General features: G+C 36.0%; 4 protein-coding genes across 7 annotated transcripts; 3 read left to right on the forward strand and 1 right to left on the reverse strand.

Annotated features, from left to right (window-relative positions):
- The first annotated feature begins 13,714 nt into the window (after nt 1-13,714).
- Nucleotides 13,715-50,640, forward strand: LOC121428084 (AP-2 complex subunit mu). Of its 2 annotated transcripts, none has more exons than XM_041624661.1 (11): nt 13,715-13,788; nt 17,962-18,054; nt 18,829-19,094; nt 23,023-23,105; nt 23,689-23,824; nt 37,600-37,735; nt 39,801-39,917; nt 42,700-42,835; nt 43,638-43,735; nt 44,210-44,321; nt 44,794-50,640. In XM_041624661.1, the coding sequence occupies exons 2-11, from the start codon at nt 17,981-17,983 to the stop codon at nt 44,926-44,928; spliced, it is 1,293 nt and encodes a 430-aa protein (XP_041480595.1). In that variant the 5' UTR covers nt 13,715-13,788; nt 17,962-17,980; the 3' UTR covers nt 44,929-50,640. The 2 variants fall into 2 exon arrangements, with proteins under 2 accessions (XP_041480595.1, XP_041480596.1); XM_041624662.1 differs by having other exon boundaries at nt 13,771-13,792.
- Nucleotides 50,641-51,889: 1,249 nt separating this feature from the next.
- Nucleotides 51,890-60,554, reverse strand: LOC121428086 (phosphatidylinositol N-acetylglucosaminyltransferase subunit P-like). Its single transcript, XM_041624664.1, has 4 exons — nt 60,444-60,554; nt 58,662-58,734; nt 57,515-57,633; nt 51,890-52,744 (listed from the first exon to the last, which is right to left on the reverse strand). The coding sequence occupies exons 1-4, from the start codon at nt 60,520-60,522 to the stop codon at nt 52,623-52,625; spliced, it is 393 nt and encodes a 130-aa protein (XP_041480598.1). The 5' UTR covers nt 60,523-60,554; the 3' UTR covers nt 51,890-52,622.
- Nucleotides 60,555-70,743: 10,189 nt separating this feature from the next.
- On the forward strand, nt 70,744-99,284 carry LOC121427720 (PR domain zinc finger protein 2-like). Of its 3 annotated transcripts, XM_041624253.1 has the most exons (7): nt 70,744-71,503; nt 87,095-87,302; nt 87,767-87,903; nt 88,196-88,299; nt 88,802-88,957; nt 89,704-89,872; nt 93,605-99,284. In XM_041624253.1, exons 3-7 carry the CDS (start codon nt 87,822-87,824, stop codon nt 98,212-98,214), a joined length of 5,121 nt encoding a protein of 1,706 aa, XP_041480187.1. In that variant the 5' UTR covers nt 70,744-71,503; nt 87,095-87,302; nt 87,767-87,821; the 3' UTR covers nt 98,215-99,284. The 3 variants fall into 3 exon arrangements, with proteins under 3 accessions (XP_041480187.1, XP_041480186.1, XP_041480188.1); XM_041624252.1 differs by lacking the exon at nt 87,095-87,302; XM_041624254.1 differs by lacking the exon at nt 87,095-87,302 and having other exon boundaries at nt 70,744-71,155.
- Nucleotides 99,285-113,125: 13,841 nt separating this feature from the next.
- Nucleotides 113,126-115,670, forward strand: LOC121427309. Its single transcript, XM_041623647.1, has 4 exons — nt 113,126-113,211; nt 113,573-113,737; nt 115,142-115,291; nt 115,659-115,670. Exons 1-4 carry the CDS (start codon nt 113,179-113,181, stop codon nt 115,668-115,670), a joined length of 360 nt encoding a protein of 119 aa, XP_041479581.1. The 5' UTR covers nt 113,126-113,178.
- Nucleotides 115,671-124,876: the final 9,206 nt, after the last annotated feature.

The following is a 124,876-nucleotide window of genomic DNA, read 5'->3' on the forward strand; positions in this document are numbered from 1 at the left end:
TCATGGCCTGAAAACTGGACATTTCAAGAACTTTGGTAATTATGAATAAGATGCGTGAGTAAAGGCATTTTTAACAAACAATGCAAGCGCAAATCGCGAGCCGAAACTTTTGATAGATTGTCAACGAAATGTGGATTTTAAGAAATTTGTTGTGTAATCAATATTGAGACATACATCACTTGCCAATCAAAATGCGAGCGTGCAGCACTAGCTGATACGTTTTGACAATCAGATCTGCAAAGGGATATTTTGAAAACTTTATGGAATACACGAAAATGATAAAGGTAACTGATAAGTTAACATTTGCAAGCGTGCAGCACGAGCAGAAAATATTAATGTTCAGATCGTAAAACTAACATTTTTAAAAATCACTTTAAAACAATCAATTTGTAAATCAAACAAAATAATGAAAGTTCGATTTTCGCGGCGAAATATCTTTTGCATATTGACTTCCAAACTTGATATTTAAGCTCCATATTGAACAAGATATGTAAATCAACTAACAGGCAATGCGAGCACGAAGTGCGAGCGAAATTTGTATACAGTGAAATATGAAAGGTTCTTTTTATTTTCCAAGTCTTTCACTTGTTTCCTCTTCTTTTTTTTCTCTCTTTTCCCTGTTTTTTTCGTTTTTCCCCTTCCCCCTTTTTTTGCTCCGCTAATAGGGGGACTCGGGCCCCTCCCACTGATCCGCCTATGATATAAAGTGGCACAACAACTTGAATGGTAAAACAAAATAATACAAACAAAGTATGTAACGCAAAAGGATGTTACAAATATTTTCGTCAGAGCAAGTGTCTTGTCTAACTGTCGGTAGAGCAATCGTGAGCAGGGCAATTGTTATTCGAGGAGCATTTGTCCCTACATGCGGAGCAAATGTCGTTGGAGCAACTGTCCCTACATGCGGAGCAAATATTGGCGGAGCAATTGTCGCCGGAGCATGTGTCGTTCGGGTAGCATTTGTCGGTGGAGCATTTGTTGCTAAATTGTCGGTGGAGCAACTGTCGGCGGAGTAACTGTCGGCGGAGCAATTGTCGGCGGAGCAACTGTCGGCGGAGCAATTGTCGGCGGAGCAACTGTCGGCGGAGCAATAGTCGGCGGAGCAAATATCGGTGGAGCAAATGCCGGCGGAGCAAATGTCGCATTTTGGGGAGCATTTGTCACCAGAGCAATCGTCACCGGAGCATGTGTCTTGGATTCATGCATGAATGGTGGTCCATAATAGGGATATATAGTGACGTAACTACAGGGATGGGAGCCGGGGGGGCCACTTACATTGACGAGTGGATACCATGCGCGACCAAAAAAACACGTAAAAAGGATGTCCTTTTCACGATAGGGCACGTTACGTACGTAACGTGAAAAGGGTGTCAAAAACACAAAAATAATAAAAAAAGGGTATCTATTTCGCTAGGAAAATTACGTGTTTAGGGTCGAATTTGCGGGGATGATAAAACAAAATTAAAATGTTTTATAAAGGATGTCCTTTTTGCCCCAACACTACGTGCTTAGAGTCCTATTTGCGCGAGGTGTAGAAGGTGGGGTCGTACTAAACCAAATAAGGTAAAGCCGACAACCAAAGGACCCGTAACAAATAAAACATTCCTGTACTTGTTTAGGGGTTCATTTCAGGGAATATTTGCCAAGAGTGTCGTTTTGTTTCCAATATCTACTTGTTAAGGGGTGCATTTTCAGAATATGGAAATTACGTGTTTAGGGTGCTTTTCGAGACCCCATGGTCGCGCATGGTATCCACTCGTGAATGGAAGTGGCCCCCCGGGATGGGAGGGGACACCCCCCCCCGACTGGCCAAAGGAAAAAGAAACTGGGGAAAAGAAAGAGAAACGTAGTGGTGGAAGAAGAAATTATTTCATATTATGCCATTTTATGTTATATCATACATTTTATAGTATTACACATAGAAATATTGTTTTCATAACTTTATGAAAAATGATTTGTTTGGGGCCTATCCTTTGTGTTCATCATTCCTTGTATATACTCGCATTTAAGGCCATATACAGTGCGTATAAAAAAAGTTTTCACATATAATCTTGGGTTTGGGTGTCATCTATCCGATAAATGTAAAGGTTTTGACAAAATGTTACACTTGAGTGAGCACTGTCGATTTTTGTAAAACTCGCAGAAATCTGTTTGCGCGAAATGCTTGTTTACACACTCGGTCAAACTTACCCTGCAACACATTTCTCATACATTTCCCTTGCACTTTTAGTTAATTGAAAAAAACCCCGGATACATTCAAGCATTTTGTAACAATTTTGCCACCCAAATTGAAATTTCAACACGTATGAGCACAACCTTTGCCCTTTTTGTGCCAGCTGGATCTGAGGACAAAACTGAATCTGAACAAAAGTTTCTCTGAGACATCTCCATCATTTTTTCACTTAATTTTTTTATCATTTAAAGTGGGTTAGGCCTACATTTCATTTTTCACTTAATACTTGTTTCTCCACACTTTTCCCAAGCCGCTTGACAATGATTAACAAAATGAAAATCAAGCATCTGCCATTTCATGTAAATTACAGCTCAGTGTAAAGCAAATATCGTCACAATGTGTGGGAGTGTGGTGGGGCGCAATGCACTCTTCGAGGTGTTTTGGGCAAGGAAACAATTTTTTTTTTAAAAGGTAAAATATATCTTCAAATCAAGCTTAAGTCCGCGTGTTCTTCATGATTAATGTCTACTTTTATTCGCATAACTATTTCAAATTCCTGTGCAAATCATTTTTCACTAACTTTGAATGAACATTGATCCTCCTTGAAAAAGTAACATATAACAAGATACATGTACAATTATATGCTGACGCATATGTCGAAAACGTTAAAAAGCAACAAACATCGATTATTTAAGGAAAGTAATATAAAGACAAGGAAGACGAGGAGACCTTTGGAAGCCAGGCTTGTTATACGGTCCGTCAGTATTGAGACAATACATTATTTGTTTGTTTAAAAGCAAAACTTGATTCTAGCTAAACCGGTTGATTATTCATTAAAAAAAATAAAAAATAGGTTGTACTAAGGTTATACGAGGATACTATGTGGTTAAAAACTATTTACAGAAGAATAATGGATATGTTGAAAAAAAGTAGGTATACAAAAAAATAGATAGATAGAAAAACGGGGGGGGGGGGGGGGGAAGCAAGAAGTTACAAGATAGAAAATGATAAGAGATTTGTAACAAAAATACATGTACATGTACCAGTTGGTCGAGACATTTTACAGAATTTATATTGCTAATCACATAGTTCTGCATGTATTTAAAATAAAAACAATTATACATCATAAATGTACTTATTCAAAAATAAAAGTTTCAATTTCCTTTTAAAAACAGAAATACTAACAGACCCGGTAATGTTGGAGTTCAAAGAATTCCATAACTTTGGCCCTGTATTGATCAGTGTTTTCTGAGCAAATATTGTCCTTGCATGAGGAATACGCAGTGCAGTAGCATTTCTTGTTGGGTAATTATGTAATTGGTTAATAAATATGCTAACTTTTCAAAATTAAAAGGTGCTCACTCAAGCGGAAATATTTTTCGGCAGTTATATCGTCATTTCCTTAATGGATCTGTACCAATATTAGAATGTGGAAAAATCTTCAGGATATTACAAATGTACAATTTTTCAGTATAAAGTGTAAACTTTTTTGACACGCACTGTATAATCTTGTTGTACTAAAGTATCCCGTTTTCACGTCCGTATATACCCAATATTTTTTTTACTTTAATTCCAAATCGCTATTCTCTTTAATTTGAATTCATTGTTATGCCTTGTCTGATTTGTATTCTCATAAGTATTTTGTACAACGCCTACTTATCTTGTTGTACGCGATCAAATGGGAGGCTGAATGTCACACATTCGTACCGTTGCACACAAGACGTACCATCCAAAATGTACCATTGCACGGCTTTAGGAGGTGACGTCACAATGCGATTTCATTGAATAAGATGACAATGCGCGTACAACCCGCTGGCTAAATGCGCAATGCTGTCCAAGATCATGTGCGCTTGTGGGCCCAGCTTGTGGGATTTTGCTTTTCGCTTTCAATATTTTTGCTCCTTTTTCATAGATTACTGGAGGGAAAAACTCTTCTTTTTTCATATTTTCGCTAGATTCCGAGGCGTTGTACAACACAAATAGCGAATATTCTTATTCGTGCAATGGTGCGAGATTTCGCATTCGGTGAAAGAAAGAAACGCTCTATTCAACTCGGCTAACGCCTCGTTGAATAGAGCATCTTTCTTTCACCTCATGCGAAATCTCGCACCATCGCACTCATGCCTATTCGCTATTTGTATACTGATGTTGTTTTCAAATTTTGTTTGTACTTGTGAAATATGTAAAATAAAGTCAAATCAAATCAAATATATTTCCTCGGATTTCGAGTTATTGTTTATATTTATTTATTTATTTATTTCACATCTTTATACAGGGTAACAAATTCAGCTATATACACGATAAAAAACATTAACAAAGATAAAAAGCTGGTTTACAATTATATAGTGACATATGCTTCTTTTCCATGACTAATTAAAGTGATTGCCCTCTTTAAAGGTCAAAATATAAAACATTTCCAGTCTGTGCTTACGTTCGCATTTTGGATTGGTTAGATATGTCAGCTCTTCATGAATTCCTAAATACAAAGAGGCAGATCCAGCCCTTGGATTACAGCTACCTCAGCTAAAACAAGTTGTCACTTAATGTTAAGAAAACCAATTCTATGATTTTCAGTAATTCTCTCAAAAGTTTACCTGGTCAAGTAGTCATGGATAATGTAAATTTATTACAGGTTAAATCTACCAAATTTCTTGGGCTCTATATTGATCATGATTTGTCTTGGAAGTGTCACATTAATTACTTGTGTAAATTGACTTCTAGAAGTATTGGTATTTTAAGCAAGCTTAAACTTATATATGACTCTCATTTTTTTTAAGATTGTATATTGGCTTGGGGTAATACAAACAAGACGGTATTAGAAATGTTATCTAAATAACAAAAGCGGGCAATTAGGTTAATTACCCAATCTTACATTTATGCACATACAAATCCATTATTTAAAAAAAAAATCCTGAAAATTCCTGATCTTTACGAATTTCATTGGGTACATTCATGTTTCAACTCTCAAAAGGTGATCTGCCGGAAATGTTCTCTTCCTTGTTTCAAAGAAACAACCTCATCCATTCTTTTCCTACCCGCCAAAGGGACTCATTTCACCTTCCACGTACTCGTACGTTATTTGCTCAAAAAACAATTGTATTTGAAAGACCAAGGTTTTGGAATAATCTTTCAAACGAAATAACTACATAGCTGTTTATCCTTAAGTATGTTTAAATGTAAACTGAAATCATTTATTTTGTGCAGATATGGACACCGTTAAGACGCACTGGCTGCATTTGATTTATACCTTTTTAAAGGTATACTGTCGTATAGTTTTTGATTTTTTTTATTCTTCCCTCATCTCCCTCCTCTATTTCACATTGTCTACTTTCCCTCTAATTCTTTACCCCGTGATTTTTCGCTAATCTTTGGCTTTTCCTTTGTAATCTGATTGTTCTTTAGTGTCCGATATCCTTACGAATTTCATATTAAGGAACCTGGGGCTGATTGCACGAAAGGGTCGCCCATCTTTTATGATGCGCCATGTGAAACGCATCTTAAATAAATCATCTGCAAACATATTTCATTCGTCCGTTAAAATTAACAAAATATTTGTTTATAAAATGATATGATATATCATGAAATTGTATAAAATTTGATTTAACGAATTTGAAACTAACGAATCTTATTCTTTATCATAAATTTCATAGCGTATCATAAAAGATGGGCGACATGAAAGACGGTCCTTGGAAAGACCCTTTCGTGCAATCGGCCCCTGCAGACATACAAGCTCTGCTTTTTATGCACGTTCCTTCTGACAGGCGCGTACGCAAGGGGGGGGTTTCGGGTGTTCAAACCCCCCCTTTTCGTTTTCGTTTTTTTTTTTTTTTTTTTTTTTTTTTTTTTTTTTTTTTGCTTGTCTCCCCAGAGGTCGGTCTGGTCAAGGAGTTATCGGGCAAGCGCCTGATAACTCCTTGGTCTGGTTACGGACAGTTCCCCTACCCAATAATGTATATGACAGCAATAATGAACAGGATCTCATGTTTCCGACGAAAAACACAGAAAAAATTTCCGCTCGCTTCGCTCGCTCCAGTTTATTATATCTTTTATTTCCGCATGTCGCCGACATGATCACGGTCGGTTAGCTCGCTCCGCTCGCTCGTAATAATTTATGAAATTCCATAAGTATCTAGTCTCCTGTTCAAGGCCGTATTATGAGTGTTACGAATAGAAGGACATGTAGCATCGACTAATACTTGATTTACTAACAAACTATTGACAAGAAATGTATGTTTTGACGGGAAAACGCGAAAATTTCGGCTCGCTCACTCCGCTCGCTCGTAATCATTTATGAAATTTCTTAAGTTTCTAGTCTCTTGATCAAGGCCATATCATGAGACTTACGAGCAGAAGGACATGTATCATCAACTAATATGTAATCATTACCAACAAGCTATTGAGAAGAATTGTATGTTTTGACGGAAAAACGCAAACATTTCGGCTCGCTTGCTCCGCTCGCTCGTAATTATTCATGACATTTCTCAAGTTTCTACAGTGTTCTGATCAAGGCCATATCCAGGCGCGTAGCCAGGGGGCGGTCGCCCCCAAAAACGTCCCCAAAAAGAAAAAAAAAGAAGGGAAAAAAGGAGAGGTGAAAAGGAAAAGGGAAGGAAGGAAAGGGAAGAAAGGTAGCTTTGTGTTTTTTCTATTTATTCTCTATATTTTTCTCAAAAGAGAAACTCCTTCACTCTTTTTGCTTTAAATTCATATATGAATTTTGCTTCCGCGCTGCGCGCGGTTAAATGACAATATTGAAGTTCTCCATTGTTCCCCCACCTTTTCTCTAACCCTGTTTTTCCACCTCAGCTATGTGCTTCTTGCCAGTTAAAGTTAAAATTGTATACATTAGGGCATGAATTTGAGTAAGGTTAGGCCGAAGTAAATGTATGAAGTTATCTCTTTTTTTTTAATTGATCGCGCAACTTCTGGTCTGGTCGGCTCCGAGCGGGTAAAAATCTTTATATCAGTTTCTGCCGTCACCTCCACAAAGTCAGCTTCTCCCGCTTTCAGCTCATTACTATAAACAACCATAATTTGGGGTAAACAGGTTCATAATTTAAAAAGAGGAAGGTATGGAATTCGTAACGTATTAAATAAAAAAGTACATTATTTTTTTATCAAATTGTATTAAACTTCATGTCATTTCCCTGTATACATTCATCTCCTGTCCTGTTTTGCGCCCTCAGTTTGAAATTTTGAATGACACTTAAGTTTCTTTATATTCAAAATGAAGCGCTTCAGGATAAGTAAAAAAATAACCATCCTTTATTATATAGATAGATAATTTCAATAAATCACAGAAGTTTCAACTTTATGCGCACTATTTTCCTTGTAATGAAATTCAATAATCTTAGAAAATCAATTGAATTAGAGACGATTGGGTATTAGAGATATCTACATTTGATGAAACGTCCGCCCTTTGAAATTTCAGAGTTTCATTGCTTATCGCGGGGAGGAATATCTTCCTCTACCAATCTTCTCCTCTGTTTTGCGAGTTAAAAATATGCACTGATGCTAAATTGTTTGTAATCAAATCTGATCTTTCCAAAGAAAGTTTCAATATATCTTTGAGAATACCGTTTTCTCGGGACCCTTTTTATGGCAAGAAAAATTGATAAATCACTTTAGCTTCCGCGCTTCGCGCGGAGTTATTATCAATTTAATTTCCTCCATTGTATACCTCTTTTGTGCGTTTACAATCACTTTTGAAAACAAGGTTCAAAATCGCAATATAGTCAACCGAATTGGAGGTACTAGAGACAAGAGAAACGGCTCCTTTTCATTTTAATTTATGAAACACTAAAAGCTTCGCGCTTCGCGCGGGAGGGGGAAACTCCCCCTCCCTGCACCCACCCCCCTAGGGAGCGCGCTTCGCGTGCTCTGTAAGTGTTGGCACGCTTCGCGTGCATTTACCGCCCCCTCCAAAATGAAATCATGGCTACGCGGTTGGCCATATCATGAGTGCTACGATCCGAAGGACATGTAGCATCGACTATGATACCAACAAACTATTGACAAAAAGATTATGTTTTCAACGCAAAAACGAGAACATTTCTGCTCGCTCGCGGGTCATGACCGCACTGTTACATACCCATCCCCACTTAAATGTTATTGTCTTATTTGCAGCGCTGAAAAAAAAGAAAAAAAAATCATCCCCCCCCCCCCGCTCATCACTTTTTAGAGACTGGGCGGGAGATTAAAAAAAAAAATCAGCTCGAAACCCCCCCCTTTCAAAAATCCTGCGTACGCGCCTGTTCCTTCATATTTCACTTTATTAACTGCCATTATCGTTTGTATTTTCCAAGTAATCAAATGCATTTCTTGTATTATGTTAATATTTTGTTATCTTGTGAAGTATAAAATAAATTCTTTTCAATTCAATTCGTCAATATTGGGGGAGGGGAAGGCGGATTTTTCTTTTTCAACCATATTTTCCCCGATCGGCCGCTTGAAGACGATTTTTGGTTTCTTTGAAGCTGTAGTCTTGATAGTCACTTCTAGCGTTATTCTTATAAATCAACATAAATATATAATATCATAATCCTATAATTCTTTTGGAAATGTTATGCATTTTTTCCTAAAATTTGAATATTCTGGGCAATGTTTGTTATCCTGAAAAATTGTGTATGCAACTAAATAATTACTGCGAGCGCGAAGCGAGAGCAGAAACGAACTGATGGGAAAGGTGCCTCTTAAAGACTGTATGCAGTAAGCCATGAAAGACGTTGCACAATTTAAAAATGCCAGCGCGAAGCGCAAGCGGCTGATTCTTTTTTTTTACATTTTTACCTGAGAATAAAAATTCTAAGCACTTTTTTTAACCTAAACAGAATAGGTATATAACTAAACATTGCGCGAGAGGAAAATTTCGAGATTAAGACCTACTGAACGAGACACTTTATTCACGTGTTATAAATCATAAAAAAGATACGTAATTGGTGATCTTCCTTACATTAATAATGCGAGCGCAAAGCGTGAGTAGAAATTTTTTATATACGTTTTCAACTGATCGAAAAGGTACCTGTTAAGGACTGCTTGCACCTAGCCATGAAGACGTTACATATTTCAGCAATCAAATATTGTGAGCGCAAAGCGCGAGCTGAAAATTTTTGACATTTCTACATAAAGAATGGAAAATTTTAATCAATTTTTGTAATTGTGAACAGGATAGCTATATAACTGAACAATTGATGCGAGTGCAAATAAGAGCGTGAAAAATCGAGATTTTGACCTAAAAATGGGACACTCATGTTTTGTAAACTATGAAAAGAATTAGTTATAGGTGATAGGGAATCTTCGTACATTAATAATGCGAGCACAAAGCGCGAGCAGATTATTTTTTATATTTGATCTGAAACTTAATAATGATATAAATCAAGAGAACAAGTTGAGTATCTGAATAACTTGCACGCGTGTGTTTCATATTTAGACCGACCTAGAATCTAGGTATTCTTAGCGCGTGCTTAAACTATTTGATATTCCGATGTGAAAAAAGAGTCAATTTTAGGTCTATATTTCAAGCACTTTGTAGGAAAATTGTGAGGTGGATATGGATTGCACTTCATACAGAGCTGATGTTTTTCATTATAATTACTCTGAGGTTTGACATAGGACCGGGACATCCTTAGGACATGTCATCATAATTATGAAAATGATGACTATCTTCCTATTCCTCTTGCTAAGCGCGAGATGAGAGAAAAGGGACAATCTAATCATTAAATATATCTTATCCGTTAATGCCTGAACTGATGAAGGGCGCAAAATCTGATGATATTATGGCCTGAAAACTGGACTTGTGTGATTATATAGGATGCGTCAGCCTAAAGCGAGCGCGAATTGCGAGCCTAAATTTTTTCTATACATGACTGTCATAAAAAGGGGATTTAAAGTCGTTTGTTGTATAATCGACATTAAGACATACATAACTCGCCAATCAAAAGGGATATTTTCAAAACTTTATGGAATACACGAGAATAATAGGTGCTTGATAAATCAGAATTTGCGAGCCCACAGCGCCGAGCAGAATATGTTAATATTCAGACCATAAAACATGTTTACATAGCACTTTTTAAAAATTAAATTAGTAAATCACACAAAATAATGAAGCTTCGATTTTTGAGATGAAATATGTTTTGCATATTGACTTCCAAACTTACTATTTAAACTCCATATTGAATAAGATCTGAAAATCACCTAACAGGCAATAGATCTAGTGACATGAAAGATTCTTTTTATTTTCCAAATCAACTCTTCCCCTCATCTTATATTATTCACTCTTCTTCCTCCTCTTTTTTTCTCCTCTCTTTTCCCTCCTTTCCACCATTTTTGCTCCACCAATAGGGGGGGGGGCCTCGGGCCCCCTTTTCTGGTCTGAATATCAAAAAAATTTAGTTCTCGCTTCACGCTCGCATGATCTTGAATTCCAATGTACAAGCCCTAGAATGCCCCTCTTCAGTCAAATCCGAATTTCAAATATTTTCAGCTCGCCCTTCGCGCTCACAATATTTAATTAGTGATGTTCATGATTACGATGACTACAAAAAGTGCTTCATGCATGCGTGGTGTAATTCTAAAAAAATCAGTAAGCGCTTGGCGCTTTCATTAGATGGCTATGGTGAGATATGTTTGCTCCTTGTGAATTCATAAAAAATGGTCCCTAAAGGTCAAGTCCACCCCAGAAAAATGTTGATTTGAATAAATAGAGATTAATCAAAGTAGCATAATTATATTGGAAATTTCATCAAAATCGGATGTAAAATAAGAAAGTTATGACATTTTAAAGTTTCGCTTATTTTTCACAAAACAGTGATATGCACAACTCAGTGACATGCAAATGAGACATGTATATGATGTCCATCACTCACTATTTCTTTTGTTTTTAATTGTTTGAATTATACAATATTTCTCTTTTTACAGATTTGACAATTAGGACCAACTTGACTGAACAATAGTATTAAACAATACTAATTCCACCTCAGGGGCGTAACAGGGGTCGGTGGCCGGGGGGGGGGGGCAAGAGCCGGGGCAAGAGCCAACAATTTCCCGATCATGAGGAACAGGCAATGGCGTCATAAGGCAAAATTTTTGAGGGGGCGATATGGTGTATCGGGCAAAAAAAGCGCGAGCGAGCCAAACTGTTGACACTTTTATTGCAAAAATCAAATTTTTTGATAATTTTGGACATAATTCTAAAAAGTTAATATTATATATCACCCTTCTCTCTTTCCTTTTCTCTGTCCTTTTTTTGTACGCTAGGGTGAACAGGAGTTTTGTTATGACTGTCATGACTGTGCGCATAAGGGCGAAGCTCTATATAGCTCGAGGGGGCCCAGTATGGCGCTTGTGGCAAGAAGTAGCTTAAAAAAGTCCCGAGCGAGCGAAGCGATCGAGTTAAAAATCACCTTTTCATGAAAATCTAACATGAAGATAGATTTTGACGTGATTTTGTTTGCCTTTTCGTCATCTTTAATTCATTTCCCTAATCATGCTAATAATGTATTTGTATATATTGGGGAGAATTGTTCTTTCTCACATGTTCTTCTTTCCTTCTTTTTCCCGTTTTCTTACCGTGTTCCCTTTTTATGTTTTTTTCTTAGTTTTCTTCTCCCTTTCCCTTTCCTCTTCCCCTTTCCTCTTTTTTGTTAGAAGTGGCGTGCCTGAAGGTAATGTTTGCGGACCGAATGTCAACGAGCATAGTAAAGATATATGCAGATGACACTAAACTGTTTAGAGAGATCAGAATTGAGGATGACTGTGACAGGCTACAAGCAGACCTAAATAATCTAACTGATGGTCCAAGAAGTGGCAGTTTCAGTTTTATACCACAAAGGGCAGATTCTTCCATAGGACATCATAGTCATCATTATCATTATCACCTAGCTGGAGATGTATGTACATATTAGGTAAAAGCCCGTTAAAAGTGCTCCTTGAAAGCAAATCGTGTGCTCGCAACATCATTAAAGCGTCAGAAATGCGTCTCAAGTGTTCATGCGATGCGGGCACGGGTTCGAGCCCAAGGTTGAACATGAGTATTTCCCCCCTTTTTTCTTTACACCATTTCGCACATGGTCCTTCATGACCATTGAAAGGAACATATACTGGCTAACTGGCCTCTATAATTATGGGTAACGAGTTTTTCTTAAATGATGATTTAGGATGGTAATGATGTTGATGACTATTTATGATGATGTTCAATTCTTTATTCCATTTCCATTCAAAACATGATACAAAGTAATATAAAGTAATATAAATCAAGTACAATTTTACAGACGAGCATTCTTACTTAAAACAGTATAATATTGAGCATAAATGGAAACGAGGGGGTTCACTTGTCCCCCTTGGAAATGAATAAAATATTGTCGACTATTCATTATATGCGTATATAATTATACAGGAAAGAAAAAAAAGAGAAGGAACAAAACTTCGAAATCATATTGATGTAAACATAATTACTGAACAAATGTAAAGTTATTTATACAAAGTTGTCGTCGCTATCAAAGAATATATTGCTCACTAGATAGAAATAAAGCAGAAAGAGAGAGGGGAATGACAAGACTCCGGGACAAGACATAGTAGACAAGACAAAACAAGAGACAGGACAGTATACAAGACAAGATAACATAAGAAGTATTTTTTAAGGAGGAAAAGTCAGGATGGGGAAGGGCTGACCACAAAACAGCTTGATCTGTTAAAGTAACAAAAGATGATGTAACTGGAAAAGATAAAGCAATAAAAATGAAAAATGAATTATAATTAAGATAACGAAGTGGTAGTTCCGTTCCGGGGTTCCGTTGCGAAGAAATATAGGACTGAAGCAGGACGTACAAGTTAGTTTACGTTTGAATGAATTTAAAGAGACACTGTCTTTAACATTATTAGATAGGGAGTTCCAGAATTTAGGACCGTTGAATAGGAATGTATTTTTTGCCAGTTAAGTTCTGTAAAGTGGTATATAAAGTTCGTCAGAGTGTCTCGTGGGGTATTTATAGTAAAATTGATTTTAGGGAACATGGCATCAAAAATATTGGGAAGTACATTATCATTACAACTGAACATGAAGTTCCCAAACTGTAATAAATACAGGTCTATGACTTTCAACAGTTTACTTTCTAGAAAAAGTGGGTCCGTATGTGAACGGAAAGCTGCACTATAAATAACACGAAGTGCTTTATTTTGCAAAAGTTACAATTTATCTAATAGATATTGGTGGGTATTCCTAAATAAGAATCCTGTATACTAAATGAGGCAAAATTGAGGATGAGTAAAGTATGATTACTGTTAGTGATAATGATGATGATGATGATGGTGATGATGATTATGATTTATAGAGATATTATTCGAAATTACTTAACTCTATGGAGAATGATTCTTCCTCATGACGAATCAAAATCTATTTTCATTTTTTTTTATGAATAAAAGAAATATCTGCTCATATCAAGTCTTTGAGGAGCCAATGTACCTACGATGATCTTTCTTTTAGCGCCATCTATGACCATTTTATGTCAACTGCATGATCCGCCCAACTTCCGCTGCCATTGCATATGCATTGCATTGCATGCATTGCATTGCTTTTATACAGGAATTGATACAGAGCCGGGTCGTGTGGACGTAGGAAGGTGGGTGTGTTCCTCTTTTAAAACACAATTTTGACTTGTATATATTTATTTTCTTGTTTAGTAAAGTGTATCCAAACATTCCTGTTAATGTATAATATGTATTAAACTGTGTTATTTTAGAAAAGAATTTGCTGGATTTACAATTTAGTAACTTTCTTTTCTCTGTACCGTGCCCGTCCATGGCCTGGCCGTTTCTGGCACTGTCTGCGGCTCCCGGCACTAGCAGAATACGCGGAGGAATTGTAATGTGTATTTCAGGGTAGTCGTAGTTGTATCATAATTGGATCTGGATACGATGCAGTGCGGTCTGCGGAACGCGTATTTCCCCCCTACTTATATAATGGTGGGTCCCAAGTCTGCGCACCTAACTATTTGAGTTCAGATTTAACATGAAATTCATCTTATTTCACAAGATCTTTTGACCCATTTAATATTCGTATTTTGTATTTCGTATTAATATTTTTCTTTGCTGTTCTCTGTATCCTGAGGAAAACTATGTTTTCCATTTTGAAATGCCACTTTCCGTTTCAAAAGGCCATTTCTGAATTCTGTCTGTTTTCCACGATCGCGGAAAATCACTGTCTGATGTCTCTAAGCCAGGAGGCTCCCAGACCCAGAGAGTAAAAATCATTCACTAGGGTCTAGGCCCTACTGATTGTCTAATGTTATGGTCAGTTCCCCCATGCATGTCTGCACGATTCTAGTAAAAGAAGATACGCAACGAGCACGAACTTTACACATGCAATACATAGACAGGTATTCATAAAAAAATCTGACTCAAAATGGTGGGAAAATAATGAATTCAGGGCATTTCATGTGACAGCCTCAAAATGCAGCCTTTGTCATCAAAATCCCTGAATCGTGTGCAAATTGAATGAGTGCGCAGACATGGGGTACCATTTATTTTTTCAATCTGAAAATGACCTTCCGAAGTTTTTTCAAGAAAATCCTACATTTTCTTTCATTTTTTAATGAGAAATTTTGTACATTTACTCTTAATAATATAAGGAACACTATAAACCAAAAGATTTTGTGAAATTAGAAGAAATTTATTTTAAATCTTAACTCAAATTATTAGGTGCGCAGACTTGGGGCCCACCATCATATGAGTAACGTGTGCCTACTCGCCACGGAGCCAGGGATTGCATCCTATTCATGTGCGTGTACTGGGAAAAAACTGAAACTTTCGCTCTAGAGATTTCATCTTTCCTTTTAAAAGATCTAGCCCTAAATCATGTAAATGGTATGCAACTTCATTTCTGACATTTCTACAATATTTTATTATTGATTTCATTTTTTTAACAAGAATTCATTAAAAAAATTAGAAAACATTATTAAAAGATGGGGAAAATTTGCCATGATGTTTGCGTCGCCATCTTGTTTTCTTTGTTTCTTGACGAGGCTACAGCATGCATATCACAATATGCAGTATGTGTGTTGTGAGGTTTTTACAGATGTATTTCAATGAGATGATTATCAAAGGACAAGACCACCCCAACAAAAAGTTTGAGGTTTGATTTGAATAAAAAGAGAAATATCAAACAAGCATAATGCTGAAAATTTCATCAAAATCGGATGTAAAATAAGTTATGACATTTTCAAGCTTCGTTTAATTCATAAAACAGTTATATTCACATCCTTGTCAGTATGCAAATGAGGGGACTGATGACACCACCCACTCACTATTCCTTTTGTATTTTTTTATATGAAATATTCTGGTAAGAGTTCAACATGCACTCCCCATTAAAATTGAAAATACAGGCCTGTGAAATCTCCGCTATTTAGCGGAAATCCACTATTTTCATTTTTAAGACCGATTTCAATTTCCGCTTTTTTGGTCCATTTCTGTTTTTTCTTAGTCAAAATTCCGCTATTTTATCCAAAACGGCTGGAAAACAAGTCTAGGTAAATGGATGCGAGCAGAATGTGTGTGTTGTGAATATACACGTTACGGGGCCTTGTATTTTTGCCTTCGCGAAGTTTTGAATGAAACTGCTGCGGATCCATAGAGATATATAATTAGTATACATCTCTATGTGCGGATCACACCGTGCACCGTTGCCGTTGTTGGCATACAAGCGCAAAGCAGCGGCTCAAATGGCGATATTTTGTGACTGGTAAATACCTCTGTAAGGATGATGACGTCATCCAAGATGGAAACTTACGTTGTCCAACGAAAGGATCGAAGATGACGATGTTTCGATCATTATTTCAAAGGAATTAGCGGTAACTGCGGTCTAAGGTACCATATTTCTGAATTTTAAACATTTTTTCGTAAATATGGATGTGATTTCTTTTTCATAATGTGACATTTTATGTACAAAAAACGATCGGAAAATCGGGTTTCCACTGTTATATCTAACGTTACTGCTATAAAAAAGCCTACATGTATAATACATTGTCTGTACTTACGGGCCTCCAAGCTCTTCAGTCTATGTATGGGTGAGTGAGCCAACGCAGTTCATTGGAATTTTTCCGCTATTTTTTTGAAACCCCACTCACAGGCCTGAAAATAAAAACAGGGACGTTTAGAATAATATAACTAGCCCTAACAAAATAGAACATATATGATGGGGGAGTGGAAATATATACCAAAATATGGCTTTATTCTGTCAAATTTCGAGCAGGATCTAGTGCGTGTAATTGTCCATAGACATCGGTTTATTTAGTCTAGACTAATCAAACTATTGGCTGATAATTGTTAAAATTCCCATTCTGGTATCAGCACTTCTCGCTAGCATAGCGGGAAGAGGTTTTGACTGCAGATAAAACGAAGTGAGTTCGAGTCTCAACTAAGGTAAGCAACATTTAAAAAATGAAAAAATCTGGAGTGAACATATCGGAAGTCTCAACAATCTTTTATTATTTTTGGTGGGGGTGCATGTGGAACTTTTTCCAATATTCTTATTTGCTCCTCATTGTCTTGTGAAACAGAGTTTTCTCCTCACTGAACATGTAGAATTACCATTGTTTTAGCATTTTATGGTTCAGTCAAGTTGGTCATTATTGTTGAATCTATAAAAAAATGAAATTTTGTATAATTCAAACAATAAAAAAACAAAAGACATAAGTGAGCGAGGGACATCATCACCTCTCTCATTTCCATATCACTGTGATGTGCGTATAACTGTTTTTGTGAAAAATAAATGAAACTTCAAAATGTAATAAATTTACATCTGATTATGATGAAATTTTCAGCATTATGCTTGATTGATTTTTCTCTATTGATTCTAATCAAAATGTTTTGGCTGTGGCCTTTACCTTTAACGTCTGTGACTGACCTGGATTTGTTTCACCATCTGAAAGACATGACAAGGGCTCAAAACTCTTCATTAGTTTGTATCTTCCATATGTATCTTGGGCTACAGGTGCACGCCACAATGCCCAGAGATCACAGTGGTGTTGTAATCTTTTTCCTTTTGGGTCTATCCTGGTGTATTTGGGAATGCAGCCTTAGTTATAAAATGTTGGTTGAGAGAATGCAGAGTAGTCCATGCTTTTCATCTTTATGATTTCACCAATTCGGCATATTTGAAGTCTCCATAGGTATACATGTAGCGCTTAACAATTTTTTTAACTTGTACAAATTCTTAACTTATTGTTTGTCCGATATTGTTTTAACTTTCACCTTCTTGTATCTACTTGTCTGATATTCTTTCTCTCTAAAAACAACTTTACGGGGCTCCATATAACAACGAAGGGATGGCTCAGTTGCAAATACATTATCTTTTGTATTTTGTTTAATTTTTATCTGTTCTTGAGAGTGGTTTAAGTTTATTTTCTTGTCTTTCCGTTTGTGTCCACATTCAAAGCGCTGAATACATCATGAGTGTCTGTGGAATTTGTTTCTTACATTTACATTTATATGCCTGAGTAGATCTACAATGAATGAACTTATGAAGTATTAGGTCTCAAATTGAAGAGATTTCGCTCTCATTGTCATTTTAGGAACGAACCATATTTATTGATTATGAAACCTTCTGAAGACGTGTATGTATTTTTTGTGTGAGATACACATACAATTTGGGAAATATTTAAGCTCCCATACGATTTAACCGTATTGGAGCTTAATTTTTCCCCCAAGTCTAATAATTATTTCACAACCTGTACATGTAGCTGTCATGATCAACTGTTATTCATAATTCATTTCTTTATTTTTCTCTTTTAAATCAGGACAATGAGCTAGTCTAAGATGTTAGGAGGTCTGTTTATTTACAACCACAAGGGGGAGGTCCTGATATCTCGAGTCTTTCGGGATGACATAGGGTGAGTATGAGGTTCCCAAGTTTTTAAAATGCTCCTGTGTCTGGGATGGCAACAAGCCTTGCATCTCAGATTTTGGATAGCATCCTTTTTTTGTTTTGTTTTATTATGAGACATGCTGCTAGTTGATATTGAAGGAGCTCATTATCCCACAATTTGAATTCATATAATTTTGTCTCATGATGACCTGTGGTTAGTCATTATTATATTTATGTGTGTTACACTAAAAAAAAATTGTTGAACATCAAAATAGTAATAGTCACATACACTACATGTAAGTACCTCACCCAAAAGGTAATAGTAATCTTTTTCATATTATAAACCCTGCAAATAGACAATTCCAGCATAAAGGAAATGCTACAATGTTTTATCTGTTATGCAACACATGAGTACAGTTTCCCTGTTCACCATAGTGACCATATTGTTCCAAAAAGCAAGTGGATTGTCTTGTAAAGTTTGATTGTGTATGAAACTGAATGTTACGTGCATCTGGATAAAGTCGGCATGAACTGATTGAATGCTATAAACTTTAAATTTTGATGTTTTGTAATTTTTCATGTCATGTCCTGTACAATTGCTTAAGTGTCTTTTAATTGCTATTCTTCACATTTCACCATAGATAATGTGAGGAAACTCACTCTACAAGATGTGAAGTATATTATTATTTTGAACAATAGAAAAAGCAACTTGTTCACATGTAAGAGATGATCCTTTCTCAGAACATACATTAAGCATTCCATCATTATTTTACCTTTGGTCTTTTCCTCCCCTTTACAGGCGAAATGCGGTGGATGCGTTCCGTGTGAACGTGATCCATGCGCGCCAGCAGGTGCGTTCCCCCGTCACCAATATGGCACGAACCAGCTTCTTTCACATTAAGCGGGGAAATATCTGGGTTGCAGCTGTGACCAAGCAGAATGTGAATGCACCAATGGTCTTTGAGTTTCTGGCCAAGCTTATGGAGGTCATGACTTCATACTTTGGCAAGGTCACAGAGGATAACATTAAGAACAACTTTGTTCTCATTTATGAGCTCTTGGATGGTAAGAAGCAAGTCTGACTAAAAATCAGACTTAAATTCCCAGTTGTGTGTAGTGGATATTGCATTGTTCAGATCATAATCAGAGGATGCGCAGCTACCAAACTATTTAAAAAAGAATATGTCTTCATTGTTTGCAAAATCAATGAGCCTAACATTTTTTTTGCCCAACCTCAGAACCAAGCATTTGTGTTTGTGCCCAGTTTACTTCCAGTAATATAGATTATGATAGTTTGGTACTATATTCCCCATAGTTTTGGAAGTTACATGTATGCGTGAAGTGCATATCTTTAAACTCCATCTTCTCTCAAGTGTTGATTGTCAACTACTTGGGACATCATACAGGCCTTGCTGGAATGGTTCATCTGATTAATGTGTAGACATCATAAATACATTCTTTATTCCACAATCAAGAAATGTTACCTGTTTTTGTCTCACGTGCATAGCAGAGCAAGACTCGCTTTTCTGACGGCGACGGCGGCATCAACACCAAATCTTAACCATAGGTTTTTGAAATGACAGCATAACTTAGAAACTATATGGACCTAGTTCATGAAACTCCTGCCTGAGTTTCAGGTAACATGACCAAGGTCAAAGGTTATTTCGGGTCATTGAACTTAAACCATGTATGGGAATTAACATCAAAATCTTAACCTATGGTTAAGTTTTTGGAATGTCATAACTTAGAGAAAATATATGGACCTAGTTGATGAAACTCGGCCATAAGGGTAATCAAATATTACTGAACATCCTGCCTGAGTTTTAAGTCACACGACCAAGGTCAAAGGTCATTCAGGGTCAATGAACTTTGGCCAAGTTGGGGGGTACCTGTTGAATTACCTTCATAACTTTGAAAGTTTATGGATCTGATTCATGAATCTGGAACATCAAGTATCACTGAACATCCTGTGCGAGTTTTCAGGTTACATGATCAAGGTCAATGAACTTTGGCCAAGTTGGGGTATTTGTTGAATTACCATCATGATTTTGTAAGTTTATTGGTCTAGTTCATAAAACTTGGAAAGAAGAATAATCAAGTATCATTGAACATCCTGTGCGAGTATCAGGTCATATGACCAAGGTCAAAGATCAATGAACTTTGGCCATGTTGGGGGTATTTGCTAAATTACCATCATAACTCTGTAAGTGTATTGGTCTAGTTCATAAAACTTTGACATAAGAGTAATCAAGTATCACTGAACATCTCATGCGAATTTCAGGTCACATGACCAAGGTTAAAGGTCATTTAAGGTCAATGAACTTTGGCCATTTTGGAGGTAATTGCTAGATTATTGTCAAAACTTTCAAAGTTTAGAGATATAGTTCATAAAATGTGGACATATGGGTAATCAAGTATCACTGACAAGTCTTGGGTCGCATGATCACGGGAAAATGTCACTAATTGTCAATGAAAATAGTATTGTATCATACAGGGTTCCCACTGTCATGGAAAATCCTTGAAAATCCTGGAAAAAATTGTGGTCCTGGAAAGTCAGGGAATTGCATTTACCTCATGGCTATGGCAGATTTATGTTTTGTCTTGTCTCGCAAAGTTCTCTCATACTTAATTATCACACTCTGCTATTATAGTTGGTGTTCATAGTTTCCATTTTCCCAGTTTTGTGACATCCCAAATTCTACAGTGGAAATCTGAAAGGGTGTGGCGTCCCTTGCCTCCACAGAGCTTTCACTATAATTGCAGTGTTACTTAGTTGCCAGTACTACTGCTATATGATTTGTTCCCTGGGTAATAGTGCTAGCAAGGTTGAAATAACATTTAATAAAAAAAAAATTGTATATACATGTATAACACAGCCACAATCCACATTCCTCACTCAAAATACTCATGGCCATGAATAAATTGACTGCTCCTGACATTAAATTTGGACAACCAAACTGCAGAATATTTCATCTTATTTGCAATGATATAAGATGCCATCAGTCAATGTATTTTTAATATGTCACATTTTGTAACCAGTTTTGCGTTCTTGTTGCTTTTAGAGAATTTATATTTCAAGTTTTGTACAATTTTACTCAACATTCATGGCAATTAGTTGACATATCAAGTCACAACTGATCAAGCACTTCCAGCATGGCTTTCAGAACACAATACATTCAAAAGGTTCTGAATCTCTTAAAGTTACACAAGATGTTTCAATCGCTATTTTAGCGTCAAATAATGTGTCCTCTCTGGAAAAGTTACTTGAAAATTAAGTTTAATGATATACCAAATTAGGCATCAAATGTCCAATTTTCAGGATATCCTCATTATTTTTGGAGCAAATAGAGAAATACACTTGTTAATTTAGCTGGTGTCCTCAAGTTCTATTACAAATGGCCTCATTTTTTGTAATGTAGAGTGAAATGCAGCACTATCTTGAGAATTTTAGGATGAGGATGTCTTTGTTAGCCTCTTTTCATGTCACCTCATTGTAAAACTTAAATGTCACTCTTTTGTAATAATTGGCTCATGTTTGACGTATGTAAAGTGTTTCATCTTCATATAATTCAGGGTTCCCCCAGAAATTTGAAAACAGAATTCCTTGACTTATGAGGAAGTTTTTTCGTAAAGGTGAATTCAGGATCCTTATCAAGTTATGAATTTTTAAAAGTTGTAAATATTGGTAATCACTATACCCATGAAGACTTCAAATTGGCCGCATATAGGATGTCATAGTGATGTAAGGCAAGGACTACTCTTCCATGTACTCTAATACATATTATGGCTAAAATGACATTTTTCCCAAAAGTTTTATTTCAAATTATATTTTTCTTTCATGAGGACATAAAACAACATGCTGCCTGTGTTATATTTAGATCACTGTCCCAGGGGAGTTGGTACTTAGGAGAAAACCACAAATCCCTGATAATAAAGTGCATGGCCTATGAGAAAGTTGTCCTTGCCCCTTGTCATAATTTACTTACTCAGTTGCCAATTTGAAATCTACATAGTATTAGTGATCTCAATTTTAAAGCAGCTATAACTTTCTTATTGCTTGTTCGATTTCTTTCAAACTTTCACCATTCTGTTTAATCTATTTTTCTCCTGGCCAACACAACATTTTATGGCCATGGCTGGATTCCCCTTTCAAGAAATTACATGAGTTTGTGTTCAAGACAATTTTGAATCTTGATGTTGGTGAAACAAATATGGTACTTTACCCTGGTCAGAAACAGACCATATACCAATGATAATACATGTACATGTGATGAGTAAGGTAGTGGGTGGAATGGATGGCTGTGAGGGGAGGTTATGGAGGCCATCATAATGTGTCTGATTTTGGAAACCGTGCCAGAAAGCAAGCCATGGAAAGCAGCAATTTAGTCATGGAAAGTCATGGAAAAGTCATGGAAAAGTCATGGAAAAGTCATGGAATTCTGTTTTCAAATTTCTGTGGGAACCCTGATCATATATGGCTTGTGTGTTTTTGTGAATAATTATTTTATAGTAGTTTTCAAAGTCGGCACTGCTGCTATATTGAAGCGTGTAATGTATGTGAGACTGCCAGTGTCATTCCACTTGTTTGTAAGTTTTCACTTGCTACATGTAGGCTGCAAGTTTTGTCAGTCTTTTGTCATAGCTGGCGCTGTTAATGATGCAGCATGAAAAGTATGAATAGAGACTTGGGACAATACACCTATACGTACGATCCCATACTCAGTTGTGCTGCATCAGAAATAGCGCCAGCTAAGAAAATCTGACGACGCTTGTAGTCTAGCAAGTGAAAGCTTACCCAAAAAAAGCCAGCTTAATTTTCAATGATTGTGGAATAGCAAAGGTATTTCTCATTGTTAGATGTTTTCTGCCCTTTGCATATCGAAGGACAATGTATAGGCCTACTGCATTGTGACACTAACATTAATTTGTAATTTTGTCTCGTTATTTCTTTGGCCAAAAAATGATAATGACCATTTTGTTGCCTTTTCCTCAGAAATCCTTGACTATGGCTATCCACAGAACACAGACACAGGAATCCTAAAGACTTATATCACACAACAAGGAGTCAAGTCATCGGTAAGCTAAACTTGTTTTAAGAGAAATACATACCTTAAAGCCTCACTTTCCATGAAGGCATCAGTATAATGAATGGTTCATTGATAATACCCCCCCTCCCCCATTGACAGTGCATTGTTTCAAGCTTGAGGTAAAGCTCCAATGTCAAACTAATGTTGCTCAGATGTTATCAAATCAGTCGATCAATCAATCAATCAATCGGAAATGTATATTTGATTCCAAATGTTTGTGATACCCAGGCCTGTTTTATGTTATAAACAGGATTCACATTTTATTATTAGTTGTCTTATGTGGACTTGTTAATAATGTATCCAACTTGTTTATGTTCTGTTATTATTTTTTTTCAGCAAGGTATTTCCTTGCCTTTTTTACATTTTATATTGCATTATCTGTAAATAAATTAATTGAATTGAATTGAAATACCTTGGACCCGAGAGACTAACATATACATTTAGTTGGCAATTGTAAAATGGCAATGACCAATTAACATTATTGTTGCATGTCCTTGTTGCTCTATAATACTCATTATCAACCAATCACAATCATTGTTTTAAATGATCACAAATATTTGTGTTACCCATAGAGCAAAGAGGAGCAAGCACAGATCACCAATCAAGTAACGGGACAGATTGGATGGAGGCGAGAAGGTATTAAGTATCGTCGGAATGAACTATTTCTTGATGTGCTAGAGGATGTCAATCTACTCATGTCCCCACAAGGTAGGAATGTAATATCATATTTCTAGCAGATTTGTTCTAAAATGGAGGCTTCTCAATTTTCTAGTGAATTTTTATTTTAATTCTTTTTTATATGCTCGTCCTAGATCAGACGTATTATGGTATCATGCTCGGTGTCCATCCGTCTGTCTGTCCATTAACTTTTCCTTGTAAACGGGATAATTCCAGTTTGGCTCAACCTAGGCTCATATAATTTGGTGTGTATGATACAAGCATGGATCTCAGGAAGCCTATTGATTTTAAGGTCCAAAGGTCAAGGTCACAGTGACATGCTTTCATCTTACCCTTTTGAAGTCCTTGTTAATGCGATAAATTTACCGGTAGTTGGACTTAACCTAGGCTCATATAATTTGGTGTGTATGATACTAGCATAGATCCTAGGAATTCTATTGTATTTGAGGTCAGAAGGTCAAAGGTGAAGTCGCCACCTTCCACTTTTCTTGCCTAACCAATAACTCAATTTTCCGCGTTTCAGGCGGGCGTATTATGTGCTCGCCTTAGGGTCACTCTATGAATGTACACTTTCATGATGAATTTTTGGTTATAAAACAAAAGAAATGAAAATGTCTCTACCTAACAGAGAAAATCTGGCTTTGTTTGGGTAAAAAGAGAGCCACGTCACCCACTTTGTCCCTATTTTGGTATTGGGGTTAATCCTGTCTGTACTTAATGTTTGGGTACTTTTGCAATTTCTGTATCTTTGATAACCTCGCAGTGTTGCTCTTTTAGCCCTCTATCTTTCCAAGTTTTAGCCCTTATCTTTCCATGTTTTTAGCCCTCTATCTTTCCATGTTTTTAGCCCTCTATCTTTCCATGTTTTTAGCCCTCCATCTTTCCATGTTTTTAGCCCTCTATCTTTCCATGTTTTTAGCCCTTATCTTTCCATGTTTTTAGCCCTCTATCTTTCCATGTTTTTAGCCCTTATCTTTCCATGTTTTTAGCCCTCTATCTTTCCATGTTTTTAGCCCTCTATCTTTCCATGTTTTTAGCCCTCTATCTTTCCATGTTGTTAGCCCTCTATCTTTCCATGTTGTTAGCCCTCCATCTTTCCATGTTGTTAGCCCTCTATCTTTCCATGTTGTTAGCTCTCTATCTTTCCATGTTTTTAGCCCTCTATCTTTCCATGTTTTTAGCCCTCTATCTTTCCATGTTTTTAGCCCTCTATCTTTCCATGTTTTTAGCCCTCTATCTTTCCATGTTTTTAGCCCTCTATCTTTCCATGTTTTTAGCCCTCTATCTTTCCATGTTTTTAGCCCTCCATCTTTCCATGTTGTTAGCCCTCTATCTTTCCATGTTGTTAGCTCTCTATCTTTCCATGTTTTTAGCCCTCCATCTTTCCATGTTTTTAGCCCTCCATCTTTCCATGTTTTTAGCCCTCCATCTTTCCATGTTTTTAGCCCTCTATCTTTCCATGTTGTTAGCTCTCTATCTTTCCATGTTTTTAGCCCTCTATCTTTCCATGTTGTTAGCTCTCTATCTTTCCATGTTTTTAGCCCTCTATCTTTCCATGTTGTTAGCCCTCCATCTTTCCATGTTTTTAGCTCTCCATCTTTCCATGTTGTTAGCCCTCTATCTTTCCATGTTGTTAGCTCTCTATCTTTCCATGTTTTTAGCCCTCTATCTTTCCATGTTTTTAGCCCTCTATCTTTCCATGTTGTTAGCCCTCCATCTTTCCATGTTTTTAGCTCTCCATCTTTCCATGTTGTTAGCCCTCTATCTTTCCATGTTGTTAGCCCTCCATCTTTCCATGTTTTTAGCTCTCCATCTTTCCATGTTTTTAGCCCTCTATCTTTCCATGTTGTTAGCTCTCTATCTTTCCATGTTTTTAGCCCTCCATCTTTCCATGTTGTTAGCCCTCCATCTTTCCATGTTGTTAGCTCTCTATCTTTCCATGTTGTTAGCCCTCTATCTTTCCATGTTTTTAGCCCTCTATCTTTCCATGTTGTTAGCCCTCTATCTTTCCATGTTGTTAGCTCTCTATCTTTCCATGTTTTTAGCCCTCCATCTTTCCATGTTTTTAGCCCTCCATCTTTCCATGTTGTTAGCCCTCTATCTTTCCATGTTTTTAGCCCTCTATCTTTCCATGTTTTTAGCCCTCTATCTTTCCATGTTGTTAGCCCTCTATCTTTCCATGTTGTTAGCCCTCCATCTTTCCATGTTTTTAGCCCTCTATCTTTCCTTGTTGTTAGCCCTCTATCTTTCCATGTTGTTAGCCCTCTATCTTTCCATGTTTTTAGCCCTCTATCTTTCCATGTTTTTAGCCATCTATCTTTCCATGTTGTTAGCCCTCTATCTTTCCATGTTGTTAGCCCTCCATCTTTCCATGTTTTTAGCCCTCTATCTTTCCATGTTTTTAGCCCTCTATCTTTCCATGTTGTTAGCCCTCTATCTTTCCATGTTGTTAGCCCTCCATCTTTCCATGTTTTTAGCCCTCTATCTTTCCATGTTTTTAGCCCTCTATCTTTCCATGTTTTTAGCCCTCCATCTTTCCATGTTGTTAGCCCTCTATCTTTCCATGTTTTTAGCCCTCTATCTTTCCATGTTGTTAGCCCTCTATCTTTCCATGTTGTTAGCCCTCTATCTTTCCATGTTGTTAGCTCTCTATCTTTCCATGTTGTTAGCCCTCCATCTTTCCATGTTGTTAGCCCTCTATCTTTCCATGTTGTTAGCTCTCTATCTTTCCATATTGTTAGCCCTCCATCTTTCCATGTTGTTAGCCCTCCATCTTTCCATGTTGTTAGCCCTCTATCTTTCCATGTTGTTAGCTCTCTATCTTTCCATGTTGTTAGCCCTCTATCTTTCCATGTTGTTAGCTCTCTATCTTTCCATGTTGTTAGCCCTCTATCTTTCCATGTTTTTAGCCCTCTATCTTTCCATGTTTTTAGCCCTCTATCTTTCCATGTTTTTAGCCCTCTATCTTTCCATGTTGTTAGCCCTCTATCTTTCCATGTTGTTAGCCCTCCATCTTTCCATGTTGTTAGCCCTCTATCTTTCCATGTTTTTAGCCCTCTATCTTTCCATGTTGTTAGCCCTCTATCTTTCCATGTTGTTAGCTCTCTATCTTTCCATGTTGTTAGCCCTCCATCTTTCCATGTTTTTAGCCCTCTATCTTTCCTTGTTGTTAGCCCTCTATCTTTCCATGTTGTTAGCCCTCTATCTTTCCATGTTTTTAGCCCTCTATCTTTCCATGTTTTTAGCCCTCTATCTTTCCATGTTCTTAGCCCTCTATCTTTCCATGTTGTTAGCCCTCCATCTTTCCATGTTGTTAGCCCTCTATCTTTCCATGTTTTTAGCCCTCTATCTTTCCATGTTGTTAGCCCTCTATCTTTCCATGTTGTTAGCCCTCTATCTTTCCATGTTGTTAGCTCTCTATCTTTCCATGTTGTTAGCCCTCTATCTTTCCATGTTTTTAGCCCTCTATCTTTCCATGTTTTTAGCCCTCTATCTTTCCATGTTTTTAGCCCTCTATCTTTCCATGTTGTTAGCCCTCTATCTTTCCATGTTGTTAGCCCTCTATCTTTCCATGTTTTTAGCCCTCTATCTTTCCATGTTTTTAGCCCTCTATCTTTCCATGTTGTTAGCCCTCCATCTTTCCATGTTGTTAGCCCTCTATCTTTCCATGTTTTTAGCCCTCTATCTTTCCATGTTGTTAGCTCTCTATCTTTCCATGTTGTTAGCCCTCCATCTTTCCATGATTTTAGCCCTCTATCTTTCCATGTTTTTAGCCCTCTATCTTTCCATGTTTTTAGCCCTCTATCTTTCCATGTTTTTAGCCCTCTATCTTTCCATGTTTTTAGCCCTCCATCTTTCCATGTTGTTAGCCCTCTATCTTTCCATGTTGTTAGCTCTCTATCTTTCCATGTTGTTAGCCCTCCATCTTTCCATGTTTTTAGCCCTCCATCTTTCCATGTTGTTAGCCCTCCATCTTTCCATGTTTTTAGCCCTCTATCTTTCCATGTTGTTAGCTCTCTATCTTTCCATGTTTTTAGCCCTCTATCTTTCCATGTTGTTAGCTCTCTATCTTTCCATGTTTTTTGCCCTCTATCTTTCCATGTTGTTAGCTCTCTATCTTTCCATGTTGTTAGCCCTCCATCTTTCCATGTTTTTAGCCCTCTATCTTTCCTTGTTGTTAGCCCTCTATCTTTCCATGTTGTTAGCCCTCTATCTTTCCATGTTTTTAGCCCTCTATCTTTCCATGTTTTTAGCCATCTATCTTTCCATGTTGTTAGCCCTCTATCTTTCCATGTTGTTAGCCCTCCATCTTTCCATGTTTTTAGCCCTCTATCTTTCCATGTTTTTAGCCCTCTATCTTTCCATGTTGTTAGCCCTCTATCTTTCCATGTTGTTAGCCCTCCATCTTTCCATGTTTTTAGCCCTCTATCTTTCCATGTTTTTAGCCCTCTATCTTTCCATGTTTTTAGCCCTCCATCTTTCCATGTTGTTAGCCCTCTATCTTTCCATGTTTTTAGCCCTCTATCTTTCCATGTTGTTAGCCCTCTATCTTTCCATGTTGTTAGCCCTCTATCTTTCCATGTTGTTAGCTCTCTATCTTTCCATGTTGTTAGCCCTCCATCTTTCCATGTTGTTAGCCCTCTATCTTTCCATGTTGTTAGCTCTCTATCTTTCCATATTGTTAGCCCTCCATCTTTCCATGTTGTTAGCCCTCCATCTTTCCATGTTGTTAGCCCTCTATCTTTCCATGTTGTTAGCTCTCTATCTTTCCATGTTGTTAGCCCTCTATCTTTCCATGTTGTTAGCTCTCTATCTTTCCATGTTGTTAGCCCTCTATCTTTCCATGTTTTTAGCCCTCTATCTTTCCATGTTTTTAGCCCTCTATCTTTCCATGTTTTTAGCCCTCTATCTTTCCATGTTGTTAGCCCTCTATCTTTCCATGTTGTTAGCCCTCCATCTTTCCATGTTGTTAGCCCTCTATCTTTCCATGTTTTTAGCCCTCTATCTTTCCATGTTGTTAGCCCTCTATCTTTCCATGTTGTTAGCTCTCTATCTTTCCATGTTGTTAGCCCTCCATCTTTCCATGTTTTTAGCCCTCTATCTTTCCTTGTTGTTAGCCCTCTATCTTTCCATGTTGTTAGCCCTCTATCTTTCCATGTTTTTAGCCCTCTATCTTTCCATGTTTTTAGCCCTCTATCTTTCCATGTTGTTAGCCCTCTATCTTTCCATGTTGTTAGCCCTCCATCTTTCCATGTTGTTAGCCCTCTATCTTTCCATGTTTTTAGCCCTCTATCTTTCCATGTTGTTAGCCCTCTATCTTTCCATGTTGTTAGCCCTCTATCTTTCCATGTTGTTAGCTCTCTATCTTTCCATGTTGTTAGCCCTCTATCTTTCCATGTTTTTAGCCCTCTATCTTTCCATGTTTTTAGCCCTCTATCTTTCCATGTTTTTAGCCCTCTATCTTTCCATGTTGTTAGCCCTCTATCTTTCCATGTTGTTAGCCCTCTATCTTTCCATGTTTTTAGCCCTCTATCTTTCCATGTTTTTAGCCCTCTATCTTTCCATGTTTTTAGCCCTCTATCTTTCCATGTTGTTAGCCCTCTATCTTTCCATGTTGTTAGCCCTCCATCTTTCCATGTTGTTAGCCCTCTATCTTTCCATGTTTTTAGCCCTCTATCTTTCCATGTTGTTACCCCTCTATCTTTCCATGTTTTCAGCCCTCTATCTTTCCATGTTGTTAGCCCTCTATCTTTCCATGTTGTTAGCCCTCTATCTTTCCATGTTTTTAGCCCTCTATCTTTCCATGTTTTTAGCCCTCTATCTTTCCATGTTTTTAGCCCTCTATCTTTCCATGTTGTTAGCCCTCTATCTTTCCATGTTTTTAGCCCTCTATCTTTCCATGTTTTTAGCCCTCCATCTTTCCATGTTTTTAGCCCTTTATCTTTCCATGTTTTTAGCCCTCTATCTTTCCATGTTTTTAGCCCTCTATCTTTCCATGTTTTTAGCCCTCTATCTTTCCATGTTTTTAGCCCTCTATCTTTCCATGTTTTTAGCCCTCTATCTTTCCATGTTTTTAGCCCTCTATCTTTCCATGTTGTTAGCCCTCTATCTTTCCATGTTGTTAGCTCTCTATCTTTCCATGTTGTTAGCCCTCTATCTTTCCATGTTTTTAGCCCTCCATCTTTCCATGTTTTTAGCCCTCTATCTTTCCATGTTTTTAGCCCTCTATCTTTCCATGTTTTTAGCCCTCTATCTTTCCATGTTTTTAGCCCTCTATCTTTCCATGTTTTTAGCCCTCTATCTTTCCATGTTTTAGCCCTCTATCTTTCCATGTTTTTAGCCCTCTATCTTTCCATGTTTTTAGCCCTCTATCTTTCCATGTTGTTAGCCCTCTATCTTTCCATGTTGTTAGCTCTCTATCTTTCCATGTTTTTAGCCCTCTATCTTTCCATGTTTTTAGCCCTCTATCTTTCCATGTTGTTAGCCCTCTATCTTTCCATGTTTTTAGCCCTCCATCTTTCCATGTTGTTAGCCCTCTATCTTTCCATGTTTTTAGCCCTCTATCTTTCCATGTTGTTAGCCCTCCATCTTTCCATGTTTTTAGCCCTCTATCTTTCCATGTTTTTAGCCCTCTATCTTTCCATGTTGTTAGCTCTCTATCTTTCCATGTTGTTAGCCCTCTATCTTTCCATGTTTTTAGCCCTCTATCTTTCCATGTTGTTAGCCCTCTATCTTTCCATGTTTTTAGCCCTCTATCTTTCCATGTTGTTAGCCCTCTATCTTTCCATGTTGTTAGCCCTCCATCTTTCCATGTTGTTAGCCCTCTATCTTTCCATGTTTTTAGCCCTCTATCTTTCCATGTTGTTAGCCCTCTATCTTTCCATGTTTTTAGCCCTCTATCTTTCCATGTTTTTAGCCCTCTATCTTTCCATGTTGTTAGCCCTCCATCTTTCCATGTTGTTAGCCCTCTATCTTTCCATGTTTTTAGCCCTCCATCTTTCCATGTTGTTAGCCCTCTATCTTTCCATGTTGTTAGCTCTCTATCTTTCCATGTTGTTAGCCCTCTATCTTTCCATGTTGTTAGCTCTCTATCTTTCCATGTTGTTAGCCCTCTATCTTTCCATGTTGTTAGCTCTCTATCTTTCCATGTTGTTAGCCCTCCATCTTTCCATGTTTTTAGCCCTCCATCTTTCCATGTTGTTAGCCCTCTATCTTTCCATGTTGTTAGCTCTCTATCTTTCCATGTTTTTAGCCCTCTATCTTTCCATGTTGTTAGCTCTCTATCTTTCCATGTTGTTAGCCCTCTATCTTTCCATGTTTTTAGCCCTCTATCTTTCCATGTTTTTAGCCCTCTATCTTTCCATGTTTTTAGCCCTCTATCTTTCCATGTTGTTAGCCCTCTATCTTTCCATGTTGTTAGCCCTCCATCTTTCCATGTTGTTAGCCCTCTATCTTTCCATGTTTTTAGCCCTCTATCTTTCCATGTTTTTAGCCCTCTATCTTTCCATGTTGTTAGCCCTCTATCTTTCCATGTTGTTAGCTCTCTATCTTTCCATGTTGTTAGCCCTCCATCTTTCCATGTTTTTAGCCCTCTATCTTTCCTTGTTGTTAGCCCTCTATATTTCCATGTTGTTAGCCCTCTATCTTTCCATGTTTTTAGCCCTCTATCTTTCCATGTTTTTAGCCCTCTATCTTTCCATGTTGTTAGCCCTCTATCTTTCCATGTTGTTAGCCCTCCATCTTTCCATGTTGTTAGCCCTCTATCTTTCCATGTTTTTAGCCCTCTATCTTTCCATGTTGTTAGCCCTCTATCTTTCCATGTTTTCAGCCCTCTATCTTTCCATGTTGTTAGCTCTCTATCTTTCCATGTTTTTAGCCCTCTATCTTTCCATGTTTTTAGCCCTCTATCTTTCCATGTTTTTAGCCCTCCATCTTTCCATGTTTTTAGCCCTCTATCTTTCCATGTTGTTAGCCCTCTATCTTTCCATGTTTTTAGCCCTCTATCTTTCCATGTTTTTAGCCCTCCATCTTTCCATGTTTTTAGCCCTCTATCTTTCCATGTTTTTAGCCCTCTATCTTTCCATGTTTTTAGCCCTCTATCTTTCCATGTTTTTAGCCCTCTATCTTTCCATGTTTTTAGCCCTCTATCTTTCCATGTTTTTAGCCCTCTATCTTTCCATGTTTTTAGCCCTCTATCTTTCCATGTTTTTAGCCCTCTATCTTTCCATGTTTTTAGCCCTCTATCTTTCCATGTTTTTAGCCCTCTATCTTTCCATGTTGTTAGCTCTCTATCTTTCCATGTTGTTAGCCCTCTATCTTTCCATGTTGTTAGCTCTCTATCTTTCCATGTTGTTAGCCCTCTATCTTTCCATGTTTTTAGCCCTCTATCTTTCCATGTTGTTAGCCCTCTATCTTTCCATGTTTTTAGCCCTCCATCTTTCCATGTTGTTAGCCCTCTATCTTTCCATGTTTTTAGCCCTCTATCTTTCCATGTTGTTAGCCCTCCATCTTTCCATGTTTTTAGCCCTCTATCTTTCCATGTTTTTAGCCCTCTATCTTTCCATGTTGTTAGCTCTCTATCTTTCCATGTTGTTAGCCCTCTATCTTTCCATGTTTTTAGCCCTCTATCTTTCCATGTTGTTAGCCCTCTATCTTTCCATGTTTTTAGCCCTCCATCTTTCCATGTTTTTAGCCCTCTATCTTTCCATGTTTTTAGCCCTCTATCTTTCCATGTTGTTAGCCCTCTATCTTTCCATGTTTTTAGCCCTCTATCTTTCCATGTTTTTAGCCCTCCATCTTTCCATGTTTTTAGCCCTCTATCTTTCCATGTTTTTAGCCCTCCATCTTTCCATGTTTTTAGCCCTCTATCTTTCCATGTTTTTAGCCCTCTATCTTTCCATGTTTTTAGCCCTCTATCTTTCCATGTTTTTAGCCCTCTATCTTTCCATGTTTTTAGCCCTCTATCTTTCCATGTTTTTAGCCCTCTATCTTTCCATGTTTTTTGCCCTCTATCTTTCCATGTTGTTAGCCCTCTATCTTTCCATGTTGTTAGCTCTCTATCTTTCCATGTTGTTAGCCCTCTATCTTTCCATGTTTTTAGCCCTCCATCTTTCCATGTTTTTAGCCCTCTATCTTTCCATGTTTTTAGCCCCTATCTTTCCATGTTGTTAGCCCTCTATCTTTCCATGTTGTTAGCCCTCCATCTTTCCATGTTGTTAGCCCTCTATCTTTCCATGTTTTTAGCCCTCTATCTTTCCATGTTGTTAGCCCTCTATCTTTCCATGTTTTTAGCCCTCTATCTTTCCATGTTGTTAGCCCTCTATCTTTCCATGTTGTTAGCTCTCTATCTTTCCATGTTTTTAGCCCTCTATCTTTCCATGTTTTTAGCCCTCTATCTTTCCATGTTGTTAGCCCTCTATCTTTCCATGTTTTTAGCCCTCCATCTTTCCATGTTGTTAGCCCTCTATCTTTCCATGTTTTTAGCCCTCTATCTTTCCATGTTGTTAGCCCTCCATCTTTCCATGTTTTTAGCCCTCTATCTTTCCATGTTTTTAGCCCTCTATCTTTCCATGTTGTTAGCTCTCTATCTTTCCATGTTGTTAGCCCTCTATCTTTCCATGTTTTTAGCCCTCTATCTTTCCATGTTGTTAGCCCTCTATCTTTCCATGTTTTTAGCCCTCTATCTTTCCATGTTTTTAGCCCTCTATCTTTCCATGTTGTTAGCCCTCCATCTTTCCATGTTGTTAGCCCTCTATCTTTCCATGTTGTTAGCCCTCTATCTTTCCATGTTGTTAGCCCTCTATCTTTCCATGTTTTTAGCCCTCTATCTTTCCATGTTTTTAGCCCTCTATCTTTCCATGTTGTTAGCCCTCCATCTTTCCATGTTGTTAGCCCTCTATCTTTCCATGTTTTTAGCCCTCCATCTTTCCATGTTGTTAGCCCTCTATCTTTCCATGTTGTTAGCTCTCTATCTTTCCATGTTGTTAGCCCTCTATCTTTCCATGTTGTTAGCTCTCTATCTTTCCATGTTGTTAGCCCTCTATCTTTCCATGTTGTTAGCTCTCTATCTTTCCATGTTGTTAGCCCTCTATCTTTCCATGTTGTTAGCTCTCTATCTTTCCATGTTGTTAGCCCTCCATCTTTCCATGTTTTTAGCCCTCCATCTTTCCATGTTGTTAGCCCTCTATCTTTCCATGTTGTTAGCTCTCTATCTTTCCATGTTGTTAGCCCTCTATCTTTCCATGTTGTTAGCTCTCTATCTTTCCATGTTGTTAGCCCTCTATCTTTCCATGTTTTTAGCCCTCTATCTTTCCATGTTTTTAGCCCTCTATCTTTCCATGTTTTTAGCCCTCTATCTTTCCATGTTGTTAGCCCTCTATCTTTCCATGTTTTTAGCCCTCCATCTTTCCATGTTGTTAGCCCTCTATCTTTCCATGTTTTTAGCCGTCTATCTTTCCATGTTGTTAGCCCTCTATCTTTCCATGTTGTTAGCTCTCTATCTTTCCATGTTGTTAGCCCTCTATCTTTCCATGTTGTTAGCTCTCTATCTTTCCATGTTTTTAGCCCTCTATCTTTCCATGTTTTTAGCCCTCTATCTTTCCATGTTGTTAGCCCTCTATCTTTCCATGTTGTTAGCCCTCTATCTTTCCATGTTTTTAGCCCTCTATCTTTCCATGTTTTTAGCCCTCTATCTTTCCATGTTGTTAGCCCTCTATCTTTCCATGTTGTTAGCCCTCCATCTTTCCATGTTTTTAGCCCTCCATCTTTCCATGTTTTTAGCCCTCCATCTTTCCATGTTTTTAGCCCTCTATCTTTCCATGTTTTTAGCCCTCTATCTTTCCTTGTTGTTAGCCCTCTATCTTTCCATGTTGTTAGCCCTCTATCTTTCCATGTTTTTAGCCCTCCATCTTTCCATGTTTTTAGCCCTCTATCTTTCCATGTTGTTAGCCCTCTATCTTTCCATGTTGTTAGCCCTCTATCTTTCCATGTTTTTAGCCCTCTATCTTTCCATGTTGTTAGCCCTCTATCTTTCCATGTTTTTAGCCCTCTATCTTTCCATGTTGTTAGCCCTCTATCTTTCCATGTTTTTAGCCCTCTATCTTTCCATGTTTTTAGCCCTCCATCTTTCCATGTTTTTAGCCCTCTATCTTTCCATGTTTTTAGCCCTCTATCTTTCCATGTTTTTAGCCCTCTATCTTTCCATGTTTTTAGCCCTCTATCTTTCCATGTTTTTAGCCCTCTATCTTTCCATGTTTTTAGCCCTCTATCTTTCCATGTTTTTTGCCCTCTATCTTTCCATGTTGTTAGCCCTCTATCTTTCCATGTTGTTAGCTCTCTATCTTTCCATGTTGTTAGCCCTCTATCTTTCCATGTTTTTAGCCCTCCATCTTTCCATGTTTTTAGCCCTCTATCTTTCCATGTTTTTAGCCCCTATCTTTCCATGTTGTTAGCCCTCTATCTTTCCATGTTGTTAGCCCTCCATCTTTCCATGTTGTTAGCCCTCTATCTTTCCATGTTTTTAGCCCTCTATCTTTCCATGTTTTTAGCCCTCTATCTTTCCATGTTTTTAGCCCTCCATCTTTCCATGTTTTTAGCCCTCTATCTTTCCATGTTTTTAGCCCTCTATCTTTCCATGTTGTTAGCCCTCTATCTTTCCATGTTTTTAGCCCTCTATCTTTCCATGTTGTTAGCCCTCTATCTTTCCATGTTGTTAGCTCTCTATCTTTCCATGTTTTTAGCCCTCTATCTTTCCATGTTTTTAGCCCTCTATCTTTCCATGTTGTTAGCCCTCTATCTTTCCATGTTTTTAGCCCTCCATCTTTCCATGTTCTTAGCCCTCTATCTTTCCATGTTTTTAGCCCTCTATCTTTCCATGTTGTTAGCCCTCCATCTTTCCATGTTTTTAGCCCTCTATCTTTCCATGTTTTTAGCCCTCTATCTTTCCATGTTGTTAGCTCTCTATCTTTCCATGTTGTTAGCCCTCTATCTTTCCATGTTTTTAGCCCTCTATCTTTCCATGTTTTTAGCCCTCTATCTTTCCATGTTTTTAGCCCTCCATCTTTCCATGTTTTTAGCCCTCTATCTTTCCATGTTTTTAGCCCTCTATCTTTCCATGTTGTTAGCCCTCTATCTTTCCATGTTTTTAGCCCTCTATCTTTCCATGTTGTTAGCCCTCTATCTTTCCATGTTGTTAGCCCTCTATCTTTCCATGTTTTTAGCCCTCTATCTTTCCATGTTGTTAGCTCTCTATCTTTCCATGTTGTTAGCCCTCTATCTTTCCATGTTTTTAGCCCTCTATCTTTCCATGTTGTTAGCCCTCTATCTTTCCATGTTTTTAGCCCTCTATCTTTCCATGTTGTTAGCCCTCTATCTTTCCATGTTTTTAGCCCTCTATCTTTCCATGTTTTTAGCCCTCTATCTTTCCATGTTTTTAGCCCTCTATCTTTCCATGTTGTTAGCCCTCCATCTTTCCATGTTGTTAGCCCTCTATCTTTCCATGTTTTTAGCCCTCTATCTTTCCATGTTGTTAGCCCTCTATCTTTCCATGTTGTTAGCCCTCTATCTTTCCATGTTGTTAGCCCTCTATCTTTCCATGTTTTTAGCCCTCTATCTTTCCATGTTGTTAGCCCTCTATCTTTCCATGTTGTTAGCTCTCTATCTTTCCATGTTGTTAGCCCTCTATCTTTCCATGTTTTTAGCCCTCTATCTTTCCATGTTTTTAGCCCTCTATCTTTCCATGTTTTTAGCCCTCTATCTTTCCATGTTTTTAGCCCTCCATCTTTCCTTGTTGTTAGCCCTCTATCTTTCCATGTTGTTAGCCCTCTATCTTTCCATGTTTTTAGCCCTCTATCTTTCCATGTTGTTAGCCCTCTATCTTTCCATGTTGTTAGCCCTCTATCTTTCCATGTTGTTAGCCCTCTATCTTTCCATGTTTTTAGCCCTCTATCTTTCCATGTTTTTAGCCCTCTATCTTTCCATGTTGTTAGCCCTCCATCTTTCCATGTTGTTAGCCCTCTATCTTTCCATGTTGTTAGCTCTCTATCTTTCCATGTTGTTAGCCCTCTATCTTTCCATGTTTTTAGCCCTCTATCTTTCCATGTTTTTTGCCCTCTATCTTTCCATGTTTTTAGCCCTCTATCTTTCCATGTTTTTAGCCCTCCATCTTTCCTTGTTTTTAGCCCTCTATCTTTCCATGTTTTTAGCCCTCTATCTTTCCATGTTTTTAGCCCTCTATCTTTCCATGTTTTTAGCCCTCTATCTTTCCATGTTTTTAGCCCTCTATCTTTCCATGTTGTTAGCCCTCTATCTTTCCATGTTTTTAGCCCTCTATCTTTCCATGTTTTTAGCCCTCTATCTTTCCATGTTTTTAGCCCTCTATCTTTCCATGTTTTTAGCCCTCTATCTTTCCATGTTTTTAGCCCTCCATCTTTCCATGTTTTTAGCCCTCTATCTTTCCATGTTGTTAGCCCTCTATCTTTCCATGTTTTTAGCCCTCTATCTTTCCATGTTTTTAGCCCTCTATCTTTCCATGTTTTTAGCCCTCTATCTTTCCATGTTTTTAGCCCTCTATCTTTCCATGTTTTTAGCCCCTATCTTTCCATTTGTCTCACTGTTATAAGTTGGCTGGTATGGCATATGCATGTCACATTTTTTTTATTAGTGAAATAATGGGGGATCATGAACTTAGTTTTATAACCCATCTTTTTTTTCCTTCTTCATTTTCCAATTAGACAACATTTCTTGATGAATCGCTTCCTAGGCATTAACCTTCAACTCATAAATCATTTAATGATTTTGTCTTTCAGGTCAAGTATTAAGCGCTCATGTTGCAGGTCGTGTTGTGATGAAGAGTTATCTAAGTGGGATGCCAGAGTGTAAGTTTGGCATGAATGACAAGATCACACTTGACAGACAAGGAAAGGGAGATGATCCAGCAAAAAGGTATTAATCTCCTGTTAAAGTTTTACTATCCATGAATAGCTAAAGTTTTGCAAATAATTTACATGTGAGGATGGGTTTTTGGTGATGCTAATTACTCTATGTGCAATACATGTAGTACAACAACAATCCAGATGCTCTACATGTATCTAAGCCTGAGTCGAATTGTCAAATCGATTTTAAAATTGGTATTAGATCGATGTCATCGAGCATTGGTGCAGATTTTGCAAAATCGGTGCATAGAAAAAAAAATTGACAGCGTGATCAAAGGAAAGAAATGAGGCCGTTTCGTTTGGTACACACAACAAAATGAACAGTAACGTCTAACTTATCTACTACTCACTTGGTTTATATTCCCCCCAAATGAGACCTTTTGTGTAATTATGATGCCTTTCACCATTAATTTGAAGTTAATTTTGATCCTAGTTCGAGTCTCGTTCGTCTGTCCGTGCATGATGAATTAATGAATGGAATTTATCGTCATCGATCGTGCATGTGCACAGTGCTAATGAAAGTTGGCACAAATATCCATCTTGGGGTAAAAACATACAAGGTGTTGTAAATGGGTGCCCGGTAGGGTGAAATTTCTTGAATAATTGATGCGCCCGATGAGGGTAGCCGTGCTAAAGCCAGGGTAATAGAAACATTTGTATTAAGCGCTATATAAATGTTGCATATAATATTATTAAGATTCATTTTCTAAATGTTTTGGGGAAACTGTATTACCATGGTATTACCATAGGGCAGGGGGATTAATCACCTTCAGTGATATTTTTTTTCACTTTCAGGTTGGTGTATTCAAAAGTACTTTGTTTTTGTTTTACTTTTCGTCAGTATATAACCTGTAAACTCTTGTCTTTCTCTAGGCCAGGGACTTTCGGGTTTTTTTCTTTTCGGGTACCCGTGGTAATTTTCGGGCGGGTACCCGAAAATTATGTCGCTCGAAATATGTCTGGTGGAAAAACCCCATAGGTGACGTCATCATCAAGCCAATGCGATGCAAGCCAATTTATGAATGAAAATATAGTAAGCATGCGCATTGCAAGCCTCAGCCCCACGCAGTATTCCGTCAAAACGAGTCTGCAATACTCTGTTACCTCGTACCAAAATCGACCTAGAAATCCACTTTTCTATATTTTATATGAATTATAAAAGGTATTCTCAGAGGATCTGTTTTCCCACCGATACCGCACTGGTAAGCAAATTTTTATTACTTCTTGCTTTTCCGTCAAAATCTTACGAAGTAGCGTCGATATTACATAGTGTTCGTGAGTTTGTAGAATCTATAGCTACGTGAACAAAGTCAATTGATTTCCGGGTTTCGGAGCGTCAAATGCGCCAGCCAATCACGATCGTGTTACCATTTTCGGTTTATGATGAACTGAAAATGGTATCAAGAACGTGATTGGCTGGCGCCTCGTATGCTCCGAAACCCGGAAATCAATTGACTTTGTTCACGTAGCGATAGATTCTACAAACTCACAAACACGATGCAACATCGACGCTACTTCGTAAGATTTTGACGGAAAAGCAAGAAGTAATAAAATTTCCTTACTTGCGTGGTATCGGTGAGAAAACAGATCCTCTGAGAATTCATATGAAATAAAGGAAAGTGGAATTCTAGGTCGATTTTGGTACGAGGTGACAGAGTATTGCAGACTTGTTTTGACGGAATACTGCGTGGGGCTGAGGCTTGCAATGCGCATGCTTACTATATTTTCATTCATAAATTGGCTTGCGTCGCAGTGGCTGGATGACGTCACTGCGCTGCAAAAGAAACATGGCGACGATTGAACGATCTCAGTCACATCATCATCACTTGAAAAACTAGTATATTTAAGGATATTTCGAGGGTAATTGGTGAGATTCAAAATGAGACTTGTGTACTTTTGTGATGAGTTTCCATTATGACTTACACTACGCAATACAAATCAAATGTACGTTATACTGGTGAGCAATTTTCGGGTATCGGGTATTGATTTTTCTACCCGGGTACCCGACGCTTTCGGGCGGGACCCGGGTACCCGGGTTTTAGTCCCAGCCCTATCTTTCTCTGTTCATTTTTCAGCAAATCGTCTATTGCCATTGATGATTGCACATTCCATCAGTGTGTCAAGCTCAGCAAGTTTGAATCAGAACGTAGTATTAGTTTCATACCTCCTGATGGCCAATTTGAACTCATGAAGTAAGTATCCACTTCACATCTTAAAAGAGACTACTTGAAAATGAAACGTTTCCCATTTTATGATAGGTGATCATACCAGGTTGGGTCTATTTTGGTAACATATCTTTTAAAGGACAAGTCCACCCCAACAAAAACTTGATTTGAAAAAAAAGAGAAAAATTCAACAAGCATAACACTGAAAATTTCATCAAAATCGGATATAAAATAGGAAAGTTATGGCATTTTAACCCTATCTAGGCCGGGGGGGGCCTCGGAGGCCCCCCCCTCAACGAATCGTGCGATATTTTCGCCGTGCGAAATTTTTTGACCGCGCCGCTCGCTGACTTTTTACTTTCAAGTCTTGCGCAACTTTTGAGACCAATTTTGCGTCACCCGGATACGTGGTTCCGAAATTACGCAACATTATGTAAGTGCATGTCAGACCGAAAATTGCTCAAAAACGTGATTTCGTGTACAAAGTCAATGCAAATTGTGTTTCCAACCAAAATTCATAAATGTATGATTATTTTTAGTTTTGCAAGTCTATATGTATTAATTTTATGCTTTTTATGATCACAGAAGAGTCCCCAACAAATTTCATTGAAAAAACAATGAAAAACAAAAGGTCCAAAAAACAAAGAAATACATAAGAAATTGCAAAAAACAATATAATACATAAGAAAATGATTTGATATCACAATTTTTTTCATGTACACTTGCTAAGGACACCACAAAGAGTTTCTATACCAAAAATTAGTACATTTGGAGCTTTATTTAGGGAGTTAGAGGAAAAAGTATGATTTTGCATACTAATTACGCATAAATTAGCATAATCACTTAATAGTGATTTGCATGAAATAAATTTCTATACAATCTTGTAGATTATGCCCCAGGCAACCCGCGTGCCAAATTTCGGCGCGATCGCGCGCTCGACGGCCGAGATCTTAGGGGGGGGCCTGGGAGGCCCCCCCCCCCCGGCCATATGAACTCCAAAAATACCCCTGCCTAGATAGGGTTAAAGTTTCGCTTATGTTCAACAAAATAGTTATGTGAACGAGCCAGTTACATCCAAATGAGAGAGCTGATGACATTACTCACTCACTATTTCTTTTGTATTTTATTATGTGAAATATTTTTATTTTCTCGTCATTGTCATGTGAAATGAAGTTTCATTCCTCCTTGAACACGTGTAATTCCATTATTTTAACATTTTGTGCTTTAGGCAATGAGGTCCTAATCATCAAATTCGTAAAAATTGAAATATTGTATAATTCAAACAATAAAAAACAAAAGAAATGGTGAGTGACGTCATCGACTCTCTCATTTGGATGTAACTGGCTCGTTCATATAACTATTTTGTTGAAAATAAGCGAAACTTTGAAATGTCATAACTTTCTTATTTAAACATCCGATTTTGATGAAATTTTCAGCATATTGCTTGTCTGATTTTTCTCTATTGATTCAAATCAACATTTTTCTGAAGTGGACTTGACCTTTAACAACATGAGGAATGGATAATGCTATCAATTGATCAGTAACATGTCATTTAGATGTTAGCATCACTTGCAATACAGATGACAAGTAACATGTTGTTTAGATGTTATCATCACTTGCAATACATAGCAACAGATGACAAGTAACATGTTGTTTAGATGTTATCATCACTTGAAATACCTAGCAACAGGTGACGAGCAACGTCATTTAGATGTTATCATCACTTCAATTCAATTTATTTATTTCATTTTCAACATTTATTTCATTTTCACTTGCATTATATAGCAACAGATGACCAGTAACATGTCATTTAGATGTTATCATCACTTGCTATACATTGCAACAGGTGACGAGTAACGTCATTTAGATGTTATCATCACTTGCAATACATAGCAACAGATGACCAGTAACATGTTGTTTAGATGTTATCATCACTTGCTATACATTGCAATAGATGACCAGTAACATGTCATTCAGATGTTATCATCACTTGCAATACATAGCAACAGATGACCAGTAACATGTCATTCAGATGTTATCATCATTTGCTATACATTGCAACAGGTGACGAGTAACATGTCATTTATATGTAAGAAATTATGAGGAATGAGATATCACAATGTAAATATCACTGCATTCTACGGTGCACGATCTGGGGTCCACCCAGTTATAACCAGTGAGACATTATTTGTTGTATGTTATCCAATCACCAATTATGATGAAACAGACCTGTGGTCTATCACCTCTGGTAGTTGATTTAATAAAAGCTCCAACAAACTTTTCTTCTCAAACTTCAACAATATTTTTTGTGATTTCAGATTTTCTCCTACTGCTAGTTATATATAAATGTGAAGTACATGTATGTATTAAATGGGTAAAATATTAAAACAGGATTAAAATTTTAAGACATTACAAAATCAGGTGCAATATGAAAATTAATTCTCTGATTGGATTTTCCCAACTGGTGTAGAACCATTGGAAGATATTAGCTTACCCTTCAGGTTATACCATTAGAGAGATAGGAAGGACAAAGATGGAGGGACAATTAGTACCCCCTCTTCTCGAAATGGATTCTCCCAACTGGTGTAAAACCATTGAAGATATTAGCTTACCCTTCAGGGTTATACCATTAGAGAGATAGGAAGGACAAAGATGGAGGGACCAGTAGTAACCCCTCTTCTCAAAATGGATTCTCCCAACTGGTGTAAAACCATTGAAGATATTAGCTTACCTTCAGGGTTATACCATTAGAGAGATAGGAAGGACAAAGATGGAGTGACCAATATTTCTAACTGGTTTCTCCCAACAGGTATAGAACGACTAAGGATATTAGCTTACCCTTCAGGGTTATACCATTAGTCAGAGAGGTAGGAAGGACAAAGATGGAGGTCAAGGTTGTGTTGAAATCTAACTTCAAACCCACGATACTCGGACAGAAAATTGAGGTATGTTTGTATCTTGTTAATGACATCACAAGTTGGCTTTGTTTTGTTTAATCCTATCTAGCTGTGAAGGGGGGTAGGCTTTTTAAGCCTTCTCTTTTTGTGTTGAATGTGTTACGCGAAAATATCGTTCTGCGAAGTTTCATGATTTTGGGGGAAACTTTTAAGACCAGATTTATGGCAGGGTTCATGGTTCTAAAGTTGTGCAATATTTTGTGCATATCAGACTTTAAATTGCTTTAAAAAACAAGATTTTATATAACAAAATCCAATACAAAGTCTATAGATTCATGAATGTATCATTACTTATACTGATTAAAAGCAATTGATTTAATGTGATTTTTACTGATATATTGTTGCCAGCCCTTTCGATTAAAAAAACAATAATACATATCAACTTGAAAACAAAAAAAAACCTGATTAAATATTTAAGAAAAATGTTGATATCACCATGTTTGAAATATACAACTGAGTACACCTTTAATCATTATATGTAATGGAGAATAACCAAGAAGATTCTAAGGCATACCCATGATATTCCTGACAGGTTTCACTTTGTTTATTTTAAATGCAAGAATTATCAATGTTAATAAGAAATTCTTGATTTGCACTGGGAAATCATGTATTACATACATACATAGTCTACAAATCAACATATTAATTCAAAATTTGTTGAAAATTTTTATCCCTCGTTATTGTCAAGTTGAAAAGTTTTGAAATTATTGAAAACTGGGTGTCAATGTGAAGGAATCATCATTCAACCAATGATTGATTTGAATCAAAGTATTATGTTTTTTATTAACAGGTACGTATCCCAACACCCCTTAACACCAGCGGCGTCCAGGTCATCTGTATGAAAGGAAAGGCCAAGTATAAGTCCAGTGAGAATGCTATTGTATGGAAGTGAGTCCAACTAAAATTTTTTAAAACCTGTTTTATGCCAATATAATGGCTTATTATTGTGAAACCTCTTTGTTTTGTTCTTATTGATGTATTATTTGTTCTTTCCGATAATTATTTCAATATCAGCAATATCATCTCTATTATCATCATTACCACCACCATCATCTTCATTATTATTACCATCATCCTCTTCCATAGCTGCCAAGTAGCACTGATTTTCAGTATTTGACATTGATAAATGAGAAGAATACTGATGGTTTCATGCAAAATACTGATTTCTAAAGTTCAGTTTATGTTTTGTCCTATGGCATATCTTTGAAAATACTGATTTCCTTGCCAAAATACCGGTACTGATTTTCAGCTTTTAAATTACTGAAATGTACTTTGTTCAGGTTGGCAGATCTGCTCTTCCTCCTCTTTCTCCTCATTAGTTTTTCATCATCTAATTCTCTTTTGATTTTAAAATCTTTTTAGAATTAAGAGGATGAGTGGCATGAAGGAATCTCAGATCAGTGCCGAGATTGAACTTCTCCCAACATCAGATAAGAAGAAATGGGCTCGTCCACCAATCTCCATGAGCTTTGAGGTAAATTCATTTGCCTCAGTTCACACCCAGGGCAGGGAATCAATTCACAATCAACACAAATTAAAGAAATGCATGGTAAAGTTAAATACTGAAAGTGCAACTCAAAAGATATTACAATTTATGCATCAATACAATTTTTCTTAGAGCAGTACACCTTACAAACTATTCATACCCTCAGCTATTCTTTCCTTAAAGCACAAAGCACTTTGGGAATTTTATTTGTAGATCTTGACATGTGTATACAAAGATTGTGACCCAAGAAATGTGATGTTTTTTTATTTCAATATCTAACATTTTATCCTTATTTTAGTATTAACAAAGAGAGGTTTTACTGTATCGAGCAATCTTTTAATGCTGGAATTAGATGAATTTTGTCAATTTTTGCCATACAAAGTATCTCTCAAAGTTCTGAAGTTTTCAATTAGAAGTGTCTCATGAAGCTTAAAGTAATGACCATCATGTTCTCCTTCAGGTCCCGTTTGCCGCTTCTGGTCTGAAGGTACGCTACCTGAAAGTCTTTGAACCTAAACTTAACTACAGTGACCATGACGTCATCAAGTGGGTTCGCTACATCAGTAGGAATGGTCTCTATGAAACGAGGTCATGACCTGCGTGATGCAACGAAGCCACCGTGTTGTTGTGAGAGCTTGTCGTCGGAGAGGGGTCATTCTCTTTCTGGCAGGATTAGAATTTCTTTACATGGATCCCTTCCTCTCTTAGTCCTTTAAATTGTGTTTCCTTCCAGTTTGAGGGCACCTGTAAACGCCTTTATCATCTCCAGCAATGATATGATATGTTAGTGGTTTATGAATATTCATGCCATGGGTCAAATAGGGTCACTGCCTCTTATAATTATGGGATGCATTTAGAAGCCATCCTATCAAAATTAATTAACTAATTTTTCTTTTGTTTAAAAATGGCCCTTTATTTTTTTTTCTAAAAAATTATGATACATGATTATTTGTGAGAAATTTAAATGGAGCAACACAATTGTGTGTATCCTTTAATCTGACTAAATATTTTCAATTTATGAAGGGGAGGGGTGTCGTTGAATATGTACATTTACCAATAGATTTATTTTTGACAAGTTTGCTTTGCATCTTGACCTGTTACCAAACCATCAAACATTAAACATAAAAAACAGACTCTTTTAAGGATGCGCTTTGATCTTAACCTTTAAATTATGGTAGTTAATAGGAATATTGGTTTCAGTTCTTATCGGCCAATTCTTGTTTCCCATCAAGACTTGCTAGGTGCAAGAAATCTGTCAGAAAAGTGTTGGTTGAATGAGTTATGTTGTAAAGCTAACGTTTTGAATAACAGTGAATATGCCAATGCCACATGACATGTATTATACACCAATAGGTAAGATTGATTTTGATGTAGTGATTTGTTATTGCTGTTAGGTAAATTGTACTAAATATCAAATTCTCTGATCATTCCATGGAAGTTCGAAGTAGGGGTATCTTCAAAAGAGCAAAACTGAAAGTAATTTTAGAAATAGTTGGAATGATATGATTGATTAGACATGGGAAGGGTATGTAATTTTATTTTCATCATTGTGCTGCTGTAGACGAGGTATATTTGTGAATGAGGGATTTCAATCCTGAATTGTTTTATTTTACCTGGGTATTAAGCACAAAGAAATGTAGTTCACTGTTTATGTACATTGTAGCTGCATGTGCGAATCCCTATGTTCTGATTTTTACGAGTGAGGAAAATTTTATTATGGCAAAATTTATGGATCTGGTAGGGCTAGATTTCACTTTGATTTTTTTTTTCAAATGTCTATTTCTATTGATTGAATGCTCAATCTGCAAATTTGATTTCTTGATTTCTTGTCCAAGTTTCGGATTAAGGGACTGGCAGGATTATCAATGCTGTAAAACCAGATAATCTTTTATAAATGCTTTGAATTTGGTTAGTATTCCACATTTCATTCTGTGATGTTGAGTCTAACTTCATATATTGATTAATGCCATGTAATGCAACTGTTCGTTTGTAGAGCTATAGGTATGTATAAACTGCTTCATAGAGTGAAATGAGTTATGAGTGGTTTAGTGACATCAAAATGTTAAACAAATATGAGTGTCAACATGGAGCGAGTTGTTAAAAGGCTGCTAAAGAAACGAAAATGTTCTTAACAATTTTTTTTTTCATGAAGAGGATGTGGAGTGAGTTGTTCAAAATCTAGCCTTCTTGAAAAAAAAAATCTCCTGGGCATATGTATTGTTCATTTAGTTACTCATCATTATTCATGCTAAGTTTGAATTGGTGTATTCACCAGTGCCACATGTCAGCTTTTGTACAAAAATACATCCTTGTGATTTATTATCTGCAACTCCAAGCAATATGCTTTTTCCAAATTTTGGTGCTGGTAAAATTTAACTTGAGCTTGTTTGGAAGAGTGCAAGATTGATAACTACTCCAAAGTTATCTATGTAGCATTTGATACAAGGGGTGATTCACAGAAAACAGAAGCTTTAGTAAACTCAAATGGAAAAAAAAAGTATTTGACTTATAGTTGATTATAGATGTGAATCACCCTGAGATGTATCTTCATTGGAGACCAATTTAAACCATATTCATTGCAATCTTTTTGAAAGATTGGTGCCACAAAATTTACTAATTGCTAATACTTTTCTAAAAAATCTGGTTTTACAGCATTTGAATTGCATATAGCTGCCTGACATAGTAGGCTAGCTCATTAACTCCCATCGATATAGAGTGTTTTCATTTACTAACATTTATTTCATTCACATTTTATTCTGTGGTGGCTGGTTACTCTCCTGTAGGCTGTAATCACAGATAATCATTTTAGGAGCAGAAGGACATTATGTACACATTGTATGCCAGTGTTCTTTTGCACCCAACTGCATCCCCCATACAATTGCTCAGCTTATTTGGTTGATGTGTCATAGTTTTTATGATATGGTGAAAACATCAACCTTTTCATTTACGGAGGCTAAGTATGGGTGATGTGGCTCAGTGGATAAGCCTCCAGACTTTGAACCACAGGGTCTGGGGTTTGAATCCCACTGCAGCACTTGCTTCCTTTGGCAATGTGTTTATCTGCATTTGCCACTCTCTACCCAGGTGTAGTAAATGGATACCTGGTAGGACTCATTCCTTGAATGCTCCATGCACATGATCAGGGTAACCGTGCTGAAGATGGGTGTAATAGTATGTAGTACTCAGAAACATTGTAATGTGCTTTATAAATTTAGCATATTATTACTAGTTCATTATCATTAATCTTGCGCTTTCACCTGCTCCAATCTCTGACATTGGTTACAATAAATTGCAGCAAATTCACATTCTACCCAATTGAAGAGGCTCCATTTTAATTTGTGGGATTCTTAGGCATCTATTTCGGATGAAATTGCACTAAATGCTCTTGTATTCGTTCCATCTTTTCAGAAATCATTGCTACATATTAAAAAAAAATGAAATTGCAACATATAACTTTTTAGAAAACATTTGTTAGTGATTTTTTAAAAATATATTTTGCTTTAAAAATTGTAAAAAGAAATTTCCATACCTCTTTCCATACTTCTGAATTCAAATCAACAAGCTTAATAATGACGCAGCTGCTCAGTTTCCCTAACATGACAATATCCAAATCATTATCTTCTAAATTTTAATGAATTTCTTTAATACATTTACTATTAAAATTTTACCCTAATATCTCATTAATTCTTCAAAAAATAAAAACAATGTTAAACAAGATATTAGCATCAGCTAAAGATACTTCATGATACACCAAACATTTTTTGTACATTAAAAACAAAAAATAGTCCTGAAAAAAAAGCACCCAAAGATATAATCTATGATTACTTTTTGAGAAATGAATAAAAATAGAACTTAAAATATGACTTGTCAGTTGTTGGATTGCGCTAAATTGAAATAACTGGGTGTTTTTTTTAACAATGTGAAGTCTCACAGGTGTAATTGTTCAATAACTTTTTTTGCCATCATGGTGACCTTCAATGATTCTCTATGATTACAGCCAATCATTATCTTCATCTCCTTACTGAATCTTGCCGGTTCCTTCTTTCCGATACTTGGCAAGAAATGCCAAAATTTGCGGATCGGGCATTCAATCACCCTTCCATAGGAGAGTAACCACCACTGATATTTGTCCTTTTATTGCTTGTTTTGGGCCTCTTTTTTTTTTCTTATGTTAAAACGATGGGAGTGTAAGTCATGAAGCCATCCATCCAGTCCAGATTTTGACCTGTATTATTTTGAAAGAGAAAATGTATGAAACTGTTTTTGTAATTGCCTTTAGGCTTTGCTGGGTCCTGTAACACAAAGGTTAGTGATTAATCGTACACTTGATTTTCATGAATGATTGTACATTATAGTCAATGCAATTAATTAAAAAGAATATTCTACAATGATTACTAAGATTTGTGTTATGGGCCCCAGGTCTCACAAAATGTAGCAATTGATCATACATTTGAATTTTTGTGCATTGTGATCAATGCAATTAAAAACTGTTATTTGGTACATACTAAGCTTTGTGTTATTGGGCCTAGGTAACGCTTCTCCTAATGTCAATTCTGTCAAATTGTCATTAATGAAAGGTATTATGAGACCAATAATATGTCGTGTGTTGTAGCTGGATATCTCTGGTTATCTCAAGGCATGAACAATGGAATGTAAAAAAAAATGAAACGAAAAGTTAATAGAACAAAATCATGTTCAAGTCAAGTTGATATGTTCTGTCTCGTTATATTTCATTGATATGATTAATAATGTTTCATGTTTCATTGTTTGATATACTATTGCATTGATAATCCAGGTGATTTGTTTGTGAATCCAGTATACTTGGTAAAAAATAGAAGAAAATGCCCATCATATTTCAATATTAACATTATTCCTGTAAACCCTGGTTTGAAATGTATGAAATTCATTAGAAATATATAATATCTGATATGTAAGACAATTTGTTGAAATCTTCCTTTGTCTCATTTAGTCTTGAACTTGTTGAATCATATAAGAAATATCAATATTTTACCAATTAAATAAAATCAATTAAAAATGATCATAACTCAGGAAAGTATTTACCTAGTGACAAAATTCATGTGTATCATTCATTTAGAAAGTTTGGTATTTAAACAGGAATTGTACTACTCCATTTGTGAGGAGTAAAAGGAGAAAAAATGGATGGACATTTACAATTGAAAAATAAAATTGAGAATTAGAACTTATTTTCTTCCTCATGATCATGTGAATCTTGGCTTTAAAAGGGAAAAAGGGATATATTTGTTTTTTTTATGAAAACAATTGCTAGCAATTGATTGATCTATAATTGTTTTTTTTTAGAATTAATTGAATGCCAGTGCTGCGCAATGAGATCAGTAGTGTAAGTAGTCTGCAAATTTGGTTGACTTATTTTGTATGGGAGAATAGAATTTAAATTGATTTTTGTAAACATTTACATCCAACTTCTATTAGTGAGAATGCACATCATTACCAAAGTCTCTTCATATTTCTTCATGTAAGGTCATTCTCATCCAAAGGATCGTTTTGTAAAGTAAATATCTTACAGAATGGAATAAGATGCGAGATTGAGTTCTGTAAATCTATTCCATGATGTATATATAAGCATGCATTGTATTAAAAGAAAAAAAAAGGTCTGTGAAGCTTAAATTTATATTGGGATGTTATGAAATGTTTAATACTCCATCCATATGTATAGAAGAACAGCTGTACATGGAATTTAGATCAACAAATTTGCTGTTATCTTGTAAATTGTCAGTGGCTCTGTGCCAATAATTTTGGAAGTAAATTTATCAAGGCATGCATGTAAGTGTCAAAATAATTGCATTTCACTTTGTGTTCAACAAACCTTTTTTAAGTCTGGCATTGTAATCTGCTGCTAATCCGCAACAAAACTATATTTTTAACATATAAATATGAATGGGAACCAGAGCATCATGTTATCAAGAGTTGCTATTGATAATCCCTCAGCAGGGATAGAGATCAGTGATATGGCAACCATGTTGTTTTATAAATCATCAAAACTAGAAAACTTTGCCAGAGTTATGAAATATTCTTCTGAATTATTTATAGTCTACATGTGTTGGATACTAGTGAATTAGGACAAAATGAATAGAAAATTTAAAGAATTATTTCAATATTTACTTTCTTGTGCATTTCGATATCTTCAAGATCATTTGTTTTATGGTAATCGTTATTGTTTTTGTATCCTTTTCGCAGTGTATATTCCTTTGTTTATTGGCTATCATATAGTTTGTAGTTATATTGTGACTGTTTCTCAAGCAAAAATAAATCTACATCCTTATATCAATCCCAAAACAAATTCTGGTTTATTTTTTTTCCAATTTTATTCATTTGTCTGTATGATTTGCATTCAAAAATGTGATAACCTTCAAAATATATATCAAGCCATTATTTTTCCTTCTTTCTTTTCTTCTCCTTTTCTCTATTTGCAGTTTCTCCCATTTTCCTGATCTACTCTGATACTATTTTTTTTGTTGGGGGGGGGGTGGGTATTCATCTTTGAGTAAATCTTATTCATCCTATTAGGCTCCTTGTCAAAATTCAGCACAGCATCTATTCCATTAGTTGTTTATCCTTACATTTCACTATCAGGAATGTCACTTGGTCAGAAGTTCAACTGTTTCTGTCATGAAGGAAAACAATTGACCTTTTCTATCAACAAAGTATTTAAGTGAACATTACAATCGCCCAAAAATATCACTTATTTGACACTTTCAGTTGATTGCATTTGAAAGTGTTAATTTGATGGCATTTTGGGTAGTTAAATGTTTGAAAAAAATCCAGGTTTGATCATCAATGGATCCCCCAGAGAGCTTCCCTAGATCCTAAACATTTTCTGATTTTAGACCTAGTGACATACCTGCAACATAATGCAATGAAGAATGCGGGAAAAGTCCCTTTGATAAGAAGTGCCTTTATAATGGAATCCCTGCTAAAAGTTCGCTACTTTTGACAAGGTGCCTGCTTATTGGTGATTACCAAGTATACATAAGAAAAAACAACTATTGTTATGAGGTTTTTATTATTTATTTTGGCAATGAAAATGGATAAAGAAATTGACACAATATTGCACAATGCACCAATGAAAATAACGTAATATAGAATGTGTATCCAGTGGACTGCCAGGGTTGTCACACAAAGTAAACATCAAAAACCTGGTTGACAATTGGCTGGTTCATAACATTTAGAACCGGGACAATAATACATCTATTTCAATAATACGCTAATTTGCTGTTGGAATGCCTGATAATCTTATTTCTAAGTTACAAAAAGTCCAAAATTCATGTGCAAGGCTTGTCTATCATGTGTCAAAGTTCAGTTCCACTACATCTCTTCTGAAAGAGCTCTACTGGTTGCCAGTACGGCAAGAAATTTAATTCAAATTGCATTCTGTTAAATGCATATAAATCATTAATCGGCCAAGCCCCACACTACCAGAATTACTCAAATTTAAAACCTAATCACATAGTCAAAGCCTGCAAAGTTCCACAGATTCCCTCTCACAAAACAAAAGCCACACTTGGCGATCGTGTACTTGCTACCCCCCCCCCAAACTGGAAAACCTGCCTACTGACAGCTCTCCATTACTATCTAAAATTTCAAAACATATCTCTTTAATCAAGAAAATTGCTGTGTCAACAAAGAATTAGGTAAAAAGAGCATTGAATAAGCGCAGTTGAATATATTCAAAGAAAAGATGCGCTATATTATTATTATTATAACAATACTTCAATGGGGCTAATTAAGTATTGATGAGGTCATATTTTGGGCCTCATGGACTGATTTCCAACAAATTTTGATTGTGGAGGTATTTCATCATGCTCTACCAAAATATGACATAAAAATGTTGATCTGCACAAGTGAAAAATTGATGACATCACACTTCATAATTCTATAAAACGATTTTAAACCAACCGATTGGAAATAATATGATATACTCAATCAGTGTAGAGTGAGTTTGACTGTGGTACAACCCTTAACATCTTGTCTGTGATGTCAGTCAAAGCTGACCCAGGGAGAAACAGGACCTGTTTGATGATTTATCTGACAGTTACAAAAGGAACTGTGTTTATCAGCTAATCAATATCAAGGAAAGTTGTCAGATTCAACCACTTGTCAGAAAAAATGTTGATGAAATGCTCTATCTGTCAGAAGGGTATAAGATTATCCCTTGATGAAGAACCTTGCAGAGATGTAGTGGGGACACCAACCCAAGGAAACACAGATTCACTGTGAACATAAGACAATTGTTCAGCTATCATCGTCTTGTCATCTCTCCTGCTTCCCATTCATATATAGATGTCTATTAACCTCACTAATGTGAATATCATATATCGGTGGAATAGCATCTGGGGTAGGGTCAACCTTGGGCGGGTCCTTGGCATATTTATCTGCAACAGAAACAAGAAAATGAAATCATACAGTAATATCTGTCATTTCAATACAGGAATATATCTACATTGCTTAAGAGTATGGTATGTAGTTGGTTGGTTTGTAGACAATTCTTGATGACGAACTATAAGCTCAATGATCTCAACCTTCTAACAGGTAGCTTATCAAAAATCTCTGGCAAGCATGCGAATGGATCAATATAAGATTGATGAAGTACTCAGGACTCTTTAAACCCTCGGGTAATTCTAAAAGGGAGTGGTTATGTATTCCACTTAGTGTGATATCAGTGAGAATGTGTGTCAACCATCCAGGTCTATTAAGGATTGTAATAACTTTTAAATTTGAAAGAACAACCCAGTTTGCTTACTGGTAAATCTTCCGATATGCTGCACATGCAACAATGATCACAATTAAACACCATCTCTGTACATGGTCACTTGGTCTACATCTGCTGTGTCTGATTAGTTTCATCCTACATCCCAGGGGCCATATACTGAAAATCATCTTTAAGACAAATATTCTTCTTTTTTTCAGAGTTACAATAAAATCAGTTTTCTGACAATTCTTTTATCTTCTCATAACTTTTCTTGTAACTTTCACTGACCATGAATGATGCCAGAGCAAAATTCGCGTTAAAAAACGGTGCATAAATTTCTTTGTGCGCAGGACAAAACAGAGATAAAAGGTATGCTGAAAGTTCTCTTTATCTTTTTTTTGTGTTAACTGTCTTGAAAAATGCAATCAAATTTACCAGAGGTAGGGGGCTATTGTAACTCAATATTGCATGCAATATTTCTCAGTCAACAATAATAATTTTGTGCTGCATACAAACCCTCAAATATCTTGTTTTACAAAAGAAGACACTCCAGAGATATTACAGGGACAGATTTGCAAACTTTCTAACCTTTCAAAGAAAATTTGCCGGGGAAAATGGCCACGTGTACTTTAGAAAACAGCACACAAGCATAAGCGTCGGAAGCGCAAGGCAAATTACACGTAGGGTCAATAATGTGTTAAATGTTTTTAAAGAAGAGACGCTTCTATTGGTTGACCTCAGCATATGACAACTTGAATTATTGGTTAATGATAAAATATTGGGTGTGTTAGAGACAAATAGGGGACATCCTTTACGAGATAAGACAATTTTCAGAATAAGATGACGATGACGAAAAGCATTTGTATAACGCCTTTTATCTGTAAAAAAACATTCAAAGGCATCGGCTCCCTAGTATGTCACATATAATTCACAAAGAAAACTGATTTTAAATAATTTCAAGCAAGCTGTTATCTTGCCACATTACAAGAAAAGTTAAGGCAGTTTTCAGAATACCACCCCAGTCGACTTACTTGCCATTATTAGAGGACAAGTCCACCTAAACAAAAAATTGATTTGAATAAAAAGAGAAAAATCCAACAAACATAACACTGAAAATTTCATTAAAATCGGATATAAAATAAGAAAGTTTTGACATTTTAAAATTTTGCTTAATTACATAGAACAGTTATATGCACATCCTGATCGGTATCCAAATGAGGAGACTGATGACATCATCCACTCACTATTTCTTTGTATTTTATTGTATGAAATATTCTAATTTTCTCCTCCTTTTCAAGTGAAACAACAATTCCTTCACCCCTGAACATGTGGAATAAGCATTGTTCAATACTATATGGTTCAGTCAAGTCGGTCCTTATTGTCCAATCTGTAAAAAATGAAATATCATATTATTCAAACAAGGCAAAAGCAATTTTGTGTCTCGCCCAATTATAAAAATAACCAGAAATATCGTGATTTGGGAGGGCACTGAACAGAATTGTATCGAACTTAATTTTGAAATGACTGGGATGGAATAACACTTGTCATAATAGCCTTGAACGTAAACTTTACTGTTGACCCGGAGATGACCTTTGACCTTACCATGTGACCTCCGACTGCAGCATATCATGCAGGTCGCCTAAATAATCTGCCATCCAAGTTTTATTGAAAAGTAACTTCCGGTTGCGGAGTTAGGTGTCATAAGAGAGTGTTGCATTTAAACTTTAACGTTGACCTGAAAATGACCTTTCACCTTACCATGTGACCTCCGACTGCAGCATAAGATGTATGTCCCCCAGGTCCATCTACCAACCAAGTTTAGTTGAAAGTGACTTACGGTTGCGGAGTTAGGTGTCATAAGAGAGTCTTGCATGTAAAACTTTAACGTAGACCTGAAAATGATCTTTGACCTCAGCCATGTGACCTCCTACTGCAGCATAAGATGCATGTCCCCCAAACCTATCTACCATCCAAGTTTGGTTGAAAAGTAACTTATGGTTGTGGAGTTAGGTGTAGAAAAGAGTCTTGCATGTAAACTTTAACGTTGACCTGAAATGACATTTGACCTTACCATGTGACCTCCAACTGCAGCATAAGATGCAGGTCCCCTAAGTCCATCTACCGTCCAAGTTTGGTTGAAAAGTATCTTAGGGTTGTGGAGTTATGTGTCGTTAGATTTGTGACGGACGACGGACGGACAGACGACAGACGGACGACGGACAGATGACGGACGGACGACATTGGATCCCTAAGTCTCGCCTTCACCTCCGGTTGGCGAGACAACAATAAAAAACAAAAGAAATAGTGAGTGAGGGACATCATCGACTGTCTCATTTGCATGTCACCGAGTTGTGCATATCAATGTTTTGTGAAAAATAAACGAAAATTTAAAATGTCATAACTTTCTTATTTTACATCCAATTTTGATGAAATTTTCAGTGTTATGCTAGTTTGATTTTTCTCTATGTATTCAAATCAACATTTTCCTGGGGTGGACTTGACCTTTAAGCCCATTTATATTTTATAGCCACTTGCTCCAACACCACTTACTCTATACAGAGGTGCTAAAAAAAGTCAGTGAGCACCACCAGAAAATGAAATATTTAAAAGTATTCAAGTTATGCCATCTGTTAGACATTTAATTGTGAAGTTCAGATGATAAAATATTACTTTCATTGCAATTTGTTTCTCTGGGCTCGCAAGAAGTTGTAGTGTCATTGACTGCATTCAATGCTCAACACAACAGAGAAACAAACATCTGAATTGACAATTAAATATCTAACAGATGGCATAATTTGAATATTTTTAATATGTTCATTTTCTGGTGGGGCTCACCAACCGATGTGTTGGCTCAGTTGTTAGAGCGTCCATCTCATAACCAGGAGGTCGGGAGTTCAAACCCCGGCTGCGTCAGACCAAAAGACGTTAAAAGATGGGAGTTGATGCTGCCCTGTTTGGTGTTTAACGATTAAAGAGATAGAGCCTCGTCAATTGGACAAAGCAAATTTTTGGAGTATTTCATTTCATGTCTATTTTGAACAATAAAATATGGATTTTCATTTTTTCTTTTCATTTCATAATGATGTTACACGATCCAAAAAATTAGACCATTTGCTTTTAGATCAAGTGGGTGAAATAATGTTGTTAGACGATCTGGAAATTAAATCTGATTAGTCTCCGGACTTTGAAACAGAGGGTCATGGGTTCAAATCCCAGCCATGGCATCATTTCCTTCAGCAAGGAATTCATCCAGTGTGCTGCACTCCACCCAGGTGAGGTAAATGGGTACCGGCAGGAAGTAATTCCTCAAAAAGCTGTGTGCACCGAATATACAGTGCGTATCAAAAAAAGTTTACACTTTGAAAAACCCCTGGGAACTCAAAAATATACAACATTTTGATAATTTTTTCACATATAATCTTGTGTTTGGGTCTCATCTATCCAATGAAAGTAAAAATTTTGACAGAATGTTACACTTGAGTGAGCACTGTCCATTTTTGTAAAGCTCGCAGATATCTGTTTGCGCAGAAATGCTCGTTTTCACGCTGTGTGAAGGGGAAAGGGCGAAATCAAACTTACCCTGTGAAACATTTCTCATACATTTCCCTTGCACTTTCAGTCAATTGAAATAAAACTGATACATTCAAGCATTTTGTAACAATTTTGCCGCCCAAATTGAAATTTGAACACTTAGTAAGCACAACATTTACCCTTTTTGTGCCAGCTGGATCTGAGGACATAACTGAATCTGAACAAAAGTTTATATCAGACATCTCCAGCATTTTTTCACTGAGTTTTTATCATTTAAAGTGGGTTTACATCTAATTTTTCATTTAATACTTGTTTTCCCACACGTTTCCCAAGCTTGACAATGATTAACAAAATTAAATTCAAGCCTGAGCCATTTCATGTAAATAACAGCTCAGTGTAAAGCAAATATCGTCTCGATGGCCTCGGTGTGTGGGGGAGTGGGGTGGGGCGCAATGCTCTCTTTGATGTGTTTTGGGCAAGGAAACAAATTTAAAAAGGTAAAAGATATCTTCAAATCAATTTTACTAGCTGAATTCCATGTTTTCTTCATGATTAAGGTCTACTTTTATTTGAATAACTATTTCAAAGTTCTGCGCAAATCGTTTTTCACTAAATTTTCAAAAGTAAGTGGTGCTCACTCAAGCGGAAATATTTTTTGACAATTGTACCGTCATTTGCTTAAATGGATCTGTACCATTGTTAAAATGTGGAAAAATCTTCAGGATATTACAAATCTATAATTTTACAGGATTTTTTCAAAGTGTAAACTTTTTTTGATACGCACTGTAGAGGTAGCCTAGCTTAGCCAGGTAATAATAGCAGGGCCCGCTTTATTATTATAACCATCTGCATTTAGACCAGGTGGGTTTAGCCATGATGGTGTTAGATAATCTCCTTTAAGACTAAGTGGATACACACTCACCTGTTAGTGTTTTCATAGAATCTGGGGCTGGTGTAATAAGAAAACTATGACCAACATAGAAGATATAGATGAAATACAGGAAAACACATACATAGACTGGAAGTGCTAAAGCCCAGTATCTGAAAATAGATCAAATAAAACCATACTGAAAGGAGTTAAAAATTGATTAAAAAAATTAAGCACAAAAAGATAGTTGACTAATTTACCAGCTGGGCTCTCATTTTACTCCCTTGAATTATTTCAAACAAATATCATCTTTAGTATGGCACGTACAGTAAAAACTGAAATTTAAATTTAGACTTACAGAGAACAAGTTGAGTCTGCCCAAGAAGACTTTCCATAAGTGGAATAATTATCCAAATTTCTTTCAGATCAGGAGGGTGTTCCCCAAAGATTTAAGTGTGACTTCGATTCGTAATTTCATTTTTAGCTGCATGATGTATATAACACACCACCACATTGGTCAAGTCGTGCTAAGAGGACACACATTAATGCATATTAGTCAATAACATTGCATGTTACATATGTCAGCATTAAGGCATGACTTTATAAAGTCACACTTGACCCTTTGTAAAACAACCGTTTTAAAGGCTGTCTCTTGTAGGTTGATCAGATTTCTATGGGTTCATGAGATTAGATTTAATCATGTATACTTGTTTATAGAGCTCACAGGTTCAGAAACCTTCATCATAACTGCCAGACATTAGAGCTATATAAAAACCTACAATTATCACTATGATTATTTTTGTAACCATGTTGATGTAAAACATCAACATTTCCTAATGTTGACAGTACTATCAAGGGAGTTACAATAAAAATCAAACTTTGAAAATTCTCAATTAAATGAAAAAAAAAATGTCAAAAACATAGAACTTAAATATGTAAGTCCTGAATGAATACTTTATCCTCCATATTTTTAAACAATGTGTACAGTATTTGGTATATGTTTACACTTCCTTATATTAACTTTTTTTAGGTGAAAATATATATTTTTTTATTTTGTATACCACATCGTATGACATACACAAGTATAATGCAAGTACCAACCATGTCTGTCAGTTTGAGAAGTAATAAACAGAAAGAGGAAAGACTAAAGGAGAAATAAATTTGAAAACAACAAATGAACAAAAAGAAGAAAATTTATTACTTTTGTGGCCAGTATGTAAGTCCAAGCGAATGAAGCAGCTCCACTGGAATATATGCCCATATTAGATAAAGACCTGTTGATGGTACAAAAAGAATAAATACTAGTAAAATGTTTGCTATGAGATCTTAGAAATAGATGCAAGGTTAGAGGTTCAAAAAGCTATGCACTCATTGCATATCAAGATATCAACAGTGACTGCAGGATAAAAACTGCAAAATGCAGAGGAAACATCTTTGATATTGTATCGCATTTCTCATTTTCGTACATGAGGCTGCAATTAGACTGCCAGTTTCAGTCTCTATTTAGTTGGTTATTTCCATGGACACTACACATCTCCTTACATAGATAAATATATTTCTGCACTCTTTACAGGGGACCAATACCCAAAATTATAATCATTGATTTTTGCCAGTAATACAACTTTTTTCATCAAAATTCAAGTCTATGAATGATTAAAGTTTTGAAAATGATACTTAGCAGTATTATACTAATTATTCATAATCACGTAATAAATTTTATTATTTGTGAAATAATAATTTTAATCTATAAATTGTTCTTCAAAACGGCATCGCTAACCGGATGTTTGTCATACGTAAGCGGTTCAAGGGACGACTCTATTGAATTTGCGCAGTGTACATTTGGATCGAGGGATCTACACGACATTGGTCTGGTAAGAAACCTTTATTTTTTAACATTTTAATTTTTAATTGACTATTTTTTAAACCTTCCTACGCATTAGGTGTAGGATTAATAAAATCACGACCATTTACGTGATTTTTAATAAAAAAGATGGATTTCCTAGGGAAATCCATCTGTGTTTACATGCGTCTCTTATATATGGGAGGGGATTCAAGACTCCAATGTTGAAGAAGTATATGTCAAAGGATTTAAAAGAGACATCATCATGGAGTCCTCAAGACGAGGTTATTCCTGTCTCAAGATTAAGCACAACTGTTACAAGTGTCTGTGAAAGTGTAAGTGACTGTTTTAGAATAACCGAGACTGAGACTAACAAAATTTTTATAGAAGTTAGAACATGAAATTAGCTTCCTAGTTTGATTGAGAATAATATTCATTTTTTGGAATTAATTAAGCGGGATTTTTTTAGGGACGCGCTGTACATTTTACCGTCAAGTCAGAGTCACTTGTTCACTGCTACCACCCTGCCTGTGGGGAATCTAGAGGAAGGACTATGGTATGCCAATGTTGCACAGAGCACACATTTAAAAAATCATTAAAATATCACTTTTGTGACCAAAATTACTAATTTCCATACAGTTGCAATTTATTTTTCATTAGTAACTTGGGAATAATTTTTTCATTCACCAGAGGCAGAGCGCTCAAAAACTTGAATTTTGGGCATATATTTGTGTACGCCCTCTATTGGTGGAAAGTAATATGGCAAGAAAATTTTCATTTTTTGATCTCTATTTTTAATTAAGAAAAAAATTATTTAAAGAATCAAATTTAAATAAGAGCCAAGTTGTATGAATATTTGTGTAATGGAAACTGTCAGTGTAAAAAAATCAAGCATTTGCCCCAAAGAAAAAGAGAAAATAAGCCAAACATTGCCACCCTTATTTTGCCACACATGGAGATATAACTGAGAACAAGGTTATGTTATAACCTTGTTCATTGAATGAGTGATCAGAGACAGAGTCAGACAGACTGCACTCAACAGAAGAAGACGACACAGGACACAACACATGGGACCACACATTTAATCCAATGACTTACTTATCGGCCTGTAAATATGAAATAAATTCTCTTTCGTGTACTCACCGAACCCTAAAATAGATCCAAGATAGAGAACAAAACCATAGATCGCCCTTTCTGGTGTTGGAGCTGGATTATTAGCCATGTTACAACAGTTTACAATTTTACGTACATTACCGTCACCGTTTCGACTTTCGTGCCCAGTTAACCGTGCAATGACATTCGCAGATATATCGAAGGGAAACTCCCGCATGACGTCATCTGAAATGCTGAACATCCTTTATGGAGTTCGCAACTAATGTGTTTGGGATAATCATCTCGTCATGCCTACATCTTATCTCTTTGGGGAAAAAAATGAGATGACGTGATCTTGGCATGTCTACATCATGTAGAAGAGATGATGGCCCAAGATCGACGAGATCCGAGATCATGTCATCTCATCATCTCTTATCCTAGAATAATCATTAACGCCAAATCACCACATCCGTATCCAGAGGTATTGGGATAATTTCCAAATTAAAATACTTATTACCCCCCAGAAAAAAATCATTTTCTTCTTTACAATGTCTTGGTTCTCCCTCACGTATCATATTTCAACATTGTTTGAGGTAATTGCGGTAAATACAAAACTGAATTCGATTTTCTTGCTACAAAAACGAGCACTTCACATTTACAGGATCACGATATCTTGCTAGATCCAGTCCTTTATTTTTTTTATTAAGAACATTTAAAAAAATCAGGTATAAATACATTTCAAGCTGCAATCTTTTTGTTCAAGTACAAAAAGGGGATACTTCCCCCTTCTTGTCAAAATATCTTCACAATCAACAACACCATCCACTCTTATCGCACACGAAACTCTGAAAAATTTCATCTGACAAATCCAAAACTAATAATAGCACCCAACTCAATTACGGTGCAGATTTATGGAATAATTTATCGCCTGACATTAAGTTATGCTCTATACTTTATTCATTCAAAGCTGTTTCGAAGAGAAATACACTATTATAATATAATACCTAAATTATCTGTGCGTTACTTACCAACCGATAATACAATACCCCACCAACCGCATAGCCAGGATTTCATTTTGGAGGGGGCGGTAAATGCACGCGAAGCGTGCCAACACTTACAGAGCGCGCGAAGCGCGCTCCCTAGGGGGTGGGTGCAGGGAGGGGGAGTTTCCCCCTCCCGCGCGAAGCTTTTAGGGTTTCATAAATTAAAATGAAAAGGAGCCGTTTCTCTTGTCTCTAGTACCTCCAATGCTGTTGACTATATTGCGATTTTGAACCTTGTTTTCAAAAGTGATTTTGAACGCACAAAAGAGGTATACAATGGAGGAAATTAAAATGATAATAACTCCGCGCGAAGCGCGGAAGCTAAAGCGTTTTATCAATTTTTCTTGCCATAAAAAGGGTCCTGAGAAAAGGGTATTCTCAAAGATATATTGAATACTAAGATCAGATTTGATTACAAACAATTTAGCAACAGTGCATATTTTTAACTCGCAAAACAGAGGAGAAGATTGGTAGAGGAAGATATTCAATTGATTTTCTAAGATTATTGAACTTCATTACAAGGAATATAGTGCGCAAAAAGTTGAAACTTCTGTGATTTATTGAAATTATCTATCTATAAAAAAAAGCATGCCTATTTTTTTTGACTTATCCTGAAGCGCTTCATTTTGAATATAAAGAAACTTAAGTGTCATTCAAAATTTCAAACTGAGGGCGCAAAACAGGACAGGAGATGAATGTATACAGGGAAATGACATGAAGATTAATACAATTTGATAAAAAATATTGTACTTTCTTATTTAATACGACACGAATTTTATACCTTCCTCTGTTTAAATTGGGAACCTGTTTGCCCCAAAATTATGATTGTTTAGTAATGAGCTGAAAAGCGGGAGAAGTTGACTTTATTTAGGTGAGGCAGAAACTGATATAAAGATTTTACCCGCTCGGAGCCGATCAGACCAGAAGTTGCGCGATCAATTGAAAAAAAAATAACTTCATATTATTTACTTCGGCCTAACCTTACTCAAATTCATGTCCTAATGCATACAATTTTAACTTTAACTGGCAAGAAGCACATAGCTGAGGTGAAAAAACAGGGTTAGAGAAAAGGTGGGGGGGAACAATGGAGAACTTCAATATTGTCACTTTACCGCGCGTAGCGCGGAAGCAAAATTCATATATAAATTTAAAGCAAGAAGAGTGAAGGAGTTTCTCTTTTGAGAAAAAAATAAAGAATAAAAAGAAAAAACCCACAAAGCTACCTTTCTTCCCTTCCCTTTTCCTTTTCTCCTTTCTTGGGGACTTTTTTTTTTGGGGGGGGGCGACCGCCCCACCGCCCCTGGCTACGCGCCTGTACCCCACCGCATCTGCACTCTCGTACACTTGCAATTTTTATCAAATTTGTGAATATAACTTTCTCATTTGATTTGTTCTTTCCCTTTCTACTTTTTTGGTAACATTCCTAATATTTTGTGCAATAAAAGATAAGTCTCTTTTATTGCACTGTTTGTCCGGTTTTCCTTTCGAGGCCTATATCAATTTCAAGCTCTAAGCTTAAGATGGAGGTCTCCCATATATATGTATATATAGTATATATATTTTCTGCTATTTGTTTTAATGATAAAAACAAGGAAAATGTATCAGGAATAAATATATTTAAATTAGATTGTTAGAATGTATGTGTACATATGTTATTTATTATGTCATTTGCTTACTGTTATGTTATGCTGAGAAAAAAATTGTTACTGGAATGTGGAAATAAATAAATAAATCGAATCAAATCTTCTACAGGATGTATACATAGACGAGATCCGAGATCTTGTCATCTCATCATCTCTCCCGCGTGCAGTGGCGTATATATAGCCCACAAATGCGAGGGGGGGGGTGGGCTCTCCGAAATTTTAGCCACCAAGACAAAAAGAAAAAAAAGGAAAGAAAAGAATAAAAAATGGTTTATTGAACAAAAAAATAATTCGCGGCCAAAAGGCCGAATTACAGATTTTCAGACATAAAAGCAATTACACACATACACATAAAAACTGCAACATAATGAAAAACGGGAATTAGAAACACAATTACAAAATGAGTGAAAAAAATAATAATCGCATGCTTTGAGGTAAATGATGCATACATACGTTATTGTGAAATCAATCATCATTGTAATACAATCATTCTATAACCATTCATTATCAGTGGCGTGGGTACGGGGGGGGGGGGCTGGGGGCACGTGCCCCCCTGAGATTTGGTGTGCCCCCCAGGTGCCCCCCTGAAAATATTGGCAGAGCAAAAAAAAGGAAACAGGGAGAAAGAAGAAAAGAAAAAAAGGAAAAGAAGAAGAAAGACAGAAAAAAATAAGAGGAGGAAGACGAGTGAATGAAACAATGTTAAAGGAAGACTTGGAAAAAACACACAAATCTTTCATGTTTACTATTTAAAACTTCTGCTTGCGCTTCGCGCCAGAATTGCCTATTCGATGAGATTCATATCTTGCTCAATAACAGATTGATATGGAGCAAGTTTTGAAGTCAATATACAAAACATATTTTAGCTCGTACATCGAGCTTTCATTATATTTTTTTTATTAACAAATTTAAGTGCTCTAGCTGTAAAATTTCCGTTTTATACTCTACATATCAGCATTTTTAAGCTCAAGTTGCGTGGTCACCTTGTTTGATTTGCCAAGTTCCTATTGTCTACGTGTATTCCATAATTTTCCATTAAACAAATGTATTCAGAATGCCCAGATTCTAGGTCTAAATCTAAAACATGCGCGATAGCCTGCATGTTCTTTATTTAAAATGTACTTAAATTATCCAGTTTCACATCAGAATATCAATAATTGTCTGCTCAAGTTTCATGATCCCATTTTTAATGATACCCAATTAACTATATCGTGTCCCACTTTTTGGTCTAAAATCTCAATTTTTTTCCTCTCACGCTTCGCGCTCGCATTAATTGTTTAGTTACATACCTATCCCATTTATTAATACAAAAAGTGCTTGGAATGACCATTTTTTAGGTCAAAATGTCAAAAAAAAATTGCTCTCGCTTCGCGCTCGCATTATTGAAATTTATACCGTCTTCGTGGGTAACTGTAAGCCACTGGCGTAAATCCGTGTTGATGGGTGTGGGGGGGGGGGTGACTGAAATATTTTGGCATTTTTTTCAATCATGTTTGTAGATATGCAAGGAATTGTCATTGATATGTCCACAATAGCGTTCCGTGGGTCACGGCATCGTTCGGGGCACCAGCAATTTTTTTGAATCACTAAGTGAGCGCGCGAAGCGCGAGCTGATTTTTTTTTATATTCACACCTAAAAAGGGACATTATAATCAAATTTATGTAATCATGATAGGTACCTGTCTTGCTAAACAATGCGAGCGCGAAGCGCAAGCTGAAATTTTCGTATATTTTGACCACAAACAGCGAGATTTTAAGGAATATATTTTAGGAATCCATTAAGAGTATGCATATCTCACCATAGTCATGATAGTCATCTAATGCGAGTGCCAAGCGCTTGCTGATTTTATTAAAATTACATCTGAACACATGAAACACTCTTTGTAGTCATTGCAATCATGATTATCATACGCATCTCACCAATCAAATATTGCGAGCGCGAAGCGCGAGCTGAAAATTTAGATAATTCAGACCTGAAGTGGGGCATTCTAAGGTTTCTTTGTAGGAATTAACTAGGACCATATAGGTATTTCATTAACCAAATAATGCGAGCGCGAAGCGCGAGCTGAAAATTTTTCATATTCAGATCAGAAGAAGGGACATTTTAAGGACTGATTTTAGGAATTCACGAAGAGCAGACATATCTCACCAATCCACTATTAAATGCGAACGTAATCACGGACAGGAAATGTTTATATACGGAGACCTTAACATGGGGCAATCACTTTTTGAGTCATGTAAAAGAAGCATATGTCAATATATGATAACTCAAGTGCTCGAAAATATATTTGGTTTATATTGACTTGAAAACGTGATGAGACGTAGGCTCTGGGCAAATTATGTTTCATAAAGTTATGATAAAAATGTTTCTTATGTAATGTACCATAAATAATTATAATATAACATCATAATGAATCATATTTTCTTCTTTCCCATTACGTTTCTCTTCCTTTCTCCCTCATTTCTCCTTTTCCCCGTTTTTTTTTTTGGGGGGGAGGGCATGTGCCTTCCATGTGTGTAGGAGGAGGGAATTAAAAAAAAGTATTTTTAACAAAATTAATGTTTAAAGCTCCTCAGCTGACTACGTTCACCAGTAGAAGTAGGCCAAATCTTAAGTTTCAGGACATTTTCCATCTTTTCGGCCTAACTTCATGTACTGATTTGTAAACACAGGTTGTTTTCTAACAAAGAAGATTTAAACCAATAATTATAACTACCTGTCATTAAACTCAAATAAGAAAAAAAAATCAGATCTGCCTTGAAAAGTGTTGGGGATGAATGACATACCACCCCTATACCCTCTCCGAAAAGTGTAGGGGATTATCCCCCATTCCCCCGGGATTTACACCCGTGCATGTATATTTCTCATCTAAACTTTTATAAATCGTACATGCCAAAGAAAAGTATATAGCCTACACAATGATATTTAGCTTTAGCTAAATACCTGATTGCATAACCTGGTGAAAATGTATTTTTCTTCGTTGATGGGAGCCCCCAGAAAGGAACGGTGCTTTGAAGTCGAATTCATCTTGTAAGACAAATATCTTTGCCTAATCCGACATGCCGCGAACCGGATACATAATACACTCAATGATTATCATGGGGACAAATCCAGTATAATCTCTCATAACTAAATGAAAGACAGAAATATTGATAGTCACTGTCAATTTTGTATGGACAATTTTACGGATATATGTTTTAATCATGTCACACGTAAAACATGTTGTAGTCATGACAATCACATTACGTTGGGATGCATGTAGTTGCAAGATTTCGGGTTTATTGTGTTTATTTGATTCGATTAAATGAGTTTGCATGCGGAACATTGTAGGTTGAAGTATTTCTAAATGCAGGGCGGCAGCTCCACAGGAACCGGGGCAAAAGGGGCGATGACTTCCTATGATTTTTCCTGTCGTGGAAAAAAAGAATGATAATAATAATGACGTTTTATTTACCCAGGGTAGCCACTTCAGTTAGGAAACTGCTCTACCAGCGGGCCCTGCATAACATTATTATTACCCTTCTCCGATCTAAATGCTGAGCGCCTAGCAAGAAGGCAGAAGGTCCCATTTTTATAAGTCTTTGGTATGACTCGGCCGAGGATCGATCCCACGACCTCCCGTTCATGAGGCGGACGCTCTACCACTGAGCCACCATGTCCAGAGAAAATAAAATGAAAAAGAAAAATATAAACCGAGATTTTTTAGTAATTTACCCCAATAACTAAATTGAAAAGAAACGTAATTTCTAAGTCAATTTGCTCCATAACAAAATATGGCGCTCTACCCCTGTTATGATAAGCCTGCCCATATGGTTGTATGCGTATATTGCCGTAAAGTTTGAAGTAACTCAGCTGCATGTAGTGGTATAAATAACTACCCTATATAGCTGAAATAGTTAAAAATGTTACATGAAAGATAAATAAAACAACAAGAACACTGTCATTTGACAAGGCGTTGATCTTTTGCTCTATATATAGAACGGCATAAACGCTGAATGTCACCGAAATCGATAGATGTACAATAATTAATGACGTGTTAAGGTTCCAATTAGATTTAACCAACATAACAGATGTGTATAATCATGCACAACATAATATACGAATGAAAAGGCCGCTGGTGCATGTCACACACCATTTCTTCGAAATATACATGAAATATCTCCTTTTTAAAAATAAAGTCTGATGATATTAAAGAAGCTCTAGTATCATTTTAAGATATACATTAGTAGTTCTAAATGTTGAATATAATGTATTCCAGTTGCTTAAACCCAAATCCGAGCGGCGAAGGAGGGTGTGATTCAGCTGAAACATCAACATTTTAGAGGCATCGTAAATTCGGGGCTATTTTTTTGTGGTGACAGTTATGGCGTAATATATTGTGTTTCTCGTTCGATGAATTGTGTTGGTATAGTTGTGACTCAAACTTCTGCAAGGGAGCGAAGCGATCGAGCTAGAAAAATTTTCAGTAGTTGTGAATGCATGATACCAACAACGCTTTGCAGAAAGACGGCCTTCAAAATAATGTAACGAAATGTTGTTATGAAGAGTCATATAAAAGTTGAATTTGATTTTTGATGATTACACAAAAATATATTGAGAGTCAAAGGGGGCCTAAGCTTTCGATCCTAGACCACAGACATTCAACAACATTCTAGTGTTGCTGTTGTATGTCTGTGGTCTATATTATAGTTGTTCCACTTTGTTTGTCATTTTGCCTCCGACGAAGATTCTGCTAGGATCCAAATGCTTAGGCCCCTTTTGACTCTCTAATTTACTCCATTGGCTCTCTTTCTTTAGATAAGCAGTTTTCAGCAGCTTGTTTTGATAAAAATATTGTATTTCAGTCGTTAAAATAATGTGAACAAATTAGATTAAATTATATTGATTTGATATATTTATATTTACATTCATAAAAACCAGAACAAAACAAAATATATACAAAGTTATTGATTACAATTTACATGCGAAAATCGTAAAATAATTCAATGATAAAAATCTGGAAAACATTTGAAAAAAAGTATAGATAATTCATGAATGAATGAGGAGGCAACGAGAAAGGCTAAGCCTTATAGTGCTGCCACCTTTACAAAAACTGGAAACTGAATATATAATGTAATAAATACTGAATACCAGATATAAAACATTTAAACAAAAATCAAATGAGGTGTTTATATGTCGATTGTAATTTGTTTAGACACATTTCATCTTGAAAACCTCAAAGCTTGCCTTGGAGCATGCAAAACATAAATTCTAGAAAGAAGGCCTATAATATCTGCTCCAACTGAAGTTTTGTAAATTTCATTATTTTATTTGCTGAATTTCAGCGCTTTGAGACTCATACACGTGTCAACGAAATCAACTCTCCAACCCGACCATTATTATGTCATTGAAAATAACATTATAATTCTAGTATAGCTTTGGAGCCGGTTTCATCGGTCTGATCTTCATAATTGTGACATACAGTAGGTGAATGATAATGGTCTCAAGATTTGTACTTAAATATAAACCGTACCGGGTTTTTAAACCTAAATACTTATGATACAATTTACAGGTCGACCTTAACAAAGTACATTGATTAAAAATATACTTTTTAGGCTGTGCTGGAAAGAAGTTCCTTTTTATTTATTTGATCACTCATATATTTATTCACGCCTTCAGTCGTTTATAACATATTTATCCGTTTATTCATTTTGTTCATTATTCATTTAAAATAATTATTACAATAAAATAGAACTTATTTTGTCAGATTTATGCCTGCAATCCGAATGCCCCATTTTACCCCACCCCTCCCTATAGTTTCAATCCATTCATCACATCGCCTGGGTAGTGTGCCAAATCTTCATATTCGAATTACTTTGTTGGTGTGGATTCAATTTTCGATTTCATTTTCACCCTCCTCCCCCCAAAAAAGATGATGCATAAAGCCTGAGTATATATAAATGATTCTTGCTTGGTTCTTCGCGCTGCGTTTCAAGGAATAAATTCCTGCCAGGTACCCATTTACCTCACCTGGGTTGAGTGCAGTTGTGGATCAATTTCTTGCTGAAGGAAATTATGCCATGGTTGAGATTCGAACCCACGACACTCTGTTTCAGAGTCCGGATACTAATCCACTGGACAAAGAGGTTTTAATGTAGCACCATGCGGATAGGGAGGGTCTTGGAGAGATAAATGGGGTGAGTGTACTTCTCTCCCAAATTTTGCTCTCTGGAACTCCAGGGGAGCACTCCATTGAAGAGCGCATGCATTATTTCAGTAAGGAAATAAAAAGTCGGAAAGGGGTTGTTTTCGGGGGTAGGTGAGGAACGGGAAGAATACGAATAGAGCGACTATTGACTAAATGCTAAAATTTAGAAACCCCCTAAATGAATGTAATCTATATCGCGAAATATTATATATAATTTGTATCTGCTGTGAAAAGACCAAAATGAAAGGACCTCCGATAAAAAGCCCTATAAATGATAAAAAGTTAAAATAAAAAATCGGGAATTGATCCAGGCCCCGGCCGTAACTTTTAATCTGAATCCAAATCCCTAAAATTATAAACGGTGCGTCGGGGGTGCATCCTCTTGTGGAGTATGTCCTAATGACAATTGAAATTCCTGTTTGGGGTTAACAAATCTAGCTAAGACATCTGCACATAATCCACACTTCGAGTGTCCACCGGCTGCTCCTGAATCCTTTTTCAGGATGATTCTCGCTGATGTCCACTATTCAATGGAAGTGACCCCCTTGTGCTTGTGTGAAAATATAGAATTCAAAGAAACCGATCGAAAATTTGAGAAAAAAATGAGCAAATGATAAAAAAAGTAATTTGAGCATTTTGAATGTCAAAATCACAAAGCTATAAGAGATCATCTTATTGGCAATGCGACCAACATATCTGATGTCACATGCATACAACTCCTAAATCACTTTACTACATGATTAATTAAATTGTCAATTATTTTGATAAATTCTTTTCACATCAGGTTTAGAATGAGCAAATCATATTTTCAAGGTGTAAAAAGTGGTCGCATTGCCAATCTTCTCCATAGTCAGTTAGCGATTTCGACGCTCAAATATACTCAATTGTTCTCAGTCCCCGTCTCAGTCTTTCGTTGATCGTATTCTTTTATCCCCCCCCCCGTTTTCATAAAAGCTAACTTGTTCCGCGGATTTAATTCTTAGAAACTACATGGGTTCATCTTTCTGCATTCTCATAAAAAGAGGCATCCACCAATCCACCATTCGTCTCATATACCCTACCACCTTGATAATGCTATGATGCGATTATCTTCCTCAGAGTTATAATGAATCACTCCTTGCTACACATGTGACCTCTTTATATTCAACGCTCCTCGTCTGGAATAATAAATGACATCATCAAGAGGTTCTAAATTTATTATGAATACTCGCCAAAGTCAAACTATCATTGCTTATCCACAACATAGAGCAAAATGTTCTTAAATCTATAAACCCAATATGGTTATCCCTCGCGTGTTTATCCTTTTAGAGTTTAGTCTCTTTCATTGTACCGATAAACAAACTTTACCGAATAATTTGTTTTGTTTGATATTATGTATCCTAAATGGTTAACCCGTTGAATGAGGTCGATTGGAGTTTCAATGTGCCTCCATGCGCACGTCGCACACGTTTCCAATAACCTCAGTCAGATCAGACTCTGGAGCGCCATTTTGGATTCCAAATATCGTATCAGCTCGGAGGTTGAAAGTCCGAAGAAACTTGATCATACTTTTCTCGAAATCGCGCTTTTATGGACAAATGCTCACATAATCGTGTAGGTGAGACTCTCAGCTTTCATTTTGTGCCCGATTTGTTTCATACTTTGCTGGGAATCAAAATATTTTGCCTTGGAAAGATTCCGAGATCATTTCGCTCTTGATCAGGAAAATATCGTCAAACTGGTTGGTAACATATCACTGGGCGTAATATGCTCGATGCGTGTATGTTCCGTTAACACTGCTAATGTGTGTGTCCCACACACACACACACACAGGATCGTAGGGCATCAATACGTGGAGCGCGCGAATGATTCTTTTTTGTCCAAGCTGAAATCTCTCTCCGAACAATAAGGTACGAAACACTGGCAAGTTTATTCTTATTAAACCCATGTTTGGTGGTCTGTTAACCTTAAAGGAATTAAGGATACTCAGTTTTCCTGATTCTTGTGATCAGTTCTTGATATCAGAAAGATGGGACAACAGATTTCATTTTCATCCTAAATATTTCTGACGGGATCCGGAGTCTGCTCAAGTTGTCACGTCATTAACTTCATACACAAGTTACCGTTCAGTATTTGCTTGTACGTCTCTCTGCATCTTATATCACATACCGCAGGCGGGTTAATAAACTGTATGAAGGATCTCGTGCGCCGCACGAATAGGAGTTTCCAATCGCCCTCAAAACTCTCTTGCAAAAGTGGTGAGTTCTTATTAAACCGTTTGATAATCTCATAACATTTATACTACACCATACCAGTAGTGAGTGTGTTTTCTGGATGATCTTACTTTATCTGAACTGTAATTTCTTTGCATATTCAATATATTTTTTGTTACTTGTTTAGTCATCAACACATTTTTTTTTTCGGCTGTTGTGTGGTAACAGCTTTTGTCCTTCGATAGCAGTTTCCGCGCGGTGGGGTCCTTTCATTGTAAATCCTTGATACAAGATGGTGGAATATTTCATCATTCACTCTCCTTCCACCTTAAAGTTTCAAGATTATGATTTCATTTTCTCATGGACTTGGATTCATGGGTGAATATTATCTTTTCATGATAACGGCTAGCGATTGTATTGTTTAGAAACATGAAAGGTCAGTAGTAAATATTTGTATGATACTTGGCCCTTGTAGACTGGGCTAGCTTGGGTGTTGTCCCTGTATTTTAATACACACATGTACCTTTTCAATCAGCTTTAATCCTTTGGGCAGTGTGAATGTGTGTGTAGGTTTTTTTCAATGCTGGTCCCATGTTTGATTTTGTCTCTGGTTGGGGTAGTATTTTTAGGGTAATACTCTAGCTCTGTTTTTGTTGATGTTTTCTTCAAAACTTTTTTTTTAATTCCATGGATTTCATGTCTTGCACCAAGTTTGGTTTATTGTAGGTTTAGTGGTAGGCCTAAGATGGGTGGATGTATTACAATTTGGCCTTGATTTGTGACACACACACACCTGCCCAAGCAAGTGAAAGTTAATTTATGGAAAGTGATGCTTCATGTATCTTAGGCAGGAAGCTGGAGGGGGGGGGGGCAGATACATGCAAACCCTCTATTTTTCCTGAAATTTATTTAGATATTTTTTCATAAGTGGACATGAATGAAATGAAAAGTAGCTTCATATACTGTAGATTGTTTTCTAAAATCTCACTAGTTTTAGAGTAAAATAATTGACATGATACTCCTTGAAACACTAACAAAATATTGTGAATTGAATTGAATTGAATTGAATTTATTACAGAACGTCACCGGCAATTGCCAACATTTTGTTCAAAACAAGAAAATATATACATAAACAGATAAACAAAGACAAAATAGTATTTTTTTGTCAAACAAAAACAAAATCAAAACAAAATATAACAAAGCAACTTATATATAAAAATATACACTATAAACATAGGCATTATTCGGGTACTCATTTTAACAATGAGTAAAAAAGAAAAAAAAAAAAAGCTGATGTCCAAGAGAGGACAAGGAAAACACAAGGAAAGTGGGAGAGGAGAGGGAAATAAAGAGGAAAGAAGTTCGAAAATAGAGAGGACGGGAGAGAGGAAGAGTGAGAAGAATGGCATCATCACATGTAAACTTATTGTGTAAGAATATTGCGAGTGTGTAAATTCAAAGTGTTTGCCGGTTGATATTTTTAGTACTCAGAATTCCCCCCTAATATTAATTATGTTTTGGACAAAAGAACAAAATAATTTAATTAATGCATCAGTTTCCAATTTCATGATGTAAATAAATTTTTCCTGGTACTCCATTTCAGAAAACCTAATATTAAGGGTACTTATCTTTTCAAAAAAATCTTTGCGCAAATCATTATATTTATTACATTTCATTATAATGTGAAACTCATCCCCCACCAAATTCAAATTACAATCCTCACAAAATCTCAGGTTAGATGGTATCTTCTCCGGTCTTTTGTACCTCCCTGTTTCTATTGGTAGATTATGAGCGCTCAGTCGGAGCTTGGTTATATTTTTTCTCAAATTGACATTGTGTATTGAACATAAATAATTTTCTTGCCTTATATTGAGTTTGAATTGCCTAAAAGTTCTTAGTTTATTTCCTTCCCTACTGTCCCTGTCGTTAAATAAATCTAATTTAAACTGTTCATCAAATCTCCGTTCCAAGGATGTTTTGCATATTGTAATAAATTCTTTTTGGGAAATTGGTATATTTTCTGGATCGAGTATGGGGGTGTCATTTTTCCGACAAATATCTAATATGTTAAAAATATCCTGAATTGTCTTAAGCCAGCAGTTGTTTCCGTTATTCAATAGACTTACATTTTCTACAAAAGCTTTGTAAACCAAACTATCTTCGTCCATATTACGTATTCGAATCCAATATTTAAGTATATTTATTGCAATTTGGATGACTTTTGGATATCTACCAATTTCAGCTGTCGCTGCTAAGTTACTGCATTTGCGGTTTACCCCAAGAATATATTTACAAAATTGAATGTGCACCTTTTCAGATTCATGTTTAAAATATAGCCCTGTTTTCCCATCAATTAATTGTAGATTTTTTCCATGTCTATAACATTTGTACCCCATATTTCAGATCCATAAAGTAATATCGGCTGTATCGTTGCATCGAAAAGATGCAACAAGGTTTTAGTGCTTGGAGTATAGGAACCAAAAGATTTGTACAATTTGAACAATGCTCTTCTCGCTTTATCAGCTAAATCCCTTGCGGCCACTTTAAGTGATCCATTATTTGCGAAAACAATACCAAGATATTTCATTTCCTTAACAGTGCATAGTATTTCTCCATTAATTTCAAATGAAACCTGTTCGTTTGATCTCCCTGATTTTGAGCACACCATAATCTTAGTCTTAGATACATTTATGTTTAGCATCCAGGATTTACAGTATGTGGTGAATTTATCTAAACAGTGTTGCATACCTTTAGGGGATTTCGACACAATAACGAGATCATCAGCGTACATTATACAATTTAGTTCTTTATCAAAAAGTGTTACTGGATCGCTTACTGATGTATCAAATATATTAGTTATGTCATTAAGAAATAAATTAAATAAAGTTGGACTAATTACGCAACCCTGTTTTACTGGTGCAATCACTTGTGCTCCCTCCATGTTTGTCCTGCATTATATTTGGATGGGGCATTTATAAATGCATACTTTGACAAGAAGGCAAGAAGCCCTCCTCCCATTCCCCTCCCCCCTTATCCTTGAAACTTAAACTTGGACTTCAGAATTTTTCCTAGTGTAGGCCTACATGTTAGATACATGTGTGTCACTCACCAGTTTGTTTTATTTGTAGGGGGGGGGCTGGTAAAAGACAACATAAAGGTGAAAATTGTAGTTTTGTAACCAAAACTATCTTTTTGAAATTTCTCTTTCTTCCCCCTTTTTTTCTCCTTATTCTATCCAACATTGCCTATTCACGATTTAATTTTTTTATTGATTTATTTAGATGTACAGTATCACTTTATTCATTCATTATTATTATCTTTATTATCAATTTAATCAGTATAATTCTTTTTTTATTTTCATTTTATTTATTTTTTAGTTTATTATTATTTATTATTATTATTTTATTTATTTTTATTTATTTTTTTTTTTTTTGGGCGGGGGAGGGGCACTCGACCTCACGTGTGTCCTCCTTAAAAGCACTACCACACTTTAGATACATTCATAATATATTAATTTTCTTAAAATATGGAATGGCCTCAAGTTAATGACAGTTTGGGACTATGGTTTGGTTTGTTAACCGTATCAACTTAAAATTTATCAATATTAACATTAACAATATGCTCAAATTGTATTGACAGTACTTAGTTAAGTGGGGGGGGGGGAGGGATGGGATCGGAGGGTGAAAGAAGATGTTACCATAATGTTTACAGTGTTTTTGTTGATTGTGGTGAAGGGGGGGTGGAATGATGGATGAAAATGCCCCAATGTTCAACAATTTTTGAGGTGGTGGGGGGGGGGGGGGGGTAGAGTGAAGGGAAAAGTCACCCCAATGTTCAAAATATTTTTTGTTACCCCTATTATCAAACTGTGTTGGTGGTAACCAATATGATGAAAGGGGGGGGGGTGTGAGAAGAGGTGATATTGACATCAAATCAATCACCCCAATGTTCAAATTGTGTTCTGTGTGTGATAAAAGGAAGGGGGTGGAGTGAAAGGTGATATCACCATTACGCACACATTGTTTTTGTCGGTGGTTGTGAAGGGGAGGGGTGGTATGATTGATAGGAGAGACAGAGTCCACCCCCCCCCCCCACTGCCAATGTTCAAACTGTTTTTGGTGGTTGGTTTATTTGGTTATAGTAAATGACAAGTATTGGTTTATTAATATTAACACTCTTATTTAAATTTGGCTTTCAACAGCTTAGCAAGTGAGGATAGTCTCTATTGGCCAGCCACATCTCACAAACATGGACTGCAACAAATATTGACTGTGCATTGTGATATGTACCTGCATTTTTGTTTTATTGATCTAGGTAGGAGAGAAGTATATAATTATTTAGTCCACATAGAAATGATTTAGGGGTTTGATGTGATTTGGCACACTAGGTTCAACTTCATTCATACTGAGGAGATACATGTACCATTCCAACCCTCATTTAAATAGCTTACTTGGAAAAAGAAGTTAGAGTGCCCGTCAAGTTCATAAGAATCCATTTTATGTTTTGATCGAAGGGGTATTAAGCATGTGCGCGTAATGAGGAAATAAAACAAAAATCAGAACAAGGAATCAGGAAGTATTCCCATTATCAAATCTTAGACATCGGACCTCTATATTTATGCCTGTTGTGGAAACAGACTTTGGATTTTGTATTCTCTTAATATTTGGCATTTAAATTTTGTACGACCCTGGATATTACCACTTACTCTGTGGATGATAGAGGGCACTCTTTCAAAATTGTCTACATGTTTTGAGATGTAATGTGGTTCTGTCCGAGCTTTTCAAAAGTTGATTCACAGTAGGCCTATTTAGTGTCATCAGATCTGCATGAATATTTTTGTATTTCTCATACATGTATAAATCACCATGATCTCCCTAATTAGTTCAAGAGATTGGTGTTGGCTATGTACATGATGTAGGACTGGTCTGCAGGCACAGACCCTGATTGAAACTTTGATCAACAATTGTGTCTCCACGCAAAGACTAGCACATACAAAACTTGCTGAGCGAGAGGGCCTTCAGTACACAAGGCATTTTCTGTATGTAGATTTACAAAAACATCTCGTCCTTTCAGTGCAGATTTAATTTCATCGATTTGAAAATCCTTAAATCGGTCAATATTCAGCATTTTAGAGGCATATATTCATTGCTCTTTGATATTTCGTTGTCACTCTTTGCCAAGAATCCACGGGTTGCCATTCAAGATGAGCTCATGAATATTCAATATGTCGTCATAGCAGCCCGCGCTCTCATTGGATGATTTTTGGTAAAAATATTGGTAAAAACACTAAAAAACAAAAGAAATTAAGTCGGTGAAATTCGGCTCAGATGTCAAGAGGCCCTGTCTCGAGCCGCTCTGCTTGGCTCTCTCTCTTGCTTCGCCATGTTTGCTCGGAAAGCAGCCGACAGGGCCTGGACAAGAGGCTAGTATCACAGCTGATTCAAGGAGTCTGCAAAGCAGATTGTAGGACTACTGCGGCTCGCTTCGCTTGCCCTTTCAGGCTGGTTGCAGCAGCGCTGAGATCCCACCTCACGAGCCATGCAGAGTCTGCAGAATATGACCAGGAAATTTTTGGCTCATCCCCCTCCCCCCCCCTGGCCACTGTCCCCTGTTACCTCCTGTTGAGAGCATGAGTTGCCCAAGATGCTATTTGTTTGTTATTTCAAGGGGTACTTTGGGTTGCATGAAAATAATATGATTTGAACAGATGAATTAAAATCAGACAAACAAAACACTGAACATTTCATCAAAATCAAAAAAGAAAAACCAAAGTTATAATATTTTAATTTAATAAAGTTCTTAATGAAAATGCAATGAGAAAGCTGATTGATGTAATTTCCCCAGTTTGTTCTTTCGTATTCTATTATATGAAATTCTATAAATTTTGTTGTCCAAAATTGAAAAAAAAAATAATGCAGCTTCTGATTTTATGTGTAATCAGTGCTGCACTTAGTTTTGTTACAAGGGAGGCATATCATACACACATGTATGACAATTATGTACATTGAAGAAAAAGGAAAGTGGGGACATGGCATAACTGCTTAACCTTATAATTAAATGATTTTTTTATCAGATTTTAAAGAAATTCTCAATTTTAGGTTAATGGTAAAAGTATAATTATTTTTAGCCTAGAGTTTTTCCTCTAAATACCGTGGAACTACGAGGGGGGGGGGTACTTCCATTGACGAGTGGATACCATGCGCGACCATGGGGTTTTGAGAATCACCCTAAACACATATTTTCCATATTCTGAAAATGCACCCCTTAACGTATTGGTGTGTGAAGCCCTACCCTTAACAAGTATTGGAAACAAAACAATAGGCCTACTCTTGGCAAGTATTCCCTGAATTGACCCCCTAAACAAGTACAACGATATTTTTATTGTTATGTGCACTGTCATACCTGATTGGGTTTAGTACAGCACCTCCCACATCTCACACAAAATCATACTCTATACACATAGTGTTGACTCTTGGGGCAAAAAGTACATACTTTGTAAAACATTTACCGGTAAGTCTTAATTTTTTGCACCCTTGCAAATTTGACCTTAAACACGTACATGTAGCTTTCCTAGTGAAAATAGATATCCTTTTTTCATTATTTTAGTGTTTTTGACACCCTTATTACGTTATGTACATGTACGTAACGTGCCCTATCTTGAAAAAGACATCCTTTTTTAAAATGTTTTTTTGGTCGCGCATGGTATCCACTTGCTAATGTAAGTGCCCCCCCCCCCCTTATGTATTTTATACATGGTTTGGCTGAAGTATCCTGGTTCCACTGCCCTTGTGAAACCCTCTTCTAATGCAGTGACATACATGTAGAGGTGATGGAGACTGTGTTATAGCTTGAATTGAACTTGGCACAGACTGACTTTGACCATTTCTTTCCTGTGTGTATAAATACAGCATCTAGAGTTGAACTATCAACCTACTTTGCCCATAGATATCAACAATGCTATCATGTATTCAATTACCAGTTGTGTACAATCTCAACTGCCCAGTGAGTTACCATCACTGGGTTCAGGTCCTGATAGCCAATGGAGTGTACAGATATGGTCAATAATTTTCACTATCCACTCCTCATTGGATATTAAGAAAACCATAGGAATGTCATTTGTTTAGATTTGTAATGTGCCATTTCTATTGAGGAGATCACAGAGCTGCAATGTTTATCTGTCATGATCCTGTAGGGCTATCTCTCTCCCGGGGGGGGGGGGGGGGGTGGGGGGGGGGCCACTTCCATTCACGATTGGATACCATGCGCGACATTGGGGTCTCGAAAAGCACCCTAAACACGTAATTTCCATATTCTGAAAATGCACCACTTAACAAGTATTGGCGTGTGAAACCCTACCCTTAAAGCTTGTGTATAGTTTTGGTAAATCCACCAAAATGCACTTATCACTATTCAAATTCATTGCTAGCTAATATGAATGGATATGCCCTATAACAGTTATGATGTGGAGGATATGAAATGAAAGTGTGTTCTACAGGATAAATTTTGCGATTTTACATGGAAATTTAACTTGATCGGGTCACCCGATCAAATTAAAATATCTGTGTGTTTTTGTCTTTCAATTAAATCCTATTCCAAATCATGGAATGGGCTGAAACTTTCAAGATATGTTCTTTGTCTGTAACTTTTGGATATCTAATCACTAAATTTATAAGATAAGTGTTTGAATGCCCATTTTTTAGATTTAAAACAAGCATCGCCGAGAGAGGGCGCTATATATCCAAGATTTGAATATTTGAAATTTTCTCAGAGAAGTGCAGTTGGAAAAATATCTAACGGTCTCTACGCTTCAGTAAGACTGTCATATTAGATGATATTCGATATCAATCACATTATTGACCCTCTACCAAAGCTATACACAGGCTTTAACAAGTATTGGAAACAAAACGATACTCTTGGCAAACCTGAAGTGAACCCCTAAACAAGTACAGGAATGTTTTATTGTTACGGGTCCTTCGGTCGTCGGCTTTACCTTATTTGGTTTAGTACGACCCCACCTTCTACACCTCGCGCAAATCGGATTCTAAACACGAAGTGTTGGGGCAAAATGGACATCCTTTATAAAACATTTTAATTTTGTTTTATCATCCCCGAGAATTCGACCCTAAACACGTAATCTTCCTAGCGAAATAGATACCCTTTTTTCATTATTTTTGTGTTTTTGACACCCTTATCACGTTACGTACATAATAATAATAATAATAATAGCCAATTTTTATAAAGCGCTTTTCCCAGAATGGCCCAAAGTGCGTTACAGCATATTATTACCCCGGTCATTGGATTCATTTCAATCAAGCACGAAAAGTGCACAATTTCCACTCCCTGGGGAGCATTCCTTGCATTCATCGCAGCCACATTATGGCGCTGGCAAAACCAAACATACAATATCCTTCGCATCCTACCGGGTACCCATTTAGCACCTGGGTCGAGAGTGGCAAAGTGTGGATTAACGCCTTGCCAAAGGACTCTAGACCGCGGTGGGATTCGAACACAAGACCCTTTGTTGACAAGGCGAGAGTCAGAACCACTACACCACGGCTCTTACGTACGTAACGTGCCTTATCGTGAAAAAGACATCCTTTTTACGTGTTTTTTGGTCGCGCATGGTATCCACTCGTCAATGTAAGTGGCCCCCCCCCTGGGCTCTCTCCTCATTTATATTTTGAGAAGTTCACATCAATATGCCAAAGATGTACATGTAGGGGACCTGTCATAGAGTTGATTATTATTATACATTATATCTTAATACAGAGATTCTTGATTTTGATCCTGTAGCCAATGGAATTCAAGTGGTATAATGGTCAAGTCTTTTTCAATCTCCCTCCTTAATTCAAACATTTAGACATTCACATCAAAGTCAATTGTTTGCACTTTATGTTGCTATTTACATGTAGGACACTGAGCTGAAGGGGTACTTCCATTTACTAAGTTAGACCTCACTTCCTTCCAAGCACTACCTGTCCATTACTGTAGTAATTACTAATATAACTATGGTTTGATGATTTTAACCTGCCCTTTTTGTTCCTTGACACCACTTGAGGTTAAGCAATCAATTGGAGCTGGAACAGAATTTCTATTGTACTTAGGCTTTTGTTCAGTGCTGTTGTGTGTTGATCCTGTAAAGCCTCTATTGTTGTGTGTCTCCCTCTACTGTCATACATGGGGTTATTGATAAATGTGTGAAAGGTTTTTGTTGTTTTATTGTGTGGCTAATCAATACATTGCTTGCTATGTACCCACCGATCTGAGTATATTCAGGTCAGTCAGAGTCAGTCCAAGTGTAGCCTTTTTCTATTTTATTTCATTGAGGAGTATTACAATTTTGATTTTGTAATATTTTTGTGGTGTTGTAATTTGAGTAGAATCACTACCTGTCTACTGTATATGTCGGGTTATTTCTTTGTTCGTTATTGTTATTAATCGCATTAAAAATAAGATTGCTTTTAACCTACCATTCACTTCACAACCTTGCCCCTTCATATATTTCCTCTCTCATTCATTCCTCTTCTACTACTCGTACTGGTCTTCGCTCATCTAATTCCATCAAACTAAAAGAACCCAGAACAAAGAGGACATGGGGTGACAGAGCATTCTTTGCTGCTGCACCCCGTCTCTGGAACTCAATTCCCCACACTGTTCAAATCTCATCCTCTCTTCAGTCATTCCAAACAAACTTGAAAATCTATCTTATGTCTCATAATGTCCAATAATATGTGTACCCTACTAACTCACCCCCCCCCTCTCCTTACGAATTTGAGCTTATTTTTTGTTAATATATGATTTTATATTTTTCCAATTTACTGTTTATATTTGAATTTATGATGAATTGTCAGGTGCCTTCAGCATTCTTCAGAATGGATATGTGCACATTAGAAATATGGTTATTATTATTGTTTTTCTATAGGTGGTCATACATTATTTGTTTTATTGATTGATTGTATTTAGGCCTTGCATTTGGTCACCACTCACAAAGAATGAGATTGGGCAATAACATACAATAGTAGGCCTACGTCGTGTGATTTAGGATCATATGTTGGAGTGGGTCAGAGATTGAGGGGGCATACAGGGGGGTATGATACAGGGAGGATAAAAGGGAAATGAAGATAGTGAAGTTTACCTTGATGCCAAGTTGTTGTTTTTTTTTGTTAAAAAAGAACCAACTCCCCCCTCCCCCAAAGGAATAAAATGATATTAGTCCTTTTTATTGATACAACTTTTACATTACCTGGACATGAAATATATCAGACAATTTGAGATATACAGATATGAGAAAAAAATCATGAAACAATTATAAATGCATGAAATAGGAAGGGAGTTGGGTTGTTCACATGTAACATCATAAAAGATTCATACATGTAGCTTTAAAAATTCATAACTCTGTATATTCGATCTTTACTTGATTTCACCAAACTCTAATATTTTTCTCTTATTTGTATATTTCTGCATTAACCCTAGAAAGACTTGGGGGCTATGATGGCCCCCGTTGACGCTTCGTGCGATATTTACAAAACACAAAAATATTTGAAGTGAAATTGGGTGTACATGCATTTGCAAATAATGTTTTTCATGAATAAATTTGCATATTTTATTCATAATGAATAAAAATAGTTATTTTCAGAATTCTTAAAAATACTCTCTTGTAGTTTATGTGGTTTGTGGTTTATGTGCGTTCCAAATTTCGGCATGATTGCGTGAACGGCTCCCGAGATCAGAAGGGGGGCCATCATGCCCCCCCCCCCAATACTTCTCAAATGGCCCAGGCCTTTTAGGGTTAAAGAACAGATAAATTTGAATTTCAGTTGAATTTCTCCATAGGGAAAAGAAATGCAATGGATGTGGGTATTTGGGGGAAGAAGGAAGGAAGAGCGGGCAGGCATGTGGGAAAGGAATCAATATTGAGGGCCAATTTTTATTTGCTTGTCTCTTTTTAAAAGATATATTGGACATTTTACTACACCGATAACAGAAAAAAAAGTAAGGCTTTTAATGATATTTTATGCACTTTATGTGTACATATCATGATTATGTTTATTAAGCTATATTAAATCAACAATGTATTGGGATTATAATCTAGAGTAAACAGTGGCCCAGGACCTGGGCCCCAGGTATATATGGACCTTTGATATACTGTAAAATGTATCAAGATATGGTACATGTATACATGTACATGTAATTAATTGTATAATCTGTTCAGTACAAGTGGTGCATTGGAGACACGTAGGACCTTCTGGTGCTATTAATAGAGAAGGGATCCCCAGTATAAAAACAGTCATTTAAGAAAATTAACATTGAATTTTTTAATCCTCGGCTCTACAGGGTTGTCTTCCCATTTTCTGTGTAATATCTTGTTATCATAGATCAGAATTTAAACTTAAAATACATGTATCTAAAAACATTACCCACTCTTTTAAGGGTTGAAGTATGTTTTGGATTTTAGTTAATTTTATCTTGTTTGCTTTTAGTACCATTTTGAAGGAGTTTTCACTCTTTTTTATTTTATATTCTTTAATATTCCCCTCCTTAAATTATGTTTGTTGTCATTTTCCTATTGTCTTTTTCTTTCCAGTAGGAAGAAACTGAAGCCTTCTTTGAGGTCTGTCTGTCATGTTCTATTTTTTTAAAAACATTTCACAATGTATCTCGATACAAGGTGTCATCATATTTGACCATATGTAGAAAGCAGAATGTTACAGTATATTAAAACAACCTAAACATCAGTGGCCTTTCAGACAAAGCTTAGCAATGATCATAGAGCATTTTTCTATGATTGATTGCATTGACAACAATCAATCATAAATATGCATATGATTGATTGCTAACCTTCGTGTTACAGGACCCTCATCTTTCAAATTGTGAAATTGACTGCCTCTCAACCAGTTTAGAATATTTTAATTTTATTTTGGGGGACATTTCCTCCTGGTTTCGGGTGGAGGGGGCCTGTCTTTATTACATGTTTACGGTAATTAATTAAACCCACAAGTTTCACATTTGTGGCAATTTTAGAGAGTTCTTACAATGGCAATAAGATTCAATTACAAATAGGATGGAAACCAAACTTGTTTATTTTATTTGTCATGTTGCAGTAGATAAATGTGAATGAAACCAAAATTACCAATGAAGCTCTTGAACCTGTCGGTACACAGTCAATTTGGCACAGACAATGTTATGATTTGTCATGTGATAATGTAAATGTCAATTGAATGTGTTTGTATTTAAAGTATTAACAATAGAGAGTATCATTTATCACTTGTGGGGCAAGGCAGGAAAGGGGGGGGGGGGTAGGTGACAGATAATCATCAGGATAGTCTGCTCTCGCTCCTCCTCCACCTCCTCCTCCTCTTTTTCACAATCTTCCTTACTTTTTCCTCCTGTTTTAATGACAAGGTGAATTATTTTCAGATTACTGTTTGATTCTTTGATCATTCTTTTGGCAGCAGTTCACAAATTGGGCAATAGTAACATTTTGATTCATATTGGTTACCTTTAAAATAGAAAGAAAAATACAAGAATAATGAATGAATGGCAATATAACCATGGACCTGGTAAAGAAGGCAAATGGCAAACACATTTTAATTAATTGCTCATTCATCATGAGTAATTTTTAAAAAGTCCCATGCTCATCTTAATATCTGTACATGTCATCAGCTATATGATCAAAATGAAAATAAAAACCAATGACTTTAATAATATTAAAAGTGCAAATAAAATCATAAACATGGAATTGTCAGTGAGATGCATAAAGGGTCACTAACATTATTGCCTGTGTCATAGTATAGTCCTTTTCTTTATCTGAGTCTCTTCCCCGGATGGGGTGGGGGCATTTCCATTGGTGACCATGCGCGACCATACGAAAAGCACCCTTTTCCATATTCTGAAAATGCACCCCTTAACAAGTATTGGAAACAAGACTATACTCTTGGCAAGTATGAATTGAACCCCTACTACAGCGACATTTTAATTGTTATGTCACGGATGTCGGTTTTACCTACATCATTGGGTTTAGTCTGGCCACATCTCATGCAAATCGGACTCTAAACATGGGTACCGTAGTAATGATTGTCGGGGCAAAAACATTTTCTTTTTTATACCCTTGCAAAATTTGACCCTAAACACGTAGCTTTCCTAGCGAAATACATGCCCTTTTTTCATTATTTTAGTGTTTTTGGCACTCTTATTACGCTACGTACATAACGTGCCCTAATTTGAAAAAGACATCCTTTTTACATATTTTTTTGGTCTTGCATGTCAATGTAAGTGCCCCCCCCCCCTCCGGTCCCTTCTTGCAAAAGTTACTAGTGTAAATATATATTATTTAGTTTTCAATAAATGATAATTCTGAACAAAAATCCCTGAACAATTGTATTGTATGGAGATCATTTTTAAAAGCTGAACTACATTATGGTTTGTTGGTTATAAAATAAGGGCTAAGTCATTATGTAGGCATCCATACATCCAATGAGAGTGCAATAAAGAACCACGACTCTTGATAATGTATCTTACATGATGCAACAAAGGGCACACTCTTTCCTTGGTAGGAGTGTTGTAGCGCATGTAGTCAGTTAGGGTGAAAGATGAGTGCTGATACACTTCTTATGACCCATAATGAAACCATGGATCTACTAGGTCCATGATGAAACCAATCCAGGATATCTGTCCATGGCAATATTTGAGGTATATAGAGTATGATGATTGGTTGTAGGTCAGCCAGGAAAAGAAGAAGGAGGAGGGGGAGGAGGAGGAGAAAGCACCACAAATTAAAAACTTAAAAAAAAATTATGGCTTATAGTTATTGTTTTGTGGATCACTTGAAATTCTTCTTTGATAGAAAAACATATAAAAATAATAAAACATGAAAGAAATAACGGTATTTGCCAAAATTGATCAATGATCTCTACTTTAATGCAAGATTGACTTTTATTGAATGACTGCTAGATGAGAGACTTATCTTTTTGCCAACTCTTTGTCTTTGCAAAATATGACTATCGTTCAAATAATCTTGATTGAGAACAGTATACTTTTCCACCTTTGACTTTTATTTTAAGATGATATATTTTTCTTGTGATGCAGGGCTCTCACTGATTCAAGTAAAACCAGTGGGGCAAAAGCATTCCTCAGACAATGACACAACATTTGACCTTGCGACAATTGAAACAGTTCAGTAGAAAAAAATGTGAATGAAAATAACTTGAACTTGAATAATGAATAGTTAATCAACTTTTTATGTTATGAACACAGTATCATCTACTTTTTAAATTCATTTTGAATTAGCATTATTGGAAGGGAAAATAAAAAAAAGTGCAGTTCCCTTTTTTTCTACTAAAAGGGAGCTTTATATATTATTAATTATGCAGTATACATGTAGTGTACATACACTGTATTGTTGAATTTACCTAAAGATGTGTTTGACTAGCAGAATTTTGAATTGATTTTTGTTTATTTTTTTGTCTTTAATACAGTTTGTATTTCTATCGGGCAAGAAACTTGCGATCAATCGCAAGTCTATTTTCAGTTTAAGTTAATATATCAAATTTCTTGCAATTAATTGTAACTTTGTGACTGATTGCTAATCTGCTCCGTGAAACAAGGAGTGTAATCTGATTTGATACAGCTAAAATGGATCTATTGAAATTTGCAATTGATTGCAAATTATTTCTTGCAACACCCCCTATGTTTTTTATTCTAATGCAGAGCCCCCCCCCCCCCCCCGTGTAAAACAGGTCCTATCTCAATTACTGATTAAGGCAATCCTTGCTGAAATAAAAGATAATGAAATCCTGCCGTGTCTGTCAAGAAAGCTCAGTTTTACTATTCAAATGAAAAAGGAGTTATAAAAATGGTGATGACAAAGTGTAGAAGAAAGTTTAGAATTGACATCACTTGTCGATGGACTTCCTCTTTCATTTCTGAATGCTTTGAATTTGATTTGAGAGGAAACTCACAGGCAAACCAAGAAGGGTAGGCATTTCCTGCTCAGTTTAATCATTTTATTTCTTGTGAAAGCAGCAAGCCCATCTCAATGCATCCCACCTTGTGCATTCTTTTTTAACTATTAAAGTTAAAGAAAAGAATGTATACAGTATATCTGCACAGTTTGCTATTTACAAACAATATTTTTTAAACCTTATGCTTAGTCAAAATCGTCTCCATTCAGGTATTTGATATTAGTGGATATGGTGCAAGTAACCCATAACCAGGGGCAGTATTCTGAACATTGTCTTTTCTCCATATTTTGTCTTTTCTCAGAGATATGACAGAATCGGTATTCTGGTGGATGTCATAAATTATGTCTCTTCTCTGTTGTGCACACCAAAAATGTGTGGTTCTAAAAATGCACATACATATATGTACATGTACAAGCAAAAGATAGACAGGGTCTAGCAGTCATAAATTTTGTCATATCTTTTAGTACCGTACCAAATATCCCAATATGCTGCCGACTTAATGTCATGCATACAATGATATTATTTAGATTAGATTGTGGTATTAATTTCACTCATCATCCATGACTATTTTCAAAAATATTTTTTCATGCTACAATTAGTAGGACCTACATATCAATTCCTCGTTTTTTTCTCTTTTTTCCTCTTTTTCTGCCTCTCTTCTAAAACTTCTTTACAGCTCCCTATCCCTCTTTGTAATCAAGCGCTTCAATATACAGTCGCGCGATGCCAGTTACTGTATAAAGGATAAGCCCCATGTGCTCATGGTCCTTAGCTGGTTGTTGTGGCATGCGCCTGTAATCCAAGCTATGTGGGAAGTTACACAGATTGATGCAGAGGTTTGAGGTTCGAGCCCTGGTCACGTCGTTCTGATGGTGACATTAAAGGTCGGTCCCAGTCGTAAATAATCATATCTGATTGATACATGTCTGACAAAACTCAAATACACACACACATCACGGGCCTTAGGGCTCCTAACGGTGATTTGATTGGTTTGCCTCTGAAAAGATGTCAGAAACTTTGAGAGATATGACAGGAAAAAGTCAATGTTCAGAATACTGATTTGTGACAATCATAGCAGTGTCACATCTCAGAGAGAAATGACAAAATTTATTACAAAAGTTATGACAGTGTTCCAGAATACCACCCCAGGGCACTATCTGTGGAATGCTTTAGTTCTGCACCAAAAGATACCAGCAATTATAAATTCAAGCATATTACTGTTACCAGTAGTATGTAGATTGCAAACCATGTTACAATCATAGATCTATGTTATGCCCCTCTGATATGACCAATATACACAGAATATATTATATTATAACACAGAGGTATTCTTTGTTTTTTCTTGTAGAGCTTTGATGATGGTGTTTTGAATCAAGACCACTGAAAACTAGAAATCTGCCAGCATGTTAGAGGATATAGGAGCAGGTATCAAAGCCCCTTCTGGGCTAGAGTTCAGGCAGTCTAAGATGGAACTAACTCTAATGGGTAACTAACTCAGTCTTTCTACTTTTTTTTAGCACAATTGAGTTACAGTCTACATGAATTCTGCAAGATTTTTTTTTTGTCTGATAACCTTTTTCAGAAATATAATGTTGAAGTCAAATTTTTATGCAAAACTAGGATGAATAGACCTGGCTATTGACTTTTCAATCTGTTGTTGTTATCAGCTTAAGAAAATTTAATTTATATATTACTCTCCTTGAAATCATTTATTCAATGTACTGTGTCTGTATGCCATGTACATGCAATCATGTTTTTTTCTTGATTGTTATAACAGGAGTATGGGCAAAGAAATCTGTTAGGAAGGGACGAACCTTTGGGCCTTTCATTGGTGAGAAGAGAGATTGCAGTGAGGTCTTAGATGATACATACTCTTGGGAGGTGAGTCCATCAACACCATTTAAGCATGCAAATTTATGGTGTAAATGAAAGCTGAAGACAAAAGAAATTTATTAGTGAAGGTTTAGTGAAAATCTGTAAAAGAATAATAGAATTTATTTTTTTTGTAATAAAAGTGCAAACACCCAAGTCCTTCATATTTCAATTGCAATGGTAAATGGTCACATGGAATACACTCTTGGTCTTCAGGGAGTAGTTTGCTGTGGTTCATGACATTGTAGGTCAAGGGATCATCTTGTTTTTAATTGGTGGGGGCGGGGCACTTGTTAATTCCCCTCAACATTCAAGTGGAGGGTTTTATGATTGTTTTTCTTTTAAGTTTTGGGCATCATTTGAGGCAAAATTTACAATGTTTGTACATACAGTTCCTAAGTCCTTTAACATTTCATTGAAAACAAATTCGTCAAAATGTTTATTGGGATTTCCTTCTTCATCAATTCATTCCAACTATTTTTCATTTTACCTGTTTGTCATCCTCCATTAGATCCGAGGGCCTAAAGGAGTACGGCTTTACAGCATTGATGCATCAGAACCTTCTAAAGCAAACTGGATGAGGTACGTGAAGAGTGCCAGAAGTTTTGAGGAACAGAACATGATTGCTACACAGTACAAGAGAAATATCTACTACAGGACACTAAGGGTATGTAATTGTTTGATCCAAATGTGATGAGGGCTTTTGGTCAATGAAATCATAGAGGGGTGGTCGATGGAAACTGGTTACAAATAAAATGAAGTCAGGCATTAAAATAGGATTTATGGAGGGGCAAGGCAACTAAGATGAGGGGCACTTTTTAAAATAGGCTAAGCAGCAGTGGGCACCAAGGTTAAATAGGCATGTAATGAAGTACTTCGTTTATGAGATAAAGAGATATGTCACTTTATGCCAAAACCAATAATACTTTGCTTTAAAAAGTAGATCCTGAGCTTTAGTATGATACATTCTTGGTTTATTTAATAATTTCAGTGTGAAATTTTAAAGGAAAAGAGGTTTGAAATTTGAGTTGACAAGCTTCAGCAATGCAGTGAATGGGGGGTTTTCCAGTGCTCTTTTGGGTATTTCCCCTAGCCCCCATGTCATTTTTCCCTTGGTTCAGTCAAGCATGGCATATCTCTGTCAAAGCTAGTTTACATGTAGACTTAAAGTTTGGAAATAACAGTGTCACTATGATTATATTTGTATTTTGTTTCATTTATATTAACTTTTATAATTTTGATTTTTGGAAGCCAATTACTATTTTGGCTATTTTCAGAAAACCTTTCATTGCAACTATTTGTTGGTTTTGATGAGGAGGGTAATGAATAGTCTCTTTTGAAATATGAATAATGTTAGGACTTTTACTGTTATAATTCTTAGACTGTTAACTTATTCCAATATTTTGTGTACAGCCTATAGCTGCTGGAGAAGAACTGATGTGTTGGTATAAGAACCTGTCACCCACGGCGCGTCCATTAGAGACAGCCGAGTCATTAGAGATGGAGGAGAGTGATGGCGCCCTCAACACTTCGGGAGAAAGCATCACAAGTGCCAAGTCTGATGGCAATGAATCTAAATCAGGTAAGGATCCTATGTCATTTAGATGTTAATTTACTATTAGATAGCTTATCAGAAATAATGTCCATTGGCCCGAGTTCATATTGGTGGTTTTGAATCTTAAACAATGGACATAGGCAGAATTCATGCATTAATTACTCATGATTCACCAGTATATTGAGAAAGCACAGTAATAACTCCATGATTTTATCAAAGTGAAAATAATGACTTGTCATATTAGTTATGCAGGTAGCTAAGGGTTGCAAACAAACAGAACAAAATGGCTACACCCTTACATATCATAACATTACAGGTGAATAAATTCAAGCAAGATTTTTGAGAAGTCCTGCTTTGTAATATTATATGTTTAGTTCTTCTTATACCGTGTTTACACATGCATCGACTTTTTGTTCAGAACCAAAAGCCAATTCTGCATCGGCATTTGATTTATCTTGCACTGTTTTTACACGCTGTCACAGCTCACAGTGCAGAATCGGCTTGCACGGCGAAAACCTGAAATGGTCCGAGCACCAACAATATACGTCATAATAAAGACAATGCTGGATCAATGTAGGTAATTATAGTACAGTGAATGAAATGCGGGCCAATTGCCGATGCAGAATTGGCTTTCTGTTTACACGAAGAAAAAAAGCCAATCCTGCATCGGCTCGCGGTTCTGAAGCTACTACTTTGGTGGTGCAAAATTGCGGATTCTGCAGTGAGAGCCGATGCAAGTTAATCGCGTTAACACGTAACAAAAAAGCTGATTCTGCATTGGCTCGCGGTTCTGAACCGCGATCCGATGCAGCGTGTAAACAAGGTATTAGATGATTAAATTCTTTAATATAATCTGAAACTTTTGATATATATATACATGTATATAAGGAAATTTTGATAGGCCTTAAAGTGGTTCATTACCACTAGTGCTGTAGCCGAACTGCCAAACCAAACCGAAGCTCGCCAAATTTGGCACTTCCGAACTGGACCGAACCGAACACAAATGCTTGGTTCGGTATAAAATACCAGGCACGTTTTTTGCTATTGATGTCAGTTGAGATCCCATATGGGCATTTTCACGGCGTTACACGGCACAATTTTACACACCTTTCATTGTGTGTATGACTATCTCTAACAAATGATGGGAGATTGCTTTTTCGCATATACATGTATTTAAATATAAAATAATTAACATTTTTATTGCTTAGTTATTAAGCGCAATAAGAATTCCACTCAATTTTTTTTTTATTACAGTACAAAGCATTGGCCTCGTCTTTGAATCAATTCTTATCAATTTCAAAATGTTTATTAACATGAATTTATTTTTTTTCTTCATTAAATGGGAGGACATTTAAAGCTAAACTCGTTATAATAGTGGGTGAATGCGTATATGGTAGTAATTGATCATATTTGTTTTTCATTGAATAAAAGAAAATAGTCAAGATATAAATACCTTCCTCACAAGTGACAAATCAATGGTAAAATTTCTATTTCACCTTCTGAAATGTCCTAAGAAATGAGAATAGAAATAGAATTCTAATTAACAGAAAATATCAAAAATCAAAGCAAAGCAATGCCATGAAGGAGTTTCGGGGGGGGGGGGGGGTGGCGCTTCCATTGACAACTGGATACCATGTGTGACCAAAGAAACCTGTAAAAAGGATCTCTTTTTCAAGATAGGGCATGTTAGGTACGTAATGTAATATTACGATGTCAAAAATGCTTGAATAATTAAAAAAGGTTATATACATGTATTTTGCTAGGAAAGCTACATGTTTATGGTCCAATTTGCGAGGGTATAAAAAGGCTATACTTTATAAAGGATGGACTTTTTGCATCAACACATCTTTAGGGAGATGGGGCGGTCCCGGGAATAAGTTGTTTGTTTGTTTGCTTCTCTGATGTAATGACATACTGTACTGGAAAAGGATTACTGCTAATGCTGGGGCTGTTACTGTACATGTTTAGGGGGTAATGTTAATGTTATGTTACCAATTCTTGTTAAGGGTAGTGTTTCACATGCCAATACTTGTTAAGGGGTTCCTTTTTTAGAACATGGAAAATACTTGTTTAGGGTGCTTTTCGAAACCCCATGTTCACGCATTGTATCCACTTGTCAATGGAAGTGGCCCAGCCCCCCCCCCACGCATTCGGGAAATAGTTGATCTAGAAGTATTTGGCCGTAATCAATCGTAGTTGTAATCGGTCATAATTGTTTTATATTTAATAAAAGAAAATAGAGAAGACATAAAAAAGTCAAAAGCAAAAGACAAAAGGTCAAAGCAAAGCAATCATGATGGCATTTGGGAAATAGATGATCTGGAAAGTAAAAACAAAACAAGGTGCACTTTGCTGCTGTTATACTGGTAAAATTCACATTCTGAATATGAAGTGTTCTTCCAAAGTCAATATCAGTTTTGTCCTGAATGATCCATGCTGGTGATTTCACAACTGAAAGTGCATAGTACAGTCCCATGTACTAATTTTCGTGCTGAAAATGTGTTTGACGTCACTTACTGTAGATCTTTAAGGACTAAGAATGCACTGATAATTTATCTTCTTAGAGTAATTAATTGACCATATTAAACCACTTTTAAGAAAATATGGACTTAGGAAATCATATCATATTATTTGGAAAATGAATTTTACCAGTTTAATAGCAGTTGAGTAGAGATTCTGTCTCATGGTTCAACATTCCTGATCAACAATCTCTCAGTCGGAATAGCTGTGTTCGTTATGACATTGTAATCAATCACAATCATATATACATTAAATAATCCTGAAAAAAAATATTCTGTTCATTGAAATTCTGTTTCTATCATCATTCTCTCATTTTCTTTTTTTCCTTTGGTAATTTTATTAAATTTGAAATGAAAATATGAGTTTTACTACTATTTTTAACAAAATGAATAAAATAAATTTATGCAACAATTTTTATAACCATTCGTTTTTAAAAACAAAATTTATTTCAAGTATGTGACAGACATTGGTTACAACTAATATTACATGGTTTAGGGCTAGCAACCTTTTTAAAAAATGTTTTTGAAACTTATTTAGTCATACATTGCTGAACCCCGAACCAAACCAAAGTTGGGAAGAAAAAAATTCCCGAACTCTATTGAACTAAACCCAAACATTGGGCCTGACTAGCAGCACTAATTACCACAGTTGTTGATGACTCTGAATTTCTTATTAATGCATTTCTTCATTTCACTGGTCCAACAGTCTTCCTTCACTGGACAGTTCATGTTAAAAAAAATTTGGTATGAATCGGCCCTAGGAAATTAAATAACTTTCCCATCCTGTAAAACCTGATGATGCAATTGACTTCCAGATAAGGAGATGATCAGAGATTAAGATAAAATATGGTTCCACTCCCTTGCATGACTAATCAGAGTCAAATGTGAACTTTGACCATGATATGGGTAATTTACTGTCTTAAACATCAGGACCATCTTAAGACAAAGGGAAGTGATTGATTATGAAGCTCATTTTCATGATTGATTGTATTGCTTATTATGTGAAATCTGTTTTGAAATCAACAGAATGATGAATTTATAAGCGCTGTGTTACAGTTCCTTTATAAGTGGTAATTAAGAGGATGTTTGTTTTCATCTTTGTTGGAAAATGAATAGGGGCATGCGCTCCCCCACATGAATATTTATATTGAAAGCAGATAGAAAACATATACATTTACTGACAAAATTATGTTTTTATTTTGTATAGTCTACTCATTAATGTTATTATTTTTTTATTTAGATGGTGACAGCTATGATATGCAGATGCCAATCTTGGAGAAAATGGAGACATCAGATATTGTCCCATCCCAGCTGGACACCAACATGTCTACAGAGTCAGAGAACAGAGCCAAGGTACCAAGTCACCTTGATGTTATGGGTCATGATGAGATGGATGACAAGGTTGCAGAACCACCTCTCATCTCTCCCATCTATCCTTCCAACAGCCAACACTCAGCCAACTTCTCCTCCATAACAGCTGGGGTTGACATAGGTGGTGTTGGAGATAGCAACATTCAGATCCAGGAACCTGATATCTCATCCAGTGATGCCACCTCCCACTATATGGCAAGTTCTGAAGAAACTATGGAAGGACATGTGGACTCCACCTCAATCACTGATTCAAAAGACAATGTGAAAGGTGTTGTTGCTAAAAAGAAGAGCAAAGCGGATTTGAAACGTCAGCTTAAAGGTCAGGGTGGTGCTCCAAAGAAGAAAACTAGGGTTGGCCAAAAGATAGTGGGAGCACCAAAGTCTCAGAGGTCTGTGACGATGATGGAAAAGGATAACAAGATACCAGTAGATGAAGATGGGAATAGTGTCGCAGTGATTGGACCTGATTGTGTCATTACATTTCCTGATGGAAGTGAACTATTCGAATGCCAATTTTGTCCAAAGAGATGTCGTTTTCCCAACGGCCTCAAATTACATCTTAAGCTGAAGCACCATGTTATGAAAATCACAGTGGAAGGTGTTAATACAACAAAGTGGGGAAAAGGATTAGGACCTGATGATATCAAAAACAGAAAGAAAGCAAAAGTAAAGAAAGAGGAAGATAAAGTGAAAAAAGACAAACTAATTCAGGAAACTGTTGATATTGTAAAGACTCCTCCAGAGGAAATGAAAAAGCCTCCAGTCTCTTTGTCTGCTAAGAAAAGTCCAAAGAACACTAAAAAGGGACAGTTCAACTGTCACCTATGTAGCAGGACATTTATGTATGCAACATGGAGGGAGAAACACTTGCTGAGACACAAGGTTGAAGGGAGTAAGGAAATGTTCCTCTGCCCTGAATGTCCAAGGAGGTTTGTTACAGATGGAGACTTGACAAAGCATAAGCTCACCCACAGATCACTTCCTCAGGATCTAACTACAGAAAGTGAATCAGATGTTCCTGTTCAAGGGCCAGGCCAAGAAAATGCTGTGGAACTCCAGATAAATAGTCCAGGTGATGAAATAGATAATGGTGTTGCATCAGAAACATCTGAGGCTCCAGTAGTGAAGAGTCCAGTTCAAGATGTTCATTCATCTGTGACGACGTCTTTTGAAAGTGCTGATGGGACTGACAAAGGAACATCTGATGATCAGGATGTAGCAAGGAGACGAACCATTACCAACAGGAAAGGTGCTCTGAAGAAGGTTGCTTCATGCAAAATATGTGGAATTGAATTTGTGTCCTCATCAAATCTCCATCGGCATCTTAGGAAGAGGCATGGACTGAATCTTGTGAAGAAACAAGGACCAAAGTCATCTGGAGAGAGTGATGTCAAAACAGAAGGTATCCCTGATGAGGAGAAAGAATCAACAGCCAGTATGAAAGCAGAGGTGATGAATAAGCCTCTTTCTCAAGAAAGCTTGTTAAATGTTCCCATAGTGAATCCATCACAAACAAAGGGGCACATGAAGACAATGGCCAATATGACTAGGATGATCAGAAGGAAGCATGCTACTGCAGTTCTTCAGAGCATGATGAAAGAGAAGAAGCTTGGTGGAGAGGACTCAGTAGGTGACCAAAGCAAAATACGAGCCAAGCTGCATGCTGCATTGAAACATGGAAAGAATGCAAAACGCAAGCAAGGTTTTAAGAGGATTGAGCAAGTTGCTTCCCTCACCGGTCTTACTGGTGAGCCATGCCACACTGAAATACCAAACCAAATATGTCCTTGGCAGAGCAACGTAAAACCGCATCCCTTCATCCCTAAGAAACCACCTACCCCACAGAGTGACCTGTTAAGTCCAGGACCTTCGTCCAGCAATATTGAAGTCTTGGACCTAAGAGTGAAGAAGCCTAGGACAGATACCTCTCAGAAGCAGAATACAACTCTATATATCTCGGCAGATTCATCACAACCTTTGGATCTATCATGCCATTCTCGTCCAGTGGTGCAAATCCCCAAGTACCAGGTTACTCGAAAACAAACTCCTACATCTCCTGTTGCATCTGCCTCTCCTGCATTCACTAGTCATCAAGAGGTAAAGACAATAACAAGATTTAATATAACCCCTCGCATGAAGTCAACAGGTTGGAGATCTTCTACTTTGACCACTTCTTTGGAATCTGCAGATCTTGAGAGGCCAACCAAGTTTTCAGTCCTGGATGCAGCCATCACATGTAATGTTTGTGAGCTTCCTTTTGATTCAATGAAGCTCCTAACCCAACATGTGGTAGCCCATGCAGAGGACTATCCTTACAAGTGTGAGTTTTGTGTGAAGCTCTTTGAGACAACAGATAGTTTGGCATCTCACAGGTATGACTTACACAGAGTTGGCAAGATGTACTGTTGCTCCGAGTGTCAGCAAGAGTTTGCCTACCTTTCAAATCTCAAGCAGCACCAAGTAGATATTCATTCAGATCACATGTGTTCGTATACAGAGCGGGGGCCTGAGGAGATCAGACCACAAAATTTCACTGACCCCACAAAAGCCATACAGACACCACCGATCCTACCAGAGCCTAGAGAAAGGATATCCCTCATTGCTCATGAAATGAGCAAAGTGAGTCCTTCCAAGTTTGGTCGTTTCACCTCGACCCATATAGCAGACACCAAAAACACTCCTCGAAAGAAATCTAAGAAAAAAAAAGATGTTCCGTGCAATCCTCAAAGACATCATCCATTCGCCCATGCACGAGAGATCGGATACCTTAGTACCCTACCAGATGGCAGTGTTACAAGTGGAAAGACTGTAAGCCACTTCGAAATGACTACAAATAATCGCTGCACCAAATGCGCCAAAGTATTTTCCAGTACTGCTGATCTGCATGTACACATCATGGAGTGTGCTGCTGCTAATGTGCCAGGGAAGCAAAAAACCCCTGTCAAGACTCCTGTCAAGACTCCTGTCAAGACTCCTGCAAAGGTTGCTGACAAAAAGAAGCTGACCCAGGAAGAGAATAAGCAAAAGAATGCCAAGGTCAGGAGGATCAGGATCCAAGCTGCTAAGAGGAGCAGAAGCAGAGCCATTCAAAAAACCAGTGAGAGTGAAGAGAGTGATGCAGCCCAGAAGCGGAAGAGAGCTCGTCCTGGACTCAAGATGTACAACCCTCTTAATCATACAAGGAGAAGGGCCAGTGCAAATATTGTGGATGTCCATGCTTGCCTTGGCTGTGGGAAACAGTTCCACTTCATCAATGGTCTGGAGAGGCATATGAAGCTATGTCCAAATAAGGATAAGCTCTTTAATAAGAACACAAATCCATACTATGCTCCTCGTAATATGAACCATCAATGTGCCTACTGTGCTCGCCAGTTTGTCTACCTCAGAAGCCTCAAGAAACATATCTCAAGCTGTCCTTCCAGGCCACCAGATGCTCCCACCTCTGTACCATCCCTGATTGTTTCCTTGGCTGCTGCGGCAACATCAGGAGAGTCCGTCACAGTTTCTACTGCATTCTCCCCAGCTACCACCGTTACTCCTTCAACTTCTGCCTTCACACCTATCCCTGCTACTAATCCTAGTTGTGCAATAACAGCCAAGACTGAAATCCCCCAAAAGGGTTCTTCACTAGAAGTTACCTCAGATATCCTTAAGAATAATGTTTCTCTCGAAGCAGCTACTAAAACAAATGATAATTTAGTCAAGGATGAGGTGCAAGGTGTCGTCTCAACTGTAGGTGGGGAATCTTCCATTTCAGGAACTCCAAGAAAAGCAAGGAGAAAGAGGAGGAGGTTGGATCCATACAGCAAGAAGAAGAAACGATCCAGCTCACCAAGGTCAAGGCAAAAAATGGAGATTGAGGTAGAGGACGAGGATTATGATGTGGAAGGTGATGAATATGAAGATGGCGGTGATGAAGGAGAAGAGAAAGAGATGATACAGATAGATGCAGAAAGCAGTCTAGATAAAGGAACTTGTGTAAAGGTAGAAGATAAGGCGCAACAAAAAATAGAAAATGGTAGAGAAGAGGCAAATGGGGACTTAAAAACAATAGAGGAAAATGATGCTGATTGGAAGAAAAGAATTAACGAAGACCAACAGAAAATGAAAGAAAATATTAAAATTTGTGAGACAAAGGAACACATCATAGAAAACAAAGAAAAGATAAGTTCATTGCAGCATACTGGTAAAATCTTAGTGGACGAGAAGAAAGATACAGACAACTGTACAGAGCTTAAAGAACCTGAAAAAGCCAAAGACAAACAATTGGACAAGGAAGTGAGTTGTGTTGCTTCTGATGTCACAATGAAGGAACGGATGAGCTGTAAGAATGATGCAGAAATGAATTGTACAAGTGAAGGTCCATCAGGAAATGGACAAGAAAATAAAGACTATGAGCTTCTGAAAGAAAATGAGGTAGCAAAGTGTAGCAGAAAAGAAAATGAAGAACAATTTGAAACAGATAATAAATGCAGATGAAACAGGCCTATCTTGGAGATGGATGCAGGTAATACAAGGAGAAATAAGACCTTGACCTTTTGAATGTCACTCTTATCAGGGATGAGCTGTAGGATAGTTTTATATATAGTACTACACAGAAATTGTTTGCAGTACAAACTACACATGCTTGTGAAATAAATTTGAAATAGTGAAGGCAAGTGTAATTTTTTTTTTTCCATTGAACCTATTCAACTGTATTTTTTTAGTCATAAAAAATTGATGCAGAGTAGTTGTTTGGGCAGTGCAGTCTGGGGTGTCCAAGCTATTGGAAGAATTATCAAAAAGAAATTTAAGGCTTTGAATATCCCAACAGTTTCACCAAGAGCATATTAATGGTTGGCATTTATAGGACAAGGCGTGTATACCGTGTCTGTAGTTTTTAAAATTTATTTTTATATCTAAAATGTAGCACATATGGCTTGCCCTTCACTCCTTACATGATGTAACGAGTGAAGTACAAGCCATACGTGCTACATTTTAGATATGAACATAGTAATGTTTTTTTTGGGAAAAGCAGTGCAATGTTTTTTTTTTCACTGAATTTAAGCTTGTCTTACCTTGTTTAATGCTGCATCATCCATAGTTCCTTGGAGGAAAATATTGGTAAATGTTTGGTTAAAATCTGTTCAAGATTTGATTTTTGTCTCGCCTACATAGCAGAGGGAAACTATAGGCGCCGCTTTTCCGACAGCGACATCGTCGTCATGTCAAATCTTAACCCAAGATTAAGTTTTTGAAATGACATAACTTAAAAATAATATGGACCTAGTTCTTGAAACTTTGTCATAAGGATAATAAAGTATGACTGAACATCCTGCTTTGGTTTCAGATCACATGACCAAGGTCAAAGGTCATTAGGGTCAATTAACTTAGACCATGCTGGGGGGAATCAATATCGAAATCTTAACCTAAAGTTAAGTTTTTGAAATGTTAACTTAGAAAGTATATAGATCTAGTTCTAGTTTATGGAAAGAGTTCATAAAACTTGGACATAGAGTAATGAAGTATTGCTGAACATCCTGTGCGAGTTCCAGATCACATGATGAAGGTCAAAGATTATTTAGGGTCAATGAACTTTGGTCATTTTGGAGGTATTTGTTGAATTACCATCATAACTTTAAAAGTTTATGGATATGTTTAATGAAATGTTGACATATGGGTAATCTAATATCAATGTTTTTTTTTTGGGGGGGGGAATAATTATTTTATAGCCATTTTCAAAGTCATCACTGCTGCTTTATTGAAACGCGTAATCCAGGCAAGACTGCCTTAGGCAGTGCACTCCACTTGGTTTTTTACAGCACAGATGAGTAGCTCCTCTTCATGTTGATATAAATATAAAAAATGCCTATTGCTAGAAAAATTGAAAGTAATTGTATTTGTGAGGGTGGATACTATCATTAGACACATAATTTTATAATCCCTCCTATAAGCAAAATATCTTTATCATGTTCCATTGAAAAAAAAAAGAATTTATATTACATGATATATGGATACCTGCTCGCACTTGACGTCACAAATTAAAAACCTTAAACAATAATTTTCTCTAATTTTTCTGCTTTTATTAAAACTACTAGTATATTATTAGGATGACTTTCTCTTTAATCACAGGTAATGATAAAAGAGTGAAAATTGAAAAAATAAAGTGTTCACGATTCTAACTGGGAAAGAGAATGTTAATGTCTAGAAATGTGAAAAAAGTTTGTTTCAACTTCTCACCTTATATTTCAGGGCTGTAAAAATGCCCTATAAATTCAGCAAGAAACACTGAAATGACCAAAATATCTTCTCAGTTGTCATGTTATTAATATTAAGATTTGGGGTCTAAATCTTTATACATGATCGGATGATTGATGAATTGATTATGAAATGATTGCATTTAAAATCATTCATATTGTTATTATTCCATGTCCTTTTGTATTCAATATAGAAATTAATGGAGTTAGTTGCTAAACCTTAGGAACAATCTTCTCAAAATCTACCTCCTCCCTGATACACACCATCCATACTCTCTTATACATGCTGTTTTAACAATTTTGTGTCAATTATTCCTTAATTTTTCTTTAACTTCGATTTGGCACAATAATTTTGTGATTAATAAAAGCCAAGTTGCAAGATTCAGAAGTGAAATCAACATAGGTGTTTTTATTTTAAAAATCCTGTTAGCTTCCTAACTTCTTGTATTTGATAAAAAGAGTGAAATGGAAAGGTTTGGATGCTAAGAATGTTGAAATTAGCAAAATATTAAATTCAAAATTATAGTTGCCTCAAAGAAATTTCCTCTATTGTGTATTGGTTAAAGAGATATTACAAATTGTGTTAGTATTATAGCAGTGACAATAAAATGTTTTTTTTTCAATCAAAGACTTGTACTGAAAAGGTTAACAATTTCTTTGCTATAGGCAATCACTGTAACCAGCACCGACTTGCTTGTATTAATACTTTTATTTCATTAATTTTATTAGAACAAAGAATTGTGTCAGCCATAAACAAGCTCTAATTTTATGTAATACACACAGATTTGGTCTCATTTGGTTATCAATTCTAGTTTACCTTCAAAGTCTTATTATTTACATCTCATTGGCGAGACTAAAGTTGCAGTTAGTGATTTCAACTGACAACATTGGTCTAGGCTACTAATATGCAAGGCCATTGGGTTAGCTGTAGTATAATTCATGAAGTAGCAAGGTTTTGCATGAATTTGTCTAACAAAGAGCTTTGATTGATCTCATCAATCAAAGCTGTGAAATTTAGTCAATGTAATCTTTATGTTTTCTCCAATGTACCTTTTGAAACAGCAGAGCATTTTATTGTCAAGGCACTGAAGCATGTGCATAGATTATATTTAAAAAAAATCATTTGACATTCCCAAATTGTTGGGTTTCTTTTTTTTTTGTAGTTATTGGAGGGTTTCTTTTTTGTAGTTATTGGATCAAATGCAACTCTTTGTAATACAGATCATTGATCCTTTGTAGAACCCCATAACATTCAGAAGTGGATCAACATAAACATGGCTAGTCACATTAAATCTGACAAAATTATCTCCTTTATTCCAATTATGTTTTTATACCAGTATTTATTCTTGTAATATGATAATTGGTCTATTTTTGTCACCTAATATGATCTGGACATTCAAGTGCTATAGGTAATTGTTAAATCTGTTATGAAACCTACAATGTAATTCACTGTAATTCATTTCTCATTTAGCTTTATTTTGGTATATATACTGTAAGTAAAACCACTTCAAACAGCCAAAATGTCATTAATTCTATCGTTAATCTAGCATTGGTTATTTAATGAGAAACTAATCTGAGATTTTTGTTGACCTGTTTACCTGGCTCTTTTTGGCTGGAATTGTCAATAGCTCTCAAATGAATGAGATCCTGTTTTATTATCAATTATTATCAATTTATTGACATATGAAACGTAAGGTATATATATAGTTGTATATTTTCTTTAGCTCATTGGAAGTGAAAGAAAGTATTTAATATCCATTAGAAGTAATTTTAATTAGGTTTTAATTAGATTTTTTTGTAATGAGGAAACAAAAGAGTTTTAAATAGCTTTTTAATTTTTGGCAAGTTTATACTTTTTAAGTTAGATATTCTACATATTTTCACTGGAAGTTGAAGTTCTTCAAAAAAAAAGATGACCTGAGTTAATAGAAATGGTTTTAACATGTTATTATTTGTGATTTATGTAAATGTATAAGACAGTCTTAGTTTATAACATGAATCAGGGGTGTGTTTCATGGAACATGTTATCTGTGATTTTCCTTCAATAATTTCTCTCTGAGCCAATCAGAGGCAAGCATTTCAGTAACTTATAACAAAATACTTGGTGAAAACTCACATGTAATATCTGTTTCACATTGTTTAATGCCCTGTGAAGAATAGACAAAATAAAACAAACATTTGTGATTAGAATACTTTGTCTGAATTGAAAAACTGGTTTGAAACATGGTTCAAACAATTACTGTGAATTTAGCTTGATTTGTTTGAACTTCCTTGAATTTGTATTGCAACATTACATTTTTGGATACCATTCAGCCCTGAATAATGGTGATAACAACTAGGACAATGTTACACAAAGGATTACAATTGATTGCAAATATGAAAGAACAATTCTGATTTGTTACTGGACATTATTCTTAACATCTTGATTGGCCCTTTCTATCTCTTACTATATTGTAATACTTTGTGTAAACCCTCTTTCATTCTGCTTCCACTTGAATTGCAGTTAGTAAATTCTTTTATTTGATACTTCCTTGAAACTTCCACAAATCCATTACATGTACTCCTGTATCTTTGTACAATACTCATTACTGTCATGCTGCATTATGATGAATAGCCTTATTATACATTATAATTATGCCACAGTGACATTGATGGTACTCCACATAAAGCTCTTTTCAATGACATACCATGGGTCAGTTTAGAGTCAGTTTCACTGATGTGACTGTGAAACCTTTGTAAACCTATAAGTTGGTATTTCTACATTATTGATCTAGTTAATACTGAATGAACTTGTACTCACTTGAACAAAGTGGTCCCTTTATACAGGATTTTCCAAAGGGGGGGGCACATTTTCCCCAAGGTAAAATTTGACAAGCAAAACAAAGACATTTTATCCAAGAAAAATTTGACAAGCAAGCAAAAAAAAGTTGTCACTCTAAAAAAAAAAAGGTGTGGGGGAGAGGGGCACACTTCTCTTTTAACGGCATTTTTACATTACAAATTTTAATTGTGCCTCTCAAAAGGGGGAGGGGCACGGGCCGGCTTTGCCCCCCACTCCTGGATCCATCTGCCAGTGCCTGTATAATTCCTCTGGAAATTAGAGAAATTAGTCAGTTAAACCCATTGCCTACGGGTACAATGCCTATGGGTATCACATAGGTTGATAGTTATGATAACCATATAAGTTTGTACTCCATTACATTGATTTAGTTTTGGGCAAGTAACCCAGTTGACAAGATCCAACTTGTAAATCAACATGTAATATTGATTCTTAGATGTCATATTACAGATTATCTGAAATGAAATTCTTACATTTGTATCAGAGTACACAATTTGTGTTACCCTTTAAGGCTCCTATCCTTTGGTGTATTGCTTTATGTACATATTTTTCTGACATGTTGGATTATACCACTATCTGAACAACAGAATGGTTTTAGGGTTCAGATAGATTCTTATTTAAAATATCTTTTTATACATTTTGACAGTCAAAAAAGGTGCTTAGATAAGATCTTTTTTTCTGGAAATATGTTATAGGTACAGTTATTGAACTTGAAATCTAAAATTGTGATGCTGTTTGAGTAATGATAGGCAACTTGATAATAGCCTGTCCTATGTTTTTAAGCAGATATCCCTCAGTGGCTTTTACAGTGGCTTTCATGCATTCCCCATTGTTTTGTGTTTTCTGAAATGGAACAGAATACTGAAAATACTGAGTTTCTTGCTAAAAGATGTGCTGAGGAGTGGGTTCAAGATGCCTATTATAATTACTCTGATATTAACTTAACGTGATGTGTACCAAGTGTGTGATGACAAATTGATTCATATTTATTAGTATTTATTGAGTCCTTGGAGACATAAAGTTATAAGAGAATATTATCTTTAATCCTCTGGCCAAAATAAAAAACAGTAAAATATTCTTATTTTAACTTATCTTATATGTTTCTAAATTAGAGCAAAAAAGCAATGATATTTCTGTTTTGTAAAATTGTAACTTTAGGGAATTTTATTTACCATTTCATACATGTTTATTGATCAACACTGCTGGTTTTAGATATTAAATGATGATTAATTAGAAGTCTTTATCAATCTCCCTACCTTGAACTATCTTCTTTAATATTGGAAAATTTTCTTTAATATTAAAATCTTCTTTAATGGAATATTTTGATTTTGAGCTTTGAATTTTGAATTTTAATGAGCTCTACTTGATAATGCCTTGTTCATTTGACACACTGGCCTGTATTCTCAAAAGAGGTTTCAATTGTACTGTGGTTCACATAGTAACGAGCTACAATTATAGGCACCCTGTTTCGAAAGCGCGCATTATGATCAGATTTTTTCTTTGTATACACGATTACATAGCATAGTTATGTACATAAACCATGCATGGTTTTGTATCATGTTACAATTGAAACGTTTTGTAAGAATATGGGCTGTTCATTTTTGATTGGCCATGTTTAAAGTGTACTATTGGTAAAATGAGTAAGAATATTGCACACTGACCAGAGGGTGTATTGACGGGGACTAATGATTGCTTTGGGAAGTGTTGATGATCCATCATGTTGTATACCACATGCCACATATATTTCTGCTTCACCCCCTGTTTGCCCATCCTGACACATAGAAGGTATTTAACTCTATGCCACACCCACCCTGCCCCGCCCACTATCATACCACACCCCACCCCCACTCTCATACCACACCCACCCATCCATACCATGCCATGCCTCACTCCTGTGAAATGACCTGTTATACCATTAAGTATGAAGTACTATTAAGCACTGTCTTCCAAGAAAGGGATGTAGCATGGTTGACCCTTTTGTGTTCTTTCTGTAATGCATGCTTGTATATTTTATCTATATTTATAAGAATATTCATCATCAAAATTTACTTTGTTTTCTCTTGGATTAAAGTGTTGCTGAACCATATGAGATATGATAAGGGATGTGTTGTGGTAATTTATTAAGTACACGTGATTTGTGGTCTTATTCTGAGAGTGTTTAGATGAAAATATGGAGGGAGGGGAAAAGAGGAGAGAAAGAAAGAGACGATAGAGAGAGAAAGGGGGAAATTAAGAAATGTACAGAATGAAAGAAATGTGGACTAATATAGAGAAATGAGTTTGAGAATGAGTGTGGTACGAGAGATAGTATAATACGAAAAGGGGAAAATATAGAGATGGAGGAAGATTAAAGTACCAAAAGGATGTAAAGGAGAATATATATATATATATATATATATATATGCACACACATATAAAATATATTTCAATCTGTTTATTTCAAAATGTTTATTTTTTTCAGGATAAAGACATGCATCAGGACAATGGCGGTTTTACATCATGGTCCTGAAGGACAAAATATAATCAGTAAATTAAATTCAATATTCATGAAGATTAATACAGAGGGAAAAAAACCCGAATATTAGATACAAACAATGTAGAAAAAATAAAGAGTGCGGCCAGAAAAGGTTCAAATCAAGATAAATGTGACGAGTGGAGTTTGGAAGTACAAACGTTTGAATGTCTGAGAAATAGAAACAGTGTGGGAAATAGGAACGATGGAGGTTTGAGTAATAGTCTACTCCAAGGATGGAGCGAAAATAGAGGTGATGGGAGTCAGAAAGAAATGAAACAAGAAATGCAATAATAATGAGGGAAGAAGGAATATTAAGGAGCACATTTAAACAAACTCAAAACTTTTCAGATTGTAACTAACATATCAATAATAATACAAAGTAAACATAATTATTCAAGTCATTGTAATAAAACATGTGATTAAAGATTAATATAAAACTTAATTAAAAATATTTGTGTTTATAATTTGTCTTGAACGAGGTGAGGGTTTGTATGTAATGGAAAGTTCGGTATTGGGTTTGGGCGGGACTACATTTAAAGAATCAGCATTGCGAGTATTGAAATCATGTCTGTCAAAACCTTTCTATTTCTACAGTTTCAGTAGCGCAGAGCCATGTATGAAACGATACATAAATGAAATAATATCTTTGCGTCTCAAAGTCTTGCCATTTTAAATCTTTAAATAATTTTGAAATACTAATACCACGTACACCATGATTCTTAGTGACTCCACGAGAAACTCTTTTCCTTCAATGTTGCAGTGTACTGTACTTATATGATTTTTTTGAAAATTCAATTTGTGTTACAAGTAAGCCTATTCTAAACTCATACGAAAGAAAAATGACAAAAATTGTCTGGACCATGTACACAGTGATCTGTTTATTGAACATTTTGTATACAACTTCCCGGGACAACTTCTCTCTTAAATCTAACCCGACTGGCAATATCTTTTTCGTCTTATAATGCATATGATGATAAAATGCAGATTCGGACAAATTAAGACTAGCACAAAATCTGTCGGTGGCTTCTCGTGCCGTTGTACAGAACTCAGACAAAGTAATATTGGAGACAATATTTCAAGGAAATTAAAATTAATTTCAATCTTCAAGTTCAAGTGTTCCTTGGGACAATTACATTACTTCAAAACATAAAATATGGAAAAGTGTTCAATATAAAACAATCATCATATCCGGGCATCAAATTCAAAATGGAGATCATACCTTGCAATACAATCCAGTAATGGAATCATAACTATTCCTGATCGATACATTATACAGTGCGTCCCACAAAAAACGAAACCGAGATTTATCGATGATTTATCATAACTTAATCACAAATACAATAGACAAATGACCTATCATTTTAAAGCTTAGAACCTCCTCTTTTATCTGAAATTACTTAGATTATTTCCCAAACACGCATGAGTGAGCAAAAACAATTTGAAAAGGGGATACCAAAAAGTCACTTGGCGGGCCGTATCTGGGTTGTAAAGAGAAAACCACATTTTCAAAAAATTCAATATCTGCTCTTGAATTTGATACCTCAATTACAGAAAATGATCAAGAAATAACAAAGTTCTGGTTATTTGAAATAAGGCTTGAATTTCAATAATTTCATAAAATGAAGAGGTTTTACAGGCTAGCGTTCAAACTCACTCGACACTCCGTTTTGTTACGATCAGCCATGCATTAAGTCTTTTGTTACCGTGCGATAGCTTCTGTGGGAAAACTGTGAAAACACGTTTATTTAATGAAATTATGGAAATACAAGCATTGTTTCAAGGGGTCATAACTTTTTTACTTCTTGATCATTTTCTGTGATTAAGTTATCCAATAAAAGAGCAGATATTGAACTTTTTAGTCATGTGATTTTCTTTTTGAAATTCAGATACCCCCCGCCAAATGAGGTTTTGTCATCCTTTCTTCGAATTATTTTTGCTCACTCATGCGAGAATGAAGAATAATCTAAGTAATACCAGATGAAAGAGGAGATCCTAAGCTTTACATTGGTAGGTCATTTGTCTATTTTATTTATGATCAAGTTACGATAAATCATCGCTAAATCTCGGTTTCGTTTTTTCTGGGACGCACTGTATAAATGATCAATATATCCAAATGTAACCAAACAGTTTACTTTGTTACTGCTTAAAGTCCAAAAGTTCTTTTATTTCTATATCTTCATTTCTTTAAAATATGGAACCTGATCTGAAGAATTTCTTTGGAATCCCGGGTTGGAATCAATTGACCGTCTAACATGGCCGAAGTCATTCGACGTTCGCCTTAAACTGACTCAACATGACTAGTGTAGACTTTACATCATGCTGTAGTTTACATCAGGTTTACACCTCTACGCTTGAGAAACGCCTTCACTCAATGGACATCATAACGTCGTACTTAAAACTGTCGACATCAACGTCAACGTGGTCAACGTCTACGGGGTTAACGCCATCTACATATAAAAAAAATACCAAGGCATAAAAACTACCTATCCCTAACAAGAGAATTCATGCATAATATGCAGAATTTACGATTCTATCAAAATATCACCATGAATTCTCACCAGTATTAACATCATTATTTTATATTAACTAGTTAAATCGACTAAAAAACCACAAATATCTTCAATTGAGTAAAGTGATTATTTCACGCAAAGTTAAATAAAGATTAATAATTTTAATCTGAATATAAACATGGAGGAAATTTGACATCACATGGGCGGCATTTCATTGATGGACTGATTTATCACAGTATCAGCGATTCTATAGCCAATAAAAATCAAGGAAATTTGTAAACTGGAGGACTTAAAGGAATGCTCCGGGCTGAAGATATTTATATGTAATTAAATAGAGTAAAATTCACCCAGAAATGCTGAAAATTTCATCAAAATCTAAATTAAAATTCTGGTGAAACAGTTGTAGACATGACTTCATGAATATTCATTTTGTGGGCTGATAATGTCACACCCCCACTTTTCGTTTTGTTGTGTTATTACATTGAATATAATTATCATTTATTCTAATTTGTGTCACTCTTTCGTTGTTACCTTCGATATTTTGTATAGCCTCCTTTTAAACTGTCTTCCGTCTCTCCTTTATACAGTGCGTAACAAAACGAGACAGGTTTGAAAAGTCTATAAAAAATTGTTTCAAAATAATACCTATATTTTGATGCTAATAGATGGTCTGAGATCTTATCTTTGAAATGCCATTAAAAAAAATTGTTCATACTTGAGCGAACACGGGACGTTTTTGTCGGGGGTTCAAAAAGAGGCTTGCGCCAAAATGGCAGAAATAAGAAATTTGATGATTAGACTTTCGGCTAATCAGAAAACTTCCTCTTAATCTTTTCATTATCTTTGTCATAATTTTCGAATTATGCTGTCAAATTTCATTTACAAATTTATTTATTTACCTGAATTATTTTATTTTTCAATTATACTTCTTGAACCTTTGAATTTTCCTTCATAAGCTAAAAGAGAACATATAAAATGGAACAACAACAGATATATTCAAGCAAATAAGTAGAGTTAGAAATGAATTTTGACCGTATAATTCGAATATTATGGCGAAGATAATGAAAAGGTTTAGAGGAAGTCTGCTGATAAGCAAGAAGTCCGACCATCATATTTATCATTTTATGCCATTTTGGCGCAAGCCTCCGTTTTAACCCCAGACAAAAAAATTGCATGTTCGCTCAAGCATGAACGAAACTAAATTATTTTAACGACATTAAAGGATAAGAATTCAGAGCACCTATTGACACTAAAATATAGAGATAATAATTTGAAATCAAAATTTATAGACTTCAAATCTGTCCCGTTTTTTGATACGCATTGTATAGTTTTGTAATGCTGTCTCTACATATTGAAACTAAGTTACAGGGGCTTGACTCCCATACAAGCTTTGCTTTTCTTGGCAAGCCCCTCCTTCTGTTTTATATAGTTTCTAGTCAAAGTTACTTTGGTTAGCATTAGTTCTCATTGTATATACATTCTAATTCTTATGCATTACTCCGATTAATATTGTACTTTAAATTTGAATATGTATTGTCTCTTTGATTTTGTTGTGCTTTGTGAACGGAAAATCAATAAATCTAATCTGATTAAATCATAATAGTTTTTTTTTAATTAATGTGTAAATGATGTGTCTCTATTATATTGAAATACGTTGTAGCAAGAAATAACTAATGCACTAAATCAGTTGTCAATCCAATTGCTTTAGTTCTTGGTAGACAATTTTTGAATAAACTTAATTTCATAGTAAACTATACAAAAGAACAAGTGGGGATATGACATCATCATGCCACCTAACATTGCCTAATGAATTTAAATGAAGACATGCCTACATCTGTTTCACCGGAATAATGCACATCATTAAAATTCGATAAAAATTTTGATCTCAAATTTTCAGCATTTTGCTGTTTGAATTTTACTCTATCTATTGAGATATAGATTTAACAAAAATATTCAGCCCGGAGCATCCCTCTATTAAACTTTGATGAAACGCTCCTTTGAACGTTTTAACCGACGGACGTATCGCCCTTTCATTTCTGATAACATGTTGTTTCTTGTTTTCAAGAATTTGCGTTTTGTTAACAAAATCTGTGATGAAATAATTTAAATTTTTGACATTTTAACTTGTTTTAACGAAATTAAGACAATTCTTGATACCGAGAATTAAATGTATGATGAAAAGGCACCGTCAGAATGTACGCCGGCTGACTAATATACAGAGTGACAGAGGCGTCGATCAGGGGGGGGGGGCGATCGCCCCCAACAATGAAAATATTGGGGGGGGGCAAACATATCGTTCCCCCCAATAATTCCAAATGTGTGCAAAAATAAAATAAGATTGCAATGTTACACCGAAAGCAGCAAGCGAGATTGATATACACAACTCATTCTTTATTTAAACTCGTGTTCAAAATCCGCTTTTCTGATTGGAATATAAAAAAATTTCATCATTTCTGAAGCAAAAACTCATACTTTTCATGACTAAATAGGTAAATAGAATGTCCCCTTTCAATTCTAAACCTCAAATAACTCCTGCTTCGATTCGCAATAATCCTTTGTTGGATATATATCTTGTTCTTTATCAAAAAGTCCATTATACTGTCAATTTGTTTCAGATCAAAATATAAACAATTTCAGCTCGTGCTTCGCGCTCGCATCTATTGTTATTTTAGACACACATCTTAAACATTGGTACCAAAAATGCTTATAAAATATTAAGCTTTCAGGTCAGAATATAAAGAAATTTCAGCTCACTCTCGGCACTCGCATGATCTGTGTAGTGAGATATGTATCCTCCTCATGAGTTACTACAAACAGGTACCTTTTCCTGTTTTCAGTTTAGTATACTAACAAATTTCAACTCGCGCTCGCATTAATTTGTTGGTGAGATATGTGTCTCGTGTCTCTTTCTCATAAGTCATATGAGTCATATATATATATATATATATATAATGTGTGTGTGTGAGTTTGTTTGTTTTGTGTGATCGAGGGCCTTTGAAACGTTGAGTCAGGAATTTGCCCCCCATCTGAAAAATGAATTGACGCCCCTGCCAGAGGCGTCGATCCTGGGGGCAGGGGGGGGGGGGGGCGATCGCCCCACCAATGAAAATATTGGGGGCAAACATATTATTTTGCCCCCTCCAATAATTCCAGATAGATTGTAATGTTCAGCAAGCGAGATTGAGATACACAACTCGTTCTTTATTTAAAATCGTGCTCAAAATGTCCGCTTTTCAAATTGGAATATAAATTTTTCATCATTTCTGTAGCAAAAACCCATACTTTTCATGATGAAATAGGTGAATGTAAATGTCATGTTTTCAGTTCTAAGCCTCAAAAGAACTCCTGCTTCGATTTGCAATCATCTTTTCTTGGATATATATCTTGTTCTTTATCAAAAACATCTATTAAACTGCCATTTTTTCAGATCGAAATATCAAAATTTTCAGCTCGCGCTTCGCACTCGCATCTATTCTTCTTTCAGATACAAATCTTAATCATTGGTACCAAAAATTTAGAAATTCAAGTTTTCAGGTCAGAATATAAAGAAATTTCAGCTCACTCTCGGCACTCGCATGATCTGTGTAGTGAGATATGTATCCTCCTCATGAGTTACTACAAACAGGTACCTTTTCCTGTTTTCAGTTCAGTATACTAACAAATTTCAACTCGCGCTCGCATTAATTTGTTGGTGAGATATGTGTCTCGTGTCTCTTTCTCATAAGTCATATGAGTCATATATATATATATATATATATAATGTGTGTGTGTGAGTTTGTTTGTTTTGTGTGATCGAGGGCCTTTGAAACGTTGAGTCAGGAATTTGCCCCCCATCTGAAAAATGAATTGACGCCCCTGCCAGAGGCGTCGATCCTGGGGGCAGGGGGGGGGGGGCGATCGCCCCACCAATGAAAATATTGGGGGCAAACATATTATTTTGCCCCCTCCAATAATTCCAGATAGATTGTAATGTTCAGCAAGCGAGATTGAGATACACAACTCGTTCTTTATTTAAAATCGTGCTCAAAATGTCCGCTTTTCAAATTGGAATATAAATTTTTCATCATTTCTGTAGCAAAAACCCATACTTTTCATGATGAAATAGGTGAATGTAAATGTCATGTTTTCAGTTCTAAGCCTCAAAAGAACTCCTGCTTCGATTTGCAATCATCTTTTCTTGGATATATATCTTGTTCTTTATCAAAAACATCTATTAAACTGCCATTTTTTCAGATCGAAATATCAAAATTTTCAGCTCGCGCTTCGCACTCGCATCTATTCTTCTTTCAGATACAAATCTTAATCATTGGTACCAAAAATTTAGAAATTCAAGTTTTCAGGTCAGAATATAAAGAAATTTCAGCTCACTCTCGGCACTCGTATCTGTGTATTGAGATCCGTATCCTCCTCATGTGTTACTACAAACGGTCTTAAACAGGCACGCTTTTCTTGATGGTGAGATACGTGTCTGTGTCTCATATATATATATATATATATATGTGTGTGTGTGTGTGAGGGTGTGTGTGTGTGGGTGTTTTGTACGATCGAGCGCTTTTGGAACGTTAATAACTTTGCCCCCCCCAATCTAAAAAATGGATCGACGCCCCTGAGTCCTCTGCTCTCCCAGCTTAGACATTTAATGACGTCATTATCAAATCCTTCCGGGTTCGTATCAATCTGAGAGGCGTTATAATACTATTTTTAAATTGAACTTTATGATCACTTAAGTATAGCATTGCCCTCTTCATTCTTGAAGCTTTAATTTTATATAAAATTTGTCATATTTTGTGATTGGCAATAAATGCCTATACTCATGGGCGGAAATCCCAAGGGGATAGTAGGGGTACACAATTTCAATATCCCCCTACTATTTTTTGGTCTTTTTATGATGGAAAGAAATACATCATTCAAAATCGAAGTAATACATTATTTATGGTGATACCCTTTATTTATTTTTTTTTTGGGGGGGGGGCTTGTCAAATTTTCAGTCCCTGGTCCCCCTACCTTTGGGAAAAGATTCCCACCCTTGTCTATATTTTAGAGCAACTGAGATCTCTCAAAATTTATAAATGAGTTATCATTATCCTCTGTAAGCTATTTACATCTCAGACTTTGTTTTATTCTAAGCTTTATGATTGATCTCCTAAGTTCATAAGGAGATGGCTTCACAACCAATCACAACCCCTCCTTATTCAAATAACAAAATTAATTTATATAAATTAGTTGGAAATAAATCCTCGTTTGAGCATTAGTCCACAGAGGCTCTCCAGTGGGGTATAAGCAAATCAACACACATCAAGCAAATACGTGAATTGTCGAGTTCTTACCTTCATTATTCTGATTATGTCATCATCTGAGAAGATTATGGATTCAGAGGTGATTTCATTTGACAATCATCTAGTCAAAAATGTTTTTCTTCTTTTTATCATGGATTTCGAACATTATGTGTTTATTTTGGAAAGTAGATTTTTTTTTTGCGGTGATATAAAAGAGAGAAAAAAAGGAAGAGGAAGAAGAAAGAGAAGTAAGAAGAAGAGGAGGGAGAAGAAAAAGAAGTCAAAGAAGAAGGAGAAGAAGAAGAAGATTAAAAAAAAAGAAGAAGAACTAGAAGAAGAAAAAGAAGAAGAAGAAGAAGGATGGAAAGGAGGAGGAGAAGGAGGAGGAGAAAAAAACGAAGAAGATATCATTATGATACTATTCTTTTCACCTTTTGTTTTTTTCTGGATATTCTTCTCAGCCAGCTAAACTTCATGCGATCTCATCCATCATTGTCTCTATCATTGTTACCGTCGGGGTGATCGTTGCTACAGCTATCCTAGCCGGGGGTGACTACGGAAGATGCTCGAACTCGTGCATGATCACGGATGGAGGGGCAAGTACCAAAGCTATGACTTCTAGCAAGGTAAATAATGTTTAGGAAATTATGTGACTTTATATTCACACGATGCCTACAAGGAAGATATATTTCTCTCTAAATCAATGAAATATGAAACATAAGACTAACAACGAGATGAAAAAAGCAATGAAACAAACACAATATCTCGACTGTCAATTCTTCGAGGTTAGAAACCAGATGCCATATAGGCAGAATATTTTCGTTATTATTATTAATATTATTATCTTTGTTATTATTATCATAATTATCATCATAATCACCATCATCATTGGATGTATAACGCTTTTATTGGCTTTTTTGTTCAATTGAGGTGGCAGTAGATATATGGATTAAAGTCAAAGTGTTCTAATCCTTTCTCTAACGAGTACTGAAATCTTTAGGAAAATCCATATACTTTGTAAGCTCTGGATCCCTTTTCAAGAACAGTCTTTTGAGATGACCGCACATCCAGGTGTTATAAAATATAAACCATGCATGGCGTTTTAACATAACACCAAATTGTGTTAAAAATAACATACAAAGTGTGCGATGATCATGTTCATGTAACAGTAATCTAAAACCATGAATTTGAACACTGGTGTAAAATGCTCGTTGTGACCTTGTGTTAAAACTGGGGGCCGTTACATAAAGCTGTTCGTAAGATAAGAGCGACTTTAAGAACGACTGGTGAACTTCTCTTATACGCGCTTAACCAAATCGCAAATGAATATACCATGTACCACAAGGAAGGATCACCAGTCGTTCCGGGAGTCGTTCTTAAAGATCAAGTCCATCCCAGAAAAAGTAGATTTGAATGGATATAGAAAATTCAAACAAGAATAATGCTGAAAACTTCTTCAAATTCGGATGGAAAATAAGAAAGTTATGACATTTTAAACTATGGCCTATTTTCACAATTTCTTTTGTTTTTTATTGTTTGAATTATGTTCAATAGTTCATTTTTTACGGATTTAACAATCATGACCATCTTGTTTGAACCACAAAATGTTTAAGCAATCGAATATAATTCCACATGTTTAGGGAGGAATGAAACTTTGTATGACAATGAGGAGAAAATTCAAATATTTCATATTTCATACAATAAAATACAAAAGAAATAGTGAGTGGGTGATGCCATCAGTCCCCTCATTTGCACACTGACCTGGTTGAGCATAACTGTTTCGTGAAATTTAGCAAAACTTTAAAATGTCATAACTTTCTTATTTCCGATTCGATTTCGATGATATTGTCGGTTTTATTCTTGTTGATCTTTCTCTTTCTCTTCAAATCATCTTTTTGTTTGGGTGGACTTGTCCTTTTAAGTCGCTCTTAATTTACGAACAGCTTTATGAAACACCCCCAGGTTTGAACACACCACTATTTGTGCAGTGTAAAATAACACCGTTGTTATAAACTTAATAATGTATATAGGCTAAAGATGTGATGATCATGAAGGGTGATGAAGAGATTGGTATGCAGACAACATGGTATGACTACAGCTCAAACACTTTACAGGCTGAGACACCATCGGGAACATCCGGGGATTTCCTCAATTCAACTATTGTCATTGATTACAACAGGGTAAGGAAAGGCGTTAATCCCGGCGGTCGGGTGGGGGGGGGGGGGGTATTCTCCCTTCTAGTTTCGATATTTTGTACAGCATCGTAGAGTCTTCTCGTCCCCCTGAAGTGACTAGAAATTCGAAGAAAGTACGTGCTATACGTATAATGAAGACATGTCATCAGCATGATCAGGGAGGGTGGGGTGAAGGAATTATGAGACAGAGAGAAAGATGGAGGAAGGAGATGATACATAAAATAGTGAGAGATAGAGGGAGAGAGAGGGGGGGGGGGGACTCGGGGAAACAAGCATATATAAGCACCGGGAAGACAAGTTTAAATTAAATAATGTGTATACGATAATGATCTTTTCACTAATCAATTAACAGATTCATGGATGAAGTTTCTTTAGGCATAATTATGCAGTTCATTCTTTAATGTTATCATAATTTTTTTCAGGAAGTGATTTTTATCAGTATCCCTGATCGACACTCATGCTATGCATCTTCTCTGAGTGGGGATATGAAAGAAATGTCAGATCGATCAATTGAATTTATGGGACGTGAACAGGATCATGAACAGGTAAAGAAAATTACATGTAGTGTTAAACGTATATAGGCTCACGGTCAAACACAGTTTACAGAATTAAACAAATATGTATCAAGGAATTAAAAAAATGGAACCAGTAAAATTATCATGTTATAAAAAGCGTTATAACTGAACGCTCAATTATACGGTTCCCCTGTTGTTTTCATGTTCACAAAGATATCCAATGTCATTTGAAAAATGTCCAGTTATCAATATGTGCCGTATAAACATAGTCCCAGCATATGCTAAATAGATGCGCCCATTTTGAAAACTTTCTAAAAATATGTACTTTTCCAAAATATGCTGTGATATGGTGTACAACACTTTTACGAACTGTCTGGAATCTAGTTGCCCTTAGTTTTCATTTTAAAATATTTGTATAGACGTTTCTTCTGGTACGAAAATGTACATACATTGCAATCAACATTGCAATATAAAATCTTCGACTAACAAATAACGTACAAACTTAACAGTAAAATCAGGAAACCAAAAAATAGCCAATAGTAGATATTGACTTATAAATCACTCCAGCGAATATAAGCAGTCCTAGCCTAGTTTTATTTTTCTGAATTGAAGATTAAGAAGATAAAGTAAGAAGTGAAAAAATGGAGAACAAAGAAAGGAGTAAAGACATCCCTACACAAACCCACATCCTCACTCTTCATAACATCCCTTCTCCCTTCCTACCAGAGCATCCCCCCACTTCTGCATTATGACTTTTAAAAGCTTAAGAAACTACAGACAGCCAATGACGAAACAGAACTCTTTTCATATCATTTTTTTAATCATTATATTGCTAGCATAGTTATGATCATGTCTTTTATCTTTAAGATTGTATAGATTACTCGTGTACACACATATCTTTCTATTTATTTTTTATTGTTTGCTTGTAAATATAACAGTTCTAATTAGCTTCTTTTCTGGACCCCATGGAAGACCAGCAGTGTCGTGCCTGTCACAGCTGAATATGGGTTATCCAGCCGATTCCATTTTGTTGTTTCTCTCACTCTTAGATATGTATGTATTTGTCTTTTTCAATGTATTCTGGATCGGAAAAATAAATACTATACTATACTATACTTCCTTTTAAAGGATGTTAGTATTTATGTTTAGTTAGTTTACTCCAACGATGTTGTAGGACGAAGCCTGTTCATCGATCAAAGTAGAAATTTCTATTGTTGCTCTCCTTCAGACAAAATTAGATGCGCTAGAGAATTAGCAAGTGAAAAGACTTAATACCAAAAATTGACATGCTGGTTCTCCCCTCATACATTTTGTACATAGTTTTTGTGGCTCAACTTACCCCAGAAGGTGGCTCAAACTTACCCCATATATGGGGCAAGTTGTGCCATTTGACATCGTTTTTTTCAAAGGTCACGATGACTTTAAGTGTGGGGATAGAAAGATATATATAGGTGGAAAATATTTCAGAAGAATTAAATTTCAAGGCAAGGTACTTATTTCGACAAGATTGTTAATCATACCAATTCTAACATACAAAAAGCAAAAACTGTCACAACTTACCCCACCTTCCCCTATTCATGGAAAGGCCCCAGTCCGAATGTGCAATGAAGTGGAAATGGTTTTTAAAAGACACTCTGTTAACTTTAATACTAGACTTGCCGATACGTTGGACGTCGTTTTACAAAAGCCTTCTCTCGAATGTTAAGAGTTGTTTTAAATATGCTGGTGGCTTGTTTTGGAATAGCCTTCCATCTGATATTCAAATGCGAATTCTCTTGAAGTTTTTAAACGTATGTATAAATGCCATTATTTTAAAGATGTCGTTTAATGAAATGATATGTTTTTTTTTCTTATTGACCGACCTTCTTTTATTTCCTTCTCCCCCCTCCCCCCTCTTTCTCTTACCTTCCTCTCTCGTCTTTCTTCTTTCTTTTATCCTGTTCTTCTTTTAGGTCAGACCACTTATAAATCTTTTTATATTGTGAGCCATTGTAGTTTACTACTTTTTAGAAATAATTTTTATGCATTGTATATATTTTGTGTGTGTTGTCAGGACCATGATGTAAAACAGCCTCGGCTGATCATGTTTTATCCTTATCCTGACTAAACATGTTACAATAAAATAAATAAAAATAAAAAAAATAATTTTTGAATAATGTTGGTACACTCTTTGCTTGACTTGATCATCAAGTCAAGCAAAGAGTGTACCAACATTATTCAAAAATTATTTTTTTTATTGTCTTGATCTTCCTCATTTCCTCTCAGAAAGATATGTTCTCTTTGATATCTGTAAGTCCAAAGTCCCCGTAAATTTATTTATTTTGAACTTTTTGCTCCTGTCAGGTAAACAATATATTTTTAGATGTCGATGCAACGAAAGAAAACCTACTCTCTCCCACTTCTATCATTTGAAACTGTTGAACATGCTATAGCGCAAAAGCATGTTGGCAAGTGGGCCACCATTTTGAATATCGTATAGAGGCGATAAAAGCAGAAAGCTGTTTTTCATAGGCCAAGTGCCTAATTATTTTGTGTTTTGTTGTAAACAAACAGGGCCCTGTCTTACAAAGAGTTGCGATTTATCCGATCAAGCACAACTATGGACGGCCAGCCACGTCAACATCTCAATGCAAATTAGGTCAATTCTAGATAGGATATATAATTATTCTCTCATACATCATCCTCTTGGAGATTCAGTGTGATTTCTTTTTGTTTACTAAGGACATTGTGCAAATTTCTTGTAGAAAACTTATGTTATGGATGATTTTCTATACAGTTGAGATTGATTTGATCAATCGTAACTCATTGTAAGACGGGTCCCTGATGTCTATGTTATTTTGTTTTATATGTTAGACATAATATGCCAACGTCATTTCAATCTTACTATGTGATCCGTTATATCATGGATGTTTTGTTATCTTCATAGCCGTACGCAGACATTTTTCGCTGGGGGAAGGCAGCATGGCATGCGTAAACTTTTTCGAAAAAACTCAAAAGCGAGGGAGCGCTTTTGTCTTTTTAAAGTGGAATCAAAGGATTTCTTGCATTCTTTTGTTGAATTTTGTGAAAATTTTCAGTAAAAAAATGCAAGTTTTCAAAATTTCGGGGGGGGGGGGCAACTGCACCCTGCTGCATTCGGCCATGGTTATGTTTACAATGGATGAAGATCAATAAAACATAAATTAAAACATAGTGGAAAAACGACTCCACCATTTACCCGAAATCATGAGCCTCCCATTTTTTCTTTTTGAGAGTTTATTCGAATTTAGGGCTATGTATTTCTACTATATTCAACTAGTGTTTCTTTAACCTCTTGGTTATTTGTATTCTTTCAACTTTGAAATACTAAACAATACAAACACTTGAAAATAAAAGACGATATTATTATGTTTCTACTTCGTTTTTCCAAAATGAGCATAAATCACTGAAAACAGACCAAAGTTATGTAAATCCTGAAATAATACCATGTAACTATAGTACCATTCTGAATTGGGATTTTCTGGGTTTACTTTTCAAATTACATATACTAAGTCTTGGTCTGAAAAAAATTATATTATTTCATGACCTTTACACATAATCATGCTTTTCGTTGTTGTTTTACCCCCCCCCCCCCCGATCTATTTAGGCAATCGACATAACAATGCACCGAGATATTGACATGAACTATAGAACGGTTGGCCTGATTCCTGCTGGATACGTAAGCAAAGCCAACGGACCAATCATACGCGCTCTTTGTATGGGGGCTGACTCCTATTGGACGAAACCGAGAATAACGTCAAGCGAGATTCGTCGTCGGGGAATCGGAATTTCTACCCGTATTTGTGTTTTCTTTATCTGCTTCAATTTGAGTTTCTAATTTCTTTCTTTTATTTCCTTTGGAGAAATTTAAACGTAAATAAAAGAAGGAAGAAAATGGGAGAGGGGCCGGCGGGGGAGGGGGTCAGGAATTGGAAATTAGAAAACTGTAATGCAATACCACAAACGGTCCTACACAGACCTACATAAAACAATTATAACGTCTGCACGTATTTACAAACTTAATTTACTGTAAACTATTGGATAATGTTAATTTAGCAAGTGCAAAGTTACGTTTATATACCTTTAATAATTCATATTGACTCTTGATAATTGAGAATAGAAAGTTATTACTATCACATATTTTGGAGAAATAATGTGTTCATAGAAATACGGGCATTGGAATATTACTTATTTTTAATGTCCTTTATTTTCAGAAAAAAATTACTACTTTGTCAGTGCAGACTTTCTTACCAAATTTACTTTTGAAAATTGAATTACAAAGGACAATTTGCAATTATAAATGCCTCACTCTCGTTATTGCTTTCGACATCTGATAATCTAGAGTCGTTGTATCCGGTATACAATTTCATTTTCTTCGAATGTAACTATTAATTATGTAATATCACCTTTCCGATAGAAACCCTCGCAAATAGAAACAAGCCCATTGTCTCTATTCCAGACAAGTGGGAATTCCCTGGTTATTAAATCTTGTGATTTATCAAGGGTTCCATGACATTTGCTCTGGCGACAATTGCTCTGCTCTAAATTCCTCACACTGATCGAATACTTCAACCCTGGGTTTAACATTATACCCTACACTAAACCCAACCCTGTAAACATAACTAAACCCTGTTACAACCATTACTCTACATCTTATAAGAAACTAAGCGAGGAGCAATTATTATCGCAGGAGCAGTTTGAAATGGGTGCGATGGAGCAAGATGGAGACAGGAAGCATTTTGAAAATACTTCTACCAATGAAGTTCTATTTGATCATTATTGTTATAAGCTACAAACTATTAATTTTATTGCTTAATACTCTGTAATGGTTTAGAATAAGCATTGTGAACTCAATGATCAATGAAGAATGCTACATATCTGATCAATAAATCAAACTGACCCCCAATCATAGAGACATATCTCAGTGTTTACAGGCTTTACAGATCATTTTTACAATTATCTACATGAACTCATAGAAAGAAAATAAAAGTTTCAAGGAAGATTGCAATCAAAGTCACTACTGGTCCGATTCGGAATCAGTTTTATGATGCTCGCTCGTTTTAGGAAAGTTTCTGATGAGTTGTAGAATAGCATTTTAAGGAATTTAGAAGATATGACATTTAAAATAAAAATTAAAAATGCAATAACTGTTATTCTCTGACGGATTATCGCCAAACTTTCACTTCTATCCCTATTGTAAAGAATACAGTATCCTTAAGGTGTGTTCCACAGTGTGCTCACAGTGTGGAGGACAATGTGAAATCATCTTCACACTGTGAAATATGAACATTTCAACAGTGCGAATCACATATTCATATAGTCGACCATGTGAACACGCTGTATACAGTCACAATGTCCAGGTGTCCACAGTGTGAAAATATCTTCTCACTGTTAAATTTAAGCATTTTAACACAGTGTGAATAATATTTTCACACACTCTTAAAAGGATGGTCCAGGCTGAAAATATTTATATCTTAATACATAGAATTCACTGAGCAAAATGCCGAAAATTTCATCAAAATTGGATAACAAATAATAAAGTTATTGAAGTTTAAAGTTTAGCAATATTTTGTGAAAACAGTCGTCATGAATATTCATTAGATGGGCTGATGATGTCACATCTCCACTTTCTGTTTTCTTATGTTATTACATTGAATCACAATTTTTTCATTATTTCATAATTGTGTAAATAATATGTCTCCCTTATAATGAAACAAGTTGCAGCAATAAATATCTAATGCACTAAATCAGTTGTCAATCCAATTTTTTTTAGTTTTTGGAGGAAAAAAATGAATAAACCTAATTTTAATGTAATACAAAAGAACAAGTGGAGATGTGACATCATCAGCCCACCTAATGAATATTCATGACGACTGTTTTCACAAAATTTTGCTAAACTGTAGAATTCAATAACTTTGTTATTTGTTGTCCGATTTTGATGAATTTTTTCGGAAATTTGCTCAGTGAATTCACTCTATTCATTAAGCTATACATACTTTCAACCCGGACCATCCCTTTAAAAATGTTGGGAGACGTACTCTTGGTAGTTTTCAACCAATACTGTATAGTTTTCACCCACAGCACACATTATTGGTTTAAATCTACCCGGCATTGGATAAAGTTTTAACCAATCGCTGTGTGAACAGTATGTTACCCAACATTTTATAAGAGTGTATAGTCAACTATGTGAACACACTGTGATCATTGTGTGTGATACTGTATTCATTCCAGTAAGGATGCTTCTTGAATTAAAAAAAATGTTTTTATAACTTGAAATCAGGGTGAAATAAAGGGCAAGTACCCAACATAAGAAAAAGTTGAGTTATACATAGAGAACTGTCAATAAGACAGTGACAATTTCATCAAAATTGGATGTGGAATGAAAAAAAAGTTATGACATTTTAAAATTTTCGCTTATTTTTCACAAAACATTTATACACAACACTGCAAGTGAGAGAGTTGATGATGTTACTGATATACTATTTAATTCTCTTGTATCAAATTGATGAAATTATTCCATATTTCACTTGTATTAACGAGAAGGATGAGAGATACGGAAGAGATGATAGAGGGAGAGCGAGAGAGAGAGGGAGGAGGGGGGGGGGGAGAAGAAAGGCCATACCATGCCGAGAGCCTGCAACATCTTGATTCATCTTGATTCATCTTTAATCTTCAATCAAAATAAAAAGAAAAACATTTGCTTTTACCTATATAAGCAATGTTATAAGAGGTCCGTTATTGTTTGAATATTTTTTTTTTCTGTTTATGATTGTGACCTCAGTGCTTAAACGGTTCACAACATGTTTAACTACTGTATTATCTTAAATATTAAAAGAACATCTTTAAGGGGCCCACTATAATTCTGTACATCTCTCTCTCCCAAAATAATTTCAGGTGCACCTCCCGAGTATCTTAATCAAGAGATTCAAGTTTCAAATTTTATCGATCAAAACCAACAAACATTGGATGGTTCTCATTTTGACAAACACTTTTATTAACAATTACAGTCAAACACAATTAAATATCAATCACATACACAGATATAAATGGGAAACTGAATGGGGGATGTCAACACTGATCATTGGTAATAACCGTCTCTCAGTAAAGATGTCAGTGGATATGTATGATTCTTTCTTGTATGCATTACCTGAAAGGGAAAATGAAAGTTTTTTATGAGAGTGTAGTTGCGTGCCGAGAGCAGAATATTAATGATGGAAAGGAATTGATGACTTAATCACCGACAGTGAAAGTGATACACTCATTCCCGAGGTGATTTCAATTTATCTTACCATAGCGAAAGATAAATTGGTTAAGTTGATTTGATTGGCGGATATATACTTTACTTGTTTTAAAAATTGTGCATTTGTTATCATAATAATTTGTATGAAACGGGGCCCTAGTAATCTAATGAATAGGCCAACATAAGAGAATAATTTGTTTGCTTGTCCTAAATTATGTTTGTTGAGAGAATATCTTACATCTTTTATTTGCATATGGGCGACTCCACGTTCAATCACATTACACTTTTACGTGTCTTTTCTAATACTTGGTTCCGTCAGTTTTACAGGGGTGAGTCTTTCTGTCAAGTTTATACTATCAGTTCATCTTGACAACCAATGCTTTAAAACAATACATACAGAAAGGTGTGTACATTGTGGACGACGTCCCCAAATTCGGTCAGTCGTATTACACAAAAAGGACATGGAAAAAAGTGACTGATTACTTTTTAATAGTTCTTTCAGATATCAAATCACTTTTAGCGATATCAATACCTGCAAAACATAACTCACATAATTATAGAAGTCTCAAATAAGACATTTGAATTTGGGAAGAAAAATTTAGTTTCTTTTGTAGATAGAAAAACTCTGGTCAGTCGCATTACACCGGCACCACAAATTTGACATTTTAACCCTTCCCACAACTTACATTTGAAATTTTTCTTTTAATATGATGTCATATGATGACCTTCAGATTATCCGACTGAAAACATTACAAAACAAACAGTTTCTATAAAATTGAAATTGATAGAAAAAGAGTTTTAATTTATTTCAATTTTTGTAGAAAACTGTTTTGTTCGTTTTGGGCCTACACACACACACACACATATATACAGTGCGCGTATAAAAAAAAGTTTACACTTTGAAAAAGCCATCAACATCGTTTTTCTTCATGATTATACAGTGCGTTTAAAAAAAAGTTACCACCTTCAAAAAGACCTGGGAATTAAAAAATATACATCATGTGGGTAATCTTTTCACATATATTCTTGGGTTTGGGTCTCATCTATCCAATGAAAGTAAAAGTTTTGACAGAATGTTATCCTTAAGTGAGCACTGTTCATTTTTGTAAAGCTCGCAAAAATCTGTTTGCGCAGAAATGCCCATTTTCACGCTGTGTCAAGGGGAAAGGGCGAAATCAAACTTACCCTGCAAAACATTTCTCATACATTTCCCTTGCACTTTTAGTCAACTGAAATAAAATGGATAGATTCAAGCATTTTCTAACGATTTTGCCACCCAAATTTAAATTTCAACACTCAGAAGGCACAACCTAAACCCTTTCTGTGCCAGCTGGATCTGAGGACATAACTGAATCTGAACAAAAGTTTCTCTGAGACATCTCCAGCATTTTTTCACTAAGTTTTTATCATTTAAAGTGAGTTTACATTTCTTGTTTTCATTTAATACTTGTATCTCCACACTTTTCCAAGCTTGACAATGATTAACAAAATGAAAATAAAGCCATTTCATGTATATCACAGCTCAGTGTAAAGCAAATATCGTCACGATGGCCTCGGTGTGTGGGGGAGTGGGGTGGGGCGCAATACACTCTTTGAAGTGTTTTGGGCTAGGAAACAAGTTAAAATATGTAAAAGATATCTTTAAATCAATTTTACTAGCTATATTACACGTGTTCTTCATGATTAAGGTCTACTTTTATTCGTCTAACTATTTCAGACTTCTGCGCAAATCATTTTTCACTAACTTTTCAAAAGTAAGTGATGCTCACTCAAGCGGAAATATTTTTCGATAGTTAT

Source organism: Lytechinus variegatus, chromosome 14 (genome assembly GCF_018143015.1).
Source record: "Lytechinus variegatus isolate NC3 chromosome 14, Lvar_3.0, whole genome shotgun sequence".
Classification (NCBI taxonomy): domain Eukaryota; kingdom Metazoa; phylum Echinodermata; class Echinoidea; order Temnopleuroida; family Toxopneustidae; genus Lytechinus; species Lytechinus variegatus.

What these genes read in the sequence shown, in the direction of transcription:
- LOC121428084 (XM_041624661.1), top strand. Translation starts at nt 17,981, where the DNA reads ATGTTAGGAGGTCTGTTTATTTACAACCACAAGGGGGAGGTCCTGATA. An exon ending in CATTTATGAGCTCTTGGATG is followed by an intron (nt 19,095 to 23,022) that starts GTAAGAAGCAAG and finishes CCTTTTCCTCAG; the next exon opens with AAATCCTTGACTATGGCTAT. An exon ending in AACAAGGAGTCAAGTCATCG is followed by an intron (nt 23,106 to 23,688) that starts GTAAGCTAAACT and finishes TGTTACCCATAG; the next exon opens with AGCAAAGAGGAGCAAGCACA.
- LOC121428086 (XM_041624664.1), bottom strand. Translation starts at nt 60,522, where the DNA reads ATGGCTAATAATCCAGCTCCAACACCAGAAAGGGCGATCTATGGTTTT. An exon ending in TGGATCTATTTTAGGGTTCG is followed by an intron (nt 58,735 to 60,443) that starts GTGAGTACACGA and finishes TACCATCAACAG; the next exon opens with GTCTTTATCTAATATGGGCA. An exon ending in TTCTATGAAAACACTAACAG is followed by an intron (nt 52,745 to 57,514) that starts GTGAGTGTGTAT and finishes TTTCTGTTGCAG; the next exon opens with ATAAATATGCCAAGGACCCG.
- LOC121427720 (XM_041624253.1), top strand. Translation starts at nt 87,822, where the DNA reads ATGTTAGAGGATATAGGAGCAGGTATCAAAGCCCCTTCTGGGCTAGAG. An exon ending in ATGATACATACTCTTGGGAG is followed by an intron (nt 88,300 to 88,801) that starts GTGAGTCCATCA and finishes ATCCTCCATTAG; the next exon opens with ATCCGAGGGCCTAAAGGAGT. An exon ending in TGGCAATGAATCTAAATCAG is followed by an intron (nt 89,873 to 93,604) that starts GTAAGGATCCTA and finishes TTTTTTATTTAG; the next exon opens with ATGGTGACAGCTATGATATG.
- LOC121427309 (XM_041623647.1), top strand. Translation starts at nt 113,179, where the DNA reads ATGTCATCATCTGAGAAGATTATGGATTCAGAG. An exon ending in AGAAGATTATGGATTCAGAG is followed by an intron (nt 113,212 to 113,572) that starts GTGATTTCATTT and finishes TATTCTTCTCAG; the next exon opens with CCAGCTAAACTTCATGCGAT. An exon ending in AAGCTATGACTTCTAGCAAG is followed by an intron (nt 113,738 to 115,141) that starts GTAAATAATGTT and finishes TAATGTATATAG; the next exon opens with GCTAAAGATGTGATGATCAT.